The sequence below is a fragment of the Pelodiscus sinensis genome, chromosome 3, assembly GCF_049634645.1.
Source record: "Pelodiscus sinensis isolate JC-2024 chromosome 3, ASM4963464v1, whole genome shotgun sequence".
Lineage (NCBI taxonomy): Eukaryota > Metazoa > Chordata > Testudines > Trionychidae > Pelodiscus > Pelodiscus sinensis.
In genome coordinates, this window is record NC_134713.1 from 1,134,866 (window position 1) to 1,275,760 (window position 140,895).

At 52.2% G+C, this 140,895-nt stretch overlaps 2 protein-coding genes and 1 long non-coding RNA gene across 9 annotated transcripts; 2 read left to right on the forward strand and 1 right to left on the reverse strand.

Annotated features, from left to right (window-relative positions):
- The first annotated feature begins 8,564 nt into the window (after positions 1–8,564).
- LOC142828105 (uncharacterized) lies at positions 8,565–27,920 on the forward strand. Of its 2 annotated transcripts, none has more exons than XM_075925964.1 (5): positions 8,565–8,760; positions 19,331–19,491; positions 23,787–23,879; positions 25,186–25,287; positions 25,762–27,920. In XM_075925964.1, the coding sequence occupies exons 2-5, from the start codon at positions 19,464–19,466 to the stop codon at positions 26,673–26,675; spliced, it is 1,137 nt and encodes a 378-aa protein (XP_075782079.1). In that variant the 5' UTR covers positions 8,565–8,760; positions 19,331–19,463; the 3' UTR covers positions 26,676–27,920. The 2 variants fall into 2 exon arrangements, with proteins under 2 accessions (XP_075782079.1, XP_075782078.1); XM_075925963.1 differs by lacking the exon at positions 8,565–8,760 and adding an exon at positions 8,819–9,194.
- Positions 27,921–29,872: 1,952 nt separating this feature from the next.
- On the forward strand, positions 29,873–40,667 carry LOC142828107 (uncharacterized). 3 transcript variants are annotated; one of them, XR_012903099.1, is made up of 3 exons: positions 29,873–30,648; positions 39,263–39,384; positions 40,040–40,667. It is a non-coding gene; the product is annotated as an uncharacterized LOC142828107 (long non-coding RNA). The 3 variants fall into 3 exon arrangements; XR_012903098.1 differs by lacking the exon at positions 29,873–30,648 and adding an exon at positions 38,641–38,915 and having other exon boundaries at positions 39,765–40,667; XR_012903097.1 differs by lacking the exon at positions 29,873–30,648 and adding an exon at positions 38,641–38,915.
- NUGGC (nuclear GTPase, germinal center associated) lies at positions 32,923–98,605 on the reverse strand. Of its 4 annotated transcripts, none has more exons than XM_075925947.1 (19): positions 98,283–98,605; positions 86,053–86,213; positions 72,837–72,935; positions 72,244–72,349; positions 71,204–71,426; positions 68,656–68,856; positions 66,818–67,039; positions 66,016–66,191; positions 63,072–63,090; positions 61,937–62,026; positions 58,063–58,168; positions 54,826–54,956; positions 52,643–52,804; positions 50,787–51,004; positions 49,974–50,094; positions 47,523–47,631; positions 42,965–43,101; positions 35,633–35,723; positions 32,923–34,071 (listed from the first exon to the last, which is right to left on the reverse strand). In XM_075925947.1, exons 2-19 carry the CDS (start codon positions 86,078–86,080, stop codon positions 34,013–34,015), a joined length of 2,298 nt encoding a protein of 765 aa, XP_075782062.1. In that variant the 5' UTR covers positions 86,081–86,213; positions 98,283–98,605; the 3' UTR covers positions 32,923–34,012. The 4 variants fall into 4 exon arrangements, with proteins under 4 accessions (XP_075782062.1, XP_075782064.1, XP_075782061.1 ...); XM_075925949.1 differs by lacking the exon at positions 98,283–98,605 and adding an exon at positions 90,328–90,349; XM_075925946.1 differs by lacking the exon at positions 98,283–98,605 and adding an exon at positions 88,562–88,798.
- Positions 98,606–140,895: the final 42,290 nt, after the last annotated feature.

Sequence of the window (140,895 nt, forward strand, 5' to 3'; positions counted from 1 at the left end):
CATGGGGGGCGTGGAGCCCAAACGGTCGCTTGCACCACTTGCTCCCGTGCAGCGGCCTGGCAGAGCAGCGCAGAAGTCAGCTGAGCGCCACGGCGGGAGGCAAAGGGAGGCAGGGTGGTGACATTCATGGCCAGGGGGCGGGGCCTGGAGCTGCTGTCACGCCACACATCAGCGCCCCGCCCCCCCTTCCCCTCCCGCCATGGCGCTTGGCTGACTTCTGTGCCACTAAGCCAGGCTGCCACGGGGGAGCAAGCGGCCGTTTGGGCCCTGCACTCCCCATGCAGCATGGGCCACCCAGAGGGAGCAGCCAGCATTGCAGGCAACAGCGCCCCCCAGAGGGAGCAGCCAGCATTTCAGGCAACAGCGCCCCCCAGAGGGAGCAGCCAGCATTTCAGGCAACAGTGCCCCCCCAGAGGGAGCAGCCAGCATTTCAGGCAACAGCGCCCCCCAGAGGGAGCAGCCAGCATTTCAGGCAACAGCGCCCCCCAGAGGGAGCAGCCAGCATTTCAGGCAACAGTGCCCCCCCAGAGGGAACAGCCAGCATTTCAGGCAACAGCGCCCCCCAGAGGCAGCAGCCAGCATTGCAGGCAACAGCGCCCCCCAGAGGGAGCAGCCAGCATTTCAGGCATTACAGACTCTCAGACACTGGGCTACTCTATATATGATGCGCCCCATGCCCAGATGAGCTCATGCCTGCCACAGGGCCCCCTGCCCAGCTGCCCGCTGAGCTCGCTGAACCTCCTGCTCCTCCCAGGCAGCTGCCTGCTTGCCGCGCCAAGACCGGGCAGGCAGTGAGCCAGGGCGCTGCAGTCTGGCGCCACCGTCAGCTCCTCGCCTTGTCTGGGAACCTAGCAGGGCGCCACGCTGCAGCTGGAAAGTTTCTGTGCAGAGGGGAGGGTGAGTTTAAAACTTTAACAGAAAACCTCCCATTTATAATGCGCACCCCAACTTTGACACTAAAAAAATGGGGAAAAAATGCACATTATACTTGCGATTTTATGGTAGCTTTTAACAGGCCTGACAGCAGAGGGAGGGCAGCTTGACAATTAGCGTCTTCTTTTTGGGGGACAGTCTTTTATTGCTCAGGTTTTTGATAGCCCTCCCGGCTTTTTTTAAGCGTGCTTCTTTGGGGCGGTTTCAGGGGGACGTTGCCCTTTAAAGTGTTGAGCGCTATTTCTGAGATGGCTGCTACCAGGTCATTGGAGGCTGCGCAGAGAATAGCTTTTCTTTGCTGCGGCGTGGCTTTTATGAGGCACCCTAAAAGAGCCAGGTTTCTCGGCACACAACTGGGAAATGCTTGTTAGGGGCCACTCTTTGTAAAATGGGGTGCTCAGTACAAACGTCTATTTTTCATTAGCTTTTTTAAAGACGTACACGCAGGGCCAGTTAGGGGGGAAGAGCCCTGTTCTTAGCCTGTAGGTTTCGGGCGTCGAAGCGTTTAAATCCACCAGCATGTACCCATAAGGCTTTTCGGTAGCATCCTCAAAAGCCTCCCAAAAAGGGTTTTACTGGGACACATTTGTCAGGCCAGTGTAGTGATTTGCAGTTTATCGCATGGGTTTTAAAGAGAGCCATATCCTTAGCATTTAAATTAATCATTCTGCTTTTATTCCCCTGACAAAAAATGTTTTGCATGATGTACACAACACTCAGGTTTCTACGGTGTACGTATTTTGCAAAGGCTTTTTCGATTTCACTGCTTTGAGAAGCAGACTCCATCAGGTCATCTATAATCATTGTATTCTCTCTATTGCTAAGACATAGTTGTTCATCATTAAAAGTATCTAGTTACTCCTCCATAAGCGTCATACATGGAAATTTTTGCAGCAACTCTTTATACAGCAGTTGCCGGCAGCTATTAGACCAGACAATATGTTCAGGCATCCATGATAACAGCCTAGCCCCATTTTCTAACAATTGCTTTATAAAAAAGGTTTTTCTAGAGTGCAAAGGTCCACAAAGCAGACAGGAGCCTTCTCGCCCCACCCAGGCTTTCGATCGGACTGTGAGGAAGGGGGGAGTTTTGAGGATTCAAAGGGGGGAGTTGCACACAGGGGGGCGCTCAGTGCCTGGAAGTGACTGGTTTAATGTGACAAAGGTGGGGAGCGTGTGTGTCAGGGAACAGCCCAGAGTTGGAGCCCTGGTGTCTGGGACCCTGGTGCTCCCGGCCCTGCTTAGAGGGCACGGCCAGTTCTGGCCAGAGGGGAGAACATTGGCCAGAGGAGAGAGGTGGAGAAGAGGGGCCAGAGGCGGCCCATGAGCCTAGGCGACCTAGGCAGTTGCCTAGGGTGCTGCTGGCCCGGGTGCCCGATGATGACGTCACGGCCATTGACGGCCGTGCAGGCAGGGGCACCGATCGCACCTCTGCCTAGGGCGCCAGCTGCCGCAGCCGGCTTCAAGCCGCTTCTGAGAGGAGCCCAGGCGACCCTCTTACCTGGGGAGAAGACAATGGGCAGGGGGGCGGGGATGCTGTTGCTGGGTTATTGGAGGCTCTTCTGGGAGACTCTGGGCTGTTTTTGGGGACTGAGCACAACAGGCAGGGCTCAGCTGCAGGGCCGGACGGAGGCGTGGGCGAGCCGGGCTCCTGCCCAGGGCGCCAACCGATGAGGGGCGCCTGATGGCAGCGGTACGGGCGCGCGACGTCCCTTACAGCTGCCATCAGGCGCCGTGCGCCCAGCTCCCGCAGCACCAGCCCACCTGCATCCCCACGGCTCCAGCCAGCAACTACTCCTCCCCCACAGCCGTGGGGCCCTACACAGCCCGGCGCACACGCCAGCGGTGACAGCAGGGCCGGACTGGGGCGCTTGTGCCGTGTGCCCCGGGGGCAGACCTGTGTACACTAGGGGGGCGGGCCTACTCCCCACGGGGGAGTCCGCGCATGTGCCGTGCGCCTTGGAGCAGCGCCGTGCGCCCCTACCTGGGGCGCCAGAATACCTCGGGCCGGCCCTGCTCAGCCGGCTGCCGGGGAGACTGACGTGGGGCTGGGGCCGAGGCCGACTGGCCTGAGGGATCCGTTGCTGTTCAAAGCTCCATAAACCCGCCTGTTCCGTGCTTGCTGGGAGTCGCTCTGATCCAGAGAACAGGGGGGCGCTTCCCTCTGGGGGTGGAGGCCCCGGGGATCCAGGGGGAGGGGACCCCCTGAGGGGGCTCATGGGGGAGGCAGGCGGCTGGAGGCCCTGAGAGGCGCCGTCCCAGAGGCAGAGGGGTGGACCCCCCGGTGAGAGGGGCCCCCCAAGAGAGGGTTGCCACACTGGAGTGGCCCCCTGAGAAGGGGCTGTCTCACTGCCGCTGGAGGGGAGTGGGCTCCGTGAGAAGAGGCGGCTGCACTGGAGAGGGGGGATCCGCCCAGGAGCCGAGGGGCCAAGTGTGGGCAGGACCTGGGAGCCGTGACAACATGGAGGCAGGGGATGGTTGAGGTGCACCCTGTAGACTCTGGCTGTGCAGGCGCAGTGCAGGGTGATGGCCAGAAACGAGCGAGGGTGCTGAAGGAACCAGCAGGGAAATGGCCGGTGCCCAGCTCCGTCAGAGCGACCTGGCCCGTCTGTGCCGGGGAAGAGGGCTGAGCGTGGGGGGCTCAGTAAGGAGCAGCTAATAGCTCAGCTGGTGGAGAAGGACCAGTCGGAGCTACAGGCTCCGGGTCCCAGCAGGGCTCCCGGGATGCCCGGAGAGCCAGGGAGTAGCCGGGGGAAGGGGAGGGGCAGTCAGTGTAGCAGCCTGGAGTCCGTCAGAGCTGACGCCCCAGCCAGTGCAGGGGAGGTCCAGGTGGAGCTGCAGAGGCTGGCGCTGGAGGAGCAGAGGCTGGAGGACGGGCAGAGAGAGCGAGAGGACCGAGTCCAGCAGCGGAAGCACGAGCTGGAGCTGGAGGAGAGACGGGCCAAGGGGGCCTGCCCAGAGGTAAGTGGGGAAGGGCCCCGAGATGGCGGCTCTGGGGGGAGCTGGACTCCAAGCTGCTTCCCCCGTGTAGGGAGGGGGATGACATGGATGCCGACCTCACAGCCTTGGAGAGGGCTTGTGATCCGCACCGGATCGACCTGCAGACGGGCTCCGCAGCCTGACCCCCCGCTGGGGCCCAAGCCAGCGACATTCGGCCGGGTGGAGGGATTGAGATGGGGACTAGGAGCTGTTCACACAGGCCTGGCTGCTGAAGTTTGAGCTGACCCCCGAGGTGACCGGACACGGTTCCGGGGCCTGCGCAAGACCCCTGGCTCCACCTACAAGGAGGTGGCCAACGTGCTGGGGGAATATCTCCACAAGTGGGGGAAGTGGGCCGAGGTCACCACCGACACGGACGTGTACAGCAGGGGGGGCCCGAGCAGTTGTGTGACATTTGCCCCCCAGACCTCAAGGTGTGGTTGGCCGACCGGCAGCCCAGAGACCTGCGCCGGGTTTGTTGTCTCAAAAGACTCTATTCTGGAAAAGCGGCAGTCTGCCATTATGCAAATGAAGCACGGGAAATTCAAATCCGCGCTTCATTTGCAATTCGGGGGTCTGCATTTGCATACGTCTCTCGGAAGCAAAATGCAACGTGGACACACCCTGGGGCAACAGCCCCTTCGCCAGGGACGCGGCCCAGGGACTAGCGGGGAGCCTGGTGCCGGCAGCAGGTGTCGGGCTCCACCCCTTCCCCCCCCCAGACTGGTGGTGGCAGGAGGAAGCAGAGGAGCCAGGCCCCAGGCCACTCTGCCCCCCAGCTCCCCACTGCATGGCCCCATGTCTCACTGCAGGTGAGGGCGGGGGGCGGTTCCACCCCTCCCCCAGGCCCTCTCCTCAGAGCAACGCAGCTGAGAGCCAGAGAAGCAGAGAGGGCTGGCGCCACGTCAATTCACTTCCCTCTGCTGCTCGTGAGTGAGTGGGGGGGACCCAGCAGCCTGGCCTGGCCCCCCAAGCCTCTTGGACTCGGTTGCTCAGGGGAGGGGGCTCAGAGGAAGGGCTGGAACTGGCCTCCACACTCACCCGCCGTGGGACGCTGAGCGACGGGTCTGGAGCCGGCTGAGTGGAGCGGGCTGGGGCGGGGTCCCTCTGCCCTCTGCTCTGGCTTCCCCAGAACGGCTGGAGGGGGAGCTGACAAGTAGCAGACAGGCTGGAGGGCGACTCTCTCCCGTCTACTCATCCCTCTCGGGGGACAGAGTCATGCCGCCTTCCCCCCAGTGAGAGGGGACTAAACCCTCCCTGGGTTGGGTAGGAAGAGTAGCTGAGTCCTTGCCCGTCCCACTGGCGGGGTCACCTCAGACTCAGCCCGGGCTGGAAGCAACATCACAAGCATCTTTGTCAGCAAAGCTCGCTCCGGGCACTAATGCTGCCAGCCGCAAACCCGCACGGCAGACACCAGCCAGGGCCCTGCCCTCCTGTGAGTGATCCGACAGGCAGGAGTACCCGCCGGCTGACGGAGCGGAGGATTTTTTACTCATCCTATGGGTGACAGAGGCAGGTAATCAAAGCAGGAAGCAACATCAAACCAAAACCACCCCTCGAAACAAAGACTGGGAACGCCCAGACCTGTCTGGCAAGAAAGCCTATTTGCCGGCGACCCTCCAGTTTCACAAGCTGCTTGGAAACTTTTCAAAAACACCACCATGGAGGTGCAAGTTCAATGTGCACCCTGCATTAAACGACACTGTGAGAGAACCAAACACTGCCACGGTGGCTTAGCAACCCAGTCACGAGAGAGCAAAAGAACCATTGTTTAAAAAGTGGAAGTTAAACCCTAGTGAGGAAAACAGAAAGGAGCATAAACTCTGTCGAATTAAGTGTAAACATTTAATAAAAAAGGCCAAAAATGAATTTGAAGAAGAGCTAAGCAAAGATGCAAAATTAAGAGCAATTTTTTTTTGAAGTACACCAGAAGCAGGAAGCCGGCTAAAAGATCTGTGGGGTTACCGGATGATCGAATGCCAAAGGAGCACTCAAGGACGATAAGGTCAGTGCAGAGAAACGAAACACATTCTTTGCATCCGTTTTCAAGCCAAGGATATCAGGGAGATTCCCAAACCTGAGCCATTTTTTTAGGTGACAAATCTGAGGAATTGTCCCAGAACAGGTGTCATTAGAAGAGGCTTTGGAACAAATTGATAAACTTAACAGGAACAAGTCACCGGGACCAGATGACATTCACCCGAGAGTTCTGAAAGAACTCAAATGGGAAATTGCAGATCTATTAACTGGTTTGTAACATATCCTTGAAATCAGCTTCTGTACCTAATGACTGGACGATAGCTAACATGACACCGATATTTAAAAGGGCTCTAGAGGTCATACCGGCAATTACAGACCAGTGAGTCTAACATCAGTACTAGGCAAATTAGTCGAAACTATAGTAAAGAACAGAATTGCCAGATACACAGGTGAAAACCATTTGCTGGGGAAAAGTCAACATGCCTTACTAATCTACTAGAAAACAGCCACGCAGTGGGCAGCAGCAATCAAAAAAGCAAACAGAAAGTTAGGAATCACTACAAAGGGGATAGAGAACAAGGCAGAGAATATCTTATTGCCTCTGTGTAAAACCATGGGACGCCCACAGCTTGGATCCTGCTTATAGATTTGGTCTCCTCATCTCAAAAAAGATCTCTGGGCATTGGAAAAGCTTCAGAAAAGGGCAGCAAACATGAAGAGGGGTTTGGAATGGGTCCCGTACAAAGAGAGATTAAAAAGACTGGGACTTACAGCTTAGAAAAGTTGAGACTCAGGGTGTGTCTTCTAAGCACCGACATGAGAAATAAGATACACGTTTGTGCTACGCAAATGGCCGATCTTATTTTGTGTCTATTTCAAAATAGCTTATTTTGTTATTTGGCGCTAATAAAGAAATAAAAAAAAAACAGGGCAGGTGGCTCATTCTGGACCTATGCAAACGGCACCAGCTTGGCACCCGTACTCCGGCCTGGGAGAAGGGCCATTGGCTCTCAGCCTTTGTCCTGCAGGATGTTACTTTATGCCAATATCCACCCAGCCCCCAGGAGATTCCTGCGATTCCGTCTGAGCATCCTTCGCTGCCAACAGGGCCGTCCCTACCCATGTGCAAAACATGCAGCTGCATGGGGCACCACGCAATTGGGGGCACCGACTTTCCCCAAATGTCGTGACTCCCGATGCTGCGAAGGCTCCAGCGGCCAGCCACAGCCCCCGGCTGACTCCCACCCAGCCGCAGGCTCAGCATGAGCGCCTGGGGGCAGTCCCATGTGCCAATTGGGCCTGTGGCAGCATCAATGCTCTGTGTACCAGGCGGTGGTGAGCATTGTGAGCATGGGTATCATGGCTCCTTCCCCACTCTTGCGTGATAAATGCAGAAGTGGGGGCCCACAAAAGTACCCCAAAGCCTTCTCTTTCCAGGCTTTGGTAAAAATCTTTCCCCCAAAATCTTAACAACCTAGCTTTTGGAGGTAAAAAACTCCGCTGCTACCATCCAAGTACTGGTAAGAAAACCAGGGAAGAGATCAGCAGGGAAATCTCAGCCCTAAAGTAAAACCAGGACACAAAAAAATTAACCAATACCAGGTTAAGAAAAATAAAAGAGAAAGAACTTTTATTATCACCACAATATTCCTGTTACAAGCATAATGACTAGATGGTAAAGTCACCAAGCAATATACTCATGGGGAATTCCACCATGGGCCCAAACTTAGTTGCGAAAGAGAGAAAACCCCATTTCTAAATGCACAGACAGCAGATCCCATTTTCCAAACCATAAAACAATAGAACCTGACGGATTTATCTTGACTTTACGCTGCTAACAGCGGAGTGAAGAGTCTACTCTTGGAGGGGACGTTCTGTCTGACTACCTCAGTAGCTGCAGAGAAACTGCCCAGGACAAAGGAGGGAGAAAGCAAACATTCCTTTGTCCCAGTTTGAAATTCCTACCTACTTCATATCAGCTGAATCTACCTGACTTTGGTAAGGTTAACCCCATAGTCCCCAGGATGCTGGCTAACCCTCAGGAGCATGACAGCAGGCATGAGTGTGGGCCAGAGCTCTCAGGTGGGCAGCAGGAGATGTCAGAGCTGGCCTGTGCAGGCCACAGGGACAGCCCAGACTATCAACACCAGGCGCTTCCCTTCAGCCTTTCTAAGACCCAAATCCACCTACAGAATCCCACCCTGACCCCACCCCAACAACTGGGCGTTATTGGGGTACCCCTCGCCCATGTCATGGCATCAGCCCGGCTCCTCAGCACCGGTTCCTTGCCTTAACGAACCTAATCACAGCACTAAGACCTGGTCCACAAACAGTGGCCAGAACCCGCCTCCAACTTCCAGGGCACATGGCGACTGCTGCATTTGTCAAGCTGGTCAGACGAGGTCGCCCTCGCGGGCCCTTCTGGCTCTAAAGTCCTCACGTCTGAGGGGGCTTTGTGTGGGGCGGTGATGCTGTTCTGCCCACAGAGAAACCTCCGTGCGTGTGGGATGCAACTAGGCAGGCTGGGACAGCTCTGCCAGCGGGGGCTCTGCTGTGGAGACGCCCCCTCGGCTTTCTTTGAAACCTGATTCACAACCTCCAGTTTGGAGAGACCAGACTGGGAAACCCCACCCCAGTGTGTCCTCAGGCGCAGAGACACGCCAGACCCCAAATGCAGAATGACTCCTCTTTATTCACCTGCTTCCAAGCCAATCGCGTGATGTTTGGTATTTGACTGATGACGTAGGTGTGTCTGGTCTGAGAAGTGACAGTGTTAGTGTTAAGCATCTGATGGGACCTTAAGTTTCATTTCTGCTGCTCTGGGAAACAAAGGAGGAGGCAGCAGCCAGCCAGAGGCAGAGTTAGAAGGTTGTATGAATTCATATGGTCTGTCTGTCTGTCTGTCTATCCCCAGGCACCCCCTTTATCTACCTGTTGGGGCAAGGTCAGACCAGGGAGCTGCTGCAGAGGGAGAAACCGGTATAACTAGAAGCAGCCAGCTGCAGGACAATTAGATGCAGCTGGGAGGGAGCTGGCTCAGGGAGCTTGGGGCCAGCTGACTCCTCGGCTGGCTGGCTGAAGGCCTTTAAACGCCTCCCCAGTGGGAAGCCGAGGGAGAGAGTGAGAGGAGGGAAGGGAGGTGAGGGAGAGACAGGGAGCGAAAGGTTACAGAGCGATTTATGCCAGCACTGGAACAGAAACAGGGAGGGAGTCGGAGGAGGTGCGTCCGGGCTTCCTACCACAGAGACCTGCTGTAAACCCCAAACCCGGGGTTGGGAGCAAGAGGACTGCCCCAGCGGTGGGTAAGTGGAGCCCTTGCCATTCTATCTATCTATCTACCCCCATGTGCTCCCCCTCCCCCCACCCCGGTCTGTTTTGGGAAGAGATGGAAACTTTCAAGCCGCTCCTGGTTTGCACCAGTGTGGTGTGGGAAATACACGAGTTCTGTGCTTTCGTAAGGGACAGGTGCCTTGACGGGGTAATATGCACACGCTCGGCAGTGCTAGGTGGTAAGACAAGCTGCTCGTTACCTGACCTAGAGGGAGTTGCCGCTGCGTGAGCTGCTTTACTCCATGTGGTGCGTCGTTTACTTTCGGGCAGGATGGGCTGGGGCTCTCCTGGGGCTATTCTCTGCTGTCCATGTGCAGATGTTTCATGGCGCTGACAGAGGTTCGCCATGAGCACGTGTGGTCACTTACTGGTCGTGACCATTCCCTGGTTCCATGCCAGCTCTGTGCGTGCGGCTCCTCTGCAAATCAGGCCCCTTAAATGTCGGTGTTTTCACGAGGACTTAGTGGCCTGATTCAGCAACCTAGGAGCTGCCATGAGTCCAGGGTTCATCCAGCCATTTCCCAGCTGTGACCGTGGCCAGCCCCCGCTGCAGCAGAGCAAGGGGCAACCCCCGGTACAGTGGAGACTGGGAAGTAACCTGTGTGCAGGGCACATTCTTCCTGACCCCATCAGAGGTCGCACCTGCCCTGAGGCCCGAGGGCTCCTTTCCCTTCCCAACTGCCGGTTGTTCTGTTTGATTTTTAATCCTTTTTTGGGGTCCCCATGGAGGTCCCAGTGTGTGTTCGGTAGGAAAACAGGAAGTGTCCTTGTTTGTTTCAAATCAACTGACATTCCAACCTTGTGTGGCCCTGTGCTCTGTGCTATGACAAAGGGTGAAAAGAAGTTCTAGACCCTCCTCTTCAGATCCTCTTCAAGCAGCAGTGGGGGAGGTCTAGGTTGGAGAATAGGACAAACGATTCCCTTAGGCGAGTGGGGAAGCTCTGGGCTGGGTTTCCTGGGGAGAGGTGGAATAGAATCATAGAACTGGAAGAGACCTCAGAAGGTCATCAAGAATCTCCATCCCTAGGGGAGTCCCAGCTGAACAAAGCCCTGCCTGGGATGATTGATTTGGGCAGGGGCTGGACTCGGGGACTCCTGAGGTCTCTGCCTGCCCTGGGATTCTAACCCCTCTGCAGGTGCAGTAGATCAATTAGAATCCCAGGATGGAGTGGTAGAAGCACAGAGCTGGAAGAGACTCGGGAGTCCAATAACTGCGAGTGGTTGGGTCGGAGAATTTGGGTATGTCTACACTGCAAAGTTAATTCGAAATAACAGCCGTTATTTCGAATTAACTTTAATAGCGTCTATACATGCAAACTGCTATTTCGAAATTAATTTGAAATAGCAGAGCGCTTAATTCGAATTTGGTAAACCTCATTCTACGAGGAGTAACACCAAATTTGAAATAACTGTTTTGAATTAAGTGCTGTGTAGACACTTGATTCGAAATAGGGGGCCTCCAGCCCTTCCCAGGGAGCCCTGGTGGCCACTCTGGGCACAACCAGGAAAACTTCCTCTCCTCTCCCCCAGCCCCGGAGCCATTAAAGGGGTAGACCCTGGCCATAGTGCCTGTGCCAGCTCCAAGCCTGCCAGCCCAGAGCCAGCAGTGGCCACCGGGGCCTCTGGCCCAGTGGCCCCAAAACATGAGCCAGCAAGCCACTGGCAGCCAGCCCTCCACCGCTCCCCAGGAGCAGTCTGCCAGCTTCCAGGAGCCTGACGGGGGCTGGAGTAGGCGGGCGCCTTCCTGGTCCAGGGTGGAGATCATGGACCTTATTCAGGTTTGGGGGGGATGCCCTCAACATCCATGATCTCTGCACTAGATGGAGGAATGCAGCCATCTATGGAAGGACAGCTGCCAGCCTGGCCACCAAAGGCCACATGCGAACCCAGGAGGAGGTTTGCATGAAAATCAAGTTGGTAGGGCAAGACCAGCCCGGAGCTTACCCTCCCCCTTCTTCCCTTGCTTTCCCCCTTCCAGCTGCCTCCTCCCAGGTTTCCCCCTCCCCTCTCCCACCCTCTTTCTCCCCGGTGGGGAGGACCAGGGTGTCTCTGAGGGCTCCTTGGGGTGGACGCTCTCCCTCAGGGCCTCCTGGATCCTGACAACCCCCCGATGGACCCTCCAGATGGCAGCCTGCAGCAAGTGCAGCTGGGCTGATGGCAATGACCCCATGAGACGCACCGGCGTGCCCAGGGGCAGCTCTGGTTCCATATGGCCGAGTGCTGTGGTGTCTCGAGTCTGGGCACTCCAAGACAGGTCTGCTTTGATGTCCCTTATCGAGCTAGACAAGCAAGTGGGGAACCCTGAGAACTGTCTGTCCGGGGTGGGGGTAGGGTCCCTTTAAGCACGGAGCTCAGTTAGCCTCAGGCAGCAGCACCACACACTAAGTCCTAACCTGATGCCCTGCCGGCTCTGGTTCTGGCCAGCCGTAACTTCAGTTCAGGGTCCACTCAGTGTGGATGCGCTATTTTGAAATAGGTTTTGTGTGTAGATGCGTTATTTCAAATGAGCTTAATTCGAAATAGTGAACTCGAATTAACGTAGTGTAGACGTACCCTCTGATTTCAGATTCTAATGATGAAAACATTGTTAAGACCCTGACCCTGCTGTGTGCGAGCAAACCCAGCCCCTAGCCGAGTTAAGTGGGTGGGTGTCAGACAGGGGCGGCCCGTCAGCCTAGGCGACCTAGGCAGCTGCCTAGGGTGCCGCTGGCCCGTGTGCCCGATGATGACGTCACGGCCATTGACGGCCGTGCAGGCAGGAGCACCGATTGCACCGCTCTGCCGAGGGTGCCAGCTGCTGCAGCCGGTTTTGGGCCGCTCCTGGCATCAGAGGGTGTCAGTAACCTTGGAGCAGTGAGGTCCATTTCCATGGGCTGGTTCCCTTCTGATCTTTAAATCTTCCCAGGGGCAGAGAGCACAGAGTGTTTTGGGCCCAACACAAGGTTCCCGGGGAAATGTCGAAGGAGGCAGATTGGATCCCCCCTCGCAAAGGAGTCTGGGAAAGATTCCTGAGAATGATTTAGGGGCCTGGTCAATCGGTCACACAAGGAGAGGTCGTCAGGGTGTGGATCGTGCGCTGTGACATTCTGGGATCCAACTGCGACTCCTAACGGAGTGTGGCCTGGTCTGCCCCGCAGTGCTGGGAGCCATGAGTACGGAGGGACTGTGCTGTGACTCCTAGCCCCTATACCAACGGCCCCGCATGCAGCCCTGGCGTCCAGCACCCACTTACTGCTTGCAGTCGCACCACGACCTCCCCAGTCCCGCATTTCCCCCAAGCTGCCTCCTTGCAGTGCCCGGGCCTTTTCTGGAGCTCTCATGAAAGTTCAGTCCGCTGCTCTTTTAAAGAGACAGAAACAGCGCCTTGTTATTTCCCTGGCAGTAACACTTCAGTCCAGGCCGGGGGCTGGTTTAGCTAAAAAGTAAAACCAGTCGCTTCACTAGAAAGGAACGAGGTTTGAAGTGAGGTTAGGTAAGAGCAGGGCTGGCTCTAGGTTTTTTGCTGCCCCAAGCAAAACATTTTTTGGCTTTCCCCCTCCCCCCCCCCCTTTTTGTTGGCTTTTACACGTTTGCACTTCGCAATTTTTGTTTTGTTTTGTTTTGGTGACAGAGATAAGATTTCCAGCTCACACAAAGCTCTCTTTTAAGAGTGGGAAATGTACCGTAAATCTCTACTTTATTGTTCTTCTCGAAATAGGCTACTTTTTAATTGTGGTTTGAATGCATGAAAAACTGTTAACACAAATAGGGTACGTCTACACTACAGCGCTAGTTTGAACTAACTTAGTTCGAATTAGTTAATTCTAACTAAGCTAGTTCGAACTAACGCATCTAGAACTAAAAACTAGTTCGAACTAGCGTTTTGCTAGTTCGAACTAGTAAGTCCACATTGAGTGGACTCTGAACAGGGCTTAATGATGGCCGGAAGCAGTGCCGGCAGGGCATAAAAGGAGGACTTAGAGCATGGAGATACTGTCTCAGGCTAGCCGAGGGCTGCGCTTAAAGGGTCCCGACCCCCACCCCGGACACACAGTTCTAAGGGGTGCCCCGCTTGCAAAGAAGTTCTGGCTTGGAGTGCCCTGAGTGCCCACACTGGGCACATCACACCACTCGGCCATCAGCCCGGCTGCACTTGCCGCAGGCTGCCATCTGGGGAGAGGGAGTAATTGGGGGGCTGCAGGAGAGCTTCCACCCCCAGAAGCCCGCAGAGCCAGCCCAGTCCTCCCCATCGGGGGCTCGTACCCCATTCCTCCCTCACCTCCTTCCACTTGCCCTTCCCTAGCCCCCCTTCTTATTGATGTACAAAATAAAGATAACGTTTCTTCCAACATTGACTCTGTCTTTATTGAACAAAACTGGGGGAGACTGGGAAAAGGAGGTGGGAGAGGGGAAGAGAAAGGCTGGGAGAGGGGAGGGCAACTAACATGATCAGGGGTTGGGAACAGGTCCCAGATGAAGAGAGGCTACAGAGACTGGGACTGTTCAGCTTAGAAAAGAGGAGACGGAGGGGGGACAGGATAGAGGTCTCTAAAAGCAGGGGTTGGGTGGAGAGGGTGCATTCAGAAAAGTTCTTCCTGAGTTCCCATAAAGAAGGACTAGAGGACACCAAAGGAAAGGACTGGGTAGCAGGCTTGAAACTAGTAAGAGAAAGTTGTTGTTGTTGACAAAGCAAATAGTTAACCTGTGGAACTCCTTGCTGCAGGAGGCTGTGAAGGCTACAACTAGAACAGAGTTGAAAGGGAAGTGAGATCAAGTCATGGAGGCTGGGTCCATGGAGTGCTATTAGCCAGAGGGTAGGAGTGGTGTCCCTGCCCAAAGTTTGTGGAAGGCTGGAGAGGGATGGCACGAGACAAATGGCTTGGTCATTGTCTTCGGTCCATCCCCTCCAGGGTCCCTAGGGTTGGCCGCTGTTGGCAGACAGGCTACTGGGCTAGATGGACCTTTGGTCTGACCCAGGACGGCCATTGTAAGCTCAGGGCTCAGTGTCGGGGGTCTCAGTGGACCCCCTTGATTTTCATGCACACCTGGTCCTGGGTGGCCAGGCTGGCAGCTCTCCTGCCCTAGCCGGCCACTTTCCTGTGCCTAGTGCGGAGATCGTGGACGAGGTCCACGATGTCCGCACTAGCCCAGGAAGGTGCCCGCCTCTTGCGGTCCAGGGCAAGCTCCCGGGAGCCGCCAGCCTGGTCCCGGCAAGAGGGGGTGGGCTGGGGGGCATCGGGTGGGTGGCTCTGTGCCGTGCCAGGTGCAGGGTCTGCTAGCTGGGTGCTGGCAGGCTTGCACCTGGCACGGGCACCGTAGCCAGCCCGTGCCCCTTTAAGGGGTCCGGGGCCGGGAGGGGGGCATAGAGTTTCCCTGGTGTTGGCCAGAGTGGCCACCAGGGAAACCTGGGGAGGGCTAGCCTCCCACTAGTTCGAACTAAAGGGCTACACAGCCCTTAGTTCGAACTAGCTAGTTCGAACTAGGCGTTAGTCCTCGTAAAATGAGGTTTACCTAGTTCGAACTAAGCGCTCCGCTAGTTCGATTCAAATTCGAACTAGCGAAGCGCTAGTGTAGCGCATAGGAAAGTTAGTTCGAACTAACTTTCTAGTGTAGACATACCCATAGTTTATCTTTCCTTAACTAAATACCAAAAATAGAAGGGAGAACTTGTGCCACATCTAAAACTCAAGTAGTTTATGGCTATACTTAATCAATCTTCAAACCAATTGTAATCAGCTAACAATACCACTCTGTTTAAATATACTTATCAACCAATTATGATAACTATAGCACATAGGACATCTAAACTACATCAATAAATAGTTGTATTGTTAAACTAGATTTGTTCTGGAATGCAGTGGCTCCTTATGTGGCTCTAACACATCTATGTTATCAGATAAACTGAGATCAGTGGGTGCACACGTGCACATTATTAGGGGGAGCGGAGAGTTGTATGTGCCCAATACAACTATATATGAAATGAAGATTGCCTTGAGACATCAAACACAAAAGTTTACCCAGATCAACAAAGTTTAATTCTTTAAAGAAATATCTATGAAACAGCATGTGTGGTTCTTTGAAGAGTGTAGAACAGTTAATATTCTGTGTGTGTGTGTGTGTGTGTGTGTGTGTTACAAACATGAACAAGAGAAATATACTAGGAACAGACTTCAAAGGGTCTGTGGGGCTGAGGCTGTTGGGAGCTGGGGCTTGGGGGGAGAGGATGGGGGCTGGGCCAGTGGGCTGAGTGTTTGTAGGTTTGCCAGGTGTCTGGTATTTTCTGTTTGGTTTTGTTGTTGTTGGGTTTTTTTACTGGACAGGAAGCGAAAATACCGGACACATGGCAACCCTAGGCGGAAAGGGGGCATCTTACCTGGGATTTCCATATGATGTAGGCGGAGGGGTGGCTGATGGCTTGGAGTGGAGAGGCTCTTGGAGGAGGTAGAGGCCGCCGGGGAGGAGCAGGACTCAGGACTAGGAGATGGGCAGCCAGCAGGCTCTGGAGCCAGGTGCACATGGTGCCAGTGCTGCCTGCGCAGCTGCAGCATCTCCCACGGCCCTTTAAATTGGTAGGGAGGTGGGGGGGGATAGGGCGGGGCTAGGTGTTGCCAGGGGAGGGGAGGAGCGGAGCAGGGGAGGAGACAGGGGTGGCCAGCAGGCTCAGGGGTGCATTGGGCTGTGGGCTGTGGCCCTTTAAATCGGGGGGGCAGGGCTAGGTGTTGCCGGGGGAGAGGAGGAGCAGGACGGAAAGGAGACGGGGATGGCCAGCAGGCTCTGGGGCACATTGGTGCTGCCAGCTGGCTGTGCACAGCCGCAGTGTTTCCCGGCTGCGGCCCTTTAAATCGGTGGGGCGGAGCTGGTGCGGTACCGGCTGCTTACCTGAAATGCTGCCCCTGGCAGAGTGCCGCCCCAAGCACCTGCCTGATTTGCTGGTGCCTAGAGCCGGCCCTGGGTAAGAGACGAAGATAGAAATGGTCACAAACAGACCAAGTAGAAATCTGCCTCTAATACTAAACCTAACTCACCGTCTCCCTTTGCCTAAGCAGGTTCCTCGCTTCCGTTCCGTTCTGAGCTTTCAACCTTCTTTTCTTACGTGTGCTAGAGCCGCGGCCTCTGACACCTGCCCAGCAAGCGATACCTGTGGGACTCTCTCCCTTCCTTTGTATGGCCCAGGAAACCTTCCAGAGGTGTTGTTTGAACAGCAAACCCAGAGAGCGTTTCTTTTCTCCCTGCTCTCTGATGTAGGCGCCATGCTGTGTTCTCCCAAACTGGTGATTGCTCTTCCTCTAGCTCAGGATGCAAACAAATAACCCACGTGTAGTTTGAGGGGTTGGCCTCTTTATCTGCATAAAACCACGTTCTGAGCTCTCCCTGTTACGCCTGGTTCAGATACATTTTTATGGCACATTTCCAGCATACGTCTATAAGTCCTGTCTGGGTTTACTCTGCATGCGTCAGGCCAGAAAACTAATGATCTGCGAGTTTTGGTTTTCCACGATGTTTGCCAACTTTCATTTTTGGGGTAACTATCTTGCCTCTTGTGCGTTAAGTGGATTATGTCAGGTCTTGCTTCCACAGAGCAGTGAATCATGAATGGTGTCACCTTGGCCTTCGCAGAGATGAGTAAGAGGAGGCATGATACAAGTCTATCAAATAACGTCTTGTCCATGAAGTCAGAGCAAAGATGCCCGGTCAGCCTGTCTCATAACACAAGAACAAGGGCACAATCCAGGAATCTGCAAGGCAGCAATTTTAAAAACACCGGTGACATAAAATAGCATTGTCTGCAGTACAGATTTGACTGGGGAACTCATTAGTTTGGAAAAAAGAAGATTAAGGGGGGACATGAGAGCGGTTTTCAAATATCTAAAAGGGTGTCACAAGGAGGAAGGAGAAAATTTGTTCCTCTTGGTTTCTGAGGACAGGACAAGGAGTAATGGGCTTAAAGTGCAGCAGGGGAGGTTTAGATTGGACATTAGGAAAAAATTCCTAACTGTCAGGGTGGTCAAATATTGGAATAAATTGCCAAGGGAGGTGGTGGAATCTCCCTCTCTGGAGATATTTAAGAACAGGTTAGATAGACATCTGTCAGGGATGGTGTAGGTGGAGCTTGGTCCTGCCTTGAGGGCGGGGGCTGGACTCGATGACCTCTCGAGGTCCCTTCCAGTCCTATTATTCTATGATTCTATGATTGCCACAAGAAGTCACTGAGACCAATTCTTAGCAAGATGCGTTTGTTCCCTTTGGGGCCCCTGGCATTGGCCACTGTGGGCAGATGGGACCTTGGGCTGGATGGACCTTGGGTCTGACTCCGTCTGGCCGCGCTGATGTTCTTATTTACGTGGAGTTTAAAACCAGCCAGTTCTTAAGGCTTGTGCTAAAGAGAGTTGCCCACCTGCACCCTCTGTGGGGGTTTGTACTTTCCTCTGAGGCAGCTGATTGAATCTGTCTGTTCCTGTTCACTCTGTGACTGTCCCCTGCTCCCTACAGGGGGTCTCACATTGCCTGGCCTGCAAGCAGGAGGGGGAAAGGCTTTGGGGAGAAAGGAGGTGGTCAGTTTCTGGGTTCACACTGGAACTGAGGGAGACCTGCCTCCCATTGGTGCCATCAGGAATTGGCAATGACGTTGTTTGATGGTTAACGGGTACACAAAGGGTTATACGTGTGAGGGCTCTTTGCCGCATGGTTTGGCTTTTGGGTTTAATACAAGAACGCCTGCTTGAATTAGGGTCAGACGGTCTCCCCTCTGAATACTAATTTCTCATACTATCAGTTCTGATATTTGATGCTTTTTTCCCTTTTCTGTTTTCAGTCTTAAGTGTTGCTGCCTTTCTTTTGTTTCTGCTCTCCTTGGGCACGAGTTAAACCACCTTTACTTCTGCCACTACGACAGGTACTTCTTGGCAGAAGTAAAGGCGGTGCTTCCAGGTTGCTGGGCTGCTGGGTTCTTCTTGACCTCTGAGGATAGGTTAGCTAGACAACTGCCAGGGATGGTCTAGAAAGTGCTGACTCTCAAGGGCCCTTCCAGTTCTAGGATTCTATGATAGGGCAAGAAGCAATGGGCTTAAACTGCAGCAAGGGAGTCTTATGTTCAACATTACGAAAAACTTCCTACCTGTCAGGATGGTTAAACACTGGAATACGTTGCCTAGGGAAGACTATGGGATCTCCATTCCTGGAGTAGGTTGGACAGACCTGGCAGGGATGGTCTAGACCAGCGGTTCCTAGCTTTTCCAGATGGGGACCCATTTTGACAATTCAGGAAGACTTGGTGACCCAGGGCAATTCAAAAACGGGGGAGGAGGGAAGCCAGTGCCACCTGTGAAGACACTTGGTGACCCTTCTGAAATGTAATGGCGACCCATATTTGGGTCCCGACCCATAGGTTGGGAAACCCTGCTCTAGACAGTGCTTGGTCCTGCCTTGAGGGCAGGGGACTGGACTCGATGGCTCTTGAGGGCCCTTCCAGTCCTAGTGTTCTGGGATTCTACTAGTGTGTCAGGTTCTTGTACCTGGCATGTGAGTGAGGTGCCTGGTCTGTTACCAAGTATTAACAGCATTACCGCTGGTTACAGACTCTTTTAAAAGTACCAGCAATTTTAAAAACACTGGTGACATAAAATAGCATTGTCTGCAGTACAGATTTGACTGGGGAACGCATTGCCACAAGAATTCACTGAGACCACTTTGTCTGTGTTAGGAGTGTGCCCTGATTTCAGCTGTTGGGGTAGCTGCCCCTGGGCAGAACACTTGTGTAAAAGGTGAAAGTCCTCCTAAGCCACGATTTTCACGGGTACCCTTCAGCCCATGTTTGTCTAGGCAAGTGTGGAGCGCTCTCCATTCACTTTCGCCCCGAATCCCTTCATGGAGGATTCAGACAGCCTCCTTCCCAGCAGCAGGTCAGCTGCACCCTGCAAATGTCAGGTTTAGGTGTCTGCATGGAGGGTTGCAGTGGGGTGGTTTCACTGCCGGCTGGGGTTGGTGTAGACACGGTCTGAGCCTCCCACGTAAGAAAACCAAAACCTCCGTGGAGCGGTGGAGGGTGTAAAGGGCACAAGCTAAGGGTGCAGGCGATACGGACACAGCGGGTTAGTCACACAAGGCAGCCTGACTTCCTTCTCCCCCTCAGGCAGCTGCGGTGATCATTGCACCTTGCAGGGTCATTCCCAGCCCTGGGCTCTGACTCCGCCCTGCTTTGGAAGAGCCCCGACGACCCAGCGCCAGCGGGAACTCGCTTGTAACTTTGGAGCGGGTGAGCGAGCATGGCGAGCGCCCGGCCGGAGTGCCCAGGTAAGAGGAGATGCCCCACAACTGTACTCTGACCATGAGCCCCGTGGCGTGCGCAGGGAGAGCTCCCCAGATGGTGCCACGCGACGCGCCCTTGGGATTGGGGTCAGAGCAGAGTGAAACGGGCTCTTGCCGTAGTGGGACCAGCAGTAACACGTCTCTCTCCACCTCTGCATTCACCGGGGGAGCAGGCTGAGTCGGCTCCAAGGCGAGCTGGCTGTTCACAGCCCCAGGGCCGCTGGGTTTGCTGAATCGGCTGCGAATGCAAAAATGATTCCTTACTCCCGCTCGCCTTTTGGCTACAATGAAGTGCTGAGGCTGGGTGAGATTTCCCACCTGTGGGGCACTAGGAACTCCCAGTGTCTTCCCTCCCCAGGATCTACCTTGTGAGGCTACTCCAATAGGGCCTCTCCTACAGGCTATTCAGAACGCTCTGGGATTAGGGCTGCCTGCCGATTACCTTTCCTTGTGAGCGACTTCCCTGGAGACAAGGGCAGAGGCATTTCCAGAGCGCCTGGCCCTCTCCTCACAGTGCCTCCTCCCCGGCTGCTCCTCTCAGGCCACGCCTCCACTTACCGGAGGACCGACGCTCCGGCGACTGATCTTCTGGAGTTCCATTCAGTGGGTCTAGTAAAGACCCACTAAATCAAACGCTGAGGGCTCCCCTGTCGACTGCAGTGCTCCTCATGCTAAGGGAAGTCGATGACAGAGTTTCTCCAGTTGACTTCCCGATGTGGGGGTGCCTCAGAAAATCCATGCAAGGTGCATCGACATTAGCTACACCATTCCCCTACCTGGGGTTGTGCATCTTGCATCAATTTCCTCCAGCTGTGTAGACCGGGCCTTACATAGATCAGATCCATCTGAGAGGTGGCGTGCTCATACCCAATTATAGGATAGATTCCCAATAGTTAACAATATAGATTCCCAATAGTTAACGGTTCTAAATCCTGCTGGAAAGGGATAACAAGTGGAGTTCCTCAAGGGTCTGTTTTGGGACCCGTACTGTTCAATATCTTCATCAATGATGTAGATATTGGGATAGAGAGTACGCTTATTAAGTTTGCAGATGATACCAAACTGGGTGGGGTTGCAACTTCTTTGGAGGATAGGGACATAATTCAAAATGACCTTAGCAAGTTAGAGAAATGGTCAGAGGTAAACAGGATGAGGTTTAATAAAGAGAAATGCAAAGTGCTCCACTTAGGAAGGAACAATCAGTTCCATACATACAAGATGGGAAGCGACTGTCTAGGAAGGAGCATGGCGGAAAGGGATCTAGGGGTCATAGTGGACCACAAGTTGAATATGAGTCAACAGTGTGATGCTATTGCAAAAAAAGCAAATATGATTCTAGGTTGTATCAACAGGTGTGTTGTAAGCAAAACTCGTGAAGTCATTCTGCCGCTCTACTCTGCACTAGTTAGGCCTCAGCTGGAGTACTGTGTCCAGTTCTGGGCGCCACATTTCAAGAAAGATGTGGAGAAATTGGAAAGGGTGCAGAGAAGAGTGACAAGAATGATTAAGGTTTAGAGAACATGACCTATGAAGCCAGGCTTCATGAACTGGGCTTGTTTAGTTTGGAAAAAAGAAGATTAAGGGGGGACATGATAGCGGTTTTCAAATATCTAAAAGGGTGTCACAAGGAGGAAGGAGAAAATTTGTTCCTCTTGGTTTCTGCGGACAGGACAAGGAGTAATGGGCTTAAAGTGCAGCAGGGGAGGTTTAGATTGGACATTAGGAAAAAATTCCTAACTGTCAGGGTGGTCAAACATTGGAATAAATTGCCAAGGGAGGTGGTGGAATCTCCCTCTCTGGAGATATTTAAAAACAGGTTAGATAGACATCTGTCAGGGATGGTGTAGACGGAGCTTGATCCTGCCTTGAGGGCGGGGGGCTGGACTCGATGACCTCTCGAGGTCCCTTCCAGTCCTATTATTCTATGATTCTATGATAACCCTAGGGGTCATAGCTTTAGCCTTAAATAACTAAAAAGAGGGCTCACAGAAAAACACCCTGTCTAGTAAGCCACACTTAGCTTCCTGAAAAAGGTGAGTTTCATAGACCTAGCGCCTCTGGGCTTGGTGAAGCATATTTGCATGTAAATATGGGAGGAAGCTTGTTAGCAGGTTACTAAGGAACTGAGGGTTTTTTAAATGTACTGAAGCATTCCTTACACCCAAGTGAACACACGCACTGTACTATTTACCCAGGGTGTAACACATGTTTAAAGGATGCTGGACTCTTGTTTTGTTTTGTAATAGTCTCTCCCATGAGGGAGGGAGGTCGATAGGTGCAGAAAGGGGGTGGGGGGGCGTGAGGACAGCCCTGGCTGCAGTCGCCCCACAGGACTTGCTGCCATAACACAAGAGCGAGGGTCACCCAGTGAAATGAATAGGCAGCAGGTGTAAAACAAACACAAGGAAGATTTTCTTCACACGGCACATGGCCAACTTGTCAGGCTCCCTGCCAGAGGACGTGGTGAAGGCCAGCACTTTAGTAGGGTTCAAAAAAGAGCTAAATAAATCCATGGAGGTTGGGTCCATCAAGACTGATAGGCCAGGATGGGCAGGAATCATGTCTCTAGACTCTGTTTGGCAGAGGCTGGGAATGGGTGACAGGGGAGGGATCACTGGATGATTCCCTGTTCTGTTCTCTCCCTCTGGGGCACCTGGCATTGGCCACTGTGGGCAGACAGGACCCTGGGCTGGATGGACCTTTGGTCTGACTCTGTCCGGCCGCTCTCATGCTCTTCTCCTGGACTCAGGGGCTGTCAGGAACTGCCCAAGCCAGGGCTAGTCATGGCTGTCCTCATGGAAGTACGGGGGTTGGAGGGTGGGGGCAGTGTCTGAGCTCCAACAATTCCCCCCCCCCCCTGCTGCTGCTCCTCCCTTTTGTGCCCCCTCTGTTACTGCCCCTGGTTCCCTACAGGGTGTCTTGTGCTGCTCCTCCTGGCTCTGGTTCACTCCCCTCCAGTGGGCCCCCTGGGGCTGTATCCCAAGGATACCGCCCCCTGGCTGCCGGCTCCGGTGCACGTGTGCACAAGCCCTGGGGCAGCTCCCTCCAGCCTCCCCCACGTCTCCTCTCCGCCCCCTGGGGTCGCTCTCGCTGTCTCCTTCGCCACCATGCCAGGACGTGGGCTCTCTGATTGGCCGGCTGCCTGATCAGTCTACCTGATGGGAGGTGCTGGCTACTTCCTATTGGCCCTGGTCTAGAGCTCTCTGATTGGCCAGAGGCCCTGTCAGTTCTAGGATCCCAACTCCTCCTCAGCCCCTCCCACCTCACCTGCCCTGGGAAAGGAACCCACAAAGCCTTAGCGAGGGACCCGCCATGGGTGGAGGGGAGCCTAGGCATGGGGGGGGGGGAGCTCCCACAGAGACTCAGTGTGGCGGGGGCTGGGCTGTGCTGCCTGCCCACTGCTCCCCACCCAGCACTGGAACCTGCCCCCAGGAATTGGGGTGCTGAGGCTGCAGCGCACTGGGTCTAGGGCCATGCCCCTTTGCCCCTGAGTGAGCAGTGCTGGAGCCAGGGACCAGGGGAGGGCATGCTTTAGGCTGCTGGGGGGGGGGGGGGAGAGAATTGGAGGGAGAGGTGGGGGGCAAAAGGGGAGGGGCTGGGGGGGCTAGCCTCCCCAAATGGCCAGGCCTTATGCAGTGATTCACACCAGCTGGAGAACTGGCCCAGGGTCTCAGTATTGAGTCGTCCGCCCGGTGCCCTGAGGGCAGGGCTAGAAGTAAACGGGTAACCAGAAAGCTCTCCCCGGTCAGGGCAGAGACGCTCTGGAATCGGTGTCCCAGGGAGGCTGCGGAGGTTTGGAAGAACAGGTTCTGAAACGCCTGTCGGGGAAGATTTACTTCAGGGGTGGGGAACCTCAGCTCAGGGGCTGGATGTGACCCCACATTTGCCTGGATCTGGCCCTCGAGGCTCTGGGCTCCCCACTCCAGCATTGGGAGAAATGATAAGGCTGCAGAGAGGTCCTCTAACAATACTAGACCCTCTGTTTGAGTCCTGGGACAGCCAGCGTCTATCGTCTGGTGACGTGTTTTAATTAATCAAAGGACCCGGGTTAGGTGAACCAAACAAATGACCGATGTGTTAAGGGTAAATTTACAAAATAGGGGATTCAGGGGGCATTCAAATAACAACAAACAATAGAGGGTACAGTTAACAACAAACAATAGAGGGTACAGTAATCCATCGCCCAGAACCCACAAGGAAAAGCAAAATTTGGGCTGAGTCCAATTGGCATGGTCAGTAAACTAAGAAAAGTTTATAGCCGCCTTCTTGATCATTCCCAGATCATCGCTCAGGACCTCAAATCTCACAGATCCACGAGAACTTTGCGAGAAGAGCCATGGGAAAAGCCCTCGAAGTCATCTTCTGTGCCGACGGTAAGGAGCGGTCAGGGTGGCTGGCGCTGGTCTTCAGTGGAGTCTCCTGTATGACTGAAGCAGCTGTCTTCTTCTGGAGCCCGATGATCTGTAATGAAAACCCCGCTCATCCTCTCCGCTGCGATGGGCAGCCCCGAACTGTCTGGCTATTGGCCTTTTATGGTCGCCGGGCTGTCCCTCCTTCCATGCCGAGACCCCTGCTAGGGAGACCCTGCAGCGCCAGCCCCTGCTAGGGAGACCCTGCAGCGTCCACTCCTGCTAAGGAGACCCTGTGCGATGTACTTCTGAGGTAAATCCAGTTTAAACTGGAACTTGTTTACCTCTTTTCTGCCAAAGGCGGGAAAATGCGGATCTGACAGACCCAGGGCATGTGACTCATCTTTCATTTTGTTTTACAGTTCCTCCATTTTGATTTTAACAGAGATGGCCTGTACTATCAAACATTGCAAACCAAACATTTAACTACTTAGGATTTTTCCCTTAACAGCATTGACGGGAGTGTTATGAGCAAGACACGAGCATCAGTTGGAGTGTTGGGTCCAGTACTGGGCACCACATTTCAGGAAAAATGTGGAGAAATTGGAGAGGGTCCAGAGAAGAGCAACAGAAATGTCTAGAAAACATGTGCTATGAGGGAACACTGAAAGAATCAGGGTTGTTTAGTTTAGAAAAGAGAAGATGGAGAAGGGACATGACAGCGGATTTCAAGTAGTTAAGAGGGTGTCAGACTGAGGAGGAAGAAAAATTGTTTTTGTTGGCTTCTGAGGACATGACAAGGAGCAAAGGAGCAAGGGGCTTAAACTGCAGCAAGGGAGGTTTAGGTTGGACATTAGGAAAAAGTTCCTACCTGTCAGGGTGGTGAAACACTGGACTAAATTGCCTGGGGAGGTTGTGGAATCTCCATCTCTGGAGATATTTATGAGCAGATTGGACAGACATCTGTCGGGGATCATCTAGATGGTGCTTGGCCCTGCCATGAGGGCAGGGAACTGGACTTGATGGCCTCACGAGGTCCCTTCCAGTTCTAATGCTCTATGAGTCTATGATTATATAACTGTAGTCTGTCTGAGGCAAACGCATGAATAAACTGAGGCCAGGTTTTCGCATGTGTACAGCGCCTAGCGCAGTCTCAGCTGCTGGGCAGAATTGTCGTTCACATGACAGTTGTGGATTGACACCCACATGTGGCTCAGCATCTCCTGTTGCCGCCTGAAGTGAATCCCAGGTTATTTGTTAGTGAGACTTGGGGCTGGTGCCCATCTCGGGTGTAAGTGCGCTAATGAGGCGGCCCCTTTCATCTGTCAAGGTGAGCCAGAGGAAGATACCTGCGAATCGCTTGCCAAGAAGAAGAGGATGGCGGACAGACCTGGGACACGCCCGTCGCGTGACCAAGAGTCCATGAGAATCTGTAAGTACAAGAACCTGCCTGTGCTTGCCCACACTGCATAGCGACGCCCAGGATGGGCCGGGAATGCCCTGGGCTTTCGGGAGTGGGCAGAATGGGCCAGGAAAACCCTGGGCTTGTGGGAGTGGGCAAGGCTGGGCTGCACGGGTGGGGACAAAATCTGCTTTCCCTCCCCAGGGCGAGGGTGCTGGGTGGCACCAGCCCATAGTCATGGGGCTGCCCTGGGGCACTTGAAGCAGGAGTGAGCGGGGCATGGCCCCTGCTGGCCCTTGGCCACAGATAACACCCGGTTTCCCTCTTCGCTGTCCTCCAAAATAGCCCCCTGCCCCCATATCGGGGCACTGACTCAGAGGGCTCACCAGCCGCGGCCATTTCCTAGAGCTCCCTGGAACGGCGCAACCCTGCTCACTGCTCAGCTGGGACACGGCTCCCGAGGGAGGGCTGCGGTGCTCTGACGTCACCGTGTCCTTCTTCCAGACGAGACCCCGGAGGCGGAGGCCAAGGGACTTCTGAACAACAAGTACGAGAAACTGTACAAGTTTCTGCCCGAGGGCAACATGTGGGACGGACTGAAATACTTCAACACAAGATCCATTGTCGACAGCCCAGCACTAAGGTACAACCGCATTTGCTCCAGCCCCTCAGGCAAAGACAAACCCCTACAAGATCTACAAGACCCCTACAAGTATGCACCCGAGGAAGTGAGGGAACAGATTGACAGAACCAGACGTGTACTGAGAAGCCTCCTGCTACAAGACAGACTCAATGAAGAAAATAACAGAACGCCATTGGCCATCACCTACAGTCCCCAGGTAAAACCTCTCCAACACATCAACAGTGATCTACAACCCATCCCGGACAATGATCTCTCACTCTCGCACACTTCGGGAGGCAGGCCAGTCCTTGACCACAGGCAACCTGCCAACCTGAAGCAAATTCTCACCAGCAACTATACACTGCACCGCAGTAACTCTAACTCAGGAACCAATCCCTGCAACAAACCTCAGTGCCAACTCTGCCCACATATCTACACCAGCGACACCATCACAGGACCTAACCACATCAGCTACACCATCACAAGCTCATCCACCTGCACATCTACCAATGTCATATACGCCATCATGTGCCAGCAATGCCCCTCTGCCATGTACATCGGCCAAACTGGACTGTCCCTATGTAAAAGAATAAGCGGACACAAATCGGACATCAGGAGTGGCAATACACAAAAACCTATAGGAGAACACTTCAATCTCCCTGGACACACAGTAGCAGACTTAAAAGTAGCCATCCTGCAACAAAACTTTAACAACAAACGTGAAAGAAGAACTGCAGAGAAACAATTCATCGGCAAATTTGACAGTATCCGTTTAGGATTAAATAAGATTAAATAAAGACTGTGAATGGCTAGCCAACTACAAAAGCAGTTTCTCCTTCCTTGGTGTTCACACCTCTATCAGCTGCTAGAAGGGGGCCTCCTCCTCTCCAACTGAACTGACCTCATTATCTTTAACCTTACTCTTGATCAGAACTCCTTTCTCATGCCTGTATATTTATACCTGCCTCTGGAATTTCCACTACATGCATCTGACCAAGTGGGACTCTGCCCATGAAAGCTTATGCTGCAATAAATCTGTTAGACTATAAGGTGCTACAGGACTTCTCATTGAAATACCTCAAGTGAATCAGCTGTCTGGTTCCTCTCAGGAAGAGGAAGGGATTTAGACCCACTCAGCCCCTGCTCCCAGCTTGCTCTGCTCACCTGCTCTACTCTGTGCTCTGAACACCACCTGCAGGCCTGGCTCTAGCCAGGAGCATAGGAACGTGTAGGAGTGATGTTTAGTATATTTGCATTTTAGGTTTAATAATGCAGGAATTAATTGTTAAATGTCAGACATTTCTTTGCTTTAAGGTTTAGTGCAGCGTTTCTCAAGCTGTGGGTTGCGAACCCTGGGGGGGTTGCAAGCAACTTACGGGGGGGGGGGGGGGGTCACAGCTGGATCCATGGCTGTTTTTGCATTTGTGTCTCCCCGGCATTTCTGGGCTCTGTCCGGTTAACTTTTCCCTGCCCCGTCTGGCAGGGGCGAGGGAGTGTGGAGCGGTTAGTGTGCAGTCCCAAACTAGACAAAGTGGTGCAACTTTTGATGAACAACTTTGGCTCCTACCCCCTCCCTTTTTTTTTTTTCTTAACAACTCTGGAGCAGTGAAGGTGGGGGGGTCACACAAATTCATTAAGCATTCTAGGGGCTTGTGGTATCACAAAGTTTGAGAACCCCTGGTTTAGTGAGTAAAACAGGATCTTGTGGTGTTAGGGTTGCCAGACGGTTTCAACAAAAATACTGGACACACTCGACATCCCATCACAATCTACTTTACATCTGATTGAGAACATACTGGACAGTTCTATTTACTCAATTATAGTTTCTCAATTTTTTCCCCCGAACAGAAAGCTCGAATACTGGACTGTTTGGTTAAAAACTGGACACCTGGCAACCCTCTGTGTTGTGTCAATCTTAATGAGATTAGAGGAATGTTGAAGGCCCAGGCCTCAACGTGAGCCGTTTTGATTACAAGATGTAGAAGGTTTAATTTACAATGCTTTTTGCTTTTCCTCCGTATAAAACTGCTGTTTGTGTGCCTTTGAAGGTCTCTGTAAAAGGCTGTTTGTGTGAGTGAGGAATGTATGCATCAGGAAAAGGTGCCCCAAGGCCCCCTCCCCTCCCGGCCCTTCTCAGGACAGTGAAGAGGACCCACCCGAGAGCTCGAAAAGGCGGGCACCAGCCTGGTCAGGGCCTGAAATAAAAAACCTCCTGGCGCTCTGGTCTCAGGAGGAATCCCTGCAGTCATGCTGCAGGAATGCAGACATAAATGAGTGCAGGGGCCAGGGCCAGGCCATCACCCCTGCATCCTGGACCAAGTGAGGGCCAAGGTGCAAGAACTGCGGCAGGGGTATGCCAAGGCCCGAGACCAGAGCTCCCGCTCCGGGGCAGCCCCACACAGCTGCCCGTATTATGCGGACCTGGAGCAGATTCTGGGCAGTGGGGAAGCCCAGGCCCCACTGGGTTACCCCACCATATTGTGGACCAAACCCTGAGGAAGGACAAGCAGGAAGGAGGGACAGGAGAGCTGCACCAGGAGGAGGAGAAGAGCAGCGACCCTCTCCCAGGAGCCGATCCTCCTGACCCCAGAGGCCTCCCAGGCATCCTTGGACATGGGGGAGGGAACATCAGGTGAGTGCTTTGAGGGGTCACTACACATGGACGGGTTGGCAGTGTGGGGGCCAGCTGCTCCCATTGCCACTATGGGGCCCCTGTGATGCTCAGGCTGCTGCCCAACTCGCACATGACCCTGTCACGTGTAAAACCTCTGAGAGTCTGCTGTCCGAAGGAGGGCCCCGTACAGTGACGGCATGGCCTTGGACAACGGGTGCACACGTGCATGATTGTCTCTTCCTCTTTTCCTCCGCAGCCAGATCCCCCCTCCCCCCCACACACACACGAGGGTAGCACCACACCTGTCCCACCACCATCCTGGACTTGTGGCACCCGCAGGCACTGGCGTGTCTACACAGACCCGCTAAAAGAGCACATAGTGGCCCTGTAGGACCTCAACAGGATTCTGCAACAGAGGATGGAGGCAGAGGCCGAGTGTCACAACCGGCTGCTGGATGAGCTGGTCCAGCACCACATTTCAATCTGTGCCACTATGTGGGAGGTCCTAGCCTTGCCTCCCCCGGCTCTGAAACTGCTCCTCCTGCATGCCAGGACCCTGCCCCTCCTGTTCCCCCAGCCCCCTCCCTTCTCTCAGGGTATGTCTACACTACCACCCTAGTTGGAACTAGTTAATGTAGGCAACCGGAGTTGCAAATGAAGCCCAGGATTTGAATTTCCCGGGCTTCATTTGCATGTTGCCAGGCGCCGACATTTTTAAATGTCTGCTAGTTCGGACTCCGTGCCCGCGCGGCACGAACTAGGTAGTTTGGATTAGGCTTCCTATTTCGAGCTACCTGTACTCCTCGTGGAACTTGAAAATAGGAATAAGAGATCCTCCGGAAAAGGCTTTATTTTCCAGAGAATCACGTCTAGACTGGCGCTTTTCTCCAGCTTTTCCCCAAGCCAGAAAAAAGCGGCAGCCATGTAAATGCAAATGCCGTGGGGAATATTTAAATCCCCCGTGGATTTGCAATTGCGATGTCTCACATTAGCATCCCTTTTCCGGAAAGGGATGCCAATGTAGACATAGCCACTATGTCTTTATTCAAGTCCAGATACAGGTATACTCACACCATTGACAATAGCGTCAGGGTCTGACAGGTCTCTCCTAGCTTGATCGTTGGTTCCTGCATCAAGGTTCCTGTTCTGAGCACTCCCTTTTCCTAATGTGATTCTGCATATGCCTCCTGTCTGTGTGTGCCCAGAAAGGCACCCATCCTCTTCCGTCTTATTGACTTGTGTTCCCTAGAAACTCAAGGGGATCCAATTTCTTATAGGCTGGGTAAGTTCCCTGTATTCCCATTAGCATTGGTGCTGTCACGGAAACTAAGACTCGGGGATGGAAGAAGAGAAACACCTTTATTGAGACACAGCTGTGGGAAGTTTCAAAGGAAGACTTCGAAATCAAAATGTCCACAGCAACCTTATATATCCATATAAGGCTTTCATGCCTCATGAAACAAGGTTTATCGGAGCGGTCGACAAAGGCTTCCTTTCTCAACCGTGCCGAGTCTAGACTGCCATGCTGTGCCAGATCAGCTGATCATTGGCACAGTGCGGCAGCCATTTTTATTTTAATGAAGTGGGGATTATTTAAATCCCTGCTTCTTTGACTATGCCAAATAAACTATTTTACATGGTTCCATTGACGGAGCCATGTAGTCTAGACGTAGCCTATGTAAGCTAGTAACAGCATTATGATTGGCTTAATCATCGGAGCTTTGTAACTTAAGTATGCATAGATAAGCTTAGTTACATGAGTTCTCGCCTCATCTCTCACCAGCAGCTACACTGGATCAGTTCGGTTTCAGTAGGTCCGCTATCTATCACACAATGCAGGGTCAAGAGTAGTGATAGAAATGTAGCCGTGTTAGTCTGGGGTAGCTGAAGCAAAATGCAGGACAATGTAGCATCTAATAAACCATCTTGTTAGTCTTTAAAGTGCTACATTGTCCTGCATTTTGCAGGGTCAAGGAAACTGTTAGTTACATACAAACATCCAGAAACTCTTCCACTTGTTCCCTTCAAGAGCATACATTTTCCAGGAGGAGTTTGATCCAGTCCAGTGGCTGTTAGAGTGCAGCCACAGACTGGGACTAGATGCCTTTGGAGCTGGCATCTAGCCGGCTGCTTCTGATAGGCACAGCATGAGACTGTAAGTAATTGGGCATTTTTGGGAAAGTGCTGCCTGGGACAGAGCTGCTGCCTAGCTTGGACCCTCATACACACAGCCTACTGAGAATCTCCACTACAGCTGCAGTTCTTCAAGCGTGGAATGAGGTTTACCGGGGCTGCCGACAAAGGGCTTTGATGTCGACAGGGGGAACGTCCAGACTAGCGGCGAGCCGACAAACAGCTGATCAGCTGTTTGTCGGCTCAGCGCGGCAGCCATGTAAATGTAAATGAAGCCGCGATCATTTAAATCGCGGCTTCATTTGCCTTTGCTGAACAAACAAATCTACATGCCTCTGTCGACAGAGGCATGTAGTGTAGACGTACCCTGAGTCCAGGAGTGTTCACACTCTGGGGTGGGATCAGTTTTGGCAGTGTAACTGCTAGATATCTAAGTCCCAATTATTGTTGTGCACTTCGTTAATGTTATTCATTGTTAATCTGTTAAACCCTGTTTATTTAAGTGAAGTAAAGATTGTTTCTTTTAATGTAATCTATTAGGGTACGTCTACACTACAGCGCTAATTCGAACTAACGCGTCTAGAACTAAAAACTAGTTCGAATTAGCGTTTTGCTAATTCGAACTAGCAAGTCCACATTGAGTGGACTCTGAACAGGGCTTAAGGATGGCCGGAAGCAGTGCCGGCAGGGCATCAGAGGAGGACTTAGAGCGTGGAGCTGCTGTCTCAGGCTAGCCGAGGGCTGCGCTTAAAGGGTCCCGACCCCAACCCCGGACAGACAGTTCTCAGGGGTGCCCCGCTTGCAAAGCAGTCCTGGCTTGGAGTGCCCTGAGTACCCACACTCGGCACATCACAGCACTCAGCCATCAGCCCGGCTGCACTTGCCGCAGGCTGCCATCTGGGGAGAGGGGGCAATCGGGGGGCTGCAGGAGAGCTTCCACCCCCAGAAACCCACAGAGCCAGCCCAGTCCTCCCCATCGGGGGCTCGTACCCCATTCCTCCCTCACCTCCTTCCACTTACCCTTCCCTAGCCCTCCTTCTTATTGATGTACAAAATAAAGATAACGTTTCTTCCAACTTTGACTCTGTCTTTATTGAACAAAACTGGGGGAGACTGGGAAAAGGAGGTGGGAGAGGGGAAGAGAAAGGCTGGGAGAGGGGAGGGCAACTAACATGATCAGGGGTTGGGAACAGGTCCCAGATGAAGAGAGGCTACAGAGACTGGGACTGTTCAGCTTAGAAAAGAGGAGACGGAGGGGGGACAGGATAGAGGTCTCTAAAAGCAGGGTTTGGGTGGAGAGGGTGCATTCAGAAAAGTTCTTCCTGAGTTCCCATAAAGAAGGACTAGAGGACACCAAAGGAAAGGACTGGGTAGCAGGCTTGAAACTAGTAAGAGAAAGTTGTTGTTGTTGACAAAGCAAAGAGTTAACCTGCGGAACTCCTTGCTGCAGGAGGCTGTGAAGGCTACAACTAGAACAGAGTTTAAAGGGAAGTGAGATCAAGTCATGGAGGTTGGGTCCATGGAGTGGTATTAGCCAGGGGGTAGGAGTGGTGTCCCTGCCCAAAGTTTGTGGAAAGCTGGAGAGGGATGGCACGAGACAAATGGCTTGGTCACTGTCTTCGGTCCATCCCCTCCAGGGTTCCTAGGGTTGGCCGCTGTCGGCAGACAGGCTACTGGGCTAGATGGACCTTTGGTCTGACCCAGAATGGCCATTGTAAGCTCAGGGCTCAGGGTCGGGGGTCTCAGTGGACCCCCTTGACTCTCTTGCACACCTGTTCCTGGGTGGCCAGGCTGGCAGCTCTCCTGCCCTAGCCGGCCACTTTCCTGTGCCTAGTGCGGAGATCATGGACGAGGTCCACGATGTCCGCACTAGCCCAGGAAGGTGCCTGCCTCTTGCGGTCCAGGGCAAGCTCCCGGGAGCCGCCAGCCTGGTCCCGGCAAGAGGGGGTGGGCTGGGGGACATCGGGTGGGTGGCTCTGTGCCGTGCCAGGTGCAGGGTCTGCTGGCTGGATGCTGGCAGGCTTGCACCTGGCACGGGCACCGTAGCCAGCCCGTGCCCCTTTAAGGCGTCCGGGGCCGGGAGGGGGGCATAGAGTTTCCCTGGTGTTGGCCAGAGTGGCCACCAGGGAAAACTGGGGAGGGCTAGCCTCCCACTAGTTCGAATTAAGGGGCTACACACCCCTTAATTCGAACTAGTAAGTTCGAACTAGGCTTAATCCTCGTAAAATGAGGTTTTCCTAGTTCGAACTAAGCGCTCCGCTAGTTCGATTCAAATTCGAACTAGCGGAGCGCTAGTGTAGCGGCTATGAATGTTAGTTCGAACTAACGTCCGTTAGTTCGAACTAACATTGTAGTGTAGACATATCCTTAGATATATATGATTTGTAATTGTTGTTCTGGAGGTAGATCCAGATTATTGCTGGAATGAGTTTATTCCTGGAGGTTCCCAGGGCACACCAGTAAGTGTGTACAGGGCCAGCCAGGTGGAGGCACTGCCATTGTATGTTCTTTATGAGCAAGGGACAGCAGCAAGGGGGTGGACAGGGTTTCCCCAAGTAAACAACATCACCACTGGGGTGCTCAGGGTCTCCTTTTATGTTAAAACCATCAGGTGCCCAGGCACACCTGTGAGTGTGACCCGCCCTGGAGTAACTCGGGGAGGAAAAAGAGGGCTACACACGGATATGACATGTCGGCGGCAGATGCACCTTTCCAGTGTTTTTATGATCCAATATCAATCTTGGGGGTAATTCTGCACATTTTCTTGATGAAACAGAAATGTTAGAAAATAAAGTTCATTTTTTGGTGTTCATGAAAACACAGAAAAAAAGCCCAAATAGACTGTTTTCCCCCCTGCAAATCTTTAAATATATCTTTCAAGTTTTTGGAGGGAAAAAAACCTGCACATTTTGTTAGTTGCTAAAAAAAAATTTTTAATCTCTTGAGCAGTTTTAGTTCTGTTCTTCTAACATAAATATGTTTGCAACTGACTCCACCATTAGCAACGTTGGGCATTTTGCAAAGTCTGTGTTTTGGCATTAGAATCTAAGAACAAAGTATTTGAACTGAGATGAGTCTGAAACATAGGTATCCCCTACTCACTTCCATTCAAATGCACTGCCAGGTAATGGAACGAGAATCTCGCTTGCTCTCTAAGATTTGCTATAACACTTAAGGCACCACATGACAGCACATTTCATCTGTATTTCCCATTCTAATTAATTAATGCTACAATCACTGTATTTTAAATTCCCAGTTTACACACACTTAATCATTTAAATAAATCAATTAACACCCCCACAAAATTAAAGAAAAAAATGTCTGTAACAAGCTCCTTAAAAGACAGGTTTTTTGACGGAGAAATGTTGCTGTCTCCTTTTAAAATGTCACACTGTTTTCAGCAGTTCAAGCAGCCGATTAATTTCTCTGTATTCAACCTTGAAGTCTGCAAAAAGAGCAGTAGGTCAGAACATGGTTAGCTGACTTTCTTCTGCAGAAGAATTGGCCATTTCCCTTTGTTACGTAGCACGGAAAGGGTTCTAATCCTCCATCCAAAGGAAGGAACCTCTAAACATCCCTCACCCACGTCTGTAGCAAGGCTATCACCTTTGAAGTCCTTAAATCTTGCTCTGAAGACTTCAACATGCAGAGAATCCCCCCTGTGCATGAGTTCAACCCAGAGAGTGACAGGTGGGGGAACCCTTCCTAAGGATGACAGATGGTCCTACAGCTGTTGGGGTATTTGACAACAGCTGTATTGGATGGACCATATGTCTCTGGATAACTACCACCAGGCAGATTTGAATCTAGGACCCCTGGAACTTAGTGTAGGAGTCTTGATAGCTTAAGCGATGAAGCCAGCTGGCTCCCGGTTGGGCTGTAGAGCTCCCTTCTTCTTTTCTCTTGCCACTGCATGGGACAGTGACCCACCCCAGGCGTGTGGGTTACATCTGCACACAACTTCCACTCTTATGAATGTGTTTTCTCTGGAGTTCACCTTCTTTGGCACTCCCCTGGGGCTTTGCATCCAAAGAGCACAGAGTGCTTTGGAAAGGTGGGGAAAGTGACCCACCTTTTACAGATGGGGAAACTGAGGCATGGAGCAGTTTTGTGATTTCCCAAAGGCCCCACAGAAGCAGCGCAGCCAGCAACAGAACAGATCACTTTAGGGTTAGGCAGGGCCCTGGCACTAAGAAGAGGTGGGCATGTGCAGTGGGTATGGTGGGCAGGGGGAGGTGTTGCCTTCCCAAACCGCCAGCCTGGCCCCACACTCACTCCGCCCCCAGAACACTGACTGTGGGGTACTGGGGGTCGAGTGTTGCTGCCCCCGGCGCCCATTCTCCAGGACTGGGGATGCTGGGGCTGTGCACCGTTCTACCTCCCCGTGGTGCTGGGGGCGTGTGGCTTGGTTCCTGTGGGGGCGGGGCTTGGAGAAAGGGGGTGGGGTTAGGGGCTTGCCTCCCTCAGCCCTACCTTCACCTATAGAGGTAGGTGGGATTCCCAGCTCTGCCAGCATGCCTGTGAGCCATGGGCAGGTCATTTTACCGCCCCAAAGTCAATGGAAACTCCCCCTCCCCCCGAGTGGTTTAGCGGTATGGGTGGAGGTTGGGTAGCCCTTGGAGTGGCCAGGATACAGGGGGCCATGCAGCCCCCCTGCTCCGTCGGCAGCCCCTCCACACTGGTTGCATGATGTGCACCCGGGGTGCTTGTGGCACTGGGGAAAACCCAGCGCCTGCCCTCACGGGCCTTCTGCACTAGCCCCTTTCGGAGGAGCTGCGGTGTCCAAAGCTCACCCCATCCGTCCCTTGCAGGGAGGAGGCCCCCGCTTCACCCTGCCCCATCCTAAGCCCGTGGACGTCTCCCCACACGCACGGTTCTGCTCATGCTCCGAGATCACACAAGGGCCTGGGAAGACCTGGGCATGAGCCCCTTGTTGGACCGTTTCACCCTGCCTGGGACTAGGGGGGGCTCCTGCTGCCTGCCAGCTGAGGTGATTTCGGTGTTACCTGGCAGCTCCTCGGCGAGTTCTTCCCAGTGGAACAGGGCGACTTTGAACATGATGGAGATGGCCATCTGCAGCTGCATCTTGATCTTGTCCTGCAGTAAACACATGGCCATGCTGGTGAACACGGGCGAGACCGCTCTTTGCTCCCGCGAGGGGAGAGAGAGCTGGATCTGTGCTCCAGCTGCACTACCTGTAACTTTCACCTCACAATCACACACACACACACCCCACAATGCCATCAATGGGTCAGGGAGGGTTTTGTGTGACAGCTGGAGGGCTGCACGGGCGTGCTGGTTTGGATGGTCAGGAAGGAAAGAGCCCGCTGGACTCACACCGCAAGGGGAGTTTATGGAGCTGGCAGGTGGCTTGTAGACAGAGCACTTTGCATCTGGGGTCACGGTACAAATGATGGCAGATGTGCCATTTTGATGGCAGAGGAGACCCATCACTTACGGTTTCATCTGAAAAAGCCTAACCCAGCAACCGGCATGAACCAGAGTCTCTCTCTACAACTGTATTAGGAACACATATAAAGCTAAGAAGGGTTTTCTTATTATTATCACTAGCATTATGAGTCCACAGTGAGACACTGTTGCAAAAAAAGCCAACCTGATTCTGGGCGGCATGAACAGGAGTGTTATGAGCCAGACACGAGAAGTCATTCTTCCGTTCTACTCCACGCTGATTAGACCCCAATTGGAGTCTTGTGTCCAGTTCTGGGCACCACAGTTCAGGAAAGATGGAAAGAAATCGGAGAAGGTCCAGAGAAGAACAGCAAGAACATTGAAAGGTCTAGAGAAGAGGAGCTAGGAGGGAAGGCTGAAAAAATTGGGCTTGTTTAGTTTAGAAAAGAAGACTGAAAGGGAACATGATAGTACCTAAAAGAGTGGTACAAGGAGGAGGGGAAAAAATTGTTCTCCTTGGCCTCTGAGGTTAGGACAAGAAGCAATGGGCTGAAACTGCAGCAAGGGAGGTTGAAGTTGGACATTAGGGGTGTGTCTAGACTACATGCCTCCGTCGACGGAGGCATGTAGATTAGCCAGATCGGCAGAGGGAAATGAAGCTGTGATTAAAATAATCGCGGCTTCATTTAAATTTAAATGGCTGCCCTGCTCTGCCGATCAGCTGTTTGTCGGCAGATCGGGGCAGTCTGGACGCGACGCGCCGACAAAGAAGCCTTTCTTGATCGGCACAGGTATGCCTTGTGAAACCAGGTTCACCTGTGCCGATCAAGAAAGGCTTCTTTGTCGGCGCGGCGCGTCCAGACTGCCCCGATCTGCCGACAAACAGCTGATCGGCAGAGCGGGGCAGCCATTTAAATTTAAATGAAGCCGCGATTATTTTAATCGCGGCTTCATTTCCCTCTGCCGATCTGGCTAATCTGCATGCCTCCGTCGACGGAGGCATGTAGTCTAGACACACCCTAGGAAAAAACTCCTACTCGTGAGAGTGGTGAAACACAGGAATAAATTGCTTAGAGAGGTTGTAGAATCTCCATTCCTGGAGATATTGAAGAGCAAGTTGGACAGACACTTGTTGGGGATGGTCTAGACCAGGGCTACTAAACACATGGCCCGTAGGCTGCTTGAGGCCTGTGGCCTGTTTATTTGTGGCCTTCAGTGTGCTTTGGCTTTACACGGGGCTCAACACACAGCCTGCTGATGGGAGCCAAAACAAAAACGCAGTCAATATCACGGGCTTCTGCTGAGATGTGTTTTACTAGTTACATTCCTGGACTGTCATTGCTCATTAAAAGTGCTGTCAGATGGGTTGTGTTGTGTAGTCGTGCCTTAATGTTGGTATTTATGCCTGTCAGTGTGAAAGAATCTGTTTGCATATATTTGCATATATATTTGCACGTATTTGCAACCACACTTAAGTTGCAGCCCTCCGCATGTACTGTGAGTATCATTGTGGCCCCCGGGGCTTGCAAAGTTGAGTAGCTCTGACCTAGACGGTGCTTGGTCCTGCTGTGAGGGCAGGGGACTGAACTCGATGACCTCTCGTTCCAGCTCTACCATGCTAGGATTCCCAGTCCCATTGTGATGGTAGATGATCCTGTGCCTCTTCCCATCTTGCTGCTCTCGGGGGGAGAAGGCTCAGGCCAGCTCTGGCCAGGGGGCCTCTTCCCTCCCTGCTGCTCTGGGAATGCTGGGGTGTGCATGGGCTCTTATCCTCCCCATGGTGGGGCGGGGCATGTGCACTTGGTGTGCTGCGCCTCCTTCTCCCCTCCCTGTGGTGGGGGTGGGGCCTGTCGATGGGGCTGGGAGCCTGTCTCTCCCTGGAAACTTCTCCAGTCTTCTCAAATGTTCTATGACCTGAAATGTCCTGGGCCATTGCTAGATGGAAACGACAAAACGATCAGTATCCATGGAGACAAGTCAACGGTGTCCAGTTACTCTTTCTGTTCTGTGCATGGGGAAGAGCCCACGAGCTACTCGCACCAGCCCAGGATGGAAACACTCTCTCTCCATTCCACTGGTATCTCAGGGGGTGTCGAATAGCAGCTTCGAGTGGCATTGGTTGAGTAAAGGGGCAGTAACAATGAGTCAACAACAATATGAGAATCTTTGTGAAGAGGCCTGGTAAATCTACTTAGGACACTCTCTGTATGTCAGTCATGGTGCTCCACAGATGTGGAAGGGTTTTGCTTAATTTGCATGTATTCCATAGTCTAGTAAGGCATGCATGTACTTATTAACTGTGTCTAGTAAGGCATGCATGTACTTATTAACTGTGTCTAGTAAGGCATGCATGTACTTATTAACTGTGTCTAGTAAGGCATGCATGCACTTATTAACTGTGTCTAGTAAGGCGTGCATGTACTTATTAACTGTGTCTAGTAAGGCGTGCATGTACTTATTAACTATGTGTCTAGTAAGGCATGCATGTACTTATTAACTATGTGTCTAGTAAGGCGTGCATGTACTTATTAACTATGTGTCTAGTAAGGCATGCATGTACTTATTAACTATGTGTCTAGTAAGGCGTGCATGTACTTATGTTTTATCCCAGACCTTCAATAAGAAATCACTATCTGTGATTTGGCGGGGGGGTGTCATAAGCAGGAGGGCTGACCAGCACCTGGGGACTAAGGGGTTAACTATGTGTCCTGTCCCTAGCCAGGTATCTGGTCAGCCAATAGTAATGCAGGTAGGGATTTCAAACTGGGATTTCAAACTGGGACAAGGGAATTTTTATCTTCTCCCTCCGAGATTTTTCTTCCAAGCAACAGGGAGATGGGAGGCCCGTCTCTCTCGGAAAAGACTTCTTATAATGTGTAGGTAGGGCGAAGTTTAGATTTTATTGTTTCTTGGTTTGAGAATTCGGAACTGAGGTCTGTGCTGTTAAAAATGTTTTTTCTTTCTTTAAAAGTGTTTTTCTCTTCCCTGATTTTTCATGGAATTACTTGGGTGATGGCAGCAGATGTTCTCCAAAAGCCGGGTATTAAGATTTAGGGGAAAGTTTTTGTACCAAAGTCTGTAGAGACAAAGTTTGGGGGTGCTTTTGCAGCCCCCCACATCTGCATTTGTCGCGCCTATGTGGGGAACAGCCTTGGCAGCAGGGGAGGGAGAAGAGGGGCGCAGATATCAAGGTGCCCCCTCTCCCACTCTGAATCCTATCTCCACAGAGCAGAGAGGGGACACAACAGGACTTAGGAGGGAGTTTCCTGGCTGCATTTGGGCGTGGGGCAGGGCCAGGGCAGGGGGGAGCCTGCCTTAGCCCCACTGCACCATCCAGGAGCCGCCTGAGGTAAGCAGGGCCCAGCCGGAGCCCACAGCAAAACCCCTGCTCCAGTCATGAACCCCCTCCTGCACCCCAAGCCCCCGCCCTAGCAGCCCTGTATCCAATCACTCTCCCAGAGCCTGCACCTAGAACCCCTCTGGCACCCCAACTGCCTGCCTCAGAGACCCTCCCACATTCCAGATCCCTGAATCCAAGACCAGAGCCTTCACACCAACCCAGTGCTCCTACCTGGGCAAAGGGAGGGAGGAAGGGGGAGGGAGGGAGCATGGAGTGAGCAGGGGAGGGGCTTAGGAGAAGGGGCAGGAGGGTGGTGGGGCAGGGTATTTGGGTTTGAGGTAGGTATTGGATTGCACTGAAATTCAAAAAGTGATCTCGATCTTACAAAGGTTGGAGATCCGTGTCCTTAAGCTGCGCCCTCAGTCACACCTTGCATGGAGCTGACACACACCAGCTGCCTGCTCCTGGCCTGAGGAAGAGCTCTGTGATGCTTGAAAGCCAACAGCAGAGATTCCCTCACCCATGTTGCCTACCCGGGGACACTGACAGCAGCACCAGCCCCCTTGGAAGAACTCCATTGCAGGCCACAGAGGCGTTGGGCTAGTTGGACTCTGCATCCGTAACAACAGGGAGCAACATCAGACTGCTTGTTTGTGTCTTTCAGTGTCCTCTGCACAAGTCCTTGGGGTTCCCCTGCAGGCGAGCCCACAGGGACCAGGGGAAGCTTTCAGGAGCGTGTGGAGAGGATGGTTCATCACACCGTGCCAACTGTTAAACAACTGCTCGTTATTCTAGGCAATGTCAGTCCCCTTAATGCAGGAGTCTCTGACTTTTCCTGGGAGGATCCTCTGAGCTGCAGTCAGCCCTACAAACTACAAGTCCCATGAGCCCTTGGGAAAAAGGAGGGGAAAATTGTTGCTGCTCTTCCAGGCTGTGCAGGGAGAGTCAGGGGAGGCTGCATTTGGGGAGAGGAGCCGGATTGCTGCTGAGGAGCCTTTTCCAGGCCAGGAGCTGTTGTGCTGGGGCTTGGCTCTAGCAGGCTGCTTCGGGGCGGTTGATTGTCCCTGGCGGGGAGAGCCCCCGGCTGTACCTGTGGCTGGGAAGGGCCTGCACAGGAGGTGACTGTGAGTAACTGGGGCTGTTTGGCAGAGCGCTGCCTGGGACGGAGCCCGGAAGACCGACTGACTCTGCCCAAAGAGAGCCAGAGTGAGCTCCCCAGGGACCAGAGCTGCTGGCATTGGGTGGGCCTGCTCCAGCAGCAGAGGGGTTTTCAGCTGGCTGTCTGCCTGGACTGACACACACAACCTGCCCAGGGCTGTCTCCACTCCAGCTGCAGCCCTTTGAGCGCCCCAGGCCAGCAGGTGAGTCCAGAGGAGGGTGGCAGCACATGCCAGAGACACGTCTCCTTTCTTCCTGGGCACTTCAATTGATTTTCTTCATGTTTAGTCTGCTCAACCCTGTTTGGTTACGTTGCTGAGCAGAGGTGGCTAATTCTAATTCAATCAATGAGAGGAGTGTTATTTACAATGGTTGCCTTGGAGTTAGACCCAGATTGTTACTGGAGTAAATTGATTCCTGGAGGCTCCCCAGGTGCAGCATTCAGTGTGCACAGGGCCAGCCAGGTGGAGGCACCGGCACTGTATATTCCTTTAGGACCAAGAGACAGTGGCAAGGGGGTGAGTGGGGATTCCCGGCTATCCAATATCACCACTTGGCTACGCAGGATCCCTGTTAGTGTTAAAACCTCCAGGCACCCAGGGGAGCCTGGCCTGCTCCCGAGTGACCAGGGAGGGAAGAGAGGGCTACACAAAGAAGGTACACATTGCTAGAATATATACTTGCTGGTACCATCAATTTTGTTCCTAGCTACAGCCTTGGAGTTCCGTGCCGTTTGCCATAGGGAACATAAGAACATCAGAGCAGCCATAACGGGTCAGACCAAAGGTCCAACCAGCCCAGTGTCCTCTCTGCCAACAGTGGCCAATGCCAGGTGTTCAAAGGGAGTGAACAGAACAGGGAATCTTTGAGTGATCCCTCCACTGTCGCCTATTCCCAGCTTCTGACAAACAGAGGCTAGGGACGCCATTCCTCCCCCGCCTGGTTAACAGCCATTGATGAACCAATCTAGCTCTTTTTTGAACTCTTTTAAAGTCCTAGGCTTCATCACATCCTCTGGCGAGGAGTTCCACAGTTTGACTATGCGCTGAGTGAAGAAAAACTTCCTTTGGTTTGTTTTAAAACTGCTTCTGAATCATTTCATTTCACACTCTCTCATTCTTATGTTATGGCAACTTAAGAATGGTCATACTGGGTCAGATCAAAGGTCCATCTAGCCCAGTGTCCTGTGTTCTGACAGTGCTCAATGCCAGGTGTCCAGAGGGGATAAAACAGGACAGTTTTATTATTGAGTATCAGAGGGGGAGCCGTGTTAGTCTGAGTCTGCAAAAGCAGCGAGGAGTCCTGTGGCACCTCAGAGACTAATTGAAGTGTTGGAGCATAAGCTTTCATGGGCAAAGACCCACTTCGTCAGATGCTCCAACACTTCCACAGATTGAGATGCGCTGCATGAAGAAAAACTTCCTTTGGTTTGTTTTAATTAACTGTTTTAATTAACCCTGTTAATTTCATTGGGTGACCCCCTAGTGCTTATATCATGTGAACAAGGAAATAGCACTTCTATATTCATTTTCTACATGCCATTCATGATTTATACACCTAGAGCAAACCCCCTGGAGATCTCTTTTCCAAGCTCAGCTGTCTGAGGGTACGTCTAAACTACATGCCTCCGTCGACGGAGGCATGTAGATTAGCCAGATCGGCAGAGGGAAATGAAGCCGCGATTAAAATAATCGCGGCTTCATTTAAATTTAAATGGCTGCCCCGCTCTGCCGATCAGCTGTTTGTCGGCAGATCGGGGCAGTCTGGACGCACCGCGCCGACAAAGAAGCTTTTCTTGATCGGCACAGGTATGCCTCGTGAAACCAGGTTTACCTGTGCCGATCAAGAAAGGCTTCTTTGTCGGCGTGGCGCGTCCAGACTGCCCCGATCTGCCGACAAACAGCTGATCGGCAGAGCGGGGCAGCCATTTAAATTTAAATGAAGCCGCGATTATTTTAATCGCGGCTTCATTTCCCTCTGCCGATCTGGCTAATCTACATGCCTCCGTCGACGGAGGCATGTAGTCTAGACACACCCTGTGTCTTTGCAATGGCTCCTCATGCAAAAGCGGGGCCATATTCTTATTTGTCTTTGTAGCCCTTCTCTGCCCCTTTCCCAATTGTAGTGTATCTTTGTGAGGCGAGCTGAGAGGGCTGCATGCAGTATTCTGGGTGGGGGCATTCCAAACTGTATGGAGGAACATTTGGTTTCAGGATTATTCTCTGTCCCTTTCCATCTGCACAGTTTGCCACCTGTTTACCCCCTTTTCCAGATGCTTTATGAATCTGTTGAACAGCCCTGATCTTTGGTCTAGTATATGGCTGGGCAGCTTGCTCCGGGCCTCTCCTTCTTTAGACACCGTGCAGCTCCCAGACCCCATTTCCCACCACCGTCAGCACAGCCCCACAGAACAGGGGGAAGTGCCTCTCACCTTCAGATCCTGGAGCTGCATCAGCATCTTCTCCTTTGCGTCGTCAAACATCCCACCCTTCGTCTCCTTCCCAATGTTCTCCACGAGCACATTTTGCATCCGCTGGAAGGTTCCCGTGCCCCTGATCTTAGCTGCCGCTGTTGGAAAGACAGGAGCAGTCAGAGTGCTAGATGTGTCTGGGGAAGATTTTTTTGGGGAGGGGGGCAGGTTTGGAGGAGGAAAACAACGGCGGTGACAGCACCAAAGGGACGTCCCCGCTGCTCTTCTAGGGAGAGCGACTTTAGTGCTGGAGAACGGAGCCAGCCTGGCTGCCGCTGAGAATAACCCTCCCTTGTATCTCTCAGGGCAAATGGCCCCTCCATGCCTGTACGTGCTCCAGCCTGAGTGGGCCTCAGGGCGCTGCAGAGGTGCCAGTGAAACGCTGAGCAGCAATGGATTTGTGCCAGATCCCAGCCCCTCTTCCAAGACTGCCCCATCCCCCGCCTCTGCCCCTGCACGGTGACCTGGCTCCTTCTCCCACCTCGTTTATGCTCTTGGAGCTCCTCAGCCCATCCACAAGGCTCAGACTGACCCTCCCCCCCCGCCAAGCCTGACAGCCAGGCCCAAACAAGGACCGCCCCCCAGCACTCCACATCCTGTCATCCCTCCTGCAATGCCCCTCACTGCTAGGGAAGAAACAAGACTGAGGAGCGGATGGGTAATGAACAGCATTACTGCCCACGTTCGTTTACCTCAGACATCCACCACAACATCCGAGTGGCAACAATTTGGCACCAGTTACACCCTTTTATCTATTTTGATGTGGCCTTGTAATTGTGGAGCTAATAAGTTAGGGTATGTCTACACTACCCCGCTAGTTCGAACTAGCGGGGTAATGTATGCATACCGCACTTGCTAATGAAGCCCGGGATTTGAATTTCCCGGGCTTCATTAGCATAAGCGGGGAGCCGCCATTTTTAAATCCCCGCTGCTTCGAACCCCGTGTAGCGCGGCTACACGGGGCTCGAACTAGGTAGTTCGGACTAGGGTGCCTATTCCGAACTACCGGTACACCTCGTTTCACTTAATTCGAATTAGTGAATTTGAACTAAGCTAATTCGAACTAGTGCATCTAGACCTAAAAACTAGTTCGAATTAGCGTTTTGCTAATTCGAACTAGCATGTCCACAGTGAGTGGACCCTGAACCGGGGTTAAGGATGGCCGGAAGCAGTGCCAGCAGGGCATCAGATGAGGACTTAGAGCGTGGAGCTGCTGTCTCAGGCTAGCCGAGGGCTGTGCTTAAAGGGACCCAACCCCAACCCCGGACAAACAGTTCTCAGGGGTTCCCCGCTCGCTTGTCTAACTCGATGAGGGACAGCAAAGCAGTCCTGGCTTGGAGTGCCCTGAATGCCTGAACTCGACACATCACAGCACTCGGCCATCAGCCCGACTGCACTTGCCGCAGGCTGCCATCCAGGGAGGAGGGTCAATCGGGGGGCTTCAGGAGAACTTCCACCCCGAGGAGCCCACAGAGCCACCCCAGTCCTCCCCATCGGGGGCTCGTACCCCATTACTCCCTCACCTCCTTCCACTTACCCCTCCCTAGCCCCCCTTCCTAATGTATAAAATAAAGGACACGTGTGTTCAAAAATAGAAACTCTCTTTATTGAACAAAACTCGGGGAGACTGGGAAAAGGAGGTGGGAGAGGGGAATAGAGAGGGTGGGAGAGGGGAGGGCAACTAAAATGATCAGGGGTTTGGAACAGGTCCCATATGAAGAGAGGCTAAAGAGACTGGGACTTCTCAGCTTAGAAAAGAGGAGACTGAGGGGGGATATGATAGAGGTCTATAAAACTATGAGTGGTGTGGAGAGGGTGCATCAAGAAAAGTTCTTCATTAGTTCCCATAAAGAAGGACTAGAGGACACCAAAGGAAAGGAATGGGTAGCAGGCTTCAAACTAATAACAGAAAGTTGTTCTTCACAAAGCAAATAGTCAACCTGTGGAACTCCTTGCTGCAGGAGGCTGTGAAGCCTAGAACTAGAACAGAGTTTAAAGAGAAGTGAGATCAATTCATGGAGGTTGGGTCCATGGAGTGCTATTAGCCAGGGGGTAGAAATGGTGTCCCTGGCCTCTGTTTGTGGAAGGCTGGAGATGGATGGCACGAGACAAATGGCTTGGTCATTGTCTTCGGTCCATCCCTTCCAGGGTTCCTAGGGTGATTTTCATGCAATCCTGCTCCTGGGTGGCCAGGCTGGCAGCTATCCTGCCCTAGATGGCCACTTTCCTGTGCCTAGTGCGGAGATCGTGGACGAGGTCCACGATGTCTGCACTAGACCAGGCGGGCACCCGCCTCTTGAGGATCCGGGCAGGCTCCCCGGAGCTGCCAGCCTGGTCCCGGGAAGAGGCGGAGGGCTGGGGGGCAGCGGGTGGCTGGCTCGAGGCGTGGCAGGTGCAGGGTCTGTTGGCTGGGTGCTGGCAGGCTTGCATCTGGCATGGGCACTGTAGTCAGCCCGTGCCCCTTTAAGGGATCTGGGGCCGGGAGGGGGCAGAAGAGTTTCCCTGGTGGTGCCCAGAGTGGCCACCAGGGAAAGCTGGGAAGGGCTAGCCTCCCACTAGTTCGAATTAAGTGGCTACATCGCCCTTAATTCGAACTACTTAATTCGAACTAGGCGTTAGTCCTCGTGGAATGAGGTTTACCTAGTTCGAATTAAGCGCTCCGCTAGTTCGAATTAAGTTCCAACTAGCGGATCGCGTGTGTAGCACCTGTCAAAGTTAATTCGAACTAACATCTGTTAGTTCGAATTAACTTTGTAGTGTAGACATACCCTAAGAGACACAACAAAGAGGAACAGGTGCTTAGCTATCGTTCGAGGCTACAAGAGGAAATGAAATGAAAGGGGCTTAAGGGACAATGCCTGCTCTGGCCAGACCCCTGTTCCTCTTGTTTTAGAGCCATCCCAGACCCCTATTAATATTTACATGCCCCAGGGGCATGTGCACAGGCCAGGCCCATGAGAGTCACCATCCTGCACCGTGCGTTGAAGGTTTTCTCCCCATTAAAAGGCAAGTGGCTCATGATTGGTTCAAGTCACCTGCCCTTCTGCTGAGACTGTCAGTAATGGGCCAGTTCCAGTTCAGGGACCCAACGCAGGAGGGTGGAGGTGCACCATTTCCACAAAGAGGTAGATGGAGAATCCGTGTCCAGAAAATGTTCCAGAGGCCAAAGGAGGAGCCTGCTGAGACCCAGTGAAACTTAAAGCACCAGTGAGCCCAGGAGTCTGGGGCTTGGAGTCCCTGCACAGCAGGAACGGTTAGAAAGCAGCCGCAGCCACATCCATGGCCCCACCAAACCCACGTGGCCAAGGACACCAATGTACACGATTTGCTTCATGCTTTACTGGTGCTAATGAAACCGAGGCTTTGTGAAACTGGTGCTAATGAAACCTGAAAATGGTCCCCCAGTAAAAGGCAACAAGAGTTCTTCTATCTGTCTGGAGAAACATCTCAGGAGTCCAGAGAACCAACTCGGCTGCTCTGCTAGCTCATCCCAATTTTATTCATAGTCCTTGATGCCAGTTCTTTGTCTCGCATGGTAACAGTTGAATGCAGATGTCAGTCTTCATCATATTCTCCGCCTGCATCTCAAACCATCATTTTCTGGATCTTCCCTGCGGCTTTGTTTGGGGACTTATAAATGTTGTGCTCTCTGGCCAGCCTATCCAACATCTCCCACCATCTAATCCACTCCCCTAAGGAACATGCATTCAGGGGCCTGACTGCTTAAGACGAGGTGCTGCGGTGTGTTCTGAGGCTGTGGGCCCAACTGGAGAATCCCTCCATTCAATGGGGCTCTTGGAAGCTGTTTGCAAGGACTGAGCGGACTCAACAGGCCTAGCACTCCAGGGACTGCCTGGACCGGGAGAGAGGCTTGCTGCTATCAGCGGGTGCAAGCAATGGGTGCAGCTGCACTGGTGGCCAATGGGAGATCTGCCCCCAAGGATGCCGCCAACACCGATGTGTGGATTCACTGGAGAAAGCGAGGTCTTACTAACGGCCAACCCGTTCCCAGAGACATGACAATGAAGCCCTCTCTAATTAGCCAGGCACACGGTAAGGTTGATGGAATCAAGGACTAAAGTTCCTTGACTCTAGCACCTTTTCCTTGTTGCTCTCGCACTGTAACAAGCCAAAAAAACTCCACGGAGCTTTGATCAACAACTCAGAGCTGTTCACAGGCTCATGGGATCGCAGAAGGGCAGGACTGGACGGGGACCTCAATAGATCATCTAGTCCAGCCCCCAGGACTATCTGACGCACAGACTCTTAACGCCCCACCCCGGCTAGTTTAACTTGCTTCTCGTTGTCCCTCTTGGTGAAGCAGCATGTGAATTCCACCTTAGGTCCACCGATTCCTAAAACGTTTTCTTCTCCTGCTGCCTCCACCCTCGAGTTTCACCTGACATTCTTCCACTTTGGAGGATGAAGTTCAAATTCATCCTCATCCCCACCCCTGCCTCTTGGCCAGGGAGTCAGCCCACATCAGGAAGCTCGAGATTACCCAGCAGAAGGGTCCTACCTTCGTAGTGAGGTCGTAAGTCGCTTTGGATGGACTGCACCAGGGAGAAGTAAATATCCATCTTCCTCTTCCGGATCTTCCTTTCCAGCGTGTTCAGGATGATGTTAGTCTGTGGGAATCAATTTAAAGCATTTGCCATTGTCTCTTCAATCCCTGTTTGTGAAAATGAGCTAAAGAAATGGTTTGGGACAGTGGAACCGCTCACAGGTCAGGGTGTCTCTGTGTGGGTGTGTGTGGACTGCTTATCTGTTCAACCCAGAATTAAGGTGGACTACGCAGGTGTGAATTTTTAAGGCCAGAGTTTAGACACAAATGGTGAATTCAAACTGTGATCTCCACAATCCTTTTTCCACCTTAAAGGCTGCCTAGCACTTGGTGCTTTCTAACTAACTTGGATTTCAAACTCCTGGGTCTCATGCACTGAGCCCTACAATTCTAGCTGGAATCTGAAGATTCCCAACTTGTGGGTACAAACTTTGAGTCTCTCCTCAAAGGACAGGAACCAGAGCCCAGAAACCTAATTTTAATGTTGATAAATGTAAAGGAATGCACACTGGAAAAAACAGTCCCCACTCTACATACAAAATGATGGGAACTAATTTGTCTAGAACCACACAAAAAAGATCTTGGGAGTCATTGTGGATGATTCTCAGAAAATAGTCACTCCATATGCAGCATCCATCAAAAAAACAAACCGAATGTTAAGAATCATTAAAAAAGGAACAGAGGATAAGACAGAGAACATCTTACGGCCTCTGAATAAAACCATGGTACAACCACATCTTGAACACTGCGTTCAAATGTGGTCACCTCATCTCAAAAAAGATCTCTTGGCATTCAAAAAGGTTCAGAAAAGTGCAACAAAAACAATGAGGAATGAGTCCCATACGAAGAGAAATTAAAAAGACTGGGACTCTTCGGCTTCGAAAAGAGGAGACTAAGGGGAGATACGATCAAGGTCTATGAAATCATGAGTGGTGTGGAGAAAGTGAATAAGGAAAAGCTATATACAGTACTTGCTTCCATGACATCAAAACTAGGGGTCACCAAAAGAAATTAATAGGTAGTAGGTTTAAAAAAATAAAAGAAAGTTTTTCTTCACTCAGTGCACAGTCTCCTGTGGAACTCCTTGCCAGAGGATGTGGTGAAGTCCAAGACTTTAATAGGGTTCAAAAAAGAACTAGACATTCATGGAGTTTAGGTCCATCAGTGGCTATTAACTAGGATGGGGAGGGCTGGTGTCACTGGCCTCTGTTTGGCAGAGGCTGGGAATGGGCAACAGGGGAGGGATCACTTGATGATCCCCGGTTGTGATCCCTCCCACTGGGGTCCCTGGCATTGGCCACTGTGGGCAGACAGGACCCTGGGCCTGAAGGACCTTTGGTCTGACCCGTCTGGCTGTTCTGATGTTCTGATCTGCTCTGGTGCTTTCAAATAACTACACTCAGCAGCAACCTAAGGGAGCAGGTTCTCTGTCCAGCCACGGGGATGAGCACCCACGCTGGGGTGTCCTTTGGCATGCCTGGCTGCTTTCCAATGATACGATGCATTCGAGCTTTGCTCATGGACAATGACATGACACGTACTTGGCAGGAATCTGGTGGAGATGGGGCTGAGCAGAATATCTGACCCACACTGTGGGCTGGGATGATTTTCAGCTCTTGCTATTTATTTCATTGGTGGGTAGAGAGAGACAAATTCTGCTTGGCTCACAGACTGGCCCTAGGCCATCCCCTTGGGTGTGTCAAGGACACTGGGCTGGGGGGTTGGCTGACATCCTTCCCTGTAGGGCCCAGCCAACCCAGTCCGGGGATCACGTTACAGCAGGAATGGTGGGGTTTCTGGGATCACCTTGCCTGGTGCTTTGGCCGTTCTTGGTCGCTGGGAAGGGCGGGAGGTGTCCCTAGGGGAACCGCTCCTGCTGGCGTCACTTTGAAATGCCCATGGGTTGCTCTAAGTCACAGCAAAGCCAAACCATCCCTGGAGTCAACACAGTTCCCCTGTCCCGGGGTCCTGCATTAAACACGGCCCTGCTTGCTGGGTGATCGGCCCCACAGGGACACCAGGCAATACACTGAACAGCAGAAGAGCTGACTCCAGGGGTGGTCTGGTGCTGGAAAAAAACAGTGGTGGCCAAGCACCCAGAGGCATCCTCCCCATCTGTTCCACCTTCCCCCCCATCCCAGCACCTTCTGCCTGCTGCCCTCAGCTGTTCCCCAGAGTGCCAGAGGCGCCAGGAGACTCAGGAGCGGGGTGGTGCTCAGGAGTGAGGTGGAATGGGGCAAGACCAGGTGGTCAGGGACAGAGTGGGACGGGGGAGAAATCAAGGTGGTGTGGGGTCCTTGGAGAAGGGAGAAGGTGGGGCAGGGTGGGGCAGAGCTGGACGTCTCCCGCTCCAGGAGCACTGGCTGGTGGTGCAGCATCCCCCCTCTTTGCTGATCCTCCACTTACCTCCTCAATGAAGAACTTGATCTTCCAGTTATCACTGGTCACAGCCCTCGTCTGCCTGATGTCTTGGATCTTCACCTGGACTGAGACTCTGAACTTGTCCAGGCACGGCCTCAGCGAGGCGCTGGGGAAGAGCGAACAGCCGGAGTCAGGCCCGAGGCCGGCCCAGCACTCCAGCTAGGAAGTTCAGCTTCTTGCCCGGCCTCTTCCCGTCCCTGCTGCTGGGCCGACACAGAGCGCCAGGACCAGCCAGGGCCGTGAAGGAAGTTGTCGGCCCTGTGGTGTTTACTGCATCAGGTCTATGGGCCAGAACCAAAGGCCCAGAATCCAGCCCATGAGGCTTGGGGCTCCCCTTCAGCACTGGGGAGCACACACTGGTGCTTCACGCCCCCCTCCCCCAGCACCTTCTCTCCTCCCCCCAGGCTCTGGTGTGTGAGGGGTAGGCAGGGAGTGTCTCCCTCCATCCCAGTCAGGACTCCCCCCCCCCCCAAGTGAAGATTTGGGAGATTTCATGGCCTCTCACTTGTGTTCGGCCCCCTGACTGATTTTTTGGTGGGTCAATGGCCTCCGGCCCAAAAACTGTTCCCCCTTCCTCTGTGTGAGAACATGCTGCACTACCAGGGCCGCTGGGTCACAGTGCAGACATGTCCGGCCCTCTGTACACCCAGGTTCTACCCCCGAAAAAAGCTCATGCCATGCCCCAGCTGCAGTGGGGTTAGGGAAGCTGGGGGGAAGGGAGAAGAAACTCCACCGGATTAGGTTACCCGGGAGGGGCAGGAACCAGGGGTCACGGGGGGGGGGGGCAGACAGCCCTACCAAAGGGAGCTCGATGTCTCTGCAGCCTGTACAGGGCAGGGGTCGTCTCTCCTGAATATTTCTGCAAACACGGGGTCGATTGCATCATAGATGGGCTGAGCCAGGGCGGTGTTGAGGTCCAGGTAGCCGAAGGTGGGGGACATGTACACCCCGTTCTTCTGGCACAAGGCTTTCAGGGTCCTGTGGAAACCTTGGTTGCTGTTCCGGTTGGTGTTGCGCTGGACAATTGGAAACACAATTGCAACACAGTGAGTACGGGGGATACGACTGACAATTTGTAGAACTGTAGGCCCCTGCGTGCTGGGAGCCACCCTGTGACATGGCCCTGCAGAACTAGTACACCCTCCCCCTGGAAACAGCCATGAAGGATGAGCAGAGCAGTGAAGGTGGGTCCTCTGGGCCAGTGTAGAGAGGCCTCTCCAGAGGAGCCATCTTGGAAACCATAGCAACGTGTCCCTGAAGGGCTAGCGACAGCCAATCAGAGCCCAGCAGGTTCATATAAAAGGAGCTGCAAGGGCTGAGCAGGTGGGTGCCCGGCTAGGCAGAGAGGAGAGAAGAAGGGAGCTGCTCTGGCTCAGGACCTCGACAAATAGCCGGAGTCCACAGGGGGCTGAACCCACTGAGATTGCAGAGAACAGTCTGCGGAACGGGATGGCAGAACGCTAGGCAGGGGGAGGTGTTGCCTTCCTGGCCACACCCATTCTCTGCCCCCAGAATCCGACTGTAGGCATACGGGGAAGGGAGTGGGGGGAAGGAGTGTTGTTTCCTCCAAGCACCTGCCCTCCCTGTGCTCAAGGAAAGTGATTTGTTGTGCGCGCTGTTACACGGACACCTTCTATCTGATTGTTCGTGGCAGATGCAAAAGAGGGAGGGGTCTGGATAAGCAGAGTTCCCATCTAAACTTTCACTTAAAGGTCTCCACGGGGCGCCGCAAGCAGCTGACAAGGTCTCTCATCTGCAGTGTGTTTTGTGAGCACACAACGTTAATTTTCCTAAAGACATGGCGAGTGCTTCCCCATGATACCAACTGGAAACTATGGCCATCCTGTATACCTACGCTGGCCCATCCATTAGAATGGGGATGTCTGACCCTCCAGGACGCTTTCAGAAAGGACAGAATTCTTAGGCCAGGGCTGCACTAGACCCAGAAGGGTTGATTTTTCTAAGCTAAAGAGTCGTGCTGCCTGAGAGCTCGGTCTGCTACTCTGGCTGGTAGGGAAGGAAACAAAGGATCTGTGCCCTCAGTCAACAGATGCCAATGGCACCATGAGACGGCTACGGCTCGTGCATGGCGCAGCCAGGTGCTGCTCGCAGAAATCTCCATTCACCAGCGTGAGGACCCACTGACTCCTGGCACCGCTGGAAGAACAAGGTGCTGCTCTCCTCCAGTGGCTTTTATCTAACGCTCTTTACAAATCATGGAACACTAGGACTGGAAGGGACCTCGCGAGGTCATCGAGTCTAGTCCCCTGCCCTCACGGCAGGACCAAATACTGTCTAGACAAACCCAAATTCCTCCTCTCAAGACCCGATACCAATTAGCCCTCTTAGGATTTTCCTGCCCAGACCCCAAAGCACGTGGTAGGGAAGCCCTGGGCTGGGTTCCCTAGGGAGGGGGGTCGAATCTCCATCTCTAAAGGTGTTTAAGTCCCTGCTGGACAAAGCCCTGGCTGGGATGATTGAGCTGGGGTTGGTCCTGCTTTGGGCAGGGGGCTGGACTTGATGCCTTCCGAGGTCTCTGATTCATGATTCATGTCACCACAGTTCATAAGCCACTGGAACGCCACAGCAGAGGCAGATGGTGGCCGGAGAACAGAAGCTGCCCAAATGGGCTCAGTGGAGAGTCTGCAACTCACCGAAATGAGCTGTGGGAGAACATCAGCATGAGAGATCTTTGCTTCCTCCAGGCCTTTGTCAAGGGGCTGCTCCAGCTGGGCAAAACACTTCTCAATCTCCTTCTCCAAAGCCTCGATCTTGCCCTCCACGAAGCTTTCCAGGTCGCTCTGCTGGTAGAGATCCTGCAACGGCAGAAGGGCAGAGGCCACGTCACTGCGCTGCCAAGGCAGGAGGCAAAATGAAGGGACCTGTTCTGATTTCTGCTCAGACCTGCCGCGCGGGCCTGGCTTCAAACAGCCCCTGCCTGGCAGGCACCTGAGGAGCACAATGCGCTGGAAGAGGGGGTCACCCGTCCAGCCAGGGGCATCCTGCGTTGGTACAGAGCCAAAGCCCTCGAGTGCGACGTGGCACTGGAGGCTGCTGCAAGGGGAGAGGTCAGGGCTTGGGCAGTGGGTGAAGGTAGGGCTAAGGGAGGCAAGCCCCGCCCCTTCTGCTCATGCCCCTCCCCTTCTGTCAATGCCCCATCCCCATGGGAGCCAAGATGCCTCCCTGCCCCTCCCCAGCACCACTGGGAGGCCGGGCAATGCACTGCTCTAGCCTCCCCAGAGCACTAGGAGAGCAGAAACTGGGGGGCACCAACACTCCCCCCCCAGAATGCCTCCAGCAGGCAGCAGGTGGGTGGGGCTTCGCTGGCAGGTTGGGAAGGCAAAGCCTCCCCCTGCCCAGCGTACCTGCCGCCCACGGGGGAAGGGTCGGCGGGAAGTGACAGCAGGGCTAGTGGGAAAGTTCCAGCGTGTGGCTGCCTTGGCAGAGGCAGCCGGTGGTGGTTTCACGTGTCGATGACAGGGAAGGAGAGATCAGAATCTCTGGTTGTTTTTCCACCTCCTTTCTCTGCTTCACCCAGCCACAGACACACACACCCCCCAGGTGTGAAGAGCTGATTTTGTCCCCAGGGATAAAGACATTAGCTAAGCCTGGAGAGTCATCATCAAACCCCAACTTGCCGATGGGAAAGGGGCTTTGCAAGGGGGGGGCGTCTACGCTGGGGGCAACAGTGTGTTTCAGTCTGGGGCAACACTGGGGAAGGCGCGACACAGCCCGCCAGCCGGACCCAGCCCGCCACGCCATTTGTTGCAGCCCCTGGCCTGCCCTGGCAGGAGAAGAGAGAGTTCATGAGCTCCCCTGTCCCAGGCCCCACTCCCAGCTCTGATGACTGGCCTGGGGGAGGGGGAAGGGTGTGCAAAGTCTGTTGCCACACACCCCCCACACGGGTGTGAGGTTCTGTGTGGCACATGCAGGGGACTCCAGTGGCCGGGGCCACTGCAGGAGGGAGCCTGCCTCAGGGACCCAGCTGTGCTGCCGGCTGGGAGCCACCGAAGGTAAAGGACTCCTGGTCAGAGCCTGTCTCTTGCACCCCAGACCCTCCCACTTCCTAACTCCCTGCCCCAGGTCACCACCCAAACCCTCTGTGCACCCCGTAGGTTACAATTCCCTCCCAGACCCCATAACCCTACTACACCCCTCCCCCTCTCAAAATTCACTCCTGCACCCCTGCTCTCTCCTGGACCCTGCACCCCAATTCCCTGCCCCAGGTCATAGCCCCCTCCCAGAGTCCACACACCCTCCTGCACCTGTTCTCTACCCTGATCTCCTTCTGCATCCACCTCCCTCCTAAACTCCACGCCCCCTCCCTAGAGAAGTGCAGCCCTTGACCACATTCCAAAATCTTGCAGTGGTCCCACATCAAAAACAATTGCCCTCCCCTGCCCTTGACAATGCTGAGGGAGTAAGCTGTAGTTTACAGGGTGAAGTGATTGCAATCCCTTCATAATCCAGCCATGCTCTGGGGAAAGAACTCGGATCCTCCTCCATCCGAAAACATAGCCCCTTTCCCTCATTTGAACCATCCTCATTAGCCGTCAGCAGTCCAGGGTCTATGGCACACAGCTGGACAGCTCCAGCTCCGCCCAGATGCATTTACATGCTGGCCAGCTCATTCCTAGCTTTTCGGAGCCCAGTCTTTGCATTTGTTCCCTGTTAGGACCTGGAGAGCGGGCAGCCTGACTCCAAGGCCCAGGGTTGGGAGAGGCAATGGAGAGAAGGCGCAGGGAAGCGGCTGCGGTGTGAGGAGAGGGTAATATCCCCTGCAGCAGGCAGATCAGAACATCCCCTTCCTCTCTCCCCCCGGCCGTTCTAGCCATACCATCGCCTCTTTCGTAAAGTTGTTCTGGGCCAGCAGGACAGCGCTGTGAACCTCAGACATATAACCCTCCAGCTGCTTCTTCTTCTCCTTGCGATAGACAGTCCTGACGTGCTCTCTCAGCTTGGGGATCTCTGGAAGGGCACAGAGAGGCAGAGGTGAGCCCAGTCAAAGAGCTGTGATGTGACTGGAATAACAGAGACTTGGTGGGATGACTCACATGACTGGAGCACGGCCAGGGAAGGGTGTAAACTGTTCAGGAAGAACAGGCAGAGGGATAAGGAGGAGAAGTGGCTCTGTATGTCAGAGAGCAGTAGGATTGCTCCGTGCTGCAGTATAAAGAGGGAGAAAAGCCTGTTGAGAGTTAAGCTTAGAGTCAGGAGCAACGGGGTGATGTTGTGGTCTGCATCTGCTGTTGACCACATCTGATGGATGAGGGAGATGAGGCTTTCTTCAGACAACTGAGAGAAGATCCCAGACCCTGGTTCCCATGGGGGACCCTGACATCTGCTGATGCCCTGTAGCTATGTCTACTCTGTGAGGGTTTTCCGGGATACCGAAGTTATCCTAAAAAAACCCTGCCACATCCAGGGGATGCGTTTGCTCTTCCACTTTTTTTGTGGAAGAGCAGACACGCTCTTTCGGGGAACCCTGTCTATCTCATTCTACAAGGAATAAGGGCTCCTCCAAAAGAGGCAGCTTTTCCATTTGGTCCCATCTTGACGGGGCCATATGGCGGAAAAGCCTCTTCCAGAAAAGAAATCTGAAAAAGCTCTCAAATTGCGGTGCATAATTTGCATAGTTTCTTCCAAAAAAACCGCAGCAGTGTAGACCTAGCCTCAGAGAACTGACGGGCAGGATCCCCTGGGATGTAACATGAAAGGGACAGGAGTCCAGGAGAGGTGGCTGGATTTTAAAGAAGCCTATTGAAGGCACAGGAACAAACCATCCCGATATGCAGTAAGGAAAGCAAATGTGGTAGGCGACCAGAATGGCTTAACAAGGAAATCCCTGGCAAGCTTAGACACAAAAAGGAAGCTTATAAGAAGTGGAAACTTGGACAGATGACTAGGGAGGGGAATAAATATATTGCTTCAGCATGCAGGGGAGTAACCAGAAAGACGAAAGCACAATTGGAATTGCAGCTAGCAAGGGATGTGATGGGAAACAAAAAAGGTTTCTACAGGCATGTTAGCAATAAGAGGGTTATCTGGGAGTATGTGGGGCCCTTACTGGAGGAGGGAGGTAACCTAGTGACATATGATGTGGGGAAAGCTGAAGTACTCAATTCTTTTTTTGCTTCTGTTTTCACAAACAAGTTCAGCTCCCAGACTACTGCACTAGACCAGTGTTTCTCAACTTTTTTTTGCTCATGGCCCCCTTCTGAGCCTCATTTACCTCTGTGGCCCCCTCATAGCCGGTGTTAGTTGGAAAGAACGGTACATAATTTACCTAATGTTCCATTTTTTCCATGTGGCCAGCATAGAGGCAGGGTGTGGTCCCTGGGAAGCCATATGGCCCACGGTTGAGAACCACTGCACTAGGCAACGCAGTATGGGAAGGAGGTGGGCAGCCCTCGGTGGAGAAAGAACAAGTTAAGAACTATTTAGAAAAGCTAGACACACACAGATCCATGGGCCTGGATTTAATGCATCCGAGGGTCCTGAGGGAGTTGGCAAATGTCATTGCAGGACCGTTGGCCATTATCTTTCAAAACTCGTGGAGATCGGTAGAGATCCTGGATGATTGAAAAAAGGCAAATGTAGTGCCCATCTTTAGAAAAGGGAAGGACAAACCAGGGAATTACAGACCAGTTGGCCTCACCTCAGACCCTGGAAAAATCATGGAGGGGATCCTCAAGGAATCTATTTTGATGAACTTGGAAGAGGGGGAAATGATCACGAATAGTCAACATGGATTCACCAACGGCGAATCCTGCCTGACCAATCTCATTAGCGTCTATGACAAAGTAACTGGCTCTGCTGACGTGGGGAAGTCAGTGGATGTGATATATCTTGACTTTAGCAAAGCTTTTGATACATCTCCCACAATATTGTTGCCAGTAAGTTAAGGAAGTATAGATTGGATAAATGGACAGTAAGATGGATAGAAAGCTGGCTAGACTGTTGGGCCCAACGGGTCGTGATCGATGGCTCAATGTCTGGTTTGCAGTCGGTTTCAAGTAGAATGTCCCAAGGATCAGTTCTAGGGCCGGTTTTGTTCAACATCTTTATAAATGACTTGGATGAGGGGCTGGACTGCACCCTCAGCAAGTTTGCAGATGACACTAAGCTAGGGGGAGAGGTAGATATGCTGGAGGGCAGGGATAGGGTCCAGAGTGACTTAGACAAATTGGAGGTTTGGGACAAAAGAAATCTGATGAGGTTCAACAAGGACAAGTGAAGAGTCCTGCCCTTGGGATGGAAGAATCCCAAGCATTGTTATAGGCTGGGGACCAAACGCCTGAGCAGCAGTTCAGTAAAAAAAGCCCTGGGGATTACAGTGAATGAGAAGCTGGATATGAGTCAAAGGGGTACCCTTCTAGCCAAGAAGAACCAAGAAGGCTAACAGCACATTAGGATGCATTAGGAGGAGCATATTCAGCAGATCTAGAGAAGTGATTATTCCCCTTTATCTGGCACTAGTGAGGCCACATCTGGAGTGTTGCATCCAGTTTCCCCACCTTCCCCTTTACAAAAAGGATGTGGAATCATTGGAGAGGGTCCAGCGGAGGACAACCAAAATGATTCAGTGACTGGAGCGTATGACCTATGAGGAGAGGCTGAGGGATTTGGGTTTGTTTAGTCTGCAGAAGAGAAGAGTGAGGGGGGATTTGAGAGCAGCCTTCAAATCCCTGCAGGGGGATTCCAAAGAGGATGGAGAGAGGCTGGGCTCAGTGGAGACAGACGGCAGAACGAGGAGCAATGGGCTCAAGTTACAGTGGGGGAGGTCTAGGTTGGATACTAGGACAAACGATTTCCCTAGGCGGGTGGGGAAGCACTGGGATGGGTTCCCTAGGGAGGGGGTGGAATCTCCATCTCTAGGGTTGTTCAAGTCCCAGCTGGATCAAGCCCTGTCTGGGATGATTGAATTGGGGTGGGTCCTGCGTTGGGCAGGGGGCTGGACTCGCTACCTCCTGAAGTCTCTGCCAGCCCTGGGGTTCTGTGATTTTAAGCAGAGAAAGTACCCTGGGCAATGAAGCGTTAGCAACTCAGGTAAGAGGAAACCAGTGCACGTTACCTGTCTCCTCCTTCGTGAGATACTTCCCTTCCCAGTATTCTTTGGCGCTGATGGTGTAAACTAGATCAGGGTTCTGCAGGAGCTCCAGATCACTTTCCAGAGTTTTCTAAAACACACACAAGACACACACACAAACACTGTGACAGGGTCAGAGCAGACGGCTATAAGAAAGCAATGGAGGGGAGCTGTATAATCCTCACACCGAGGAGATCTCTGTTCCCAGGGTAACAGTGAGGGGCTGGTTTAGAACCAACAGAGGCAATGTGGGGGTGGAGGAAAACCTGGGGCTAATTGACCAGGCCGGCAGAGTCAGGCAGCTTGGGCCAATTAGGACAACTGGGGGCAATTAAGAAAACCAATTCAGACTGGCTAGAAAAGAAGCTGTGGGCAGTGGTAGGGGGTGTGCAGCTGGGAGGAAGGAGGAGAGAGGCGCCAGGAGTAGGAGGAAAGGAGCCCACAACTAGCAGGACAAACTGGAGAGAAGGAAAGGGCTGAGGGTATGTCTACACTACAGCGCTAATTTGAACTAACTTAGTTCGAATTAGTTAATTCGAACTAAGCTAATTCGAACTAACGGATCCAGACTAAAAAACTAGTTCGAATTAGCGTTTTGCTAATTCGAACTAGCATGTCCACATTAAGTGGACCCTGAACCGGGGTTAAGGATGGCCGGAAGCAGTGACGGCAGGGCATCAGAGGAGGACTTAGAGCATGGAGATGCTGTCTCAGGCTAGCCAAGGGCTGTGCTTAAAGGGTCCCGACCCCCATCCCGGACAGACAGTTCTCAGGGGTGCCCCGCTTGCAAAGCAGTCCTGGCTTGGAGTGCCCGGACTACCACACTGGGCACATCACACCACTCGGCCATCAGCCCGGCTGCACTTGCCACAGGCTGCCATCTGGGGAGAGGGGGCAACTGGGGGGCTGCAGGAGAGCTTCCACCCCCAGAAGCCCGCAGAGCCAGCCCAGTCCTCCCCATCGGGGGCTCGTGTCCCATTCCTCCCTCACCTCCTTCCACTTACCCTTCCCTAGCCCCTCTTCTCGATGTACAAAATAAAGATAACGTTTCTTCCAAAATGGAATCTGTCTTTATTGAACAAATCTGGGTCTCGGTGGACCCCCTTGATTTTCATGCACACCTGCTCCTGGGTGGCCAGGCTGGCAGCTCTCCTGCCCTAGACGGCCACTTTCCTGTGCCGAGGTCCACGATGTCCGCACTAGCCCAGGTGGGTGCCCGCCTCTTGCGGTCCCGGGCAAGCTCCCGAGAGCCGCCAGCCTGGGCCCAGGAAGAGGGGGAGGGCTGGGGGGCATCGGGTGGGTGGCTCAATCCGTGCCAGGTGCAGGGTCTGCTGGCTGGGTGCTGGCAGGCTTGCACCTCGCACGGGCTCCGTAGCCAGCCCATGCCCCTGTAAGGAGTCCGGGGCCGGGAGGGGGGCAGACGAGTTTCCCTGGGCTAGCCTCCCACTAGTTCGAATTAAGGGTCTACACAGCCCTTAATTCGAACTAGTAAATTCGAACTAGGCTTAATCCTCGTGGAATGAGGTTTACCTAGTTCGAACTAAGCGCTCCGTTAGTTCGAATTAAATTTGAACTAGCGGAGCGCTAGTGTAGCGCCTATGAAAGTTAGTTTGAACTAACGTCTGTTAGTTCGAACTAACTTTGTAGTGTAGACATACCCTGAGGAAGGTGTGGGGAAGTAGCCATGGGGTCCTGGAGCTGTCTCCTAGCAGGTGTCCCAGAGCCCTAGGCTGGAACACGGAGTAGCGGGGGGCCCGGGTTCCCCCCAACACCCACCTCTCCATTTCCACTCGGAGAAACGGACTCTGGAGCTTGATCCCTGTTATACCCTACACTCACCAAGGATGCAAAGAGCTCAACAAACGGCAAACTACAGCCCCGGGAATGGGGCCTACAACTGCAGATTGTTGGGAGCCGCTGAGGCAAGCAAATCCGCCAAATTCCTTAGCCACGTAGAATTTATCCGGGCACTACCAGGGACAGATACTGTAGGGAAATGGTGGGCGGCCTGTGGCCCATCGGGTTCCTACGTGTGGCCCATGAAGCATTTTGTTACCACTGCCCACACACAGGGATGTCAGATTCTAGTCTTTTCCATCCGCATTGTTTTTTTCCTACCAGTGTTAGGCTACGTCTAGACTGCAGGCCTCTTCCAAAAATACTTCTTCGGAACGAGAGTATCCATACAGCGCACTGAAAAATCGATCTGCTTTTTTGACAGATAGCGTCCACACGGAATGGACACTATCTCACATGTGAGCTGTGATTACTTTGGGCAGAATGGCCACCAGGGCACCTGTGCTTTTTCCTCTTTCCTCTTCTTGAGAAAGAACTCCCTCTTCCCCGTCCACACACGCCTTTTTCCAAAAGAGCTCTTTGGGAAAAAGGTTTCTTCCTTGTAGAAAGAGAGTTACCAACACCGGAAAACCCCTCTGTTCTTTGATTTACTTTCAGAAGAACGCGATTGCAGTGTGGCCGTAACTCAGGTTGTTGGAAAAACAGCCATTTTACCGACAAAATTCTGAAGTGTAACATACCCTTACTAAAGTGACATGCACAAAGCCAGGGCACAGGAAGCGAGGGGCATGCTGATGGCACACGACATTGACTGTGTGAGTCACATGCTCCCTCGGCCTCCAATCACTGAGCTGCTACGGTTCAGTCAGCACCTCTGCAAGTTTGATGCTCTCAAGCGCAGTGAGCAAAGCTGGCCTATCCCGGGAGACCGTCTGGGTTACAACCATCTTGCGGACCATTGAGATGAAGGAGGGTCACTCATGCAGCCCACTCACTAGCCAGCATACCCATGGCAGGTCTAAAAGCTTGGCTGAGTCATATTGGAGCAGCTTTCTTATGTCAATACATTGATCCCAATTCTGCCTACATTTGCATGGGGTATAACGGCCTTTGATAGGGTGTCTGGACCCTGCCCTATTGGCGGTGGTGTGGTGCTCTGGGGTGTGCACACGCCGCGATGGCGGTGCTGCAACACCTGTTCCCAGGTGGCAGGGCTGAATCTGGCGGCCACCGGGACCCAGGGGGAACGCCTCCTGCCGAGGAGCCCAGCACAAGATAGGGCATATAAAGAGGCCCGGGCCGAAGGCGGGGGTGGGGAGGAAGGAGAAAGCCAGGTGGGGAGAACTGAGGAGGGGACGGAGGAGAGGGTCCGCCTTGAACCCGGCTTCAGCGCTGGCAGGGGGACAGAACCCCCACTTCCTCCAAACCCCTGGACTGACTATAGACACAGCCTCCCTGGCAGGTACCACCGGATTCTGAGCTATGGGAGAGCCTGACCAGGTGTAGCGACTACCCCATGACGAAGGCAGTGCAGGTCTGAAAGGGCAGAGCCGAAGTGGAGACGCAGAAGACCTAGTGGCAAATATTGCGACTGGGCAACTGGCACAGTGCAGTGGAATGGGGAGGTACCTGACGGACTCACATGACCCCTAAGGATCGGGGGAGGTAGGAAGCGACCCAGGACAGGGCCGTTGGTCCCGGAAGGGGTTGGCATGTTTCAGCTAGGGACCCCACCATGTCCTGGCAGTGGGGAATATCTCTGCCTTCAGGGTCCTAGGTTGGGGCCCGGAGGTGAGGGAGGGCCCGAGCTCCCCTACCTCTCTTGAAGACAAGTCCACACGGCAGACAGAATTAGCCTCAGGACTTTGGGGGACTAACGGAACTGGTCTGGGAAGTTTGGGGACAAAGGGAAGGGAGCTGGGTTTTTTGGGTGCAGAGGTCTCGGGGATCCCCGGGGATGTGACTTACGATACGGACCCCTTAGGGGGTACCAGGACCCCTCACACCACCCTATCCTGTAGTCATGCAACGGAAACCAGAGCATTTGGGGTTCTAACTTTACCTGGAGCTTCTCCTTCATTTTGCTGCCCTTCTCCAGTTTCACCGTTGTGTTCCTTTCTATAATGGCGTCGTGTTCATTTCTTATGGGTTTCTACGCATGGAAAGACATTAAAGCTATTGAAGGTAGTTCCAAAACTTGCCAAAATTCTCCAGTAGATGTGAAGGCCAACAGGGACCATCTAAGCTGCCTTCCAACCTTACTCAAGGCAAAGAACCTCACCCAGGAATTTCAAGAAGCTTTGTGAGGTATTTGGGCACTACTGGGATTATGGGAATAAAGGGTGGATTCCACTCAGTTTTGTTGTCAACGTTGCTCAGCTTCTGAAGTTCTAACCTCTTGCATTCCTCAGGGCTGCCATGTATGTGGACAGCCATGTATGTGGACAGCCCTGCTGCCCCAGTTGTACAGATGGAGAAGCCATGGCACAGAGGTTAAGTGGCTTTCTCAAGGACACACATAGAGTCTGTTGCAGAGATGGGATGCACTCAGAGGAGTTCTTGGATCTCACACCACTGCATCAGGGCCTCTCAGGATATTTACCTGGTTCTAGCTGATGATCAACCTCCTTCCTGAGGTACAAATGCCAATAGTTCTTGTAATTGTATCCTGACTATGAGCTATGCTCTCTCTTTCTTACTTACACAAAGCAAGTGAGGGACTCCCATGTGTGGGGTGAGCAGGTGACACCTAGACGGGATCCAAGGATGCTATAAATGCCTAATATTTTTTCAAAATTTAATCCTATAGCTCCTCTTACAGTGAGCAGGACTTGCTGTTATTCGACCAGCATTCCCTGTAAACTGAGCAATTGGCAGGAGAGAGTCAAATGCCTCCTAGCTAATTAGCAGAGCACCCACAGCCTCCCACAACTGGCACCACGTGTTTCAATTTGCTGGTGCACATCTGGGCATGATTTGGTGCATACAACAAAATGTATTACATGCGTGAATTTCAAATAGAGGGAACATTGCCTAGGACTGATAACTATGAGGGGGTGTAACATTTGTCTTCAAAAGACAAACCATGTAGCTCTCATTTTTGTTCATAGAAAGTATTCTCTCTTTCTCTCTCTCTCTCTCTCTCTATCTTTTTTTTAAAAGATTATAACTTTTTTTTAAGGTTTCCAAATACTCACGTTTTTCACTTTCCTTTCCCTGGAAAAAAAAGATACAAAGGACACATTAACCACGTTCAGCAAACTTCAAAACCCCTGTCCTGTCTCTTGCACATACAGGTGAGCAGCAGGATCTGTGAGGTGACAATGCCCAGTCTGTAAAGTGCATAGGCAGACTGGATTAAACCCAAAGTCCTTCTAGTCCCGCATCTCTGTCTCCGGCGTTGGCCAGCACCAGATGCTCTAGGGGAAGATCCAAGATTTTCTCTGGAGGACGACAACAGACTTGTGGAACGACCTGCTACTTCTCAACCCCCTGTGACACACATGCCCATGGAGCAATTTGTGTCAGGCCTGACATACTTGCTGCACCTAACACACCGTCATCCTATACACTCAAAAGGCAACAGGAAATATCTCACTGGAAAACTCATAACTCACTGATCATTAATGTTCTTGCCTTCAAGGTTGCTTGGTGTTCGTTTTTTGACCGGAACACTTCTCCAATTATATTGGATGAACATAATTTGTTAGGGGAAGTCAACATAGTTTCTGTAAAGGGAAATCTTGCCTTACTAATCTGCTGGAATTCTTTGAGGGGGTCAACAAACGTGGACATTTTCAGAGAGCCTTTGGCAAGGTCCCTCACTAAAGGCTCTTAAGTAAAGTAAGTTATCATGGGATAAGAGGGAGGGTCCTCTCATGGACTGATAACGGGTTAAAAGACAGGAAACAAAGGGTAGGACTAAATGTTCGGTTTTCAAAGTGGAGAGAGGTAACTAGCGGGGTCCCTCAAGGATATGTCCTTGGACCAGTCCTATTCAACTTATTTATAAGTGACCTGGAGAAAGGGGTGAACAGTGAGGTGGCAAAATTTGCAGATGATTCCAAACTGCTCGGGATAGTTAAGACCCAAGCAGACTGTGAAGAAGTATGTAGGGTCAGCCCACAAAGACCACTGCAGGTGGGCAAAAAAGTCAGAGGGCTGGAGAAACAAGCTCTCTCCAGACAAAGGAAAGAGGGCAACACCTCATACTAGGTGTGGCACGATGCCAGGAATTCTTTGTTTATATCTGAGGTTGCAGGAAGAGCTCATTGGCGTTGCAAAAATCACAGGGGAGGAGAAGATAGTCTGGCGCCTACACCAGACAGTCTGGCAGCCACGTGGGGCTGGGACAGGATCTTTATCTGTGTCCATATTACAGGAGATTGTAACTTGCTGAGGCTGAATCTTACAAGTGTAGTTTTGCCAGACTTTCTGTCTGGACCCCTCAACTAAGCTCACTCAAAATCTCCCTCTGTTGGATTAGATAGCCTGTCTTCCTTGGTATCGAAACCATCCCAGTGCACGGACTGAACTGAAGGGGGCATTAACACGAGCCAGGAGAACAAGCTGCTGTTCCTGTCTCTTTAAAGGAGCTGAAAATGTTCCTTGGCTCCTCCCCTCTCCTGCCAGGCCACTCCCCCTTTTCACAACTGTTTCTCAACTATGTGAATGGAGCAGAGGGGAGTGTGGGGCAAATGGGATTAAATTATCTGGTTGCCTTTCCCTTTCCTATTGCCTTCCCAAGCCCTCCACTTTTTTTTTTTTTTGGTCCGTTTGCCTCATTTTCTTCCCTTATAGAAAGGCTGGAGGGTGCTAGTGTTGAGCACTACCACTTGGTATAAGAACTACCAATTATGTGTGTCCTAGGCCCTGTAGTGCCTGCTACTGGCGAGTCTCCAGTAGCCCAAGTGTTGCTTTTGGAACAAGAGGATCAGAGTTCTATCCCAGCTATTGCTGTGAAGTTCTGAGTGGCCACAGGTGATCTTTGCGAAGTTCTGTGCCGCAAGAGATGTGAGACATTACTCTGAAAAGGAAAGCTGTGGCCGATTTCAGCTATTTCGGTTTGCCAGAGGGGCTACGTCTACACTGGCATGATTTTCCGGAAATGCTTATAACGGAAAAGTTTTCCGTTAAAAGTATTTTCGGAAAAAGCGCATCTAGATTGGCAGGATGATTTTCTGGAAAAGCACTTTTTGCAGAAAAGCGTCCGTGCCAATCTAGACGTGCTTTTCCGCAAAAAAGCCCCGATCGCCATTTTCGCTATCGGGGCTTTTTTGTGGAAAAGAAATCTCTGCTGTCTACACTGGCCCTTTTCCGGAACAGTTTTCCGGAAATGGACTTTTGCCCGAACGGGAGCAGCATAGTTTTTCCGGAAAAGCACTGATGATTTTACATTAGATCGTTAGTACTTTTCCGGAAATTCAAGGGGCCAGTGTAAACAGCTGGCAAGTTATTCCGGAAAAGCGGCTGATTTTCCAGAATAAGTGGCCAGTGTAGACACAGCCAGGATGTTTCAGTCTAAAACAATTCAACCTGTGGCTTTGAGTGGATTTCTTTGTGTAACCTGGGCCTACAGAGCAGTGACTTAGGTACGTCTAGATTGCCAGCTTCTTTTGAAAGAGCTTTTTTTGAAAGAGAGCATGTAACCCTCTAAACCGGATTGAAAAAGTGATCTGCTTTTTTGAAAGAGTGTGTCCAGACTGCAGGATGCTCTCTCGAAAGCCCTGATTGCTATTCACAGAATGGCCACCAAGGCACCTGTGCTTTTTTCGATTGCCTCTTCTTTTGAAAAATATTCCTGTTTGTGTTCACACTTGCCTTTTTTCAAAAGAGCTCTTTCGAAAAAGGCGTTCTTCCTTGTAATTTGAGGTTTACCAAAGTTGAAAAAAACCCTCCATTTGCAGTGTGGATGTAGGAGAAATTTTTTTTTTTAAAGGGCAGGTTTTTTTTCGAAAAAAACCCCAATGCCATCAAGACATACCCTTCTGGTGTGAGCAGTAGAGGCTTTTCTGGCTTCTCGCTTGCGTGCAGCCCCCACCTGCCTGACAGCAGCCCCCAGCCCAAAAAAGGTTCCCATCCCTGCACTAAAGGAAGGCCTCTCACAATCCCCTGAAGTCTGGAGATGATTTATGGCCCTACTTCAAGTATTCCTTCAGATGCAGGTTATCCGACTGTGTGACCACCAGGGCCAGGTCCTGGCACATCCCGCCTTGGCATGCTTTGATGCCCTCTGCCAGCAGCTGTTCATGGCCTTTCTCCCCCAGAACCCGTCTGATGTCGCTGATCACCCAGATGACTGAACATTTTTTGATGCTCTTAAGAGAGAGAGAGAGAGAGAGAGAGAGAGAGAGAGAGAGAGAGAGAGAGAGAGAGAGAGAATGGGATGATTGAGTTGGGCTGGGTCCTGCTTTGGGCAGGAGGCTGGATTTGATGACTCGTGAGGTCTTTGCCAGCCCTGGGTTCTATGACTCTATATCTGGAAGCAGGCAGGCAGCCGGGCTCCATCCTGCCCCATGCAGAGCACCCACAATTCCCTGATGGCTGCAGGGGCAGTCTTTGCAGGACTGTGCCAGCAACTGGCAGGCTCACGTCCCTAATTCAAGCCCCTCAGCTGTGCCTCGGCACTAGGTGGAGGTTCCCGGTGGGACCCTGGGATGGCCTTCGATGATACAGGAATCCAGGAGCAGCCACGGAGCCAGGCTGGGACATGTCGCTGACTAATATCCGGGGCTCAGCCTCTGAATATGGTCCAGCTGCTGCTTCCGTCCCCCCTCCCCTATGCCTTCCCTAGGCCACAAAGTACCCTGCCCCCTTCCGAGTGTTCCTCTGTATGACCCTGGGCCAGTCCCATTCAACCCAATGCTGAAATTCTCGCCAGCCAAGTCAATGGTTCAGCATCCTTCCTCTCCTCCACCCCCTCCCGCCAGAGCTGGGAAGTCACCTCTTTCCACATGTCGTCCCGTTTGCTGTTGTAATCCCCCGTCCCGGGAATATCCACAAACACGACGCCTTCTGGAATCACGTCCGACTTCGGGATCTTCACTTCCACGTACTTGACCAGCGGCCAGAGTCGATCCAGGGCTTTCTCCGCATCCGAGCCTGGCTCCTCCTCACCTCTTTGAGACCGGACATAAGGGTCCAGTTTTTCAGAGAGTTTTTCCACCTGAGGCACAATACATGAACCAAACTCAGTCCCTGTTTGGGGCTGGGACCTCCTAGCCCTCTGCAAACAGTATTTAATTGTATGACTTGTACTTCTCTAGTCCAGAACTCTCTGGTCTGGCAACCTCCATGGTCCGGCAGGATTTGAGTGAGCTAGATGTCCACTTACCATGGGTGTGGCCAAGTTTCCTGCAGCCCCACAAAGTTTGTTTGCACCCCCAGGCCTGGCTCTCAGTGCTCTGCACTGTTACAACGTCTTCAAAGGACCAAGACAGCCATAGAAGGGTTGGTCATGCCGCTAGGCAATATTGACTTCCCGTGGTTTGACAAATTCTCTGGCTCGATACCAGTCTGATCCCAAGGATGCCAGATCAGAGGGGTTCAATCTGTACTCCCTTCCACCCAGCAGTGGGGTGAGATTTTAGGGCTCATTCCCTACCATTTTTTGCAAATGGATGGTTGCCAATAATCTTAGTTTCTTATCCATTTGTAGCGTGGTGTTATGATTAATCAATGTGTTCTATTGCATAGATTCCCTGGATATTAATTAACATTAATATGTAGAATTATAAAAGTATAAAACTGATTGGCATTTTAAACACTCATGTGTTAGACAGAAGATAGATTCATAGAGGTTCGGTCCATCGATGGTTGTCAGCCAGGATGGGTAGGAATGGTGTCCCCAGCCTCTGTTAGTCTGGAGGTGTGTGACAGGGGAGGGATCACGCGAGGATTCCCAGTTCAGTTCCCTCCCTCTGGGACACCTGGCATTGGCCACTGTGGGCAGACAGGACCATGGGTGAGATGGACCTTTGGCCTGACCCCAACTGGCCACTCTCATGCCCTTAGTAAAAAAGAGGGCTGATGCTTTTATACACATGCACAAAGTGTAAGTAAAATCAAAATCCCATTGTAAAAAGGCTCAGAGGGGTGGTTGTGTTAGTCTGCAAATTTAAAAACCAGTGGTCATTGGAGACTAAGAAAGACATGTTGCATCGTGAGCTTTCGTGGGAAAAACCCACTTCCTCAGATGAACATGAGCATTCCCAGCCAATGGGGAAATGGACCATCTGTACCTGTGAAGGGGCAGGTAAATATACCGGCAGCCGCCCTGCAGGGGCTAATCCTGGTGACCTGGCGTCGTTTTATTGCCCACTTGATCTAGAAAATCAGACTACATCAGTGACACTCAAACTAAGGCTCTTGAATTGCAAATGGTATTTTAACGTGTCTCTCAGTAACAAAATGCCTTAAGTATCAGAGGGGTAGCCGTGTTAGTCTGAATCTGCAAAAGCGATGAGGAGTCCTGTGGCACCTTAGACTTTCAGTTAGTCTATAAGGTGCCACAGGACTCCTCATCGAAAATGCCTTAAATTAAACCAGTGAGGAGGCTTTTTCTGTTATCAGCCAGTTTTACTGTGTTAGTAACCAAATGACTCAATATAACCTTGGAGCTATATCGCTATGGTAAATGAATAATGAATCCACATGGCTGGGGCTCTTTGGGGGGGCGGGAATTGCTAATTTGGCTCCCGCGCCCTTGACGTCTTAGTATCATTGGACTAGAAGGTCACCGTTGTGTTCTGGGTGGGAATTTACGGACACGTCCTCTCTCACCTGTTCATCCTCGAGGACCACACACCGCAAGGGAGGGATCTGTATCAGTGGCTCTGCCTTCAGCAGGTCTTTGTAAGGCCTGGTCTCCGCATCTTTCCCGTAGAGGACTCGGAGCTTTTGGCGAGCTTCATCGACATCGCTGTCCTTCTCATCAGGATTGCCTACAACCTCCACCAGATTCTTCAGCTCCTCCTGCCACTCCTGCCAGGAGAGAGCAAGGCAAAGGGACCGTTGTTGTCTTGGGCACGTCCCCCACCCCCCACTCTGGAACTTTGTGTGCAGAAAGTGGGGGCCCACAAGAGACCTTAAAAAATACTTTGCCTCTAGAGGCTTCTGCTTTTAAAAAAGTCCCCAAGATCACAGAGTCCCTGACCTGGGAGATAGGTTCCCTTTCTTCTGGAACATGGGATGAAAGCACTTGGACCTTTGTCCCCCCAAGCTTTTTTACAAGAGAGCTTATATATAAAACTGCAACTGCTGATAGCTGACCCCTCAGGCGATGCCTAGACTGCAGCACTTTTGCAGGATACCTCCGGTATCCTGGAAGAGCAATGCCACGACTAAGGAACATGTCCACTTTTTCAGAAAAATTTCCAAAAAAATGGACGTGTTCTTTCACCATCCCTGTCAACTTCATTTTACGGTATAGGTGCACCAAATTTTGGAAAAGCCTCATAAGAACATAAGAACATAAGAACGGCCATACTGGGTCAGACCAAAGGTCCATCCAGCCCAGTATCCTGTCTGCCGACAGTGGCCAGCACTCTCCTGCCATCCTTCTCCAGCCTCTGACAGAGGCCAAGGACACCATTTTATCCCCTGGCTAATAGCCTTTTATGGACCTAACCTCCATGAAATTATCTAGCTTCTCATTAAACTCTGCTATAGTCCTAGCCTTCACAGCCTCCTCTGGCAAGGAGTTCCACAGGTTGACTACACGCTGTGTGAAGAAGAACTTTCTTTTATTAGTTTTAAACCTGCTACCCATTAATTTCATTTGGTGTCCTCTAGTTCTTCTATTATGGGAACTAATAAACAACTTTTCTTTATCTGCCCTCTCCACACCACTCATGATTTTATAGACCTCTATCATATCCTCCCTCAGTCTCCTCTTTTCTAAACTGAAAAGTCCCAGTTGCTTTAATGTCTCCTCATATGGGATCTGTTCCAAACCCCTAATCATTTTAGTTGCCCTTTTCTGAACCCTTTCCAAGGCCAAAATATCTTTTTTGAGGTGAGGAGACCACATCTGTACACAGTATTCAAGATGTGGGCATACCATAGTTTTATACAGGGGCAGTAAGGGATAGCTCAGTGGTTTGAGCATTGGACTGTTAAACCCATGGTTGTGAGTTCAATCCTTGCAGAGACCATTTGGGGCAAAAATTCATTAGGGAGGGTACTTGGTCCTGCTGAGAAGGCAGGGGCCTGGACTCAATGACCTTTCAAGATCTCTTCCAGTTCTAGGACATAGGCAATCTCCATTATTAATTAAACCATAACTTTAAGAAAAAGTGATTTTATGAACAAAACTACAAGGTATCCTTGGTAAAACAGACTTGGTTACAAGGGGTTTTGAAGCAACCGAGAAAAGCACAAATTAAAACACAGAGAATTTCATCCCTGAGATACAGCTTAAAGTTGCAGTGTATGGGGGAGGGGGCACAGTGAGTTACCACAGAGAAGTTTAATCAAACAACAAAACAAAGAAAATAACCTGATCTTGTCTAAATAGACATTCCCTGTCTACGCACATATCCATGCTACAAGGTCCAGTCCGTTTCTTTGTAGGCATGGTAGCTCTGTCTGGTTCAATTCATCTTGTTTCCCCAGCTCCCGGGTTAAACTCACCCAACGGAAAACAGCAGGCAGGTATCTCTTCCATTCAAATCTCAATGCTTTCTTCTCATTGGTTCTCCTGGCTCCTTGCTAGCTACCGGGGTTTAACCCTTTGGGTACTGAACGTGGGGAGTGTTCAGAAAAGGACAGCACCCCTCCTATCCATTACAGCATGTGTGGGACAGGAGAATGGGAGGAGGGCAAGTAGCCCCAGCAGTGCTGCGAGCTCAGACAGCATGGGATTGGTGTGACAGCATTGCAGTCCAAGGGACGCAGGAGCTTTGTGCGGAGCAGAGAGAGCTGGGAAGTGACTCAGTGCCGGAGGAGCAGGTATGGGGAGCAATAGCGCAGGAGTAGCTGGAACAGTTCCCTGACTTCTGCGTCAGATGAACCAGCAGCGTGTGGTTCAGGGAGCGGGAATCCCTTCTGGCCACCGACAGGCCAGGCAGGGAGGGCCTGGTTCTCCTCTTAGAAGGCCTCCCTTCCTGCGTGTTCCTTCTTTGCTTGGAGCCCTTGGCAATGTGGGGGTGGGGTTTAAGGCAAACTGCAGCCAGCAGGGCCCTGCAGAGCCAGGCAGATGCAGACCCCACACCCTTCCCGATTCAGCCCCCATGGGCCAGTGCGACCCTGTGACAGGTCTGTGGTTCCACACCTGTCCGCCCAGAAATCAAGCCCCTGTTCCTGTGCCCTGCGTCCGCGCTCAACTTGCCTCTTCTGAAAGAAGGTGAATCTTCGCCTCATAGTTTTGGCCCCGGCCGCTGCTGACTTGCACCATGCAGGAGGTACAGGCTTGGTACCCCGACGTCGGCAGGAAGAGCTGATGCTCGATAATGGCATTGAGCAGGGAGGTCTTCCCGGTCCCGGTGTTTCCTAAGAGCCCGATGCAGATGGGGTCCAAGGAAGAGCTTTCTTTCAAGGTAGTGAGGCGGTCCCTGTTAGAGGAAGAGAGAGGGAGGGGGTTAGGCAGGTTCATGTATTTGGGAAGCCTGATGCCTGCCTGGTCTCACAAATAAACCCCTTGGAAGTGAGTGGAAAAACCCTTTTCTCCCCTGCCCTTAGCTGATTTCAGTCAACGTAGGGTTGGGCTCCTCTGCTGCTATGGTCGACAGGAACGACAGGTGAGTTTTCCCACCGTCCTCCAGGACACGAGGGTTCGAGCAGCTGCCGCTGGCGAGGTCGCTACATGCCCGGGATACACCAGATCTACACAGGGCGGCACAGACATGTCAGCGCAATTGTGAGTCCTGGTCTCGCCATCGCAATCCCAGGCTTACAGCGCCGCATGGACACACAAGAGCAGGTTTCCACACACAGGGTCTCTGGAAGTGTGGGTCCCTCACACCCCGGTTTGCATGGAGCTTACACTCCCTCCCCCGGTACTCCTTCTTCTCCCCGGGCCGTCTCTTCAGCGGGTAGGGCTCTGAGAAGGTATCTGCAGGGGTATTTTCCAGGGGCCATACAGGGCTGGGGGGGGGAGGAGTGAGCTGTACGTTCATGGGGGACATCCCATATTGGAGGGGTTCTTATGCTTCCCTCCGAAGTGGCTGCAGCTGTCAAGGACAACACTGGGCTGGAGGGGCCGTGGTCTGACCCAGCCTGACCGTTCCTATGCTCCTGGCTAGAGCCAGGCCTGCAGGCGATGTTCAGAGCCCAGCATAGAGCGGGTGAGCTGAGCACTCTGGGAGCAGGGGCTGGGAGGGGGGTCTAAATCCCTTCGTCTTCCCGAGAGGAATCAGGCGGCTGACTCACTTGAGGTATTTCAGTCCATCCCACATGTTGCCCTCGGGCAGAAACTTGTACAGCTTCTCGTACATGTTGTTCAGAAGTCCCTTGGCCTCCGCCTCCAGGGTCTCGTCTGGAAGAAGGACACGGTGACGTCAGAGCACCTCAGCCCTCGCTCGGGAGCCAGGTCCCGGCTGAGCAGCGAGCAGGGTTGTGCTACCCCTGGGGGCTCCAGAAAAGGGCAGCGGCTGGCGAGCCCTCTGAGTCAGTCCCCCCACATGGGGCAAGGGTGCACACCACCCCCAAGTCCCCATGTACTGACTCCGGTGGGGAAGGTTGGAGCCCTGGGCTGCTTGCTTTCCCCACACCCCCCCCCCATTCTCTGGCTGAGGCTGGGCACCCCCCTCGCTCATGTGCAGATGGGGGCTGCCCCTCCCTGTCCTCATGCTCTTGGGCTGTGAGGGGAAAGGCTGAAGCCGTGCACTGCCCAGGTGGCTTGCTCCATAGTGCTGGGGCCCTTTGCTCCCATGGGGCCCTGAGCTGTAGGGGCAGGGCGTTCCTGGTCCATCCTGGGGGTTGCTATGCACTGTGGGCAAGCACAGGTGGGTTCTTATACTTACAGATGCTCACGGATGTGTCACCCGCTGGGAATGTCCCAGGTCCATCCTCCGTCTTCTTCTTCTTGGCAAGGGGTTCGTTGGTATCTTCCCACTGCTCACCTTGTAAGATGAAAGGGGCCACCTCATTAGCGCACTTACACCTGAGATGGGCAACAGCCCCGTCTCACTAAAAAATAACCTGGGATTCAATCAAAGTGGCAACAGGAGATGCTGAGCCACGTGTGGGTGTCAATCCACAACTGTCATTTGCATGACAATTCTGCCAGCAGCTGAGACTGCACTAGACGCTGTACACACGTGAAAAGAAGAGTTTACTTACCTCGTAACTGTAGTTCTTTGAGATGTGTTGCTCATGTCCTTTCCAATCAGGTGTCTGTGTGCAGTGTGCACAGATCTTGGAACTTTTTCTCTCAGCAGTATCCATAGGGCCAGCCAGCTTGCTTTGTCGACAGAACTGGATGTAGTCTAGGTGCTCTTTGTCGACAGAAGCTTTGTTGACAGTATCTGTCGACAAAAGCCTGTAGTCTAGACGTACCCTGAGAGATGACGTGGCAAGGCCCTGGTGTCTGAGCTATAGTAGATAGTCTAATATCAGGGGAATGTTGGCTGAAACCGGGTCGATGCTCCTTTGTTGTGTCCACAGCGCAAATCTTTTCCAGTTAGCTTCATAAAGGGCCCTCGTAGATGGTTTTCTACTTTCCAGTAAGACCCTTTGGACTTCCTGAGAGCAGCCTTGGAAAGCCATTCAGGTTCCAAGCTGCAAGGAGGAGGGCTCCCAAGTTCGGATGGCAGAGAATCCCTTGCCCTAGATCTTGCGTGATGAGATTCGAGACTATAGGTAGTCGCACCGGGTCCACTATTGATAGTTTCCTCAGCATGGAGAACCAGTGTTGGCAGGGCCACATCGGTGCTATCATGATAATCCTTGCCCTGAAATACCTGACCCTGACTAGAGTGTCCTGTATCAGTGGGAAGGGAGGGAATGCATACAGTAGGTGATTGGGCCAGAATGAATCTTGTTCCAGAACATTAAAAATAAACTGGGGGGAGGGAGCTTTCTGGTTGGACAGTTTAAAAGTATGTGCTGCTTCTGATTGGACAGACCGGTGCGGGTTGTGGGGTGCTTCGGATTGGACAGACCAAAAGATGTGTCGACACTGCTTCTCTGATTGGGCAAATCAACCAATTGGTCAGCCTGGGTGGGTGAGAAGGCTCACAACCAGGGGCGGATATAGGGCAGGGTGAACGGGGCGGCCGCCCTAGGCCCTGCGCTTCAAAAAGCCTTGCGCATGCGCCATGGCAAAGGGGGGGCCCCGTGAAATTATGCTGTCCAGGGCCCAGCAAAACGGTCATCTGCCCCTGCTCACAACCAGTAGCATTTCCTAGGGACCAAGGATGGGTGAGAATGGTCTGTTCTCTGCAGCTTTCTTTAACCCCAGCAAACCTGTATTTTTAGCCTCTCCCCTTATCTTCACTGCCACTAGTGTTTTTCTTTCCTCCCTTTTCTCCTGTTTCTTTTCTCTGTCTGGTGCTAGCTTCGCTCTCTTTCTTCTCTCTCCTTCTGTGGTGATAGCTCTCCTTTTAGCCAGATAAGCCTGCCACGTTTATTTCATTTCCCACCTTTCGCTCCTCCCGCCCCCAATTTCTCTCTCTGATGTTAGCTTTTTCTTCAGCTTCTCTCTCTCCCCCCCCACCTTTCCATCTCGTATTTTTAGTATCTCCCCCTTTTCTTCAGCTTCCCTTTTCTCCTATTTCTTTTATTTCTCTGGTGCTAGCTTTCCTGTTTCTATCTCTTTTTAGCCAAATAAGCCTTGCCATGCTTATTCCATTTTCCCCATTTTTTCTCTCACTTTCCCCTTTTTTCTCTCTCCCCAATTTCTCTGATGCTAACTTTTTCTTCAGCTTCTCTCTCCCCCCTTTCCTTTTTGTATTTCTAGCATCTCCCCTTTTTCTTCAGCTTCCCTTTTCTCCTGTTTCTTTTCTGTTTCTGGTGCTAGCTTTTCCTGGTTTCTCTTTCTTTTTAGCCAGATAAGCCTGCCACTCTTATTCCATTTTTTCTCCTCTTTTCTTCTATTTCTTTTCTCTCTCTGGCTATGTCTAGACTGCAGGCTTCTTTCGAAAGAGGCTCTTTCGAAAGCATCTTTCGAAAGAGCCTCTTTCGAAAGAGAGCGTCTAGACTGCACGGAGAAATTTCGAAAAAGCAGCTTGCTTTTTCGAAAGAAAGCATCCAGTGAGTCTGGATGCTCTCTTTTGAAGAAGCCCTATTTACATTGAAGAACGCCTTCTTTCGAAAGAGGAACTTTCGAAAGAAGGCGTTCTTCCTCGTGAAATGAGGTTTACCGCCATCGAAAGAAAAGCCGCGTTCTTTCGAAGTAATTTCGAAAGAACGCGGCTTGAGTCTGGACGCAGGGGAAGTTTTCTCGAAAAAAGGCTACTTTTTTCGAAAAAACCCCTGAGTCTGGACACAGCTTCTGATGCTAGCTTTTTCTTTGGTTTCTCTCTTAGGGTATGTCTACACTACAAAGCTAATTCGAACTAACAGACATTAATTTGATTAACTTTAATAGGCGCTACACATACAAACCGCTAGTTCGAACTTAATTCGAACTAGTGGAGCGCTTAATTCAAACTAGGTAAACCTCATTCTACGAGGACTAATGCCTAGTTTGAATTAAGTAGTTCGAATTGAGGGCTGTGTAGCCACTTAATTCGAACTAGTGGGAAGCTAGCTCTCCCCAGCTTGCCCTGGTGGCCACTCTGGGCACCACCAGGGAAACTCGTATGGCCCCCTCCCGGCCCCGGAGCCCTATGGTGCCCTACGGTGCCCGTGCCAGGTGCAAGTCTGCCAGCATCCAGCCAGCAGACCCTGCACCTGGCACGGCACAAGCCAGCCACTCCAAGCCAGGACTGCTTTGCAAGTGGGGAACCCCTGAGAACTGTCTGTCCGGGGTGGGGGTCGGGTCCCTTTAAGCACAGCCCTCGGCTAGCCTGAGACAGCAGCTCCACACTCTAAGTCCTAATATGATGCCCTACCAGCACTGCTTCCGGCCATCCTTAACCTCGGTTCAGGGTCCACTCAATGTGGACATGCTAGTTCGAATTAGCAAAATGCTAATTCGAACTAGTTTTTAAATCTAGATGCGCTAATTCGAATTAGCTTAGTTCGAATTAACTTCGAACTAAGTTAGTGTGAATTAGTGCTGTAGTGTAGACATACCCTTATTCCATTTTTCCTTGATTTCTCTATCTGCTATTTCTTTTCTTTTTAGACGGATAAGCCTGCCACTCTTATTCCGGTTTTTTTCTTTTCTTTTCTTTCTTTCTTTCTTTCTTTCTTTCTTTCTTTCTTTCTTTCTTTCTTTCTTTCTTTCTTTCTTTCTTTCTTTCTTTCTTTCTTTCTTTCTTTCTTTCTTTCTTTCTTTCTTTTCTCTGGTGCTAGCATTTCTCTCTCTTTAACCTGCCATGCTTTTTCCACTTTCCCCCTTTTTTGCTCTTTCTTTTCTTTTTAGACAGATAAGCTTGGCCTGGAAAACATGTGTCCAACATGGCGCCGTCCCATGATCTTGGAAGCCTCATGGTGCAGGGGCATCATGGGAAGGGGGCGGACTTAAGAGGCATCATGGGTAGAGGTAGGGCAGGAGGCATCATGAGAAGGGGTCGGGGCACTTGTCAAAATTGTATGGTGATGAAAGCTATTGAGGTATTAACTACTGGTATTTGCCAAGAGGATGTCCACCATTGGGGCAGCCTCCTCTTGTACTTCCTCCACCTTCACCAACAAGTTTGTCGCTAGCCTTCTCAGCAGGTCTTGTTGTGCCCTTGCATCCATCGACGGTAATGATGGGGCTGGATCAGCTAAGGACCTCATCAAGAGAGAATGACGAGGAGTCCCTTGGGATGGGCTGGTCCTCCATCGGCTCGTCCATCTGTGGCCCTGGCTGTGATGGAGGGCTACCTGCATGGGCTCAGGTTGGGGGAATCTGGTTGCCCCATCGCCCTTCATGACCAGGGATCTAGAGATAATCATGACTTATCCATCTCGGACACGGGGGCTCTATGGAGGGGTGTTGCCAATGGGGGGGCTCCCTTGTCTTGATGACCCCGAGACAAATACCTCACGGGGTGGCCCTTAGACTTGATGGTAGGCCCCCAGGGCCATTGTTAAGAAGGCCAGGTATACTATTAGGCAGGGTTGGCACAAACTGCCCAGTGGCATGAACGGGACCGGTGCCTTGACCTTGATCTGTAGAAAGACTTCAGGGACTCTGCATCAGAGTCTGATGAATATTCTGAGGCTGACCATGGGGGACATCTGACTCTCGTTCCCTCTGATGCTGGGCCAGAGCCCACGATTTCCCTCTGAGTGCCATGACCAGTGCGGGAGGTAAAAAGGTCTGTGCTGGTGCTGTGGTGCCATCTTGTGGTGCCGTCTGTATGCCCAGACAGTCTGGTGCCGACAAGGGCAGAACATTTGGTGTCCCTGATGCTGTCCATATTGGTGGGATCGGTGTCAAAGATGGCATCGGTGTCGGCCGGTCTGATAATGGTACCAGTGCCGCCATCAGTGGTGCCGAAATCAGTGTCGGTACTGGTGCCAGCAGCGGTGCCATGATTGGTGCCAGCATTGGTGCGGGAGTCGGTGCCAGCATCAGCGCCAGCCATGGTACCGTGATTGGCACCTGGACCAGTAAAACTGTCGGTGCTGGGGTCAGCACGGGGGTTAGTGCAACAGCCCATAGCGGCACCAGTGCCGGGGTCGGTGCCAGAGTCAGTGCCGGGGCCTGAGCTATTGCCTGTAAATGGACCAGTGCCATGATGGGTACCGTGGACGTGGCTGGCGCCGGCACTCCTGGTGCTGTAGTAACCATTGATGGGTGTCCATGCGCCCAGGAGGCTGATGTTGCAGTGGTCATCTGTAGCCCCGGTACCGGTAAAGGTGGCAGGGATGTCATTGGTGCTGCTGATTGCGCTGACCAATGTACCATCGACCTGCTCAGTACCAGTACGGAGAAGGATGATGGCTCCGGGGCGGTTAGCTCTATCACATTGCACGCCACGTGAAACATCTCCAGGGTCCACGGTCTCAGATCCCACAGGGCTTCCTTGGCTTCACCCATTACGGGAACATTCCCATGTCCAGACTCTGCACATGTCTGGCTCAGAGTCTTTGTGGCCAAGTATCCCTCCTTCGGGCACACTTTGCGGCCTGTTCTGTGGGGGGAACGTCCCTTCCCTTTCTTGGGTCTCCTCTGAGAAGGAGATTATGAACAATGCCGAGAAAGCTTAGTCTTAAGTAGAAGCCTTCCACACCAAGGAAGGGGCACGGCGCACCAACTGGGCCTCTTCTGGTGCTGGCGGTTGGAAAGTGGTCTCCATGAGAAGACTCTTCAACCTAGAGTTTCTCTCTCTTCTTGTCCGTGGTTTAAAATTCCTACAAATCCTACAGGCTTGCATGCAATGTGCCTCACCCAAGCACTTTAGGCAGGAGTCGTGCAGATCTCTGCAGGGCATGGATTTCAGACAGGACACACAAGGCTTGAATCCGTGTGGCCCTGGCATCCCCTCCCCAGCCAGGGAGAGGTGAGGAAGAGGAACAAAGTCCTCTTAACACTAGCTACATACACTCTAAGGGTATGTCTACACTACCACCCTAGTTCGCACTAGGGCGGTTAATGTAGTCATACGGAGTGTAACGATGTAGTCATACGAGGTGTAACGATCGTTCGGAAAAGCACTCCTAGTCCGAACTATCTAGTCCGTGCCGCGTGTAGCCGCGGGCACGCAGTCCACACTAGCGGACATTTAAAAATGGCGGCACCCGGCAATATGCTAATGAAGCCCGGGAAATTCAAATCCCGGGCTTCATTTGCAACTCCATATGACTACATTAACCACCCTAGCGCGAACTAGGGTGGTAGTGTAGACATACCCTAACTACTATACTTAAGAACTTTACAAACTACAGTAAAACTCCAATAGTCTGGCATCCAATTGTCCGGCACTTCCGATACTCCAGCATCAAAATGTCAAACGCTCCCATCCAGCTGATTAAAAAGCTGGCCGCTCAGCGCACATGCCGGCTGTACTGGGAACAAACATAAGGTGGGGGGGGGGGTGGCGGGGAAAGTCGGGTTACAGCATGGAGAAGAGCGTTTTGCATCAGCGAAGGGGAAAGGACAGGGGAGGGGAGGGAGTTCAGATCCCGGCCAGCTGTCAAGCCATGCAGCTGTGCCAGGACCTCCCGATACTTCAGCATATCTGATAATCCGGCACCACCTAGGTCCCAAAGGTGCCGGATTATCGGAGGTCTATTGTAACCAGGAGCTAACTACTAGACTGAAGGAACAATACAAGCTAAGGGAAGACTAAAGGTCTAATACGCTCCAGTTGCCACATGGGCAGTAAGAAGGAACTGAGGGTATGTCTACACTACAAAGTTATTTCGAACTAACAGACGTTAGTTCGAATTAACTTAGATAGGTGCTACACTAGCAAACCGCTAGTTCGAACTTAATTCGAACTAGCGGAGCGCTTAATTTGAACTAGGTAAACCTCATTCCACGAGGACTAACGCCTAGTTTGAATTAACTAGTTCGAATTAAGGGCTGTGTAGCCACTTAATTCGAACTAGTGGGAGGCTAGCCCTCCCCAGCTTGCCCTGGTGGCCACTCTGGGCACCACCAGGGGAACTTGTCTGCCCCCCTCCCGGCCCCAGAGCCCTTAAAGGGGCATGGGCTGCCTACGGAGCCCGTGCCAGGTGCAAGCCTGCCAGCACCCAGCCAGCAGACCCTGCACCTGGCACGGCACGAGCCAGCCACCTGCTGCCACCCAACCCTCCCCCTCTTCCCAGGACCAGGCTGGCGGCTCCCGGGAGCCTGCCCGGGGCCGCAAGAGGTGGGCGCCCACCTGGTCTAGTGCGGACATCGTGGACCTCATCGAGGTTTGGGGGGAAGCCTCCAACATCCATGACCTCCACACTAGGCACAGGAAAGTGGCTGTCTAGGGCAGGATAGCTGCCAGCCTGGCCACCCAGGAGCAGGTTTGCATGAAAATCAAGGTGGTCGAGTGAGACCCCGACCCTGAGCTTAGAACATAAAAACATAAGAACAGCCATACTGGGTCAGATCAAAGGTCCATCTAGCCCAGTAGCTTGTCTGCCGACAACGGCCAACACTAGGTACCCTGGAGGGGATGGACCGAAAATAATGACCAAACCATTTGTCTCGTGCCATCCATCTCCAGCCTTCCACAGACAGAGGCCAGGGACACCGTTCCTACCACCTGGCTAATACCACTCCATGGACCCAACCTCCATGACTTTATCTAACTTCTCTTTAAACTCTGTTCTGGTTCTAGCCTTCACAGCCTCCTGCAGCAAGGAGTTCCACAGGTTGACTATTTGCTTTGTGAAGAATAACTTTCTGTTATTAGTCTGAAGCCTGCTACCCATTCTTTTCATTTGGTGTCCTCTAGTCCTTCTATTATGGGAACTAATGAAGAACTTTTCTTTATGCACCCTCTCCACCCCACTCATGCTTTTCTAGACCTCTATCATATCCCCCCTCAGTCTCCTCTTTTCTAAGCTGAAAAGTCCCAGTCTCTTTAGCCTCTCTTCATATGGGACCTGTTCCAAACCCCTGATCATTGTAGTTGCCCTTCCTTCTCCCTCCCGCTCTCTTCCCCTCTCCCACCTCCTTTTCCCAGTCTCCCTGAGTTTTGTTCAATAAAGAGAGTTTCTATTTTTGAACACATGTGTCCTTTACTTTGTACATCAGGAAGGGGGGCTAGGGAGGGGTAAGTGGAAGGAGGTCAGGGAGGAATGGGGTACGAGCCCCCGATGGGGAGGGCTGGGCTGGCTCTGCGGGCTCCTCAGGGTGGAAGCTCTCCTGCAGCCCCCCGATTGCACCCCGATTGACCTCCCCAGATGGCAGCCTGCGGCAAGTGCAGCCGGGCTGATGGCCGAGTGCTGTGATGTGCCGAGTGTTGGCACTCAGGGCACTCCAAGCCAGGACTACTTTGCAAGTGGGGAACCCCTGAGAACTGTCTGTCCGGGGTGGGGGTCTGGTCCCTTTAAGCACAGCCTTCGGCTAGCCTGAGACAGCAGCTCCACACTCTAAGTTCTCATCTGATGCCCTGCCTGCACTGCTTCCGGCCAGCCTTAACCCCGGTTCAGGGTCCACTCAGTGTGGACATGCTAGTTCGAATTAGCAAAATGCTAATTTAAACTAGTTTTTAGTTCTAGATGCGCTAATTCGAATTAAGTTAGTTCAAATTAGTGCTGTCGTGTAGACATACCTTAGGGACTGGAGGGGCCAACAGGGGCATATATGCACCGTTATACCAGCACCACTCCATGGGGCTTCCTGGATGGTCCTATGGATACTGCTGAGGGAAAAAGCTCCGAGATCTGTACACGCGGCGCGCACACACCTGATTGGAGTGGACATGAGCAAGCACTAGAAGGAGACCCTGGCCTTAGTTTATTCATGCTGCACTTTTCACCAGCGAGGGGCCCGACTGGCTCAAAACCTGATTTGGGCCCACACGCGACATGGTTAATTCTCAGAAACCAGGCGTCACCCCGGCCAGCTCCCTCGGCACAGACAGCCCCAGCCCCATGGGCCCCCTGGAGGGGAGCAAACCAGCCAGGAGGGGCCTGCGGGGAGCATCCTGAGATGCCCTGAGGGAACCAGGGGCAGTTACAGAGGGACCAGCGAGGGGGGGAGGAGCAGCCTGGAATGGGGGGAGGAATTGTTGGAGCTCAGACATTGCCCCTCCCCCCAGTCACACAGAGAGCAACGACGAGCCCTGGCTTGGGCAGTTCCTGACAGCCCCAGGAGAAGAACATCAGAGTGGCCAGACGGGGTCAGACCAAATGTCCATCCAGCCCAGGGCCCTGTCTGCCCACAGCAGCCAGTGCCAGGTGCCCCGGAGGGAGTGACCAGAACAGGGAATCAGCCAGTGATCCCGACCCCTGAGAAACAGAGGCTAGGGACACTATCCCTACCCATGGTAGCCCATAAGTATTAATGGACCCAACCTCCATGGATTTATCTAGCTTTTTTTTTTAACCCTACTAAAGTCCTGGCCTTCACCACATCCTCTGGCAGGGAGTTCCACAGGTTGGCTGTGCACTGTGTGAAGAAAATCTTCCTTGAGTTTGTTTTAAATCTGCTGCCTATTCATTTCACTTGGTGACACTCATTCTTGTGTTATGGCAGCAAGTCCTGCAGGGCGACTACAGCCAGGCTATGGAGGCTTTTCCAGTCCAGTCCAGTTCTGAGGCACAGCCCTGCCTGAGGAGTGCCCGGCCCAGCCTGTACCTCACAACCAGCAGGGGAGGTCAGTGCTCAGAGAAGGCATGCTCGTGTCTGGTGACCTGGTGGGGACGGGGGAGGAATAGCCACTCCCCCAAATGAGCGCTTGGCTGGTACGTTCAGCTGGTACGTTCAGCCACCAGGGAAGTGAGGCTCCCTCACTCAGTCATGTTTATTGGAGAAACATCGAGGGTGTGTCTAGACTACCTAGTTTTGTTGACAAAAGTGGACTTTTGTCGACAAAACAATACCAGCGTCTACACTACCGCGGAGTTCTGTCGACATAATGTTGACAGAACTCCGCGGTTTTGTCGACGCTGGTATACCTCATTTTACGAGGCATAACACTTTCTGTCGACAGAACTCTGTCGACAGAAGGTGTTATTGCATGTAACACTGCGTCCAGACTACGGAGTTCTGTCGACAAAGCGGCTTGCTTTGTCGACAGAACTCCATGTGTCTGGACGCAAATTGTCGACGGAAGTTTTGTCGACAGTATCTGTCGACAAAACTTCCGTCGACAAAACGCAGTAGTCTAGACGTACCCCTACTAGTGACCTTTGGAAGCAAGGTCTCCTTTGTGGGTGAAGATTCGGGACTCACTCAAAGCGGGGGAAAGGGGTCTGGACACTGAGTGGGAATGCGTGTGGAACTCTGAGTGATGCTAGAACCCCTGGGGGGAGGGGCTTCACCATCCTAACCCCCCCACCACCACCTTCTGCAACTATCAACCTCCCTCCCTCATGGAAGAGACTATTACAAAACAAAACAAAGCGAAAGAGTCCAGCACCCTTTAAACATGTGTTACGCCCTGGGTAAATAGCACAGTGCATGTTTTCACCTGGGTGTAAGGAATGCTTCAGTACATTTAAAAAACCCTCAGTTCCTTAGTAACCTGCTAACAAGCTTCCTCCCATATTTGCATGCAAATATGCTTCACCAAGCCCAGAGGCGCTGGGGCTATGAAACCCACCTTTTTCAGGAAGCTAAGTGTGGCTTACTAGACAGGGTGTTTTTCTGTGAGCTCTCTTTTTAGTTATTTAAGGCTAAAGCTATGATCCCTGGGGTTATAACTATTGGGAATCTATCCTATAATTGGGTAGGAGCACGCCACCTCTCTGATGGATCTGATCTATGTAAGGCCCGGTCTACACAGCTGGAGGAAATTGATGCAAGATGCACAACCCCAGGTAGGGGAATGGTGTAGCTAATGTCAATGCACCTTGCATGGATTTTCTGAGGCACCCCCACATCGGGAAGTCAACTGCAGAAACTCTGTCATCGACTTCCCTTAGCGTGAGGAGTACTGCGGTCGACAGGGGAGCTCTCAGCGTTTGATTTAGTGGGTCTTTACTAGACCCACTGAATGGAACTCCAGAAGATCAATCGCCAGAGCGTCAGTCCTCAGGTAAGAGGAGGCCTGGCCTGAGAGGAGCAGCTGGGGAGGAGGCACTGTGAGGAGAGGGCCAGGCGCTCTGGAAATGCCTCTGCCCTCGTCTCCAGGGATGTCGCTCACAAGGAAAGGTAATCGGCAGGCAGCCCTAATCCCAGAGCGTTCTGAATAGCCTGTAGGAGAGGCCCTATTGGAGTAGCCTCACTGTGAAAGGAAGGTATTGAGGCCTACCCAGAATATGTCATAAAGAAAAGAATATCTCCTGAATCTAAGCAATGCTTCTATTTTTCTTAACGTGAGTATTATATAACTGTTAACTCCATAAATTTCTTAAAGGTAACTCAGGAGGGTATATCAGTAGGAGAAGTTATTGTTTCTTGTTATTTTTAACTGTACTGTTTTTCTACTTTTTCTTTGTATATTATATTGTCTTAAAAGAATCAAAAATAATGAATTGATTTAAATGGAAAATTAATTATAAAGTAAATAGAAAAAATAAATAATCTTTGTTTAACCCTAAAAAGAAGTATTCCTCTCTCTGTGGTTTCAAATCCTTTAAAGAACCAAACCCGGTTACCGAAATGGCGTCACGAACAGGATTCGAACCTGTGCGGGGAAACCAGTTCGAAACCAGTTATGTTGTACCAGTTAAAATGAATGTCACCGTACCTTTTTGTAATGTAAATGGACTATGGAACTTAACACAAATGGGATACAACTGCACTGGAAAAGGCAATAAGACTATTGAACAAAATACGGTGTTGTGGATCAGATTTTTAACAGGAGAAGTGAAAGCCATAACAAAACAAACTTTCCAAGACGCCCAAGTAATATTACGAGTGGAGCATTTCACAATACAAAAACTGGACTTACAAAAAATAGAGGTTATAAATCTGGACGTGGAGAAACGAAATTGGAACATTTTGTTAAAAAATGGAAAATTTCTTGAGCTAGCAATCAAGAATCAAACTGTAAGGAATGTGGACGAATCACCTATAACAATTGTGGACATATTAAATGATTTGGATGGAACAATTAATAAGGGTATAGAAAGTGCAATAGGATGGGGAGCAAGTGTTTGGAACTTTTTATCCATGTTGATATCAGGAAAATGGTTTTGGATTGTTTGTACAATAATAATATTAATAATTGTGATAAGAATATTATATATGTGTGGAATATTTTCCCAAAAACAAACTATAAAATATATGAAAATAAAACAAATAGAAAATGAGCAAATAGCAGATGCACAAGCACAGAGGGAAATAGAGTTATTGTAATTAAAGTGTCTCATTTGACACGGGGGGATGTGAAAGGAAGGTATTGAGGCCTACCCAGAATATGTCAAATGAGCACCAGTTTAATTGTAAGTGGAAAGGAAAGGCAGCACTCAGATACAGGAGATAAAAATAAAAACAAAATTTGATTGGTTGACCAACAATAACCCCGCTTTTAGGGAAGTAAGTAACTCAGACAGCAGTATGCAACAAAGTGCTGATTACCCCAAATGGAGCAGACGAAAGTTTTTTGTAAGGGCAGAATGAGACAACAAAAATCTAACGTCAGCAATTGTCAGGCGAGTGGAGGAGTACCAAAATACCGAAACAGGGTATATAAGGTGGGCTGAAACAGACCACGAGCGGACGGGTTGCGAATCCGAAAAGCCAGGTCTGATCAACCAGGGCTCCCTCCCCGGCGCTGAATCTCGCTGCCGTACGTAAGCTCCGAAAGGGGAACAAATAAGCTCCGAAAGGGGAACGAATACCGGTCGTAAGTTGCAACGAAAAATCCAAAGAAAGGAAAAACATAAAGAAAAGAATATCTCCTGAATCTAAGCAATGCTTCTATTTTTCTTAACGTGAGTATTATATAACTGTTAACTCCATAAATTTCTTAAAGGTAACTCAGGAGGGTATATCAGTAGGAGAAGTTATTATTTCTTGTTATTTTTAACTGTACTGTTTTTCTACTTTTTCTTTGTATATTATATTGTCTTAAAAGAATCAAAAATAATGAATTGATTTAAATGGAAAATTAATTATAAAGTAAATAGAAAAAATAAATAATCTTTGTTTAACCCTAAAAAGAAGTATTCCTCTCTCTGTGGTTTCAAATCCTTTAAAGAACCAAACCCGGTTACCGAAACTCACAAGGTAGATCCTGGGGAGGGAAGACACTGGGAGTTCCTAGTGCCCCACAGGTGGGAAATCTCACCCAGCCTCAGCACTTCATTTGTAGCCAAAAGGTGCCCGGGGGGAAGGAATCGGTTTGCATTTGTAGCTGATTCAGCAAACTCAGTGGCCCTGGGGCTGTGAACAGCCAGCTCGCCTTGGAGCCGACTCAGCCTGCTCCCCCAGCGAATGCAGAGGTGGAGAGAGACATGTTACTGCTGGTCCCACTACGGCAAGAGCCCGTTTCGCTCTGCTCCGACCCCAGCTGGGGAGCTCTCCCTGCGCACGCCACGGGGCTCATGGTCAGAGTACAGTTGTGGGGCATCTCCTCTTACCTGGGCACTCCGGCCGGGCGCTCGCCATACTCGCTCACCCGCTCCAAAGTTACAAGCGAGTTCCCGCTGGCGCTGGGTCGTCAGGGCTCTTCCAAAGCGGGGCGGAGTCAGAGCCCAGGGCTGGGAATGACCCTGCAAGGTGCAATGATCACAGCAGCTGCCTGAGGGGGAGAAGGAAGTCAGGCTGCCTTGTGTGACTAACCCGCTGTGTCCGTATCGCCTGCACCCTTAGCTTGTGCCCTTTACACCCTCCACCGCTCCACGGAGGTTTTGGTTTTCTTACGTGGGAGGCTCAGACCATGAAAACCCCAGGAATTTGCAATGCCCCAGCCGGCAGTGAAATCACCCCACTACAACCCTCCAAGCAGACACCTAAACCTGACATTTGCAGGGTGCAGTTGACCTGCTGCTGGGAAGGAGGCTGTTTGAGTCCTCCACAAAGGGATTCAGGGCCAAAGTGAATGGGGAGTGCTCCACACTTGCCTAGATAAACATGGGCTAAAGGGCACCCCTGAAAATCGTGGCTTAGGAGGACTTTCACCATTTACATGAGGGTTCAGCCCGGGGCAGCTACCCCAACAGCTGAAAGCAGGGCACACTCCTAACACAGACAGAGCCTGGTACTTTTAAGAGAGTCTGTAATCAGCTGCAATGCTGTTAATACTTAGTAACAGACCAGGCGCCTCACATGCCAGGTACAAGAACCTGACACACTAGTAGAATCCCAGAACACTAGGACTGGAAGGGCCCTCAAGAGCCATCGAGTCCAGTCCCCTGCCCTCAAGGCAGGACCAAGCACTGTCTAGAGCAGGGTTTCCCAACCTATGGGTCGGGACCAAATATGGGTCACCATTACATTTCAGAAGGGTCACCACGTGCCTACCCAGCTCTGTGCTTCTACGATTCCATCCTGGGATTCTAGCTGAGCAACTGCACCTGCAGAGGGGTTAGAACCCCAGGGCGGGCAGAGACCTCAGGAGTCATCAAGTCCAGCCCCCTGCCCAAAGCAGGACCAACCCAACTCAATCAGCCCATCCAGGGCTTGGTCCAGCCGGGAATGAAACACCCCTAGGGACGGAGATTCCCCCCCTCCCTAGGGAACCCGGCCCATCGCTTCCCCACTCGCCTAAGGGAATCGTTTGTCCTAATCTCCAACCTAGACCTCCCCCACTGCTGCTTGAAGAGGATCTGAAGAGGAGGGTCTAGAACTTCTTTTCACCCTTTGTCATAGCACAGAGCACAGGGCCACACAAGGTTGGAATGTCAGTTGATTTAAAACAAACAAGGACACTTCCTGTTTTCCTACCGAACACACACTGGGACCTCCATGGTGACCCCAAAAAAGGATTAAAAATCAAACAGAACAACCGGCAGTTGGGAAGGGAAAGGAGCCCTCGGGCTTCAGGGCAGGTGTGACCTCTGATGGGGTCAGGAAGAATGTGCCTTGCACACAGGTTACTTCCCAGTCTCCACTGTACCGGGGGTTGCCCCTTGCTCTGCTGCAGCGGGGGCTGGCCACGGTCACAGCTGGGAAATGGCTGGATGAACCCTGGACTCATGGCAGCTCCTAGGTTGCTGAATCAGGCCACTAAGTCCTCGTGAAAACACCGACATTTAAGGGGCCTGATTTGTAGAGCACGCACAGAGCTGGCACGGAACCAGGGAATGGTCACGACTGTTAAGTGCCCACACGTGCCCACGGGGAACCTCTGTCAGCGCCATGAAACATCTGCACATGGACAGCAGGAAGAGCCCCAGTCCTATCCCCTGCCCCCACCAACCCAAAAGTAAACGACGCATCACACGGAGTAACGCAGCTCACACAGCCGCAGCTCCCTCTAGGTTGGAGAACAAGCAGCGTGTATTACCAACGCTGTCCTCCTAGCACTGCCGAATGCGCACACATTACCTCGTCAAGGTGTTACGAAAGCACAGAACTCGTGTATTTCCCACACCCCACTGGGGCAAACCAGGAGCGGCCTGAAAGTTTCCATCTCTTCCCAAAACAGATCGGGGGAGGGCACATGGGGGTAGATAGATAGAATGGCAAGGGCCCCACTTACCCAGGCCACCGCTGGGGCAGGCCTCTCACTCCCAACCCCAGAGTTTGGGGTTTACAGCAGGTCTCTGTGGTAGGAAGCCCGGACGCACCTCCTCCGACTCCCTACCTGTTTCTGTTCTAGTGCTGGTGTGAATGGCTCTGTAACCTTTCGCTCCCTGTCTCTCCCTCACCTCCCTTCCCTCCTCTCACTCTCTCCCCCGGCTTCCCACTGGGGAGGCGTTTAAAGGCCTTCAGCCAGCCAGCCAAGGAGTCAGCTGGCCCCAAGCTCCCTCCCAGCTGCACCTAACTGTCCTGCAGCTGGCTGCTTCTAGTTTCCCCTTTTCCAGTTGCCTTTCCCCCTCTGCAGCAGCTCTCTGGCCTGCCCCTGCTCCTGCCCCTGTCCCAACAGATAGATAGAGGGAGTGCCTGGGGATAGACAGACAGACAGACCACATTAATTCATACAACCTTCTAACTCTTTGCCCCTGGCTGGCTGCTGCCTCCTCCTTTCTTTCCCAGAACAGCAGAAATGAAACAAGGTCCCGTTTCATCACAAACACTCTCATTTCTGGGAGCAGGCCACCCCCAGGTACATCTACATCATCAGTCAAATACCAAACATCACTCGATTGGCTTGGAAGCACGTGAATAAAGAGGAGTCATTCTGCATTTGGGGTCTGGCGTGTCTCTGCGCCTGAGGACACACTGGGGTGGGGTTTCCCAGCCTGGCATCTGCCAAGCAGAGGTTGTGAATCAGGTTTCAAAGAAAGCCGAGGGGGCGTCTCCACAGCAGAGCCCCCGCTGGCAGAGCTGTCCCAGCCTGCCTAGTTGCATCCCGCATGCACGGAAGTTTCTCTGTGGGCAGAACAGCATCACCGCCCCACACAAAGCCCCCTCAGACGTGAGGACTTTAGAGCCAGAAGGGCCCGCTTCTTCCTCCCCACCCTCCCCCACACGCCAAGGGATGCTGAGGCCTCCGCACCTGTGGTGCTGGGAGACAGTTGGGCCGGCAAGACTCCCAACCCTGAGCCCTGAGCTTCTCCTCCCTCTTCCTCCTCTTGCCCCAGTCTCATCTCAGTTTCATTTCCCCACCTCCACCCCAGTTTTGTTCAATAAAGAGGTTTTGTTGTAATGAACATGGGTGTCTTTTACTGTACAGCAGGAAGGGGGGCTAGGGAGGGGTAAGTGGAAGGACGTGAGGGAGGAATCGGGCACAAGCCCCCAGTGGAGCACACCAGGTACCTGCAGAACGTGCTGCCAGGCTCACAGCAACACGTCCAGGAGAAGCACCAGAGTGCCCAGGGGCGGCTCCAGCTCCATTCTGCAGAGTTCTGTAATGTCCTGAGTGAGGGCAACCAGAGCATGCAGAGAAAAAAATGCTTTGCTGTCCCTCAGTGAGGTAGGTAAGCAAGCCGGGAAACCTTAGAACCTGCTGTCCAGGGAGGATTCCTTTAAGCACAGGTCTCATACCTTGTGTGGCTGTTGCCGGATGTTAACTCCTGACATAATGCCCTGTCAAAACCATTTCCGGACAGCCTTAAATGTGATTCAGTGTGGATGCGCTATTTTGAAATAGCAAAATGCTATTTCGAAATGCATTTTGTGTCTAGACACATTATTTTGAAATAATCTATTTCGAAATAACGCTGTAGTGTAGACATACCCTATCCCCTTTTAATGATTCCTAACTTTGTTTGCTTTTTTGATTGCCACTGCCCATTGAGTGGATGTTTGCTAGTAGATTATTAAGGCTTGATTTCTCCTTACAGAAACCATGTTGACTTTTCCCCAGCAAAAGGTGTTCACGTATGTATCTGGCAATTCTGTTCTTTACTATAGTTTTAACTAATTTTCCCGGTACTAACGTTAGATTAATTGGTCTGTAATGGTCAGGATCACCTCTAGAGCCCTTTTTAAATATCGGTGTCATGTTAGCTATCATCTAGTCATTAGGTACAGAAGCTGATTTAAAGGATAGGTTATAAACCACAGTTAATAGTTTTGCAATTTCCCATTTGAGTTCTTTCAGAACTCTTGGGTGAATGTCATCTGGTCCTGGTGACTTGTTACTGTTAAGTTTATCAATTTGTTCCAAAATCTCCTCTAATGAGACCTATTCTGGGACAATTCCTCAGATCTGTCACCTAAAAAGAATGGCTCAGGTTTGGGAATCTCCCCAATATCCTCCGTTTGAAAACAGATGCAAAGAATGTGTTTAGTTTCTTTGCACTAACCTTAATGTCCTTGAGTGCTCCTTTGGAATTCCTTATTAGATGTTTATACTTAATTCGACAGAGTTTATGCTCCTTTCTGTTTTCCTCACTAGGATTTAACTTCCACTTTTTAAACAATGGTTCTTTTGCTCTCTCGTGACTGGGTTGCTAAGCCACCGTGGCAGTGTTTGGTTCTCTCACAGTGTTGTTTAATGCAGGGTGCACATTGAACTTGCACCTCCATGGTGGTGTCTTTGAAAAGTTTCCAAGCAGCTTGCGAAACTGGAGGGTCGCCGGCAAATAGGCTTTCTTGCCAGACAGGTCTGGGCGTTTCTAGTCTTTGTTTTGGGGGTGGTTTGATGTTGCTTCCTGCTTTGATTACTTGCCTCTGCCACGGGTAGGATGGGCTCACAAAAATTTCCGCTTTGTCAGCCGGCGGGTACTCCTGCCTGTCAGATCACTCACAGGAGGGTGGGGCCCTGGCTGGTTTGCAGCTGGCAGCATTAGTGCCCGGAGTGAGCTTTGCTGATGAAGACGCTTGTAATATCATTTCCAGCCCACGCTGAGCCTGAGGTGACCCCGCCAGTGGGACGGGCAAGGACTCAGCTACTCTTCCTACCCAACCCAGGGAGGGTTTAGTCCCCTCCCACTGAGAGGAAGGCGGCATGACTCTGTTTCCCAGAAAGGGATGAGTAGACGGGAGAGAGTCGCCCTCCAGCCTGTCTGCTACTTGTCAGCTCCCCCTCCAGCCATTCTGGGGAATCCAGAGCAGAGGGACCTCGCCCCAGCCCGCTCCACTCAGCCAGCTCCAGACCCGTCGCTCCGCGTCCCACAGCGGATGAGTGTGGGGGCCAGTTCCAGCCCTTTCTCTGAGCCCCCTCCCCTGAGCCTCCCTTGGGGGCCGGGCCAGGCTTCTGGGTCCCCCCCACACTCACTCAGGAGCAGCAGAGGGAAGAGAAATGACCTGGCCCAGCCTGCCCCACTGCCCCGGCTCTCAGCTGCGTTGCTGGGAGGAGAGGGCCTGGAGGAGTGGAACCGCCCCCCACACTTACCTGCAGTGGGACGCAGGGCCTTGCAGTGGGGACGTGGCGAGTAGAGCTGGCTGGGGCCTGGCTCCTCTGCTTATCCCTGCCATCACCAGTCTGTGGGGGGAGCCTGACACCCACTGCCAGCACCAGGCTCCCCGCTAGTCCCTGGACCGCGTCCCTGGCAAAGGGGCTGTTGTCCCAGGAACTGGCCATTCCAAGGGGCCTAGAGCTCCCAGCCTTTCGCTGCTACTGCCACAGGGCAGTGGCCAGAGCCCCGGGCCCCTTGGAACTGCCGTGGGAGCACCAGAGCGCCTCTCTGCGCAGCTCTGAGGGCTGGGGGGGAGCCCAGAGCCGCTGTCCAGGCAGTGCTGGGGGCCGACTGCCCTTGGCCCTGCCCCTCCTGGGGACATGGAGCCCCCCCTTGAGCTGGGGCCCATGGTGGCTGTGGGCCCTGCTGGAGATGGCTGCTGCGTGTGTGCAGTGCACAGGGCCCTGCTACCTAATGACTCCGGATAGGAGCGCAGCCGCCACAACGCTCGCGTGGAGCACCCCCGGGACACGTGCTGCCAGGCCAGCTCGTTAAGAGTCTGTGTGCGGCAGGGGGCTGCTGTGAAAATTCCCCAGAGCCCAGGTGAGCTGGCTGTGGGTTGAGAGAGGCCCCCGGCAGGTCACAATGCATGACTCAGTTTCCCTTTTGCATGGAGGCATCGTATGGAATTCCAGCAAGACTATACAAGGAATGTGGGAACTGCCAGGCACGTGTGGCCTCACCACGGCCCTCTGCTGGATGGGAACAGACCTGCTCCGCTGTGCCGTGGCCACGCTGCTAAGGACAGCGCAGACACTGGGCACCCAGCTGCCCCTTTGCAACATCAGAGCCACGTGTCCCAGGCCATGCGGCATGTCAGTGCAAGAGCTGAGCCGATCACATAGCTCCCAATACCAGGCTCTAACCACTAGGCCGTGCATCACTCCCTGAGCCTGCCACAAACCTGCTGTCTCCAGACACTAGACACCAGGAATCTGATATTCCTGTCACCCGCCGGGAGTCGGGGGGAGAGTACATGGCACCTGTCAGACCCTGGGCAGGAGCAGGCGTGTGGCAAGGTGCACTCACCCCACACTGGCCCGGGAAGGGTTAACCCTACATCAGGGCGACGCAACTTTGGAAGCACCAAGGGCCACAATGATACTCCCAGCCCATGCCGAGGGCCACAACCTAAGTGTGGTTGTATATATATATATGCAAATATATGCAAACAGCTTCTTTCACACAGCCAGGCATGAATACAAAGATGAAGGCAAGACCATACAACACGCAGGCCCCATTTAAGTCAGTTCTGCTGCTATTAATAAAATGCAATAGTGATCCGATTTGCACCCACATGACAGCACTTGTAATGAGCAAGGACAATCCAGGAATTGAAGGACTAAAACACATCCCAGCAGCAGACCATGATATTGACTCCTTTTTTGTTTTGGCTTCACAACAGTCCAGGGATTGCACTACTAAATCTACCGACTAAAACACGTATCACCATGCGTTCATCCAACAAGTGTTTCCTCTTTGGTGCCATTTGTAATGCTTCGTATTAAAAAGAAAACTGTATCCTGGTGTGTCGGGTGTTTAGCCTGAAGCATCAGGTGGTGCGTTTTTGGAGGGACTTTACTCAGAAAAGTTTCCAAGCCAGAGCGCTCCAGCCTGCAGCGGGCGGGGAGCTGGGCGAGTCAGGCCAGGCACGAAAGGCCCCGTCCTGGATTCCCAGCAGAGCTGACGTCCCCATGCGGGAATCCATCGCTCCATGCAGGACAGAGGCAGGGCTGCCTGGCCGCAGCGCCGGACCCAATGTGGCCAGTGAGAGCCAGTCGGCACCTCTCTGGCTCTGCCTACAAGGCTAAGCAGCTAGCACTTCCCACAATGCCCCGGTGCTCCTGGCACCTCCTTCCTAGGGCTAGAAACGCCGTCACCCTGTACCCGTCTGTTCCAGCCAGCCCATTCGCTGGCGTCTTTCAATGCTCAGCCCTCCTGGGACAGGCCTCGCTGACGTGGGGCGTGTTCCCAGTGGAGACCATGTTCAAAGGACCCCGCCCAGGGATATGGTGTTGAGCCGCGCTGTCATGGTCATGAGGGATGGCCAGCAGCCTGGGGACTAAGGGTTAACTGTACCTAGCCAGGTAGCAGTCAGCCAATAGAAACATAGGGTATGTCTACACTACCCCGCTAGTTCGAACTAGCGGGGTAATGTATGCATACCGAACTTGCTAATGAAGCCCGGGATTTGAATTTCCTGGGCTTCATTAGCATAAAGCCAGCGCCGCCATTTTTAAAAGCCGGCTAGTGCGAACCCCGTGCCGCGCGGCTACACGCGGCACGGGCTAGATAGTTTGGATTAGGCTTCTAATCCGAACTATCTGTACGCCTTGTGGAACGAGGTGTACAGATAATTCGGATTAGGAAGCCTAATCCGAACTATCTAGTCCGTGCCGCGTGTAGCCGCCCGGCACGGGGTTCGCACTAGCCGGCTTTTAAAAATGGCGGCACCGGCTTTATGCTAATGAAGCCCGGGAAATTCAAATCCCGGGCTTCATTAGCAAGTTCGGTATGCATACATTACCCCGCTAGTTCGAACTAGGGCAGTAGTGTAGACATACCCATAGACAGGGATTTCAAACTCAGAGAAAGGAATTGTTGGGTTTTCCCTCCGTTGTCCCTGGGCAGTTGAGGGGGACAGACAACACGTCCCTCTCCAAGGGTACGTCTAGACTACATAGCTCCATCGACGGAGCCGTGTAGATTAGGTTTGTAGGCAAAGGGAAATGAAGCCCTTTGTCGACCTCCCCGATAAATCTCATCCCATCGGGCATAATGGAGAGGTCGACAAAGGGCTTTGATGTTGACCGCTGAGCATCCAGACTATCGCGCTGTGCTGACAAACAGCTGATCGGCACAATTATTTAAATTGCCACTTCATTTCCCTATGCCTACAAACCTAATCTACATGGCTCCGTCGACAGAGTAGTCTAGACGTGCCCCAAGAAAAGACTCTTCACTCTCTCTAAGTAGGGCAAAGTCTAGATAAATCCGTTAGGTTTTATTGTGTTACGGTTTGGGAATGGGAATCTGATGTCTCTGCTGTTAGAAATGGGGTTTTCCCCTCTTTTGTATTAAGTTTTGGCCCATGGTGGAATTCCTCATGAGTTTATTAATTGGCAGCTCTTACCATCTAGCCAATCCAACTATGCTTGTAACTGGGGTTTTATTTTTCAAAATTAAAGTTCTTTCTTTTTATTAACCTGGTATTGGTTAATTTTTGTGTGTCCTGGTTTTACTTCAGGGCTGAGATTTCCCAAGTGATCTTTTCCCTGGTTTTCTTACCATTACTTGGATGGTGGCAGCGGACTTTTATCCCCAAAATCTAGGTTTTTAAGATTTTGGAGGGAAGCTTTATACCAAAGCCTGGAAAGAGAAGGTTTTAGGGTTGCTTTTGTGGGCCCCCACTTCTGCATTCATCGTGCCAGAGTGGGGAATCAGCCTTGACATGTGCGTAAACCCAAACCCAGTGATTTTCAAACTTTTTGCCCCATGGACCACCTGGCTCAATATAAACCTTTCCGCAGACCACCAGTTGCTAATGGAAACTCAACGTTAATTACATAATTACACCTGAGCCATTTTGCTAGTGCTGCAGTGAGGGAGAACGATTTACTTTAAATTATTAAACAGATTAAGCTTTTTGACTCTCCCATGTTAGTTTATCAAACTTCATTGGATGGGATCTGCCCAACAGTGTCACAAGGCATAACACAGCAGCCAGCTCTGCAGGGTGTCGCATTTCCTGTGTCACGAGTTGGCTGCTCGCACAATGGGTATTGCTGGCCCCACAACCCTGACTGTCAGCATCACACTCCAAGGCCTGCCTCCCCCCCCCCCATCGAGTTTCCCCCCCTGCTCCAACTAACACTGCGCTGCCTGGAGAACGTTTGTGTCTCCTGACATTGCTGCCCTTCTGTCACGTTACTGGATTTTAAGGGGAGAAGCCAGATCACTGCTGCACCCATCCTGGAGGGGGGGGGGGGGTTGCCCCAAAGTGTATAAAAGGGGGCAATGAAAGCTTCTGTTCTACTGATTCTGTATGTGCTAGTCATGTACTTGTGTAATATCTGTATGTGGAGTTATAAACATGGACTCTGTAGGGATGCTGGAAACTTCTCTTTCTGTAGCTGAGCAATGGGCAAGGAATGCTCATCCAATGGCTATGCTAATTAGCAAGGGATCCAGACATTTCTTCGGTGTGTCTCTGGCACTTAGGGTATGTCAACACTAGCTCCTTAATCCGAGCTAAGTAGGCAAATGAGGCGATTCCTCGTGGAATGAAGAGTAGCAGTTAATTCGAACTAAGGACTTAGTTCGAATTAACATTTCACTGCTGCGTATAGCCGCGTGGCAGTGAGTTTGGGCTAGTGAAATTTCAAAATGGGAACCGGATGGGACCACACAAATAAAGCCAGGGATATTTAAATCCCGGGCTTCATTTGCAACTCCGGTTGCCTCATTTGCCTACCTTGCTAGAATTAACGAGCTAGTGTAGACATACCCTAAGTGCCAGAGACACACCTAAGGAATGTCTGGATCCCTTCAAGCCAGCCAGGATAATGGTTGCCAACTTGGGATGCAAGGATAGGTCGATGGACCATGAGACCTGCAGTGACCTGCTCTGGCCAGGAAGATGCCAGGAGAGGGATATAAGTGCCATGTGGCCCCTCCATCTTGATCTTCAGTTCAGCTGTTGATCCCAGAGGCATCTTGCAGGGAACCACGAGCCAGAAAGAACTGTGGATGCATCCTGATATTGGATATACACCAGAGACTTTTAAGCCAGCAGTTATAACATCTCTGCTACGAGCCTGTATTGAGACCTGGTGATTCGATGCATGTAATCTATTATCCTTTAACAACCTTCCTCTCATGCTTTTCTTTCTTTTAATAATAAACCTTTTGATTGTAGATTCTAAAGGATTGGCTCAGCGTGATCTTGTGGGTAAGATCCAGAGTGTAAATTGACCTGGGAATTGTGGCTGGTTTCTTGGGACCGGAAAAACCCGTTCGGGGAAGGTGAGATTGGGTTCTATAACCCCTCACCGGTGTGTTAGGCCCAGGGCTGATAGTGGCACAGGAAGAGCTGGAGTGTCAGAGGGGTTTTGCTCGTGAGGCTTCTGGCTGACCAGACTGGCAGCTGAAGTGCTTGGAGTGACTGGTTTGGGCCTATTTGGGAAGCTCTCCAGTCTGGGGTTGTAAGGAGCTCCGAGTCTGAGCAATTCATCCTGAGCGGATGCCCTCAGCTGTGCCAGATCCGTCCCGGTCTGTCACAGCCCCTCCCACAGGCAGACCCGGGGCTGCAGGGCCGCTCTGCTCAGCACGTTTGTCGGGTGCAGGGTCGAAACAGCTTCTGTCCAAGTGCCTCCGTCTGGGCTCAGTTGGGGTCATTTTGCATCAATATGGAATCCAAGGCAGGCTGCCTCCGTGCTGCCTTTCAGCCGCCTGCGCACACCTGGGACGCGGGGCTTGCCACAGGCTAAGGGGGCTCTCATGTTATTGGAGTGTCATGTGAGCAGGCGGGTCACTGCTGCACCCGTCGGGGGGTGTTTGCCCCACATTCGGTGCAAAGTGGCCATAGGGGTGTCAGAGAGAAGCTTGTAGTCTGTGTGGGACATTGGGGAGATGGGCTCTGTGTTTCTATTGGACGTGTTTGCTGCAGGGCAGGGCAGGGCAGGGCAGGGGCTCGATGCTGCATAGACAATGGCTCTTGAGGGTCTCCATTGACACCTGAGGAGCACACAAGGGCCCCTGGCCTGAGAAGGACACACCTGGGGACTCAGCGGTTTCTTGCCTAGAAAGGAAAGAAACTGGTTGGTGGGTCATGTGACCAGCCCATTTCAGGAGGGACCAGCACCCCGAGGAGGAATGGGGGATTCCCTCCACGTGGGAAGATTATGAACGTATCCTGAGGATGCCTCCCTCTGGTCTTCACTCCTGCCCTCTGCTCCAGAAGCGCCTCTGGGAAGGGCAGAGGGCGGAAGGATCGGCTGACCCACCCTGACACAGGATGTGCACCAGAGACTACTAAGCTGGCAGTTTGTAACCTCTCTGCAAAGAGCCTGTGTCAAAGACTCAGCGATGGACGCGTGTGATGGATTGTGGGGAACAGCAGCGCTCGGTGTGGCTGGTTTGGGGCCGTATGAGGAGGACCCCAGGTTTGGACTGTCAGTAGCCCTGGCTCTGAGCAATTGGCCCTGATGTGACCCTCCCAGCTGTGACCAGACCCAGCCGATATATTACAGGCTGCCCCTGCATCACGTGGTAGCAACCGCTCCCTGGCTGAGGACCCGTGCAAGGTCAGACCGAGCGGGATGTTTTTCAGATGGTTCGGTGACTCCAGAACAGCCCGTGCATGGGGCGGGAGTGTTCGACAGCAGGACTCTGACATCTCGTCTTTCACAGCCCGAGAAAGAGCGCCTCTCAGCTGGGCCAAAGGCCGGACAGTTCAACCAACCCCTCATGTGCCACCTTTCGCCTGCTCCCCTGGCCCTTTTGTCACTGGCCAAAGCCACAAGTGAGACATTCCCTGCTCAGCTCAGGTCACTCAACACGGCTCTTCTCACTGAATGAGCCTCTTTGGCCCGAGCCTGCCTCTGACCCCCAAGAACCCAAGGGTTGAGGTCGCAAGGCGACCGCGGGGTGGGGACACTCAACCGCACCAGGCCTGATGTCCAGACACCTCCCAAAACCTGGTCTGCCGCCTGGCTCCCTGCCCAGTGACCGGGGAGTGACAGGCCCTGAGCAAGGGACTCTTGGGAGCTGGGGGTGGAGCAGACTCTGCTAATTATCACATTTCCAGGGACCATGGCTGTCAAGGTACCCAATACACAGCTGAGGAATGCGTCTGGCACCTGCAAACCAGTTAGTATCTAATGGCCGCTGACATGGGAATCTTGGCCATGTGACCCGCTCCAGCTTGGGAGGTGCCAGGGATGGATATAAAAAGCCATGAGGCAAACTCCATCTTGTCTTCAATTCTGCACTGATCCCAGATGCAGCCTTGTGAGGGAGAGAGGGCCGGGCAGGATCGTCGCCCCAGCCTGACAAGATGTGCACTAGAAACTGCTAAGCCAGCAGTTTGTAACAGCTCGTTAAGTGTCATGTGACGGCGGTGTCTGGGTCAGTAATTGAACAACCACATGGGGGGGGTGACCCTTGGCCCAGGGATCCATGCTGGATCTCCTCAGGCGCTGGGCTCCACAGACCGGTCGGAACCGGATTTTCCCGCCAAGCGGCCGTGAAGGTTCCGTCCCCTCAGGGCTGCGCCGCCCACAGACCGGTCTGAACCGGATTTTCCCGCCAAGCGGCCCCGAAAGTTCCGTCCCCTCAGGGCTGCGCCGCCTCTGCCTCAGGGCCGTGCGCCCTAGTGGCAGCAGGCGGGTCCCTCTGCTCTGCCCCCGGCAGTGAGGGGCAGCCCCAGCCGCACCCGCAGGGGGACAGAAGGGGATTTACCATCCCCCCCCACACACAGCCTGCCCGTACTGACACCAGCCTGTGACTCCCCTTCGCCCCCCAGTGCGGGACAGGACATTGTGGGACTCCCCAGTGCTCCCCCCAAGAGCCTAAATCAGCCTGAGGGGAGCAGGTCCTAGGCCCCTTCCCCAGCGCCACGGCCAGTCCTCAGGAGAGAAAGGGCCCTGCACTTAGGGGCTGCCTTTGCCATTTTAAAACACGGAGCCCAGGGGTGGGATTTAGTGGGTCTGGCTTCCAGCCCCCGTTTGTTGCTATCACCATCCCCAGTTGGCTCCATGTTTGTTGTGTGTGTGTCGGGTTATTTATTTCCCCAGTTCTCCCTCGCTTGTGGGGCGTCTCACTGGCCAGCGCAGGGAACAGCAGTGCTCGGTCTGGCTGGTTTGGGGTTTTATAGAGAGGACCATAGGCTTGGGCTGTCAGTAGCCCTGGCTCTGAGTAATTGGCCCTGATGTGACCCTCTCAGCAGTGCCCAGACCCAGCCAATATGTTACAGGCTGCCCCTGGATCGGGCGGTAGCAGCCGCTCCCTGGCTGGGGGCCAGTGCAGGGTCAGAGTGAGCAGGACGTTTTTCAGATGGTTCAGTGAGTCCAGCACAGCCCATCCATGGCAGGGGAGGGGGTTCAAGAGCAGGGCTCTGACATCTCGTCTTTCACTGCCTGGGACAGAGCCCCTTGCCGCTGGGCCAAAGGCTGGGCAGTTCTCCCCACCCCCGACGTGCCGCGTTTCGCCTGCTCCCCTGGCCCTTTGTCACTGGCTAAAGCCACGTGTGAGAAATTCCCTGTTCGACTCAGGTCTCTTGACACGGCTCTTCTCACTGAATGAGTCTCTTTGTCCCGAGCCTGCCTCTGACCCCCGAGAGCCCAAGGGCTGAGGTCACAAGGCGACCGCAGGGTGGGGACACTGAACAGTACCAGGCCTGATGTCCAGACACCTCCCAAAACCTGGTCTGCTGCCTGGCTCCCTGCCCAGTGACCAGGGAGCGACAGGCCCTGAGCAAGGACTCTTGGGAGCTGGGGGTGGAGCAAAATCTGGGTTCATGCCCCCCCAGCAGATGGGAGAAGCATTGGAGCTGGGATCTGCCCCTCTCACGGGAGTGCTCGGACCACTGGGCTGTGGGACACCTGATGGGGTTCCTCAGTCTCTCCCATTGATGCTGTCCCGCAGTGGGGCAAACAATTACAAATCCATTGGGGTTGGGGGCTGGACAGTGGGGCTCCCACCTCCCCGGCCTCCCCCCACACTGTCAGCTCACTTTCAGGAGCCCGATCCGGCCTCACAGCCCAGTGAGGAGGCCAAACTCCAGCCCTGCCCGGTGTGGAAGCTCTTGGGTGCGCGCTCAGAAACACTGGTGCCTAATGGGCCTCTACTGGACACGTCTCACTGCCCAGTGAGGATGGGGCTCAGCCGCCGCTGGGCAGGGCTCCGGGAGCCGCAGAGGGGCCTGATGCTGGGAGGAGGGGGCCCAGAGCAGCAGTTCGGTACATGAGTTCCTCATGAGCCTCATGGCCCCCAGAGACAGGCCGCTCCATCCAGCCCCCTCCCTGCCATGAGGCAGGGGCAGCTCACCACTAGGGTGCTTGTTCCAGGGGCTGCTGCCCTGTTAGGGTATGTCTACACTAGAAAGTTAGTTCGAACTAACGGACGTTAGTTCGAACTAACTTTCCTATGCGCTACACTAGCGCTCCGCTAGTTCGAATTTGAATCGAACTAGCGGAGCGCTTAGTTCGAACTAGGTAAACCTCATTTTACGAGGACTAACGCCTAGTTCGAACTAGCTAGTTCGAACTAAGGGCTGTGTAGCCCTTTAGTTCGAACTAGTGGGAGGCTAGCCCTCCCCAGGTTTCCCTGGTGGCCACTCTGGCCAACACCAGGGAAACTCTATGCCCCCCTCCCGGCCCCGGACCCCTTAAAGGGGCACGGGCTGGCTACGGTGCCCGTGCCAGGTGCAAGCCTGCCAGCACCCAGCTAGCAGACCCTGCACCTGGCACGGCACAGAGCCACCCACCCGATGCCCCCCAGCCCACCCCCTCTTGCCGGGACCAGGCTGGCGGCTCCCGGGAGCTTGCCCTGGACCGCAAGAGGCGGGCATCTTCCTGACTAGTGCGGACATCATGGACCTTGTCCATGATCTCCGCACTAGGCACAGGAAAGTGGCCGTCTAGGGCAGGAGAGCTGCCAGCCTGGCCACCCAGGAGCAGGTGTGCATGAAAATCAAGGGGGTCCACTGAGACCCCCGACCCTGAGCCCTGAGCTTACAATGGCCGTCCTGGGTCAGACCAAAGGTCCATCTAGCCCAGTAGCCTGTCTGCCCACAGCGGCCAACCCTAGGGACCCTGGAGGGGATGGACCGAAGACAATGACCAAGCCATTTGTCTCGTGCCATCCCTCTCCAGCCTTCCACAAACTTTGGGCAGGGACACCACTCCTACCCTCTGGCTAATAGGACTCCATGGACCCAACCTCCATGACTTGATCTCACTTCCCTTTAAACTCTGTTCTAGTTGTAGCCTTCACAGCCTCCTGCAGCAAGGAGTTCCACAGGTTAACTATTTGCTTTGGGAAGAAGAAGAACAACTTTCTCTTACTAGTTTCAAGCCTGCTACCCATTCCTTTCCTTTGGTGTCCTCTAGTCCTTCTTTATGGGAACTCATGAAGAACTTTTCTGAATGCACCCTCTCCACCCAACCCCTGCTTTTACAGACCTCTATCCTGTCCCCCCTCCGTCTCCTCTTTTCTAAGCTGAACAGTCCCAGTCTCTGTAGCCTCTCTTCATATGGGACCTGTTCCCAACCCCTGATCATGTTAGTTGCCCTCCCCTCTCCCAGCCTTTCTCTTCCCCTCTCCCACCTCCTTTTCCCAGTCTCCCCCAGTTTTTTTCAATAAAGACAGAGTCAATGTTGGAAGAAACGTTATCTTTATTTTGTACATCAAGAAGAAGGGGGGCTAGGGAAGGGCAAGTGGAAGGAGGTGAGGGAGGAATGGGGTACGAGCCCCCGATGGGGAGGACTGGGCTGGCTCTGCGGGCTTCTGGGGGTGGAAGCTCTCCTGCAGCCCCCCAATTACCCCCTCTCCCCAGATGGCAGCCTGCGGCAAGTGCAGCCGGGCTGATGGCCGAGTGGTGTGATGTGCCCAGTGTGGGCACTCAGGGCACTCCAAGCCAGAACTTCTTTGCAAGCGGGGCACCCCTTAGAACTGTGTGTCCGGGGTGGGGGTCGGGACCCTTTAAGCGCAGCCCTCGGCTAGCCTGAGACAGTATCTCCATGCTCTAAGTCCTCCTTTTATGCCCTGCCGGCACTGCTTCCGGCCATCATTAAGCCCTGTTCAGAGTCCACTCAATGTGGACTTACTAGTTCGAACTAGCAAAACGCTAGTTCGAACTAGTTTTTAGTTCTAGATGCGTTAGTTCGAACTAGCTTAGTTCGAATTAACTAATTCGAACTAAGTTAGTTCGAACTAGCGCTGTAGTGTAGACGTACCCTTACAGTCCAGGAGTCCTGCTGTGATGGTACCTGCCTCTCTCATGGAGTCAGCAGAACCAGCCCCTTGTCTCCAGCCCCTCTGCCCCCTTCTGCTCCCTGCTGCCAGGAACCTGCCCCCTTCTGCTCCCACACTGGCCTTGATCCGGTCCAGGGCCATGAAAATTGGACACAGTGGCCTGGGGTCTTCGCTGCAGGGCACCTCAATCATCCAGCCTGAGGTCTTGAGATCTCCGCTTTGCAGAGCATTGCCCTGGCCCCAGAAGGCCAGTCCTCACACCAAGCCTCCCCTCAGCCCCGAGTATCTTTCTGCCTCTCAGCCCCATGGCCGCTCAGCTGCTGTGCAGGGCAGTGGGGAATTTGGGGTTCGTGAAACTCCATTTGGAGGCCCTCCCCATGGTAGATCTCCCCATCTCCAACACTTTGGCTCAGGGACCTCCCTGCCTGCCACTCACAAGCCTCCATCTGGTCTCGTGCCTTCCACTGTAACAACCCCAGACCTGGTGACCAAGAAGTTAACGCTGAACCTAGCAAAGTATGGATTGGTCAGCCAACAATAATGCAGGTAGGAATTTCAAACTGGACAAGCTGGGTTTTCTCTCTTTTCTTTGAGATTGAGCAGTTTCTCCCACGTATTGAGGGAGATAGGAGACATTTCTCTCTCCAAGGCTATGTCTACACTGCAGGCTTCTTGGGCAAGAGACCTTCCGCAAAAAGTTCTTGCGCAGGAGTCCGTCCACACTGCCATGGATGTTTGTTCTTGCGCAAGAAAGCTCTGATGGTCTTTCACAGAATGGCCATCAGAGCACCTGTGCTTTTGTTCATGGGGGTCAGCTACCACAGACTGCAGCTTGGTTTTCTTTTTTCTTTTTCAAGCTCTTTTGGGGAAAGAGAACTTGGGGTACCCCTGAGGTTGGTTTCAAGTGTCCACCACCACTTGTGGGTTCAGAAGCACTTGATAGTGGCAGCGGATTCCCCAAAATCTGGGTAATAGGATTGGGGGTGGGGACTGTTTTTGTACCAGAGCCTGCAGAGGCAAAGTTTTAGAGTGCTCTTGTGGCCCTCCAACTTCTGCATTCCTTGTGCCAGAGTGGGGAACAGCCCTGACACCCCCTCCCCCCAGGAAAGCCCTGCCCTTTATCTACCAGTATGTGTTTCTTCTGACCCTTGTCCAAACCAAGAGCTCCCTCGAGACCCTGGGATGCCACCCTCTCTAATACATATCTCTGGAGCATTTTACCCCCACGTTCCCACCACCTTTGGGTGTCTAGCACCAGGGCAGTTTCTGAAAACTTAGAGGCCTTACCCTCCTTGGAACATCTTTGGCTTTTATTTACAAGTGGGACCAAAACGAAACAAAGTAAAACTAATCTAATGACGTAAAACTACTCCAGTCGGGTTACATAACTAATCTAAGTAAAACGACTAATCCATGTGTGCTGGGCCCACCGGCCGAAGGGACTTGGTGGGGCTGGTGGGCACATTAGCAGGGTGGGATCGGTTGGTAGGGCACATGCGCGCTCTTGGCGGTCCATCCCTTCCAGAAGGGCAGCTTTCTGAACTTCACCTTGGGTGATTCTGCGCATGTGCTGTGGAATGTGCCTGGCCTCACATTGCCCCGTCCCTTGAAGGTTTCCTTGAGGCAGGTGAGGACCCGCTGGCGAACAGGAACCCTGCTCCTCAGTGGAGAGGACATCCTCAGTCTGGAGGCCTGTGGAGGGAAACCCTCAGGGCTGCCCGAAGTTTTCGGCCCAGTTTGGGAAAGGTTGGCTGTGCTTGTGGCCATGGACATCATTGCTGAGTGCTTGCTGGGAGCCTTTCTCCCCTTCCTGTCCCGCGCCTGGCTTCTGCTGGTGGGAAGGAGCCACCTCACCAGCATGCTGTGGCTGGACCTTGCGCACGCGTCTCCCAGAGCCCCGTGCTGGGGAACCCCAGGGGATCTTGTGGGCGAGTCAGCACCTGCCGAGCCAGCGGGTCTCTTCTCTTGCTGCTTGCCGCACTTCTGGCACACTCGGGCGGGGAGCTGGTACCTGCAGCCCTCAGGAGACACCATCCCATTGAACCCAGGTGGAGCCGCCACATTGTGGAGACCAAGCAACTCCCCAGAGACTTGAGTCTCCTGCTGTTCCTGACTCTGTGTCGCTCCGGGGTGCAGGCTGGCCGAGTGTCCCGCAGAGACGTGGTCTGCCCCAGGGCTGGTGCTTCTCAGCATCTGCATCAGGCGCTTGAGCTAAAGGTGGTGTGCAACCTCCCCAGCAACCAGCACGTTGATGATGGAGCTTGTGGGCTGCCCAGACCCTGCTGCTGCAGGGGCAACCTCACGGTCTTGGCTCCTGGGCAGAGCTGCACTGTCTTCGCCTGCCAATTCCCCCGGCCTCAGGCCTTCCCCGGAGACCCCTTCCTGTCCCTGTGCAGCTCCAGCTTCTCCCCGCTCCCTGCAGCACCAAGCTCGCTCTGGTAAATGTGGAGTGTCGCTGCGAGTGTCTGCTCTGTCCTGTCGGGTCCCAGAAGGGGTGATGTCAGATCCGGCCCTGCCAGCAGGTCACAGGGCCCAGGGCTCGCCCATTGCTCCTGCCGTCTCCACGGCTACGTCTTGCCCCAGTGTTGAGGGGAGTTCGGAGCCAGAGGAGCCGGCGCTTTGCCTCTCTGTCTGCCATGCTGGGCGATGGGCTGGGCGTTCGTCCCCTCTCGCGGCCCCAGGATACTTCCAGGAGTACGAGCGGGCCAGTCGCTGCCTTGTGTCCGCGGGCAGGGCACGTGTGTCCATCCCCCTCTCAGCGGGGGCCCTGGGAGGCCAGAGACCGGACTGAGCCTTCCTGGAAGGTGGCAGGAGCGGCAAGAGATATGGCACCATGCCACCACTGCTCAGAGGAAAGAGTCCCGGGGCAGGCGCCGTGAACTCCCTCAGGGAATCCTGCACCCTCTGGGGCAGCCCCCATCTTTGCTGCACCTTCATCTTGGTGATGTGGGACTCCATCCACTTCTTAGTGTTGCTCCCCAGGAAGGGCAGCTCCTCAAGGCTGGGAACCACCTAAACTCGGGGCCTCGAGGTGCAGGGCTTGGGCACTAGGGCCCGGCTAGCCCCCAGGGCCTTCCACAGGGCATCTGGCCTCCCCCACTCCTGCTACAGCTTCTGCCGCTGTATGTGCCAGCCCAAGGTCTCCCGCCCCTCCTCTACCATTAACTCGGCCTCCGTCTTGCTGGACTCCGGTCCACCTCTCCGGGCTGGGATGGGGGGAGGCGGCTTTGCCGGGGACTCTGGGTCCAGGGAGGGCACCCCCCTCACATGGCAAGCTGAATTGGTATTGCCGGGAGGCTGACAAGTGGGGATGGATCCCGTCCCCTTGCTGGGAATGCTGCCACCCTGCCCTTCCCCTGCTCTCCAGGGAGCTGGGGTTGACTGGCGGGGATGGTCTCTGTCAGAAAGGTGGTGTTTCTGGGCGAGTTACTCACCACCCGAGGAAATGCCGTCCTTTGGATCTCCAAGCCGTTCTGAGCAACGTGGCCCTGAAACTCGCCACCACCATGGGCGCATGCCTGGCCGGGCTGGTGTCAGGGGCTAGCACAGGCCTGGGGGTTTGTGGGGGCGTGGATCCCGCGGGGCAGAAACATGGATCCTGGCTTCTTTGGGTGCGCCAGCGTCTAGACTCAGCTCTCGGGGGCGGGGGGAACCATACTGGAAATCCACGGGTGGGCGGAGCTGGGAGTAATTCCCACGGCTGTTCGGTATCCCGCTCAGCCAGCACCGGCTGCCCCAGGGTGGGGGGTTGTGGTGCTGGAGGCAGAAGAGCCCTGGGGGGTTTCAGGGCTGGCAAGTCCTGCTCCAGCTGGATTCTCTTTGTGTGCACAGGACAGTCCAGCTCCTCCCACTCAGCATTGACTTGGAGGGGCATCCTGCTTGGGTCAAACGTCTCCCTGGGTGTCCCTACGGCGCAGGCTGAGCAGGGCGGCTGGGGGCCACCTGGGCCAGTGACTCTGTATCCGGGGAGTGGGGAGGGTGCTCCCAGCTGGCTTAGCTTGTGCTTCTGGTAGATGTTGGAGTCTAAGCCAGTGGCCAACGTTTGGGCCCAACCCGCAGGCTGCTCGTTGGCTCGGGACAGGAGGCCTGGGGAGAGGCTGGGCTTGGGTGGGACGCGAGGGGCCTTCCCAGCCTGTGGAAGACCCGGTCTCTCCCATGTGACAGAGGGACTCCGACCCACTCTGGGAGGGGTCGCGCAGGGGAACGTAGCTGGGACTGCAGGGGAAGGAGGAGCTGGATTCCCAGGAGGAAGAGGAGAACGAGCTCCCGGCAAACGACCTCATGCTGGGCCTGCGGGAGAGAGCAGACAGGGACAGAGGGGAGTGGGCTGCTGGGCGAAGGGGCTCGGGTACAACCCCAGTGAAGTGCCAGGCATGTGTGTGGTGCCCCACATGGCGCCACACGGCCTCAGTGGGATTACGAAGCATTGAGAGGGGAAATGGCAGCACTGGATCCATAGCTCCTTCCCTGCATGCACACGTCCAGCCCCACCACACGGGGCCCGAGCTCAGTTGGGGGCCTTCTGCTATTCTAATAGAAAGATTAGCTACTCAAAATTGTGTGTGTGTGTGTGTGAGAGAGAGAGAGAGAGACAGACCCACTCACCCATCCACACCCACTGGAAAACTGTCCTCCTCTAGCAGCTGATGCACTGGATGATGACAACCTACTACTGCTATCAATTAATGGAGTTTCTCCTTTTGCTCCAGTGGGGGAGGGCTGTACTATAGGCCTGAACATACTGGGTTTGAACCCAGCTGATGACACATGGTTGGGGTGTGTCATGGGATGCGCTGCTCTGCCTGGTCACTCCAGGGGTTCGCAGGGGAGGTCAGTGCCCCTCCCGCTGTCACATGCCATCACGTCCCTCTCTCTTGGGGCTGCAGCTTCTCTCTCGTTCAATGGCCTGTTCCTGACTCTGCTCTCTGGCGTGGCCACTTAGTGTTTCCCCCTCTTCCTGAGGGCGACCCTTCAGCTTTTTGTCACTCCCATGGTGCCCCGGCAGGTTCCCCTCTCCCTGCCCTGCCGGACTCTGCACACAAGTATCTCCTGCAGCCACGTGAACAGACTGTCCCTCTCCTGCCCTCTGTCCCCCACCAGGAGGGTGGGTTCCTTTTCTCCTCCACTGCCTCCCTGAGCTGCTGCCACCAGGATGCCAGGGCTGGACCAGATTTTTGCAAGGCCTCCCTGCTGCTACCTCACGTCCCTGTCACGGGTCCCTGGCCTGGGCAGCCAAAGCCTCTTGGGGGCTTTTCCCTGCTATTTTAGGATCCTGGAGTTGGTTTTCCCCTCCTCTCTGCATTCAATCCCCCTCCCCGCAGCATCCCCAAGTCTGGTGCCCCCGTGCACGGTCTTATGGTGTCAGATCTTCACCCAGGTACCGGACCACGTCCTGTATCCTCTCCTCCACGAGCCGGAGGCTGTGAGCCAGGGTGAGCTTCTCCAGCGGCGTGTGGCGGCTGGGGACAGAAAGAGCAGAGCACTGAGTGCAGGCCTGGATGCAGGCCCTCGCTTACCCAGGGGCGGCTCTGAAAGTCTCCCTGCCCCTTCCCCATGGAGGTAGAGTTGTGCCTGGCTGATGCTGGTGAGGGGGTAGCTGGAACGGGAGGTGAGCCCAGGCTAGTGCTGACAAAACAAACACGTACCCTGCTGGCAGCATGGCAGCATAAAGGATAAAGGCCTACTACCGCTACCAAGTGCTGTGTGGATGAGGGTCTAGGTTTCAAATGCTGCTGGGAAGGGGCGTTACACAAAGCTGCCCTGTCCCCTCACCCTGAACAGTCTGGGGCCTCACCCTGCCCACTGTACCAGAAAGGCCTCTCCGCCGTACGTCCCTGGTGTGCACGGGGCTGCTCACACAAGGCATTTCCCCCCCCCCCCTTTGGCAGGGGAAGATGGGCCAGTCCACCCCACAATCTCCCCCTGCCCCTCATCAGCTCCATCATGCCCTAGGAAGGGAATGAACCACTGTGCAGACATGGGGGGGGGGGGAGCGATTGGAGATGGCAGCTCCTGGGAATGAATTGCATGATTCCCGAGGAGAATAATGGCTCCTCTGGCCCATCGGTCAGGGCGGAGAGGGGCTGGGTGGGGGGAAATGCAGGAGGCCAGCCTAGAGGAGGGGCCTGGACCAAGACAGGCTTTTGGGGGGCCTTGCTCACCATGTCCCTGGGGATTGACAAGCCCCCTCCAGCTGGTCCTCACAGCATCTGGAAGCTGCCAGAAGTGAGACATAGAGAGACACTGAGCGGCCTGGAGACCTGGCTCTCCCGAGCCCCATGGTCCGGGGCGGCCTGTGACTGGAGCCCAGCCAGAGCCCTGGCACCACTTCAGGCAAGATGGGACCAGACCCGCTCTGTGCGGCATGGGGCCCACGTCGGCCACCACAGCTGGGGGGCCGAGGGACTTACCATTCAGCACCTGTCAGTGTCTGCGCCTCGTCCTCCTCGGCGGGGCCTGCCACACGCAGAGAGAAAGCAGCCGGGTCAGGAGAGAGCGCGGTGAGGCTGGGAGGGCAGTGAGTCCTGCGTCAGGGGAGAGTCACGGAGCCCTGGGCAGTGGTCCCTAGTGGGAAGTGCTGCACCAGGGGACAGCATGGCAGGCCTGCAGCCAATACAGGGTACCCAGCACAACCGCACGGGCTGCCACGGACAATCCAGGGCCTGGAGAAGCAGCCACTGTGGTTGCTGGGAACTTGCAGCGTTTCTAAGACTTGCAGGAGGAGCCGGCAACGTTCTTTCTCCTGCAGAGAACCCTTTGGGCCAGTGGGGCTGGGGGCGGGGCCAGGAGGGGGCAAGTCCAGCTGGAAGGGGGCCTGTGACCAGGGGCTGGGGAGAGGCTGCTGCTTCTCCTGAGCATAAGCCCAACGTGCTGGAAGTGGCACACGACCGGGACTCAACAATGGATTGGTCCTTGGTTGGATCATTCGCTTCCCTGGCCCCAGCCCGGCCAGAGACCACAATGTGAGCACCGATCCCTGCCCCCCTGAGGCTCCAGCTGGTCACAGGAATGGCAGGGGGTTGCTGGGTCTGTTCTCTGCCCTCCACAGCGGCAGCCACTGGGAGATGGGGCCCTGTGGATCCCACTACTGACACCACGTCTGCCGGCCTTAGGGGGGCTGATAAAGTCCTGCCAGCTTCAGAGGGGAAACACTTCTCTGCATCCTTCCTGCAGATCTTATTTCCCCTGCTTGGGCCAGTAACTCACCACAAAGGGGCTCTAATTGTCTGGGGACAGTTAAGACAGGCCTGAGAAAACCAAACACCCTGAGCTCGGATGGCGTTTCTCTGCTGCGGCCTGCGCCTCTTCTGCCAGACAAGGCTCAGCCCAGGCCTAGACTGAGTGACCTTCTTCCTGGGAGTAAGGCCTTCTCCCCGGCTTGCAGTCTGCCTGTGATGGAGCTCTGTACACAGGCCCAGCTGTCAGCTGGGCCCATCCCTGTGGGGCGGGGAAGGCCCCTTTCCTGCGTCACAAAGCCCCTATGGGGCAGTGGGGAGGGGTGAGTTGGAACAAGAGAGTCCAAAGGGCTGAGAGACCTGGAGAGGTTTCTGTCCCATTACTGGATTTTAAAGTGAGAAGCCAAATCACTGCTGCCCCATGGGGGGGGGGGGGGTGTTTGTCCCAAAAGTCTGTACTGTTACGGTATCTCTTTGACAGAAATAGAGAGAATGTCTTAAGGACAACTTCCCCCGAGAGTTATCTAATAACTTGGCTCATCCGCAAGGGATGGTATATAAGGTAGTGACTCTCAAACTCGTATCTGATCACCGGGAGTGTCAATTTTAGATTTATATGGCGCGCAAATGAAAACTGGAGACTTGGATTTAACTGGAAACCACAAGACTATATTATTAAAAACAAACAAATTTAACAAGCAGTACCTCAAATGAACCATGAGGGGGCAGCCCCCTTTTTACACTAATGGACCAGGAAGGGAAGTCCCTTCAGGTTCCTATACCAACAGAGTCTACGACGATAGACGGTTGATGCGGTGCTAGCGACCTGCAACCTTCGGGCTAATTGAAAGCCTTCAGGGAGGACAGCTAGGCGTCCCTCGTCAGCTGATCTCGATGCTAGGCGACCTATAATCCGTTGGCTAATTAAAAGCCGCGGGAGAGGAACAGCCCAGGAAATCCCTCGAAGCACGGATGGAGGACAAAGACGGTCGGTTCACCTTCCGCGAAGTCCTCTGGTCCTCGCTGCCTCTTCTCTGCGCTTCGGTGCAGCCGGATCAGACGATGGAAGCTAGACTCCTTCCTATCTATCCTAACTAAACCTAAAGATAAAAACCCTATCTAAACCCGACGAGCCTGACGAACAGACGCGAGGACGGCCGACAGGCAGTGACTGATGCAACCTGATGTACAAACTCGATGACGGGAGCTATCCTACCTAAACCCCACCTAACTAAATACCTAACCTAACAGAGTAGGTCTGACCTTCTGTCAGCCTATCCCTGTAAAAGACTAAATTAGACTAAATTGAGGGAGAATGACTTTCCGTCAGTCCCTTTTAAGAAAGAAACCCTGTATAAGACCTCACTCATACGACCTAGGACAAGATTAATGAAAATCTCACTGTCTCTAGACCTAGACCCGACAACCCGACGCTGTCTGACCTAAGGATAAGCCTAGAGGCCAGCAGCAACTGCTATGCAGCAAAGCCTTTTATACTCAAAACTCATGAATATGCATCAGGGTTCAAGGCTTAAAATGATTGGTTGGTAAAAATGCTCTTGTTGCATGGTTCAAATTGATTGGCTCCTGAAAGATGCGTGTTATAACTGATTGGCTGGCACAACAGCTAATGAATATTCATAGTTTATTCAAATTTCGTCAGGTAACTGCATTGCTGTTTTCAAAATCTAACAGTTACCTGTGGACATGACAGAATGTGCATTTCAAATGGATGCCTAAGGAAAGTTCTATGGTTTCAAAATGGAGTTTCAGACTCCATTTTGAGATATTGCAGAACTCCATCATATTTAAGCTTTTATACATATTAAGGAGTGTATTTCTTCACATAACACCAGTCCTATACACTGTACACATATTCACAAGATGAATTTACATTAAAATAGCTTATATTTGCATTTAATCACTTGATTTTACTTAAACATAGTCACTTCTGCCTTACAATTCCCCTCCTTGATGAACGTCTGAAGAGGAACGAAGATGTTCATCAATCTTTAGGCAGAGTTAATGCAAAAACTCCTTCGGTTACTCGTGGACGCAGACAGCATACATAACATGTCAATAACAGTGTATACACAGTTAAGATGGCAACATATATATATATATTACGCCCAGTGGGTTGGTAAATATGGATTGCAAGCTGATGGACGGTAGATCACCAAATACATTGCCAAACAACTTGGTCCACAACGTTGGTTTGGTATGGATTCTCTTACCCACTTGTACAATCCGATCGGCTGAATGTTGAATTATTACATGCACACACTCACTGATATTCTTTATGTCTGTAATGATCCTTTTGAGATCAGAGTGGTCCATCATAGCTCTGATGGAATTTATATTTGGCCCCAATGATACAAGTGTTATTGTATCGATAACTGCATACCTTACAGTAATGTCCTCGTAGTCAGCGTTAATGAGCTTGACCTTGACATCACACCCTTGTATCTCGAATACCTTGCAGAGACACAAATTGGTCAATTTGGGCATGGTCACTGTGTAGAATTTGTTCACAGTGAACGAAGGACATAAACTTCGTATGCATACGCAATGTTGGTCTACTTGAACTACCACTGACTGATTGTTTCCTAACGATGTTAAATGTAGCTCGTAGTTACACTCTCCTTCCGCCTCATTAAGGCATAAATGACCCTGAGTCCATAAACTACTCGTGCACACATATCCTAGATGGTCTTGAGATATACATGCTTGCATATTGACCACCTCAAAAATACCCTCTGGATTCTGATGAGTCCACACTCTATTCATTATTGGCATCATTACTGAGCCTCCTACATTCATTCCAAGCATGGCTATGGGATATACTGCCTCTTTCTGTGCACTCAGGACTGTTAACACCACAATGTGTAGCACATCGTATCTGGGGTCATATTCCAAGTGTAATACATTCCATAGGTCTTGGTTCTCCCGCTGGAAAGGTGTAGCTATTTTTCCAATCAGGGTTGATATTTCTACTGGAAGATGGCCTGCTAATGCTTCGCGAATAATACTACGCGACAGATCAAAAAGCATATTTTGGATTTGTATACAGGCTAATGCTAACACAGTGTCATTAATTATACCCTGCATGCCTGTTAACATTCTTAGATGATCGTCTTCCTGGTAGTTTGCCCATTTTGGCAATAAATCAGTTAATTTCAGTTGTACTTTATCTAACTCCAACAAGGATTCTTTGAGGGGATGTACCAGATCTTTGGTACCCGAAGTCAGTCTGGCCAGACTTTTTGCCAGGCGTGTGTTATCAATTGCCGAAGCAACGCCCATGCCAGCACCAACTCTGCCCAAGACTTTGGCTACAATATCTCTCTTAGCACGTTTTGGTGAGTCAGAAATGGTAATTGACTGCAACCATTTATTCCAACCTTGTAGTAAAGGTTCTACAAAAGTCTCGCATCGTGCATTTATCTCAGCAGTATTGGAGGAAAGTGGTACATGTACCCACTTCACATGATATTCCAGTCCAATTAACACTTGGCGGGCCATATTGGTCTTAATAACATATGGGCCAATCTCATGCTTTTCGGGCTCCTCGGCTACTAAGATTTTGACAGGGAATTTTACACCAAAAATCCCTAATACATTCCAAGTGCCGGATTCAGTTACATTGTCAATAAATAAGCCCGTACAAACATAGCGAGCTGGCTGTGGGTCTTTTTTACAACTCGGCGAGGCTGTAAATGAGCTCACTCGCTGTGGGTTCTTATTTTCGACACAAGACATTGGTACAGATTGTACAGCTTTTTTGGGTGACACAACCGTTGCGGGTGCCATTTCTGTGGCAAAATGATCGCGATAAAATTTTATTACCCACATAATTCATCCAGGTTTTACAATTGGATGGTATAAAACTTCCAAATATACACATGTGGAACCTGTCCATTCTGGGACTATGACCTTACAATTGGTTAGGCACTGTCTTTCCCCTTCATAGGCAGTATGTGCCATAGATGCATTAAGACACAGGTGGGTATTATCGAACAACCACCTGCACTTCTTAGAAGTGCTTATATATATTGTCACATTTAACCACCCAGGAATGTTCAAAGAGTTTTTCCTCTGATCATCCCTTCCTATAATGAAATATAACAGGATGTTGCCCTGTAATTCATCTCTTATAGTAAGATGACAAAATCCTTGGTATTGCTCTAGATGGATGGTGATTAACTGACTTCTAAAGACTGGTAACCTAATCTCCCACCACTTACTGTTCGAGATCAGTGGTTTGTAAGTCTTAGCCGAGATCACTTCTCTATTATATACAGAATCTCTAGATTCAAAATGTGTCCAGACAAAATGGCGTGGCACCATTGTTTCATAAAGATAGGTACTGTCTACCCGGGGTTTGATACTCCATTCCACCAAAGGACGGTCACTGGTACGACATCTCCATAGTTTATCTTGTGCCAGTGTCAAACCATTGAGATAAGCTCCTATAGTTGAACCATCTTTCTGTTTAAACACATGCCCGCCTAGATCTATCCATTCTACACCGTGTTCTCCCTCCCGGAGTTTTTGTACAGATGCTGGAGGTCTTTTTACAGGTGTTGACCTGACTGGTAGAGGACTTGAAACACTAATTTCCATAAAACTAATTATCAGTAGACATAGTAGGTATATTAGAGTCCTCATTGTGATATGTCGTTTCCTGAGTAAGACAAAATACGATTGATGTTAATTAACGATCTTCTTTTGTACTGTTCCAGATATTCCCATCCTTTCCTGACTATCTATCCCCTGGGTTTTTCCTAATTTCCTTTCCATTCTTTTAGCTGACTAGAATGGAACCATTTGGCGAGTTTTCGATTTTTCTTTGTTGGTATCTCGATTTGATAGACAGTTGGGCCCACTTTGTTGATAATATAGCAAGGTCCCATCCATCTCGGAGATAAAGGATGACTCTTTTCGCTGAAGTGTTGGTACAGTACTTTATTACCGACGTCCCATTCATGGAACTTCAGCTCCTCAGCCAGTCTTTTATCCATTTTCTGAACGTTGCTCCGAAGATTAGCAGCCACGGTCTTTTGAATTTCACTCATTGTTCCTAATAGTCTTTTCAGGTACTCGGAGGTCTTAATCCGAGGTTGGAAACCATCCGGTGGCACCCCTGCTTTGACCCACCAAACCTCTGGTGTCTTCATTGGTCGACCGAAGAGAACCTCGTAGGGTGTAAAGCTGTGACTTCCTATGGTTGATCGGATCACCATAAGGATGAGTGGAAGATGTGTATCCCACTGTTTGCCTGAAGTTTCTACTACCTTTCTTAATGCTGTTTTCAGGACACGGTTGGATCGCTCCACTAGTCCAGACGACTGTGAAATCATTGTTTCATGCAAAGCGCAACACAGAGCTGTTTAATTATCTCTGCTGTGAAATGTGACCCTCGGTCGCTGTCAATGACCGATGGTAGTCCATATCTTGAGAAGATTTCGTTTAATAGTACACGAGCCGTTGTTTTGGCTGTGCAATTCCTTGTGGGGATGGCCTCAATCCATTTGGTGAACGGGTCGATTATCACCAGACAGTACTCGTTCCCTTTCCCTGTTCTTGGAAGCAGTCCGATGAAATCGATTTGGATCCGCCTCCAAGGTCCATCGATGGATTGATGTTTCATCGGGATGCGATTATTAACTGCCTTTGGATTATTCTGGGCACACCTCAAACAGTTGTTAACATAGTTTTCGGCGTCTGCTCTCATCTGAGGCCACCAAGCCACTGTCTTCATACGGACTAGGGTCTTCTCTAGGCCGAAATGACCTTGCGCGTGTGCTAATTCAATTAAGTCGGTTCTTAAGGCTGCTGGCATGATCAGAAGAGGAATAGACTCCCCATCTTGGCCTTCCACGATTTCATGAGCCATCACGGGTCCCTTTTCATGTTGCTTGATGACATAATTTTTATAACGTCCTTGACCTAACAGCTTCATGATCTCTTGATCTGAATGTTGTAACTTCACGATGTCCACAGTGTCCTTTAATGGTTGGACTCCCTCAACAGCATTAATCTTTTCCAGCTGTGAAGGTATTTTCCAGGTCAACTTTCTATCCAAAATGGCAGCTTGTTTGGCCAGTTGGTCTACCTGATTATTCAGCAAGGATATCTCTTGTTGATCTTTCCTATGTGCACGGACCTTAAAGAGATACATTCTTCCCCTCCTTGCTTCAGCCAAACTCCAAGCGTAATTCAACAATTGGGCATATTTTACTGGTCGCTTGTCATTTGTGCACATATTTTGTTGCTTCCAAACGACCATCCAATCGATGAAGGATCGCAGTACCCAATTGGAATCGGTGCAGACAGCTAAATCGTTCTGGGAATCAGCATTCTCCAGGGCCAGTATTATGGCAATGATCTCAGCAGCTTGTGCTGATGGTATATCTACAGGTCTTTGAATCTTTTTCCCTGTAGAAACATGGAGAGCTGCAGCACCAGTAGCTATACTGCCCTCGTATCTATAACAGCTGCCATCTACTACCCAGATGTTGGTAGCAGCTTTGCTCTTTACCTCTTCTTACTTGGATAGTAAGTTGAACGGCGACTTGACCGTCGTCTGCTGTTGATCTGGAATGGGACACTCATAATCTTGGTCAGGGTCTATTGATGTATCCAATATTAAGGGAACCACTGGCGGATTTTTCGTGGGCTCGATCTTTATATCGTGGTTCATCAAGGTTAGTGTCCACTTCGCTAACCTTGGATGGCTAACTCTTCCATTGTTAGCCTGGCCAGAAATTATGTACCGTACGGGGGTATGGCTGGTTTTTAGGACTATGGGTGCCTTTCCAATCAGATATTCCCAGTGGATTAGCGCCCAAGTCAGAGCCAACACTTCCTTCTCACAAGGTGAATACTGTCATTCGACACCAGATAGGGTTTTCGATCCATAGGCCACCTGTTTCAATGAAGTGCCTTGGTGTTGCAATAGGACCGCTCCTATCACCTCTTTGCCGGTTGTCAAGGATAAATGGTATTCCTTCTCAGGGTTGGGATAAGCCAATGCAGGTGCTTTCATTAATGCAGTACGAAGGTATTGGAAGGCTCGTTGCTGCTCTTGGCCCCACTCCTACTCTTGTCTCTTATTCAGCAATTTGTGCAGTGGTCGGGCATTCCTACCGAATTCCTCGATGAAGTCCCTCGAGAATCCGATTAGACCTAAAAAGGTTCGGAGGCTGTGTACGTCGGTGGGAGCTGGTAACTTTGCAATTAACTCCCCCCTGGCTTGGTCCGGTTTTCTTCCAGTCTGACCAAGTCGTACACCTAGATAAGTCACCTCCTGCTGAACGAGCTGTGCCTTTTCTGGATTGATCACAAACCCAGCCTGTTTTAAGGCTCTTAGTACTTCTTCCAACACCCGTAAATGCACTTCTCAATCTGTGGCGATCAGGATATCATCCACATATGAGATGACGTGTTTGGCACATGGGAGATCTTTCAAAACTTTCCTTATGATTCGATGACAAATCGTGGGCAAATTGTGGAATCCTTGGGGTAGCCTTGTGAACGTATATTGCTGGTCCTTAAAAGTAAATGCAAACTTGTGCCAAGCAGAGGTGGCAATTGGTATTGAAAAGAATGCATTACTAATGTCTATTACTGAAACCATCTAGCACCTTTGGCTATTTGGGCCATGATCTCTGGAAATTTGGCCACTACAGGAGCCATCCTCGGGGTCACTTTGTTCACTCCCCGGTAGTCCACTGTAAGCCTCCAGGTCTTTCCGTCGGCTTTTATCACCGGCCAAATCGGGGAGTTACACAGACTCTGGGTCTTTATCAAGACTCCTTGGGAAACCAAGTTGGTGATGGTTTCCTCAATTCCTTTCTCTGCTTCCAAAGGATACCGATATTGTCGGAATGGTTTTGGATCCGGACCAGGGATCTCTACTACCTCCATTGTTTTTCCACAACTTCGCTTGTGTCGTGCAAATACCTCTCGATGGTTTTCTACTGCTTTCAATATATCACCATCCTAGGCAGGCAGCGTTAATTCTTCATTGGCTTTAATAGCCTCTAGCCGATGTACACTGGAGATAACGATAGCAGTCTCTGCACAGTTGTTCTCTGCCCTTAGAACTCGTCTGTTAGGTAAATCAATGATCACTCCGAGTTCTTTCATTACATCGATGCCCATTATGCCAACACTATCTAGTTCTTGTAGACCGATAGGCACCTTGGCTTCCTTTGTCCCAACCTTATAGGTATTATCTGCGGCAAAGGGAACCGTCAATTTCAGTACAAAGGGGCCATGTGAGGTGTCACAGGAAAGCTTCTGTTCTACTGATTCTGTGTGTGCTAGTCATGTACTTGTCTAATGTCTGTATGTGGAGTTATAATTGTGTACTCTGGGTTGATGGTGGAAGGTTCTCTGTCTGTGGCTGAGCAATGGGCAAGGAATGCTCAGCCAGTAGCTATGCTAATTAGCAAGGCCCCAGGGACAATAGATCTCTAGGTACCAGAGACACATCTGAGGAATGTCTGGATACCTGCAAGCCAATCAGGATAATGGTTGCTGACTTGGGACATACGGATAGGTGAATGGACCATGTGACCTGCAGTGACCTGCTCTGGCCAGGAAGATGCCAGGGGAGGGATATAAGTGCCATGTGGCCCCTCCATCTTGGTCTTGAGTTCAGTTCCTGATCCCAGATGCAGCCTTGCAGGAAACAACGAGCCGAAAAGAACTGTGGACGCATCCTGACATAGGATGTAACCAGAGACTTTTAAGCCAGCAGTTATAACATCTCTGCTACAAGCCTGTATTGAGGCCTGGTGATTTGATGCATGTAATCTATTATCCTTTAACAACCTTCCTCTCATGCTTTTCTTTCTTTTAACAATAAACCTTTAGATTGTAGATTCTAAAGGATCAGCTCAGCGTGATCTTGTGGGTAAGATCCAGAGTGTAAATTGACCTGGGAATTGTGGCTGGTTTCTTGGGACCGGAAAAACCCGTTTGGGGAAGGTGAGATTGGGTTCTATAACCCCTCACCGGTGTGTTAGGCCCAGGGCTGATTGTGGCACAGGAAGAGCTGGGATGTCAGAGGGGTTTTGCTCGTGAGGCTTCTGGCTGGCCAGATTGGCAGCTGAAGTGCTCGGTGTGACCGGTTTGTGGCCTATTAGGGAGGGTCTCCAGTCTGGGGTTGTAAGGAGCTCTGTGTTTCAGCAATTCACCCTAAGCGGATGCCCTCAGCTGTGCCAGACCCGGCCCGGTCCATCACAGCCCGACCCACTGGCAGACCCGGGGCTGCAGGGCCGCTCTGCTCAGCACATCTGTCAGGCGCAGGGTCGAAACAGCTCCTGTCCAGCGCAGCTCGAGCAGCGTTTGTTTTTCCAGGTGCCTCCGTCTGGGCTCAGTTGGGGCCATTTTGCTTCAATATGGAATCCAAAGCAGGCTGCCTCCGCGCCTCCCTTCAGCCGCCTGCACACACCTGGGACGCGGGGCTTGCCACAGGCTAAGGGGGGGGGGTCTCATGTTATAGGAGTGTCATGTGAGCAGGCAGGTCACTGCTGCACCGTTGGGGGGTGTTTGCCCCACATTCGGTGCAAAGTGGCCATGGGGTTGTCGGACAGAAGTTTAGCTCTGCTGGCTCTGTTCAGGCTCCTCGGGTACTGGTACAGTCTGTGTGGGACGTTGGGGAGATGGGCTCTGTGTTTCTATTGGACGTGTTTGCTGCAGGGCAGGGTGGGGGCTCGATGCCGCATGGACAATGGCTCTTGAGGGTCACCATTGATACCTGAGGAGCACACAAGGGCCCCCGGCCTGAGAAGGACACACCTGGGGACTCCATGGTTTCTTGCCTAGAAAGGAAAGAAACTGGTAGGTGGGTCACGTGGCCAGCCCATTTTGGGAGGGACCAGCACCCAGAGGAGGAATGGGGGTTTCCCTCCGCGTGGGAGATTATAAACGTATCCTGAGGATGCCTCCCTCTGGTCTTCACTCCTGCCCTCTGCTCCAGAAGCACCTCTGGCCAGGTCTCGCAGTCTGAGGTGAGATGCAGCCTTGACCTGAGTCTCCTGGAGCTCTGAGGGCAGAGAAATGTGCCTGGTGTTGCCAGCCCAGCAGTCCAAACCAGGAAATGGGCCCCCCCAAAATCAGGCCGTTGGCTTAGAATGAGGTGAAAGAAAATACATCTCGGCTCTGGGACGCTTCGTGTGCCTGCTGGGGTGTGAGCCAGGAGGGGGCGCAATTCCTGCTTTCCAGCTTCAATTTGAGCTAACAGGGCCTGAGATTGGCTAAAAATAGAATAAAATGAAATAAAATAAATAACCCCAAAGTACATCTCGAATGCTGGGGTCCAAGTTAGCTGTTACCGCTCGAGAGACAGATCTTGGGTAAGGTGGAGAGCTTTTTGAAAACCTCCACTCAATGCTCAGCAACAGCCAAAAAAGCAAACCAGATGTTGGGAATCATTGAGACAGGGAAGGCGAATAAGACAGAGAAATCCTATTGCCTAGCTAAATCCATGGAATGCCCAAATGTTGAATACTGCGTACAGATGTGGTCGGACCATGTCAGAAAAGATCTATTGGCGTTGGAAAGGTTCCGAAAAGGGCAACAACAATGATGAGGGATTTGGAACGGCTCCCATATGAGGAGAGAGAAGTAAGACAGCTTGGAAAAGAGATGCCTAAGAGAGGATACAATGAAGGTCTGTAAAATCATGCCTGAGAAAGCCTGCCTGATCACTTTGATTAGCTTCTATGATGAAGTATCTGGCTCTGTGGACATGGGGAAGTCAGTGGATTTGATCTACCTTGACTTTAGCAAAGCTTCTGATATGGTTTCCCACAATATTCTTGCCAGCAAGTTAAGTAAATTTGGATTGGGTAAATAGACGGTAAGGTGAATAGAAAGCTGGCTGAATTGTCGGGTCCAATGGTTAGTGATCAACAGCTCGATGTCAGGTTGGCGGTCGGTTTCAAGCAGAGTGCTGCAAAGATGGGTTCTAGGGCCCATTTTGTTCAACATCTTTATGAATGATCTGGATAAGGGGATGGTTTGCACCCTCACCAAGTCTGCGGTTGACACTAAGCTAGGGGGAGAGGTAGATACGCTGGAGGGCAGGGATAGGGTACAGAGTGACCTAGACACATTAGAGGATTGGGCCAAAAGAAATCTGATGAGATTCAAGGACAAGTGCAAAGTCCTGCCATTGGGACAGAAGAATCCCAAACATTGTTACAGGCTGAGGACAGACTGAGTTAGCAGCTGTTCAGTAGAAAAGGACCTGGGAATTCTAAGGGAAGAGAAGCTGGATATGAGCCAACAGGGTGCCCTAGTAGCCAAGAAGGCTAATGGCATATTAGGGTGCATTAGGAGGAGCATTACCAGCAGATCCAGAGACGTGATTATTCCCCTTTATCCAGTGCTGGTGAGACGACGTGGAATATTATGTCCAGTTCTGTGCTCCCCACTACAGACAGGATGTGGACAAATTGGAGAGGGTCCAGTTGAGGCAACCGAAATGATTAGGGGGCTGGAGCACATGACCTATGAGGAGAGGCTGAGGGGTTTGGGCTTGTTTAGTCTGCAGAAGAGAAGAGCGAGGGGGGATTTGAGAGCAGCCTGCAACTTCCTGAAGGGGGATTCCAAAGAGGCTGGAGAGAGGCTGGTCTCAGTGGTGGCAGGTGGCAGAACAAGGAGCAATGGGCTCAAGTTTCAGTGGGGGAGGTCTAGGTTGGATATTAGGATAAATGATTTCTCTAGGTGGCTGGGTTCCCTAAGGAGGGGGGGAATCTCCATCCCTAGAGATTTTTAAGTCCCAGCTTGACAAGGGCCTGGCTGGGATGATTGAGCTGGGGTTGGTCCTAATTTGGGCAGGGGGCTGGACTCGATGACTCCTGAGGTCTCTTCCAGTTCTATGATTCTATGAAAAAGGAAGAGTTATTTGCTTCTTCTTGTAACATAAGAACTGAAGGCAGCAAGATTAAAATGAACTTCACACAGCGCACAGTCAACCTGTGGAACTCCTTGTCAGAGGATGTTGTGAAGGCCAAATCTACTGCCTGTGGTGTCATAATGCTGCTCAGTTCTCCAGTCTTCTGTGGAGTCTGCACGGACTGGCAGGACAAACGTCACACGGTGAGCTGGCCCAGCCAGAGCCACCTGTGTTCGGGCAGAGAGGGGCTCCTGGGAGAGAGGAGTCAGGCAGCCATCCAGCCTTTCCCCTCCCTCTGGGATGATTCTGTAACTTGCTCCATGGGGCAGCTCGCCAGATCCATGCCCAAAGTCCTACAGGAAGCGTTGCCTCTTCTCAGTTATTGAGGGTTATTCCCCAGGCTTTCAGGGCTCCCGTCTGTCTGTTTCTAGGCATCTTTGCAGGTTCATGGTTTGTACAGAGAAAAGGGCACAAAAAATCAAGGACAGTGATCAAATGTGAGAACAGGGCTGCCGCTGCCAGGTTCTTCACCTGCACCGAGTGGCCACCAGGTGTCACTGGTGACTCGAGTCGTGTGTGAAGTGGGTTCTACCCGTGCAAGCTCAGCCCCCGGTGTATTTGTTATCTCTAAGGTGCCACAAGCCTGCTCCTGTTCATAGTCACAGACCAATCCGGTGACCCTCAGAGACGTTTCCCGTTGTGCGTGCGGCTCCTTTGCCCCTGGGCGTCACTTTGGCCCCATCACAGCAAGAGCATGTACACTACCCCCCTAGTTCGAACTACGGGGGTAATGTAGTCATTCGGAGTTGCAAATGAAGCCCGGGATTTGAATTTCCCGGGCTTCATTTGCATGATGCCGGCCGGCGCCATTTTTAAATGCCGGCTAGTTCGGACCCCGTGCCGTGCGGCTACACGCAGCACAGACTAGCTAGTTCGGAATAGGAAGCCTAATCCAAACTAGCTAGTCCGTGCCGCGTGTAGCCGCGTGGCATGGAGTCCAAACTAGCCGGCATTTAAAAATGGCGCCGGCCGGCATCATGCAAATGAAGCCCGGGAAATTCAAATCCCGGGCTTCATTTGCAACTCCGAATGACTACATTACCCCCCTAGTTCGAACTAGGGGGGTAGTGTAGACATACCCTCTGGGTGTGTCTACACTGCAGCGTTTTTCCGAAATACCAGGTGTTATTCTGGAAGCACAATACTTGCGTCCACACTGCAGTTGTGTTGTTTTGACAAAAAGTCGAAAGTACGGAGGGGTTTTTCCGATGGCGGCAAACCTCTTTCGATGAGGAAAAACATGTTTTCCAAGGTCGTCTATATCCCTGGACCCAAGGAGGAACTTCCAGCCACAGCAGACAGCACTCCCAGCCCCAGCTCTGAGCCCCCCTTCTTCCTCCTCCATCCAGGTTCTGAGCCCACCTCCTCCCCAGTTTCTTTTGTTATAAAAAATTAAAAGGCTTTGGGTGAACCAACTGTTGTATGTATTGACTGTACAGAGAAAGGGATGAGGGGTTGTTGTGGGAAAGGCCCAGAGGAGAGTGGGGAGGCCCAGAGGAGAGTTATTGGGTCCATGAGAGACACTCTCCCGCATGGCCTCCCTGATGTGCACCCCCACCTGATGGGCCTGGCAGATGGCAGCTGTCCGTGGCTGTCCCTCCTGGCTGGCCTCTGCCCCCTATCCCAGAAGAAAGGCCTCCCCCTTGCTCTCCCCAGTGCCGTGGAGAACACAACATGCACACTGAGGCGGGTCAGGAGGTACCAGAATCTCGCCTTCAAGCGCCCAAAGGCACATTCCACCTGGATGTGGGTCCTGCCCTGGTGGGCATTGAAACGGTCCCTGCTCGGGTGCAGGTGGCCAGTGTAGGGCTTCCTGAGCCATGGCATGAGGGGGCAGGCCATGTCCTCCACTATGTCATCTTCATGTCCCCAACCATGATGTTGCACTGGGGGAAGCTTGTGGTAGAGGCTGGAATTCCTGAAAATACAGATGTCGTGTGCCACGCCTGACCACCCAACACAAATGTCCGTAAACTGTCCTCGATGGTCGACCAGGGCCTGCAGCACCATCGAAAAATAGCCGTGGTGGTTAGTGCACTGGGCGGCTGGATGTTCTGGTGCTCGGGTGGGCATGTGGGCTCCTTCTATGGCTTCCCCGCAGGTGCAGAAGACCAGGGCGGCAAATCTGCAAGGATCCGGTCCAGCTCTCCCAGGCAGATGACCCTGGACAGCAGGACAGAGCTGATGTCCCTCACCAGCTGCAGGAGACAACAAACACACACAACAGAGACTCAGAGGGGGTGCCTGAGCCTTTTGCAGGGTAACCCCACAGCTGCCCATGCAGGGTTGCTTACCCCTTCCCCTGCAGCAGTACGCGCTGGCCAGCTGTGTTTTGGGCAGCCCCCCAGGAGCCCACAGCTGGCAACAGGTGTTTCTCCTCATGCATAGGTCTCGGTGCACAGAACAATATTTATTCCACACATGGATGAAAAAAATGAGGGGGAACGTTGCTGGCCAGTGGTTGGTGGCAGGAGAGGTGGGGGAGGGTCTGTGGTAGGAGGGGTTGGGGACGGTCTGGGGCCTGCATGTGCAGAAGGTGAGACCAGATCATGTTGGTCCCTTCTCCCCTTAGGCTACGTCTAGATTGTATGCCTCTTTCGAAAGAGGCTTTTTTGAAAGATACTTTTTAAAAAGCCTCTTGAAAAAGAACATCTAGACTACAGCCAGTACTTTCAAAAAAGCAAGCTGCTTTTTCGAAAGAGAGAACCTAGGCAGTCTGGATGCTCTCTTTTGAAAAAGCACAGTTTGCATTACAGCGTGCCTTTTCAAAAAAAAGGCGTTATTCCTCGTAAAACGAGGTTTTCCATGGTCGAAAAAACTGCCGCATTCTTTCAATTTACTGTCGAAAGAACGTGGCAGCAGTCTAGATGCAGGGGAAGTTTTTTCGAAAAAAAGGCCACTCCTGACCCCAGCTCTGATCCCGGCTCTGAATGCTGGTCTCTGACAGCCCCTGCTCTGACTACTGGACCTGACTGCGCACGCTGTGAGTCTCAGAGCGCTGTGAGGGGGAGGGGGTAATAGTAAAACTCCTTCTGTGCATGTGGCTACATCTTAGCCAGGGGGCTGGGCTGACCCAGCTCTGTCCATGTAGCTCTGGAGCAGAGACTCGCTCTCGGTTTTCGTGTACCAAGTGGTTCAAGTGCTCCGGTTTGTGGAGAAAAGGCTGGAAACACAACCCGGGTGTGTCCTCCGGCTCAGAGAGCAAAGGCACAAACAAGACCCCAGGTGAATTATTTGTTTCTTTCTCTTTCCTCTCAATATTTCAAACCGGTCACACGACATTTCTGTACTTTGGCTCTTGCTGTAGCGAGACCTGAGCTCCGTGGCCCCAAGATGAAGAAGTTTGTGTCACTGGAGCATCTATCGGAAGCTAAGGTTCATTGTTGCTGTTCCAGGAAACTAAGCAGCAGCTGGCAGGAGACGGCAGAGTTGGCGGGAGGTCAGGTAAGTTCAGGCTGCTGCACGTGGCGGGTGGACTCAATAGTTCTGCTCCTGGGTACCTGGCTGTTTCTTTGTCCACAAGTCTGTGCAGACCAGTGTCTGGCCACTTAACGCCAGGGATGCTGGTGTGTGAGACAGGCCTTGCACCTGGCTTTCCTGGCCATGACCCCCCTTTGAGCCCCCACTCCCCATCCAGGCAAAGCTTCCAAACAGAAACCTTCCCTAAGAATCCCCAGTCCTCTCCACGGAAGTTGTGGGAAAGGGTCTGCCCAGAGCTCCCGGCCGTGCTGGCCCTGGGGGTCGTAGTGGAATCCCCCCAGGCAGCGTTTCTCACACGGGGAGTGTTTGAAGGGGCCACTTCATGAGTTTCACAAGAGACCGGAAGGGGCAGGTCCTTGGGGGGAAGGGGTGAGGCCAGGAGAATTCCCGTGCTCCCCTGCCCACAGACCCTGATTGGCCTAGGGGTGAGGGAACATGTGAAATCTTTGCCCCCCCCCCCACCCTGCCAGGGGCACGCGGTGATGTTTTAAAATATCTGGGGGTTCACTCTAAGCACTGTGCCCCCCCGGCGGGGGGAGGAGACTTTGTACACTCCCCCGTCCCCAGGTCTCGATTGGCCTGGGGGTGGGGGAGCAGCAGGGCAGCCGCGGGCTGGATCAAAGGGCTTGGTGGGCCGGATCCAGCCCGCGGAGACTCTCTTGCCCACCCCAGCTCCAGGTGCTCGGCGTGGAAAGCAGGGCTGCCCCCACCAGCGGCGCAGAAGGAAGGTGGCAGGCACAGACTCTTCTCCCCTCCCTTCTGTGCTGCTGCTGGCAGCAGGCTCTGCCATGCCCTGCCCCCCTTCCTTCTCCACCACTGCTCGAAGGGGGGGGGGCTGCCTTTCCAGCTGCCCCGAGGAGAAGACAGAGCTGCCCCCAGCAGCGCTGCAGGAGGAAGAACAGCGATATTGCACCGTGCCACCTTCCTTCTGCACTGCTGCTGGGGGTGGCGCTGCCTTCTGAGCTGGGCCTCTCGCTCGCTGCCACAACCCTGTGGCCACCCAGCTCAGAAGGCAGCCCCCCCCTCCCCAGCAGCAGGGCAGATGGAAGGGTGGCAAGACCAGACCATGTGTCATATTAGTGAATTTTAAAGGGAGCAGCCAGATCACTCTTGCACCCACAGGGGGTGTTTGCCCCAATTTCAGTACAAAGTGGGCCATGTGAGGAGTCAAACGAAAGGTTATGCTCCACTGATTGTGCGTGTGCTGCTCCTGTGCTTGTGCGATGTTTGTACATGGGGTTGTGAATACGGGCTCTGTACCTGTACCGTAAATGTCTCTGTCTGGGAGCGAGCAATGGGCCGGGACTGCCTGTAGTGAGGAAGGACTGGTCAGTGAAGGGCTGTGCTAACAAGCACTGCTGATGGACACCGGCTCTCGGAGGGGCCAATATACACCTGAGGGATGCGTCGGGAAACCTGCAGACCAGCCGGTGCCTCGTGGCTGCTGGCCTGGGAAACACAGACTTGATCATGTGACCGGCTCCAGCTTGGGAGACACTAGAATATAAAAGTGCCATGAAGCCGTCCCCATCTTGTCTTCACTCTTGCAAGGGACAGCGAGCCGCGGAGGACTGCTGACCCATCCTGACTTGGATGTGCTCCAGAGACGTCTATGCTAGCAGTTTGCAACATCTCTGCTGAGAGCCTGTATCAAGAACTTGGTGACTGGTGCATGTGATGTATTCTCCTTAACAGCCTTCCTCTCCATCTTTTCTCTATTTTGTTAATAAACCTTCAGATTTTGGATTCTAAAGGATTGGCCCAGTGTGCTCTTATGGGTAAGGTTTAAAGTATAAATTGACTGGGAATCTGTGTCTGGTTCTTTCAGACCAGGAGGATCCATTCAGAATAGGTGAGATTGGGTTCTATAACCCCTCCCCTCTGTGTAGGCCCGGGGTTGATTGTGGCACAGGGAGAGCTGGGGTGTCTGAGGGGTTTTGCTCATGAGACTTCCTGCTGGCCGGACTAGCAGCTGAAGCGCTCGGTGTCACTGGTTTGTGACCTATTTGGGAAAGGTCTCCAGTCAAGGGCTGTAAGGAACCCTGGTACTGCCCATCTTTAAAAAAGGGAAGAAGGACAATCCAGGGAATTATAGACCGGTCAATCTTACCTCCGTCCCCGTAAAAATAATTGAGGGAATCCTCAAGGAATCCATTTTGAGACACTTGGAAGAGGGGAAAGTGATCAGGAATAGTCAGCATGGACTCACGAAGGGCAAGTCCTGCCTGATCACTCTGATTAGCTTCTCTGATGAGGTAACTGGCTCTGTGGACATGGGGAAGTCGGTGGATGTGATATACCTTGACTTTAGCAAGGCTTTTGATTCGGTCCCACAATATTCTTGCCAGCAAGTTAAGAGAATATGGATTGGAAAAACGGACAATAAGATGGATAGAAAGCTGGCTAGAAGGCCAGGCCCAGCGGGTAGTGATCAATGGCTTGATCTCAGGATGGCGGTCGGTTTCTAGTGGAGTGCCCCAGGGTTCGGTTCTAGGGCCGGTTTTGTTCAACATCTTTATGAATGACCTGGATGAGGGGATGGATTGCACCCTCAGCAAGTTTGCAGATGACACTGAGGGTATGTCTACACTACCCTCCTAGTTCGAACTAGCGGGGTAATGTATGCATACCGCACTTGCTAATGAAGCCCGGGATTTGAATTTCCCGGGCTTCATTAGCATAAGCGGGGAGCCGCCATTTTTAAATCCCCGCTGCTTTGAACCCCGTGCAGCGCGGCTACACGGGGCTCGAACTAGGTAGTTCGGACTAGGGTGCCTATTCCGAACTACCGGTACACCTCGTTTCACGAGGAGTAACAGTAGTTCGGAATAGGAACCTAGTCCGAACTACCTAGTTCGAGCCCCGTGTAGCCGCGCTGCACGGGGTTCGAAGCAGCGGGGATTTAAAAATGGCAGCTCCCCGCTTATGCTAATGAAGCCCGGGAAATTCAAATCCCGGGCTTCATTAGCAAGTGCGGTATGCATACATTACCCCGCTAGTTCGAACTAGCGGGGTAGTGTAGACATACCCTAAGCTAGGGGGAGAGGTAGATAGGCTGGAGGGCAGGGATAGTATCCAGAGTGACCTAGACAAATTGGAGGATTGGGCCAAAAGAAATCTGATGAGGTTCAACAAGGACAAGTGAAAAGTCCTGCCCTTGGGACGGAAGAATCCCAAGCATTGGTACAGGCTGGGAATCAAATGGCTAAGTAGCAGTTCTGCAGAAAAGGACCTGGGGGTTACAGTGGATGAGAAGCTGGAGATGAATCAACAGGGCGCCCGTGTAGCCAAGAAAGCTAATGACATATTAGGGTGCATTAAGAGGAGCATTGCCAGCAGATCCAGAGAAGTGATTATTCCCCTTTATTTGGCTCTGATGAGGCCACATCTGGAGTATTGTGTCCAGTTCTGGGCCCCCACTACGGGAAGGATGTGGACACATTGGAGAGGGTCCAGCAAAGGGTGACCAAAATGATGAGGGGGCTGGAGCACATGACCTATGAAGAGAGACTGAGGGATTTGGGTTTGTTTAGTCTGCAGAAGAGAAGAATGAAGGGAGATTTCATAGCAGCCTTTTACTTCCTGAAGGGAGATTCCAAAGTGGATGGAGAGAGGCTGGTCTCAGTGGGGGCAGGTGGCAGAACAAGGAGCGATGGGCTCAAGTTGCAGTGGGGGAGGTCTAGGTTGGATATTAGGAAAAACGATTTCCCTAGGCGGGTGGGGAAGCCCTGGGCTGGGTTCCCTAGGGAGGAGGTAGAATCTCCATCCCTAGAGGTGCTTAAGTCTCAGCTTAACAAAGCCTAGGCCGGGTTGATTTAGTTGGAATTGGTCCTGCTTTGGGCAGGGGGCTGGACCTGATGACTTCCTGAGGTCTCTTCCAGCTCTATGATTCTGTGAATTCACCCTGATCGGATGCCCTAAGCAGTGGCCAGACCCAGCCCGGTCCGTCACAGTATGCCACCCTCCTGCGCTGTGGTGCAGACATCTGAGCTGGGTGACCTGCCAGTGGCCACTGCTCTGCTGCTAATTAGCCCTGATTCTCCGTCACTCCTCAGGGAGAGACTGTGGGAAGGAGCTGCGCGGCTGCAGAGCCTCGGGAATCTCTGCGGTTACTCCTGCCTTGTGCCTCTGTCCTGATTGACTGTTGTCAGGGTCTCTTTGTGAGGTCGTCTCTGACCCACAATTTCCCCCAATCAGCTGAAGCCCCCCAAAAGACCCTGAGATGTCACTGACACCCCTGCCTCTTCCCTGCCCAGCCGGTGTCCTGACCTGGCGCGCTGATTTGGAAGTTTGAGTTGGTTCCCTTGGATCATGGCAACTGTGTCTGGAGGCCAGGCTGGCTGGCGTAGGGGTGCGAAGGACTAGTCAAGTATCAGATGAACAAAAGCTTATTGGATAGTTGACTAGTCACTTCCTTCCCCACTTGCTGCCTCCTCCGCTGTAAGCTGAGACCATTGCTCCACGTTCTGCCACCCATCATCACTGAGAACAGCCTCTCTCCATCCTCTTTGGAACCTCCCTGCAGGCAGTTGAAGACTCCTTTCAAATCCCCCCTCACTCTTCTCTTCTGTGGACTAAATAAGCCCAAATCCCACAGCCTCTCCTCATAGGTTGTGTGCTTCAGCCACTGAATCATTTTGGTTGCCCCCCGCTGGACCCTCTACAATGCGTCCACAGAAATTGGAGAGGGTCCAGAGAAGAGCAACAAGAATGATGAAAGGTCTAGAGAACATGACCTATGAGGGAAGGCTGAAAGAATTGGGCTTGTTTAGTTAAGAAAAGAGAAGATTGAGGGGGGACATAATAGCAGTTTTCAGATATCTGAAAAGGTGTCATGAGGAAGAGGAGAAAACTTGTTCATCTTGGCCTCTGAGGATAGAACAAGAAGCAATGGGCTTAAACTACAGCAAGGGGGTTTAGGTTGGACATTAGGAAAAAGTTCCTGCCTGTCAGGATAGTTAAACACTAGAATAAATTGCCCAGGGAGGTTGTGGAATCCCCATCTCTGGAGATATTTAAGAGTAGGTTAGATAAATGTCTAGCAGGGATGGTCTAGTCAGTATTAGGTCCCGCCACGAGGGCAGGGGACTGGACTCGATGACCTCTTGAGGTCCCTTCTAGTCCTACTATTCTATGATTCTATCCTTTCTGTAGTGGGGGGCCCAGAACAATACTCCAGATGTGTCCTCACAGGAGATGAAAAAGGGGAATCATCACATCTCTAGAGCTGATGGAAATGTTCCTCCTAACACAGCCCAATATGCCATTAGCCTTCTGGGCTACCAGGGCACCCTTTTGGCTAATATCCTGCTTCTCATCCACTGTAACCCCCAGGGCCTTTTCCGTCAAACTGCTTTTTAACCAGTCAGTCCACAGTGCTTGGGATTCTTCCGTCCCAAAGGTAGGACTCTGCACTTGTCCTTGTTGAACCTCATCAGGTTTCTTTTGGCCCAGTCCTCCAATATACCTAAGTTACTCTGAACCTTGTCCCTTCCCTCTAATGTATCTTCCCCACCCCCTAGTTTAGTGTCATCCGCAAACTTGCTGAGGGTGCAATTCATCCCCTCATCCAGGTCGTTAATAAAGATGCTGAACAAAACCGGCCCTAGAACTGATCGTTGGGGCACTTCACTTGAAACTGACCACCACCCAGACTTGGAGCCATTAATCACTACTTTTGGGGCCAGACAGTCTAGCCAGCTTTCTCTCCATCTTACAGTCCATTTATCCAATTCATACGTCTTTAACTTTCTAGCAAGGATACTGTGGGAGACCGTATCAAAAGCTTTGCTTAAGTCAAGGGAGATCACATCCACCGATTTCCCCATGTCCACAGAGCCAGTTACCTCATCATAGAAGCTAATCAGCTTGGTCAGGCAGGACTTGCCCTTGTTAAAGCCATGTTGGCTGTTCCTGATCACGTTCCCCTCTTCCAAGTGCTTCAAAATAGATTCCAACATGGATTTTATTCCAGGTGTTTGCGGATGACTCCTTAATTACCTGCTCCAGTATCTTCCCTGGCACAGAAGTGAAGCTTACTCGTCTGTGGTTTCCTGGGTTGTTCTTATTTCCCCTTGTACGGATGGGCATGTAGATTTGACATGACATCATCATAAATTGTCCAGGGAGGTTGTGGAATCTCCATCTCTGGAGATATTTCAGAGTAGGTTAGAGAAATGTCTCTCGGGGATGGTCTAGACAGTATTTGGTCCTGCCATGAGGGCAGGGGACTGGACTCGATGACCTCTCGAGGTCCCTTCCAGTCCAGTCCTCATGTCCCCTCTCAGTCTTCTCTTTTCCAATCTAAACAAGCCCAGTTCTTTCAGTCTTCCCTCATTTGACCTTGCCTCCCAATTCTGCCTTGTCCCTCCTTTCTCTCTGCTATTATAACCCACGCTCCCTCCCATTTCCAACCCATCTCCCAGATCTCCATGTTCATCACTTACCCATGGGTTTTTCTCACCTGCCCCCGTTGAACCTAGTTTAAAGCCTTCCTCACTAGGTTAGCCAGTCTGTTTCCAAATATGGTCGTCCCCTTCCTTGAAAGGTGAACTCATCCCTGTTTAGCAGTCCTTCTTGGAACAGCCAAAGCCCTCCTGGTAACACCATCTTTGCAGCCAGGCATTCCCCTCCAGGATGCACCTGTCTCTGCCTGGGCCCTGACCTTTGACAGGAAGGACTGAAGAGAACCCCACCTGTGCTCCAAACTCCTACATCCGTATCTCCCAAATCCAGAAGAGCATAACTGTTTCCCAGTACCATGGTGGACGGGTTCAGAGCAGGGGTGGTCGCTGTGTTGTGCCGGCTCAGCTGATTGTCAGCTCAACGCGGCCGTCAAGATGTGGATCAGTTGACAAGGAAAGCCTTTGTTGACCGATCCTGTAAACCTCACTTCACGAGGCATAAGGGATCAGTTAACAAAGGCTTTCCTTGTCGACCAATCCGCGTCTTGACTGCTGCGTTGAGCCAACAATCAGCTGAGCCGGCACAACACAGCGACCATTTTTATTTTAATGAAGCTGGGAATATTTAAATCCCCACTTCATTGACTATGCCGCTATGTCTAATTTACATGCCTTTGTCAGCAGAGCCATGGAGTCTAGACATACCCTTAGTGATTTTACCAGCAGGCATCTTTCACACTGGATGGTCCCCCCAGCCTGGATATCAGTAAGTGGGAATTGCAAGCCACAGTCCCTGCCAAACCACACCAGGAGCTGGGTAGAGGCATCCAAGGGTACGTCTAGACTACAGGGTTTTGTCGACGGAAGTTTTGTCGACAGATACTGTCAACAAAACTTCTGTCGACATAGAGCGTCTAGACACATTCAGTTTTGTCGACAAAGCAAGCTGCTTTGTCGACAAAACCCTGTCGTCTAGACGCAACCCTACAGGCAATAACACCTTCTGTCGACAGAACTCTGTCGACAGAAGGTGTTATGCCTTGTAAAATGAGGTTTACCAGCGTCGACAAAACTGCTGAGTTCTGTTGACGTTATGTCGACAGAACTCAGCGGTAGTGTAGACGCAGGTATAGTTTTGTCGACAAAAGTCCACTTTTGTCGACAAAACTCAGTAGTCTAGACACACCCCAAGGTCTGTCTGGCTACAGGCGCAGGTGGAGGAGACAGGTGCAGGGCTGGCACAGGTGTTGCAGGTCTTCCTGACTATCATAGGCTTCCCTCTTTCAAACTCCCTCTTAAACTCCCCTGTCTGCAGCCCCCTGTCCACTTCGCTCCCCTGGACACTCTGCCTCTGGCTTTTAAAGCCTGCTCTCTAGGTCAGGCCCAGGGCCGGCTTTAGCAAGCGCGGGGCCCAATTCCAGGGGCAGGGCCGCACATGCGCAGGGCCCCTGGGCGGCACGGCACATGCACAGTGTGCCCGGGGCACAGTGCATGCGCCTTGTGCCTGGGGCGTCGCGTACCTGGGGCAGCACTGCACTTGCGCCGTGTGCCTGAGGCCCCGCGCATGCGTCGTGCGTCCCAGATGGCACTGCATATGTGTCGCGCACCCGGGGGGGCACTGTGCGTGCATCGCGCACCCGGGAGCGGGGCCCCCTTAGGGGTGGGGAACACCTTCATTCCTCCCATTCCGGCGAATCAGCCGACCCCCAGTCAGTCACATGGAGGGAAGGCTGATCCTGAGGCTGATCAAGGCAATCAAGGGAACAAAGGATCAGTCACCCCCAGACACTCAGTCCCAACTGCCACAGTAACTGAAACTGAAATCATCTGAAATCAGAATCAAAATTCAAACAGTCGAGCAAACTCACTCACCCCAAAAGCTAGTCCTCTCACCTGGCAGCCTGGCAGCACTGGGATCCCTTGCTCTCCCTCTTAAACTCCCCTGTCTGCAGCCCCAGTCTGCTTCGCTCCGCTTCCCTAAGCTGCTTCCTGGGGAAAGCAGAAGGATGATACGTGGCTGGTTTCTTTTACCAAACGTGGTAGGTTTGAAACCGCAGTTACCTTAACACCTAGTTTTAGAATCCTGATGCACAGTGGCCAAGTCAGAGCCCTAGGGCCATGACCGCAGTTCGGCAGTACAACTGTGCAAGTGACAATCTTGTGGATAAGGGAGAAGCAGTGGATGTGGTATACCTAGACTTTAGTAAGGCGTTTCATACGGTCTCGCATAATATTCTTATCAATAAACTAGGTAAATACAACTTAGATGAGGCTACTATAAGGTGGGTGCATAACTGGCTGGATAACCGTACTCAGAGAGTAGTTATTAATGGTTCACAATCCTGCTGGAAAGGCATAACAAGTGGAGTTCCACAGGGGTCTGTCTTGGGACCGGCTCTGTTCAATATCTTCATCAACGATTTAGATATTAGTATAGAAAGTACGCTTATTAAGTTTGCAGATGATACCAAGCTGGGAGGGGTTGCGACTAATCTGGAGGACAGGGTCATAATTCAAAATGACCTGGACAAATTGGAGAAATGGTCTGAGGTAAATAGGATGAAGTTTAATAAAGACAAATACAAAGTGTTCCACTTAGGAAGGAACAATCAGTTTCACACATACAGAATGGGAAGCGACAGTCTGGGAAGGAGTACGGCAGAAAGGGACCTAGGGGTTATAAGTTAAATATGAGTCAGCAGTGTGATGCTGTTGCAAAGAAAGCAAACATGATTCTAGGATGTATTAAAAGGTGTGTTGTGAGCAAGACACGAGAAGTCATTCTTCCGCTCTACTATGTGCTGGTTAGGCCTTAATTGGAGTATTGTGTCCAATTTTGGGCACCGCATTTCAAGAAAGATGTGGAAAAATTGGAGAGTGTCCAGAGAAGAGCAACGAGAATGATGAAAGGTCTAGAGAACATGACCTATGAGGGAAGGCTGAAGGAATTGGGCTTGTTTAGTTTAGAAAAGAGAAGACTGAGGGGGGACATGATAGCAGTTTTCAGGGAGAAAACTTGTTCATCTTGGCCTCTGAGGATAGAACAAGAAGCAATGGGCTTAAACTGCAGCAGGGGAGGTTTAGGTTGGACATTAGGAAAAAGTTCCTAACTGTGAGGGTGGTCAAACACTGGAATAAATTGCCCAGGGAGGTTGTGGAATCCCCATCTCTGGAGATATTTAAGAGCAGGTTAGATAAATGTCTATCAGGGATGGTCTAGACAGTATTTGGTCCGGCCATGGGGGCAGGGGACTGGACTCGATGACTCTCGAGGTCCCTTCCAGTCCTAGTATTCTATGATTCTATGATTCTATGACAATGTTAATCCTTGGATTCCCCCTAAGGGTGCCATTACCCTCAATACCTTCATTACTCTCCTTTCCTTTCCTGCTGCCTCCCACTTAGAGGTTCTGAGGGAGGGCTGAGAAGTGTTTAACAGGAGTTTGCTTTCCTGTCTTCACCAACACTGGATGCAGCTACATTAGGAAGCTATTTCTACACTAAGAAGCTATTTCAAAATAACTAAAATCGATTTAATAACTTCCGAAATATCAAACCAGCATGTCCCCACTACGGGGAAGCCTCAAAATCTGTCCGAGGTGGGCTCCGTTAATGTGGGCATGCTACCTCGACTAATTAGTTTGAATGACTCTGGGGAGTCGTTATTTTCAACTAGTGGCAGCGGATCGTTCACACTACTGCTATTTTGAAATTACTATTTTAGAATTAGCATCATTCCCTGAGGAAAGCTGGAGTACCGATTTCAAAATAACAGGCTTTGGAGTGTGGATGCTCCACTTATAAATGCGACCTAAAGGGAGTTATTTCAAAATAATGCTCTAGTATAGACCAGGGCAAAGGGATTAGATTTTAACATTTTGGAGTTTTTTTTAAGGATTAGTTTTAACTTTAATATTCTTCTGGTAATAGCAATTTGCTTTGCCCACTTCCTTTTTTCCCCAAAACACTCAGATGCATTTCCTCTCTGGGCTTGCTTGCTTTCTTTCTCCATGATCTTTTAGCCACTAGCCAAAGATGCTTTCACTTCCTGTGAAAATCTTCCTTTTGTTTCCTGTGGAAATCATCCATTAAAACCCAGTGTCAGTCAATCTGAAGGAGTACGGAATTTGGATTCCAGGCTCTGCAACCAAGTGGGAGCTGAGTCTTTGGTATCTTCTGGTAAGTAACGTTTCTTTTGAAGAGTTGGTTAATTTCCTGGATTGCTAGCACCTGGCTTTGGTGGATGGGCGACTGCTGATACGGCAGCTTTCCATCTCTTCGCTTTACCCTAATAAATACAGGCAGCTCACTTCATGCTGCTCTCTGTGCTTTCTCTGGCTCTATTATTAGACATCTTCAACGTGATATTAAACATTAGAGCCTGGGATCGCAGCCTAGCTGGTCGCCTGGCTACTGCTTACTCTACTAAGCCTCCTGAACTCCATTCACCCTCAAGTCCTATTTTAAATGAGCTCAGTGAATAGGTTACTAGCTAGTCTCGTTAGTGCTATACATAGGTGTACACAAAAACCACTAAATGTCCTGCATCACCTTAGAGACGAACAAAACATGTTGATCGTCTCACATGTTTTCATTGTGTGGGAGAAAAATCAAATAACTCCATTTGTGTCTAAGGGGGGACTGTGGAGGAAATCCAAACTCTCTAAAAGAAAACTGCTGTAAGGGTTAAACGTTTTCCAGGCCTCTCTCCCTGTAACAGAGAGAAATCATCTTAACTCTAATCAAGACCCTTCCAATGCCTCCTATCTCAACTTCATGGAGACTCCTAGTCTGTCACAAATTGCCATGTAAACTCTTATCTTTGTCACAGTTTGCCTTGTAGACTCCTCACTCAGGTTCTCATGTGCCTTTGTACTGTAAAACTGACTTCTAGCACTTCTGGTGTGAACAGAAACGTCTCCGAGTACTTCTGCTGAGACTTGGATACCTTAAAGAAAACAATCAACAACTAAACTGTCTGAACATACTGTATAGAGGATCCCTGAACCTGTCTCTCAGGGCTGCTGCTGCTCTCACTCTGGTAGCGGTCAGCCTGCATGCATGCATAATAAAGTTTTCCTTCTAGATTTCTCTCCTGCCTCACTGCTTTGACCTCCAGCCTCGGACCCTTCTGGGGACTCTGTACCCCAGGGGAGCGAAATTTCCCCAACAATGGGCACAGCCCACTTCTTCAGATGTCTGGGGTGTAAGGAGTCGGGCTGGTTTTCCGATAAATAGCACAGAGAGGGGATGGGGGGGGGGGGAAGGGGAGAGGAGGAAAAAAAGAAAAACAGGGGAAAGAAATTGTCAGTTGGCGTGTCCGTGCTCCGTGAAGCTGATAAGAATACTTAGTACCACTCTGCGAGCCCTTTGCTGGGTTCTGGATGTCACTGGGATGTGGAATGTAGTGGGCCATCCAGCCAGCGGCTTTGGTTCGACTTCTGCTGTAGGACTCAGACTTGTCAATGAAATGAAGTTCTGCAGCTTCCCGGTCCAGCTGGCTTGTGGAATTGGTCTGAAATGATACGGTGACTCCGAGACCCATCAATGAGTGCCCGGGCACCCGCGAGTCACCGTATTATTTCCAATAACAGTCCAGAGGTGACTGAGCGTTTCGCTTTGTCTGCGACCGTAACAGGATCACAATTCAGCTTCCAAAGCCCCTTTGCACGGGGAGAAGGGAATCCCCTTCTTGCCAGAGACTCGTGACTGGTCAGCGGTACCCCAGGCGGATGCCCGCGCCGGGCAATGCGGGGCCCTGCCACAATTACAGTCTCCCCAGAGCACTAATTGGCGGGAATCGAGCCATCACCCACATGTCCTGCCCAATTGGTCTGAAAGTCGAGCCCTCGCGCGCGGAGATGTGTGTGTACCTACTGGTTCCCCCTCAGAGGGCACCTTCCTCCCTCGATTGCAGGATTCAGGCCCACACGCGGGGGGTGGGGCGAAGGGGGCACATGCACCCCCATAACCCCTCAAGGGGAAGGCAGGAGCGGCGCACTGAACAAGGCTCCTTCCCCCTGCTCCGGCCGGCTGGGAAGGCTGGGGCTGGTTTTCCCGCTCTCCCCCAGGAGCGAGGCGGGGGCCAGGGCTGGGCAGGGGTCTTACGAACTGAGGCTGTGGGGGGGCGCCACTAGGACTCAGAGTGTAGAAAATTGTGTCTGCTGCTGGTGCAGATGTGAATATGGGGGCGTCATTTGAGCTCCCTGCCTCAGGAGCCAAAATATTGTGGGCCGGCCCTGGGGCTGGGCCTCTTGGGGAGAGGTGGAGGGAGGGGTCAGTTCGGGTGGAGCACCTCTCTTGCCTTTCCCCGGCCGGCCGGAGCTCGTTTACCCAGTGGTGCCTGGCTTCAGACCCTGCCGGAGGGATCCGTTGAATTTCAACTTGGATTTTATATAGTTTCCGGTTCTGGGAGGGAGGCTTTCCTGCACTTCTAGGGTCTCACCTGCACTTCTAGGGTCCTACTTGCAGGTGCCAATCTGCTGCCTGATCTACGGTGACATGTACATTTCCAGTTGCCACCTGTAGGGCGGACAGGGCCTTTGTCCCAGGATCAGGCCGGTACTCAGGAGGAACCGGGATCTGCACCGATGCCAGACTCACACTCTAGGGATTCGCCAAAAACGTCCGAACCAGCGCACGGCCCCGCAGCACCTTAGAGGCGAACAACACATTGTGAAAGTAGAAAGAATTATACTGTAAGAAAAAGATGAATTGTGCTGTAATAATTGAATAAGTTAAAGGAATTCTGTTTGTCTTTTTAAGAGAAAGAAGAAAAGTATGTTAATGTTGATTGTAGGTATGCAGATCAAGGTGCTAGCCAATTTGGGCCTGAGTTTAACAGGAAAAGAAACATTAAGTGTTAGGAAACAATTCCAGATAATCAGGGAGATATAGCCAGGAGATTGCTGTGTGCTTAATATTGAAATGAAGAGTACTTGAGTAGCCTCACACTAATTATGTGAAGTTTTGCCCCCCTTTTAATCCTGTTAATTTTGGCTTCCTTTTGACTGTATAAAATCAAGGGGTTTGAACCTTGTAGGGTACTCACATTTTCTCCATGCATTTTAGCAAAGCTTTGCTGAAATAAACAGAGCAGTCTGCCAAATCTGTGAGTCCTGTCTGACTTTGACAATTTGGAGGTTCCACCGAGATGGCAACCGTCTTCGCTGAAGCTGTGTGATCCCTGACTGTCTTGCAGGACTACCGTGGCAGCCGGCACCTGGGCATTTAGCCCGAGCGGTCCTCCGCCAGAACGGAAAGGTGCACAGCCACAGCGAAGTCTACGCCATCGAACCTGTTGGTTCCTGCTCTGTTCTGGTAGGGATCCCGGGATCTAACATCAGGACTCTGGTCAGGTAATTATTTTGTCCGGACTGAGGACTGTCTTGTCTCTGTGTCTATCCGTCTTCCCTGTGGTGTGAGTGAGTCTGGGAGCCATCCCTGTCCAGGGACTGGCCGACCAAGGGGCTCCTGTCCCCGCGGTCTGTGAGACTGGAATCTGCACAATCGCAGCCGCACCGCACCTTGGATAAAATCCTTGGAGTGAACGCAAGGGCGATTGAGGCAGTAGCCTGTGGGCTTCTTTTGTGTGTTGCACCGGGCACCGCTCTGACGAACCCGAATTTCCTCCTTGTGTGATTGGTGTATGAAGTCCTCCTGTATGGGTAACCAGACGTCTAAGCAAGGGCAGTTCCCTAAAGGGACCCTGGCTCAGTTTATATATTTTAGAAAGGGTCCGGACTCCTGTAAATTTCTGGAAAAATGATCTAGATTGACTCTGGGGGGATCCCAAAACTCAGTGGCCACTGTTAGGATCTTGGAACAAAGACCAAGTGGATGTCTTAAAAGACAAACTTGGCCTTCCCAAAAACTAAATTGGCTAGAGGAGAGGTAGATTGCTTCATGCAGTGGTGGGACGAGGCAAATCTTAAATGAACTGAATCGAAGCTCGCCTCCCTTAAAAATTCTAATTATAAGAAAAAAAGCTTTATTGGAAACCTCCTCTCCCACCACCAGACCAAGCGCTTCCCTTTACCCCGTCCTCCAAGAAAACTCAGACCGGTCCCACTTGAAGCTATAAACCCTGGACCCACACGGAGCTCCACTCGATTTTAAAAGGTTTTCCAAAGCCCCAGGAAAACCCTACCAAATTTGCAGAGGAATTTTGCTAGTGTGCAATGCCTATGAACCCTCTGAAGCAGACCTCCTGCAACTGTGTAAGCTACTTATAACCCCGTAAACAGCAACAAAGAAAAAAACCCGGGCAACTATCACACAGACTGACTGATGGTTTTTGTTTGTTTGGTTGGTTTTTTTGGATTTTTTGGGGGTACAGCAACCAGGTAAAAATGGACAGGGCGCTGTGGCGCATGCGTTTGTTAATAGCCTCTTATCTGCTATTAGCAGTATGTTAAAGCAAATAAGTGTTGGATGGGAGGCCAAGACCATGGACAAATTGCAAGCAGTGGCAGAGCATTGCCACTGCACTCTAAAAGGAAAGAGAAGCAGTCCTCACAAAAGTTGATAGCTCTGCAAATACAGCATTATTCAGGGCAGGGCAGACAGTACTGGGAATGGGGAGGGTACCAAGAATGGGGATAAGGTCACAGAAGGGGTCGTGGCACCGGGTTTTTGGGATTTAGAGGTTTCAGCTCCGGTCATATCCACCCTGTGGGAACAAGGCATTATTGTCCCCTGTTCCAGCCCCTGTAACACCCCTATCCTCCCAGTTCGAAAAGCTGATGGTAAATCATGGCGGTTTGTTCAAGCTATTAACTGCATTGTTGTACCCACCTTTCCTGTAATCCCTAACCCAGCAACTATTCTGGCTTCTATCCTGCCAGATGCAACTCATTTTACTGTTATTGATCTGTGTTCTACTTTCTTTTCTGTCCCGGTTCACCCTAAGTTCCAGTATCTTTTTGCCTTTTCTTACAAGGAGCAGCAGTATGCTTCCCAAGGGGTACACAGAAAGCCCGTCTTACTTTTCCCAAGCATTAGCCAAAGACCTTGTTAACCTGGTCTTCCCCTCTGGGTCCACATTGGTCCAATGTGTAAATGATCTACTCCTCTATTCCCCTTCATTATCTGCCTCAGAAACTGACTCTTTAGTGCTTCTCACTGCCCCCCCCCCCACCTTAGGGTTACCTGTCTACTGTAAGCCCTTTACCCTTTTCTGCCACGAGCAATCTGGTTGTGCACTTAGGGTTCTTACTCAGGAGCATGGTGGCAAAAATCGTCCAGTAGCTTATTTCTCTGCCACCTTGGATCCTGTTGCCCAAGGTCTACCCCCCTGTCTGCGTGCTGTGGCTGCCGCGGCACGCCTAATTAAAATGTCTGAGTCCCTTGTCCTCCGCTCTCCTGTTTCTCTCATGGTCCCTCACTCTATAGATACTCTCCTGCTACAATGTAATACAGCTCACCTTTCCTCCGCCCGCCTCACTTTTACTGCTTTCGGCTT

What these genes read in the sequence shown, in the direction of transcription:
- NUGGC (XM_075925947.1), bottom strand. Translation starts at nt 86,080, where the DNA reads ATGGCGAGCGCCCGGCCGGAGTGCCCAG. An exon ending in TTCACCTTCTTTCAGAAGAG is followed by an intron (nt 68,857 to 71,203) that starts GCAAGTTGAGCG and finishes CTCTCCTGGCAG; the next exon opens with GAGTGGCAGGAGGAGCTGAA. An exon ending in GGGACGACATGTGGAAAGAG is followed by an intron (nt 66,192 to 66,817) that starts GTGACTTCCCAG and finishes CTCTCTCTTAAG; the next exon opens with AGCATCAAAAAATGTTCAGT.
- LOC142828105 (XM_075925964.1), top strand. Translation starts at nt 19,464, where the DNA reads ATGGCGAGCGCCCGGCCGGAGTGCCCAG. An exon ending in AGTCATCTTCTGTGCCGACG is followed by an intron (nt 23,880 to 25,185) that starts GTAAGGAGCGGT and finishes TCATCTGTCAAG; the next exon opens with GTGAGCCAGAGGAAGATACC. An exon ending in CCAAGAGTCCATGAGAATCT is followed by an intron (nt 25,288 to 25,761) that starts GTAAGTACAAGA and finishes TCCTTCTTCCAG; the next exon opens with ACGAGACCCCGGAGGCGGAG.